The following is a 144,179-nucleotide window of genomic DNA, read 5'->3' as shown; positions in this document are numbered from 1 at the left end:
AACTAAAGCTTTTTTCTCTATGAAGTTGTTAAATTTAATGGGTTTTTTTTGTCTTAATTCTTCTTGTTCTCTCTGCTAGGTATCAGATGTTCTCTTCTTTTTGTATTTTTGTAATAGTGCTCTCCTGTTTTATCTCCCCTCTCTGTAAATGTTCTTTGTTGTTCTTGTTTCTTCCAAACTTTTCTATTTCTAGTTATCCAAGTTTGTAACCTCAGTATCATTCTGAAAATATATCACTGTAACCTCCCTTTCCCTTACTCCATATAATCAATCTGTTGAAAAATCTTACTGTTAAAACTGCTATTTCTCTCACATTTGACTCTTTTCCACTCAAATGCCACTTTAGTGCAGGAACCAACTTTTTGCCTAGGTTATTGCAAGAACCTTTCAATTGTCTCAAATCCCTCAATTCCATTTTATCTTTACATTGCTGTCAAAATAATTTCCCTAAACATAGCTCTGACCATGTGATTTCCCTTATTCAGTCAATTCCAAGAGTTTCCTCATGCCACTAATAAAGAAATAGAAATTTCTTTGTTTTTAAAAGAGCTACTTTACACTAACTTATCTTTCTAGCCACATTGGAAACCTATTCACTAACTCTATTCTACAATCCAAACAAACTGTCTTTCTGTTCTTAACATAAAATACTCCATTTCCTACATCTTCATTTCTACATGCCTATGGAATATGTATAGTAATATATTCCCTTTTTATCTCTACTTTATAAAATCCTCGTCTATTAATATGCAGCTAACATCATATTTTTTCTAATGGTTTAAACATTTTTATTTAAAGTTTTGAGTTCCAAATTCTATCACTCCCTCATTCCTGTTCCTTCCTCTTCCCTGGTTCAGTAAGCAATCAGATATAGGTTATACATGCCCAGCTATGTATAATATTTCCATATTTTTCATTTTGTGCAAAAAGACTCAAAAGAAAAAAAATTAATTCAATTAATATTAGCCCTTTCTCTAGAGGTGGATAGAGTGCTTCATCATTAGAACTTTGGTATTCTCTTGGATTGCTGAGAATAGCTAAGTCACTCACAATTTTTCATCAAACAATATGGCTACTATATACAACATTCCCCTGATTCTGTTCAATTAATATTCATCAATTCATGTCAATCTTTCCAAGTTTTTTTTTCTGAAATTATCCTATTTTGCGTTTCTTATAATATAGTAATATTTCATTACAATTATGCACCACAACATTTTTAGCCATTCCCCCAATTGATGGGCATCCCTTTAATTTCCAATTTTTAGCCACCACAAAAAAAGAGCTGACAAGCACCATTTTCTGCATGAATATGTACTCCTCAAATGCTATTGCCTTCTGATCCTTCCAAGTGCTAGTGTCTTCTCTCCCAAAATACCTAATTATTTAATTATTGTGTAGATAGAACTTGTACCTAGAATCAGAAAGATATAAGTTAAATCCAGCCTCATACTCTTATTACGTATGTGATCCTAAGTCATTTAATCTCTATTTTAATTTTCTCATTTGTAAAATAGGGATAATAATAGCACCTATATCCCTGAGTTATTAGAGGAAGGTTGGTTCATCTCTTGAATTCCTACTCTGCTATTCTGATTATTGGTGGCTTCAGTTGTACTCTATATCAGACTTTCTTTCTATGTCAATCCACTTTTCTTTTATTTTATTCACTATCCTTGTGATAGAAAAAACATCCCTCCTTGGATAGATCCCTCCTATGCATAATTATTCTACATCAGAATATAAACTCTTTGAGAAATAGGACAGTCCTTAAGGATAGTTGGGATTCTTCTCCCTTGTTTCTATGTCTCTAAACTTTTTTCCTGCTATTGGACTTGGATGACATAGAAAGAGACAGTAAGACTGACAGCTCTCTGTAATTCTGCTTCACTTAAACCCATTTATATACAAGTCAAGATATCATTCATAATGTCATTAGTCCTCTTTGAAAACAAATGACAAACAACATATCTGAGCTTTTTCATTCATTTATTCACTGTGGGTATTAGAAACTTCTCACTCTATTCACTAGCGTCATTATGTGGCAGGTGATAGGATACACTCATGTTCCAGGTATAGCTCACAGAAGCTTACAATGTTCATACAAAATAAATAAGAAATAACTTATAAATTTTGGAGAATATAATACAACAGGTTACATCTCAAATGAATAGCAAATATATAGAATATAGAATAAGAAAAATTTCTAGTATATATATATCAGATTTCTTCCAAAAGAGAACATACCTTTCCAGTTCTGAAAAGTCTGTTTCCCTGATAGCTATTGATATCTTAATTCAAAAGAATTTTGACAGATGAGAATGATGAGCCCAAACTATTAAGATAAAAGGTAAAAAGAATGAAGGTAAATTCCACAACTTTGGTTCAAAAAAATCCATAGCATCAATATAGGAAGAAAGATACCTGATTAAAAAGCATTTTATATGAACAAAACCTCAGAGACTTGGCTTATCTCAAACTTCATAGTAGTTAGAAATACCTCCCCCCCAAAAATAATGCAATATTTAGCTCCCTTAATAGTATACTGTCTATATGAAGGAACTTAACAGTTTCCTGTGTTTTATGTCAGTCCTACCATAACTACATGATCTTATTTTAATTATAATCTGAAACAATTAAAGTACATCCATACTAGAATTATGAGACATTTGTAATCCATTTTTATGAGAAACAGTTGAAGGGTTATGATATGGTTACTTTGGACAAGAAAAAAATTTGAACATGAGAGTTTGTACAATCTTTCAATATTTAAAGGGGTTCAATATCTTTATAATGCCAGAGGAACAGATTGGTGGCGGAGTGGATAGAATGCAGAGCTGGTGTCAGGAAAACTCATTTTCCTGTCCTCAGATAATTACAATCTGTGTGACCCTGGACAAGTCATCTGCAAAATGAGTTGGAGAAGGAAATTGCAACCCTAATCCAGTTTCTTTACTAAGAAAAACTCAAATTGTGTCATAAAGAGTCGGATATTACTAAAATAATAATAATGATAATATTAATAATAATAGATCACAAAGGCAGAAATAGAATCAGCTTGTAGATTGTATTGAGAGATAGATTTTAGCTATTATGAAAATTCTAAAAATGGAATGAGATATTGCATAAAGTAGTGAATTCCCTATTACTAGAGAAATAGTATCATTTAGTAAAAATATCATTGGTCTTGTAGTTAAGAGCCAATAAATTAAATTCCAAGTCTGAGGTTCCTGTGACCATGAAAAACTCAGTTAGTCTCTCTGAGCCACAATTTCTTCATGATTAATTTGGGATAATTACACTTGTTCTACTTAACTCAGGTGATAGAATGGATAAGATTCCAGGCTTAGGGTCAGGAAGACTCCTCTTTTTGTGTTCAAATTCAGCCTCAGACACTTACTAGCTATTTGACCCTGGAAAAGTCACTAAACCCTTTTTGCCTTGGTTTCCTCATCTGTAAAATGAACTGGAGAAGGAAATGACATACCACTTCAGTATTTGTCAAGAAAACCCCAAAGAGGTTCATGAAAATTCAGACATGTCTGAAAAATGACAACCCTAATGTGGGGAAAAATGCTTTGCAAGTCTCAAAATTCTAGAGAAATTATCATTGCCATCTAATTTACTTCAACAAAAAATTATTTTTAAGACTCAATACGCATCTGTTACACAGGTCTGTGTACTGGTAACACAAAAATCAAGTAGTCCCCATCCTCAAAGCAATTACAGCATTTGAGGAAAAACCTCATTTATAGAGATAAAACAATATTTGCCTAGTAAACACAACAGAAGGGAATGGGATGGCATGTTAACAATTGTATGATCAGAAAAGGCCTCATGTAGGATTGATACTTAAATATTGAACAAAACTGGAAATAATAAGGAGCAGAAGTATAGAAGGAGATTTTATTGGGAAAGATTTAAAAGAACAGCATAAATGTTAGTATGAGGAGTGCTAAAGTGGGGATTCTAAAATATTGTCCAATTCCATTTCCCTCTACAGGTCCCTCTTTGTCAACCTTTATGTGTTATATATTTAAACAAATCTTTTATCCCAACTTGAAAAATGGAATATTGAGGGCCTTCTTTTTGACTCATAGTTATCACAGGGCTGAGTCATATGTCATTTGCTTCAATTGTACAAAATTGGTACATTCCTATTTTTACTCCCTGAGCCCACAAAGATTCCATGAACTTACTGTACCAATGACCTTACTTTTTTGACATATTCTCTGATGCAGACCATCAGAAGCCTGAAGAAATGTAGTTTTTACACTGTGGGTCAATTTTTCAACTCTTTTAGAATTTCTAACTTAATTACTACTTGTTTTCTTTTATGTCTCAGTTATTTTTTTCTTCTATAAACCCAGGATTAAAAATTTCATGTAAATTTCCATGATTGGTATATTTTTTCTATAATAAGTGGATTCAAAGAATTCTTTCTTCTTTATTGTTTATTTTAACATTTTAATATAAATTCCATATTTATATTTAAGCATACTAAAAATGCTAAAATGAAATTTCTAATGACCTTCCTTGAAGCTATAATGTGTAGTTCCTTGATTTTTTTTTTCTTATTAGACCTTTGATCTTATTGACATGGAACACTCCCAAGAAAAAATATGCACCACTCATAAAATGAATAACATGATTCTTACAGTCTTAGAGAGTAGTCTGACCTTATTTGGATGCCTTATTCATATGGCAATTCTTTTGTTGTTGTTGCAATCCTGATAATTAGAGAAACACTAAATTAAGTTGCATCATGAGATTCTAGCTCCCCTCACTGAATGTCTGCAAGGACAGATATGTCACCAGAGATTTTTTTTTTGGGGGGGTTGCTTTTGTTTTAGTATGGATTAAAATAAATGACCTATGAGCTGCTTTATAACTCTGAGGTTTTTGTGGCTAGGATTCTCCATCCTAGATCTGGAATCAGGAGATCTATAGCCAGTTCGCATCTTTGACCCTCACTACCTGGATGATTCTGGGCTTACAAAGTCTCTGATCTATTATGCTTTGACATCCACAAAATAAAAAGGTTTAAGCTCTGAAATCTTATGATCTCTGACAATGCTGTTAGTAGAACTCTGGTAAGAAGAGGCCAGAAATGGAAGGAAGTACAAAAATAGATGTCAAGCTATAGGGAGAGGCAAGGTAATAGATGGGGACAGAACATTGGAAGTAGTCAGAAGAATTAAATTAGCAGCCTAGTTCAGTGTGACCTTTGGTAAATTCCATAAGTCCACTAGGACTCAATTTCTTCACCAATTCATAGAATCATGGATTTTGAAATGGAAGTGAATTTAGAGGTCATATAACCTGCTCTCTCATTCTGGAGATGAGAAAACTAAGGCCAAGAAAAGACTAGAGTGTCTAGTCCCAGACCACACAGATATTACAAGGCAGAGATTTCAATAAAATCCAAAATCCTCTTACTCTGAATCTAGCAATATTTCAGTTGCACTATACTGCTTTTCTTTTGTGTGGAATTGCAATAAATGAGATGGAGGATCCCTTCTAACATTTAGACCAGGGTAAATTATTCATTCGGGGGTGAGAGAAGGAAAAGGAATATAAAGCTGGAATTTTCTTTGAAGTGTCCTATCCTGATTGTCTCAAACTGGTGTCTTAGGTAGAAAATACCTGTACAACCACATCCTCTAAGGAAAAGAAAAGTCCTAGAAAATCCTATTACTGATTATTATTTGGTAGTCTTAAGAACCCTGGGCTTTATCTCCAGGGAAACTCTTCAGAGAGTTCATGTAGTCATAAGAGCATATTTGAGACCCATTGAAAACACTAAGCAGACCCAAGAGTAGCTTAAGGTGAATGCTTAACATAATGAGCATAGAGAACTCAGTGTTCCTATGACAATGTACTATGATTGATAGCAATGAGGGAGCATAGCACTATCTGGGGCAGGGGGGGGAGGGGGGAAGGGAAGATAATCATCTACAGAATCAAACACCAAACTGAAGGCTGGTGCTTTCAAGTCCTTTTCCATTTTCTCACTGACTCATAGGACTGCTTAGACAAAGAATTTAAGGTACTGACCACAAGTATTAAAAGAAAAAAAGTGAGGAATTGTGTTGCGGTTGAGTTTTAACCCTGTAATGTATTATTTGGGATTCATAAGATACTAATTTTAGAGGTGGATTTAGATAATTTTGATAACATGTTAATCCAATTATCTCATTTCCAAAACCACAAGGAGAGTAAATAGCAGATCCTCCATTCAAATCCAGGTCCTCTGACTCCTAACTTCATACTATTCTCACCTACACAATGGCTAAAGAAAAAGGAAACTGAAGGACAATAAAATTTTAAGACAGAAGTTTTAGACAAGTTAATGATACATACATCATCAATCATGGGAAATTTTCAACCAGAAATATATAAATAAAATCATAGGTCCTGATCCCATATTTTCTTCCACTTGAAAAAAAAAATCAGAAATGGAAATAATTTAGTTTTCAAAGTATCAGAAAAAGATTAATATTTTTTTTAAAAAGCAATTCTTTAGAATGATTAAATTTATCCAGTTAATTATGCATTTCTCTGATTTACCTATGAAGCCACTACATCATTAGGTAAAAAAAATCTATGTTATGGTACTAAAAGTAATTATAAGTTTTTAGCATTGATTACTTACCAAGATGTTATGTTTTTAAAAGTTTGATAATTGTTCTTTTTTATCCTCTATTTCAAACAAGATATCTAAACATTCTCTCTGTCGCTCTCTTTCTCTCTCCATCTCTAGCTAGAAATGGCCTACCTTAAATGAACACAGAATAGTGATGATAATAAAGTTGTCAGAAGTGAAAAAAAGAAAAACATTATGCAAACACAAGGCATTTTCATTCAGTCTAACTATTCTGCCTCAGGGTTTCTTTGGTTTTATATAATCCTGCTGTTGGCAAACTTTGACTACATTACTCACACTAACAATAATTGCAATAACTTTAGTTTCCTCAGTCATTCAGGACATTAACAACTAATAGATTCTTGCTGGGCTATTAGACAACTAACTGGTTGTTGGCTGCTGGTACTAATAAATTTTGTATGACTTTTAATTTATTGTAGATCACTAGTATAGACAGATTGGTGATTACTTTGATTCTTCATTAGCCTTTGGAAGTTAAATTCAGAGTTCAACAAAAGGGCTAAATCTACTTGTAAATATAGTTTGTGTTGTTACTTTTCTAACTCAGAAGCTTTATTTATAGCATTAGAGATTTCAGAGTTAGATAGGACTTTCTTAGCCTCTAGTCAAACCCATGTCTCCAAAAGAATATTCCTGACAAGTGATCATCCAGTTCTCACTGGAAGAACTCCCAGGAAGAACCTTCCAAGAAAGTCCATTCCAACTTATCCACACCTGTAACTGAAAGTCTTTACTTAATTGGACTATAAATTTGCTTTTTTTTTTTTTTTTTCTTTCTATTTCTACTCCTTGTTTCTGATTCTACTCTCTGTGGCCAGATGAAATAAATCTAATATTCCTGTCAAATGTTGTTATTATTTAATCATTTTCAGTTGTTCCCAATGCTTCATGACCTCATTTGGAGTTTTCTTTGTAAAGATGCTTGAATGCTTCTGTTTTCTTGTCCAGCTCATTTTACAAATGAAGCTCAGGTAAACAATGGTAAGGGACATACCCATTGTCATTAAGTAAATGTCTGAAGCATGATTTGAGCTTACAAAATGAACTCTTCCTGAATCCAAGCCTGAATCTATCTACCGTACCACTTAGCTGTCCCTTCCTTTCAAATGACAGCCTTTTGAAGAAAGTTATTATTGCATGTTTTTCACTACCTTACCTTGTCAGATCTTTTTTATTCAAGGCTATAAGCTGAAAATCCCTATTTCCTTCAACAAATCTTCATATAACATGAACTTGAGTTCATCAGATTCCCTCCTCTGATATTCTTCATTCTATGGAATTTCATGATCCCTTTGTGGTATGAATGGAGCAAGTCTATAGGACCTATAGAATAGGTCTGAATAAAGCAGTTCTATAGGTCTATGGGACCATCATGTCCCTAGTTTTTGTATTGTCCCTTGCCTCCTCCCATCAGGTTCCACATATAAATTTTCTTGTTATTTTATCCTATTTGTGGCTAATATTAACATTACAATGAAGAAAAACTCCACTATCTTTTTTAGATAAATAGCTATGTTGGGGTGGAGCCAAGATGGTGGAAAGCAGACTTGACTTTCTATGACCTCCTCTGATCTCCTTTCAAACTAATAGCAGATTAAACCTCTGATCTGGTTTTGGAGTCACAGAACCCACAAACATTTGGAGTACCACACATTTCCAAAAGAAGATGCTTTGGAAGAAATTCAGAAAAGGTCCCTTTCAATCAGCAGGGCAGGGATCTGCCTAGCACAAACCTCAACATAGGGAGCCCAGGGCAAGGAGCTGGGCGGGGAACCAGAGTGTTGCAGTGTCCACATACCGGGCAGTCCTCTGTAAGGCTCTTACTCTACTGTCCTGGTTGCAAGGGGGTGATTTGGCAGATTTGCTGCAAAAAGCAAATTGAAAGCCTCTGAGGTCAGGGAGAATTTGTGACCTGGCTGTGATTACCCAGCACCAGAAATCAATCAGAAACACTGGCCCCAGGGCAAACAAAGCAGCTGTCACTCCTTTGCCCTAAAACCAGATCCAACCCTTAAAAAAAAAGAGAGCAAAAAAAAAAAAGAGCTAGAGAGAGAGAACAGACCTCAAACCCTGAGGTTCCTAAAAGCAAATCAACTTCAGATGAAGCCCCAAAAGGAAATATGAGGTGGTCCCTATTTCACAAGGCTTTCTTGGAAGATTTCAAAAAGGATCTTAAAAGAGAGAAGAAAATGGAGAAAGAGAATGAGATCTTTTCAAGAGGGTATGGAAAAGGAAAAACAGAAATTATCTGCAGCAAACTCCTTAAAAATAGATTTGATGAAATGGGGAAAGCATATAGCTCCCTACAAAATAGATTTAATGAAATGGAAAAACCCAATAAATCCTTACAAAATAGATATGAAAAAGATAACAATTTGTTGAAAAACAGCATTTATGAAATGGAAAACAAAATGCAATGAAAAAACAATTCCATTGGCAAAGTACAAAAGTAGCTAAAAAAGATAGTTGAAGAAAATAGTACACTGAAAATTAGAATTGAACAAATGGAAGTGAATGACTCCATGAGACTTCAAGAATCAGTCAAACAGAACCAAAAAAAAAAAAAAGAAAGAAAGGAAGAAAAAATAGAAGAAAATTGGAAAAAAAGCACTCGATTAGTGGAATAGGTTAGATTCACAGGACAAAATAGTCAATAATTATAAGCAATCTAGTGTTTGACAAACTCAAAGACCCATGCTTTTGGGATAAGAACGAACTATTTGACAAAAACTGCTGGAAACATTGAAAACTAGTATGTAAGAAACTAGGCATTGATCCACACCTAACATCATATACCAAGATAAGGTCAAAATGGGTTCATGATTTAGACATAAAGAGTAATATTATAAGCAAATTAGAAGAATATAGGATAGTTTACTTCTTAGATCTCTGGAGAAGGAAGGAATTTGTGACCAATGAAGAACTGGTCTTCATTATTGAACACTAAATACATAATTTTGATTATATGAAGTTGAAAAGTTTTTTGTACAAACAAAACTAATGCAGAAAAGATTAAAAGGGAAGCAAAAAATTGAGAAAACAGTTTTATATTTAATGGTTCTGATAAAGGCCTCATTTCTAAAATATATGGAGAATTGACTCAAATTTATAATAGTTCAAGCCATTCTCCAATTGATAAATGGTCAAAAGATATGAACAATTTTCAGACAGAGAAATTAAAACCATTTCTAATCATATGAAAAGATGCTCCAAATCACTACTGATCTGAGATATGCAAATTAATACAACTCTGAGATACCACAACACACCTCTCAGATTGGCTAAGATGACAGAAAAAGATAATGACGAATGTTTCAAGGGATGTGGGGAAACTGGGACACATACATTGTTGGTGGAACTGTGAACAGATTCAGTCATTCTGGAGAACCATTTGGAACTATGCTCAAAAAGTTATCAAACTGTGCATATCAGTTATCAAACTGTACAATGTTACTAATTGGTCTGTATCCCAAGGAGATCATAAAGGAGGGAAAGGGACCCACATGTGCAAAAATGTTTGTGGCAGCCCTTTGTGTAGAGGCAAGAAACTGGAAACTGAGTGGATGCCCATCAATTGGAGAATGGCTGAATAAGTTATGGTATATGAATGTTATGTAATATTATTTTTCTATAAGATATGATGATTTCAGAGAGTCCTGGAGAGATTTACTTGAACTGATGCTAAATGAAATGAACAGAACCAAGAGATCATTATACAGGGCAACACCAAGACTATCTGACAATCAATTCTATTGGACATGGCTCTTTCCAACAATGAGATGATTAAGGCCAGTTCCAATCATCTTGTGGTGAAGAGAGCCATCTTCACTGAGAGAGGCTATGGGAACTGAATGTAGACCAAAACATAGCATTTTCACTCTTATTGTTATTATTTGCTTGCATTTTGTTTTCTTTCTTATTTTCTTTTCATTTTTGATCTGATTTTTCTTGTGCACCAAAATAATAGTATACATATGTATACATATATTATATTTAACATATATTTTAACATGTTTAACATATATTGAATTACCTGTCATCAAGGGGTTGGGGGAAGAAGGGGAAAATTTGGAACACAAGGTTTTGCAAGATTCAATGTTGAAAATTTATCTATACATATGTTTTGAAAATAAAAAGCTTTAATTAAAAAAAGAAACTATCAATTTTAAAAAACAAAGATAAAAAATTTGTTTTCTTACTATACCTTTCTGACTTTGTACTTTTGAAGGTGCTTTCTTTAACACTATGCATGCATAAAAGTTTGCATATCTGTATTAAATTTCACCTTACTCAATATCTTTACCACATTCAGCCCATCATGAATTTCTGAGCTTGCTGCTTATCCTTTGTATAAATATTTAGTTTTAGCACAGGGGTTGAAAGTGAACTATGTCGGCCTCCCAATATTTTCTGTTAAGAAGCAAAAGTTGCATGGACTGGGCACATACACCATGGAGGTCTTAGACATAAACAATGACGGGATACATAACAAAAATATTCATTATCATCATGTAGAAGACAAGAATTAGAAATAAAATAGATTTCCATGGGGGAATGGAAGGAAAGTAATGGAATATTACTATGCTGTAAGAAATAACAAATTTGCAGAATTGGGAGAAATATGGAAAGACTTGTAAGAACTCATACAGAATTAACAGAACCATGAAAGCAAAACATAGGACTATAATCATGCAAATGAAAAGAACACTAAAAGAGTAATTTATTTTAATCTGGAGAACAGATAAACACATGTTGCTCTTTTTGTAAGAGACAAGAGATTGATGACACAATGTTTCATATATTGTCAAATGAGGTCATTGAGCAAAGTTCTGTTTTTTCTTAACTATTTTTCTTTACTAAAATGACCAAAAATTTAATGGTAAAAGGTCCTTGAAAATCATCAATTCAATCTTCTCATTTTGAAAAGGAGGATAAGTCATTTATCCAAGGTCATGAAACTAGATTTGAATCCACATCTTTCTGGTAGTTCATCACTTCTCCATGGAGAAATATTGAGATTTTTTTTAAACATCATAAACTTTTTTTTGTTTTGTTTTGTATGTAGAGGAAATATTTTCTATCTTTGGAAAAGTCAGGGACAGTACAGGAGATGTTTTCTCTTTGGAAAAATCAGGGACAGTAACATAAAAAATGTATTTTTAAGAGAAATTTAACAAATATATCACATATATTGTAAGGAGCAAATTAGAGGTGCCTTTCTTCTGCTTAGAATGTCCTTCTTTATCACCTTGGCTTTAGCTAGGCTTTTCCTCATTTTTTACATCTTGTTTCCATGGGAGATGAGCCAAAAGAACTGAGACAAATAATGAAGAAATAATTTTGGTGACTTGGAGGGATTTGGACTTATAAAGCAGGTTAGAGATGAATTCAGAGAGAAAAGTTTTGGCAAATTTGGGAGAAATTGAAGAAAATGTAAAGAACAATGATTAAGTCCAAATACTGTTTCTGAATCTATTTGTGGTTTGTTGGATAAGAAAGATTAAGGACAATTAGGAGAATATAAAAAATTTAAGAAGGATACAGGAGGTTTTTGAGTATAAAATGAAAAAGTAGATTCAGGAAGAAAAAAAGTTAGACATGACAAAACAAAGTGAATCAGAAAAGTCAAATGGAATATATTAAGGTTTAAATAAATTGAAAAGGTGACTAGAAATAAGAAAATTTGGTTTTTAAATGTTTTAATTTTTAAACCAAGAATCAAGGTTGAAAACTGCAGCCACTATGAATAGCAGATTGTTGTTTGTCCTTCATTCTCCAAGAGGACCAAAACATTAGGAAGGTGATAGGTGATGCCATGACATACAAGTGAATTAGATTTAAATGAAGAAAGACTATGCAAAGTCATCTGCCTCACTTTCCCCTCCATAGCCATCTGAATCTAGTCACGAGACATAGATCAAGACCACTGGAAATGACCCTTGATGAAATGAGTGATCTTGGCCTTTTTGAAGCTAAGGTCTTCAACAGATCTCAGTTTGACTCAGGCCACACTCATTCAAGTGTTTAAGGGTAAGTAGAAATTGAGGCAAAATTTTTTCTCTTTCAGGTAGTCCAAAAAAAAAAAAAAAGAAAGAAAAGAATATAAATAAGTAAATAATGTTGGGAGGGGGAGACCTTCAGTGTTTCTTACCAAAGCAGAAATGATTGCTATTTGCATTCAGTCTCTGTCAATCAGGACTCAAACAATGACCAAAAGGGGCTTGGCCTAGAACTAAATGGTGGCCAATGAGAATCAAATTAAATTTCTAATTAGAAGAGGGAAGCTCTGAAAGAAGTTGTACTTAGCCTTATTCTTGTAGAATAATCATTTTATGACTACGGATGGTCTTGATTTTATTGCCAAAATCATCTATTATTCAGTTGTTTCTTCAGAGTTAGAATAAAAAACTGTACAATTTTTCAGAAGTTAAAAAAAAGTAAGTAAATTAATTAGAATTAGATTGGTTTTGGTTTAAGGCATGATCCTTAAAAGAAACTTGGCAATGACTTGCTCTGTGTGCAATCTCTATATTTCTTTCATACTCTAGTGACTCTTAGCTGTGTTCCAAATATAAGTTTGTATTCCTTCAGGAAGGGAAAGGAAAGGAACCAGAAGAATGGCTCTGTATATATAATGTATAAGAGAAGATAAAAAGTTCCTAAAAGAAACAGAAGCAAGAGGGTTGATGGGAGGAATGGTTCTGAAGTGGAGGAGTAAGATTTGTCCTTTATCAAAATGAAGATTAGGGAAGTCTGACATAGAAGAAAAAGAGAAGGAAACAGCGGCCTTTATAACTAAATTTCAAAAAAATAGATTTGAGCCTCTACTTAAGAAAGAAAATTGGTTGCTCCAAAGAGCAACCTGCTTATCCTCCTAAGAAAGATGTAGTAGAACCATAGAAACTTTAAAATGAGAGGAAAAAGAGAAGAGGAGGATGAATTGATGGTTCCCTGTTCAGGGGTACTCAGATTTTTGCCAATCTGATAACCACAAGAGAGAAATTTATTGTTTTCTTGTGGCAGGTATACAAAACATAACAAAAAATCTCAGAAATGTTAATATAAACACACTTGTTACAATTTCCATGGATAACAATACCATTTCCACAGGAACCTAAAAAAGCAATACCAATGATTATGAACTCTAAGACAAGAAACTCAAGACCATAAAGGCACAGGTTATGTTTCCCCCACTTTTTGCCCTTTGAAGGAAAGGGATACAAAAGAGAAAGATTAATTTGGGAAATGAACAGTTGGCTATGAAGGTGGTATCTGAAAATGTGATTTGGATTTCTATAGACTTGACAGATTACTGGCAAGAGAAAAAGTATACCTAAAAAAGACTTGTATGAATGTATTTTCCAGGTGCCTTGCAAATCTAATCAAAAGGGTTTTACACTAAAAACAGATGGAAGTAGGGAAAAGACTGCTTGTGAATAGTTTCCATGTAGAAACTATACAGAGCATTCAAAAAAAAAAAAAAGGAAGAATAGCAGGGATAACCACCAATTCATCAGAGATAAAATCTTATAAAAGAGCCAGTAGTAAACCCCATGATTTTGTGTATCTTTATACAACTGCCAAAGTTTAGGCAACAACCTGGAGAAACTTGAATTGCTCAAATAAGGAGGAAAATTTGACCTCTTCGTATCACTGAGACTCAGTCAAATAAACTCATGATTGTATTATGGTTCTGGATGGATAGGTTTTATTTGAAGAAATAGGATAGATAAAAGAAGTAAGATAGGCTGGAGGACAGTATTATATATTAACAAGCTAAAACCATGTTAGAAAATCTAGTAACCAAAGAGTGGTAAATATGAAAGAGAACATGTAGGTAAAGGTCAAAGGAGAGTGAAACAGAAATGATTTATTAATTAGACTATGCACAAGTTTTCTGATTTTTTGGTCTGATACATTGATTTCTAGGAAGGCCCTAAAATGAAGGGTTTTGATAAATGACTAAAGAGGGAAGCTCAGGAAGAAGTTGAACTAGCCTTATTCTGGTGGAATAATCACTCTATGACTATTGATAGTCCTGACTTTATTGCCAGAAAGATCTATTACTCAGTTGGACCCTCAGAGTTTACAGGAACAAATCTTATAATTTTTCAGAAACTCAAAAGAAAAAAAAAAAGATTAAGTATATAAATGAAATTGAATTGAAATTTGATCTCCAGGGATGAAAGAAAGTATTGTTTCCTTGTTCCTGGCTTTGTTAACTAAGGATAATTTATTCAAATTTGTCTGACAGTTCCATTTATGGTATCATAGGATTTTCATAAGAAGAAAGTACTTTAGAGGTCATCAGGTAAAATTATAGTAATGCTGCTTTATATTTATATAATGCTTTACAATTATTTAAAGCAGTTTTGTATCTATCTTATGAAAGCTAGCAATAGACAGTAGAGTTCAAATATTTACTAACCACTTACTACATGCCAGGTACTTTGCTAGATGCTGGGAGAAGAAAGACAGAGAGAGAGAGAGAGAGAGAGAGAGAGAGAGAGAGAGAGAGAGAGAGAGAGAGAGAGAGAGAGAGAGGAAAAAAAGACAGATGTCTGATTTTTGGACTTATTTTTTTTTACTTCATCTACAAGATGACAGATTATATATATATATATATATATATATATATATATAATATGATCTATGAAGAAAGGAACACTATTTGATTCATCTTTTATCTCACCCAAAACAACACAATGCTTTGTATATTATTTATACTTTTATACTTTAAGGAGTGACTTTTTCAGTATTTCTAAATGTAAGTTATTGGAAAATCTAGAACCTAAGTCTTCAAACTTCTATTCCAATATTCTATATCCATTACCACCATGCAGGGTGGGATGGAGTTAGATTATACTACTGCTAGAGAAGATTTAAATATTCACTCTGAACATTTACATCTCACAAAACTGAGAAGCTACAAACGGGAACTTGATTTATTATGTCATTGATTTCTGGACTTAAGAAAATGCTGGAGATAATATTAATGAATATTCAACTTAAAAGTGTGCCTTTTGAGACCTGGTTCTTAAATATTTACCCCACATTCCTAACACTATGTAACAAAAAAAAACATAGCTATCTTGTATATATACTTTTGAAAATTGCTTTAAAGTATTATTTGATCCTCACAACAATCCTGGGAGGTAAGTGCTATCACTGTCCACATTTTATTGATTAGTAAGTTTAAGTAGACAGGTTAAGTGATTTGCCTGGGGTTGTATGACTAGCAAATGTCTGAGGATTTGGCCCAATACTATCCACTGAGAAACTTAACTGCCTTGTTCAATAATCACATTTATAAAAAGCTAATCATTTAGTCTGTATTTGAACTTTTATAGTGAGAGTGCTCATTAACTGCAGACCTTTCCATTACAGGTCACAGTAATTGATAGAAATATATTTCTTTAATTGAATTAAAACTTTGTAACTTCCCCTTCTGGTCTTGGTTCTTACCTCTGTAGTTCCATCTATCTAGACTCTTTAATCACAGTCCTAGCCCATGTGGAGGTCTTCTGGAGTTTTTATTGTATTCAATCACAAACTCAAGATATGATGTTAAATCTCCAAGATTATATTTCCCCTTTAAAAGGAACTAATCGTACCTTACCAATTCCCTAACTTCTTTTTAGGATTAGCCTCCATAACCTCTCCTTGCTATGTATTTTTTTTTTTCTGAAGCAGTTGGGGTTAAATTACTTGCCCAGGGTCACACAGCTAGTGAGTGTTAAGTGTCTGAGGTCCATTTGAACTCAGGTCCTCCTGACTTCAGGGCTGGTCCTCTATCCACTGTATCAACTAGTTGTCCCTTACTATGTCTTCATCTTGTTGTAGCTAATTTCCTTTTGGGGTTAGTCCTCTTGCTAAACTTACAATTGCTATCTCTTTTTTAGGACTAGACAATCAGTTAGTCAATGATGTAATCTTTCACTTCTCTGGGTATTTAGCCCACAAGTAGTAGGATAATATAATCCTTTTTTTTTTTTTTGAGGAGATCTAAATCTACACATTTTTGGACACAACTCGACACACCAGCCCATAACCCCAATATATGTTTGGGGGTCCAAAACTCCCAAACCTCAACATCATGATTTGATTGGCAAAAGGAACTCCTGTTAAAGAAATTCTATCCTTTCAATAGCAACATTTCCCTCCTTTCAAATTAGATTCCCAGATATATACAATATTGTATCTCCTGTTTTTCATACTTTCATATAGGAATTTCCTCCCATGTTAAGAATGTTTTCCATTTTCAGTTCCATCTTTTTACAATCCTTAGCTCCCTTGGAAAAATGGCAGAGTAGGTAAGAAAACTTTCTAATCTCCAAATTTCCTGCACAGAAAACACAGACCATGCCTCAGAGGTTAATGTAGAACATCAGAAATAAACAGATATCCCTGATGACATTTTTTAATCCTGTTTTTCAAAATTCTCATTTACTGAATCCTATATCCTGCTCATGACCACTACATGCCTTCTGCATGAAACTGATTTTAGTACTTTGGACTATTTCTATATTCCATGTATTATAGCCATATAACTATCTGGGCATTAAAAAAAAAGAAGCTTTATGATTTCCTGAAGGCAATTCAGGCCATTCTTTTCTTTTTGTTTAATTATAGACCCAATTTATTGTCCATTTATGCTGCCTGTCCAAATTATAGAGATACAAATGGGTAGACATAGAGATTCATACTTGCATATGCACAGCATCTTTGTAAACATATATAGATATGTGTATACATATATACACATACACACATATATTAATATGATCTAAAGGTTGTCTACCTAATTATACACTAGCCAATAAATTTATCCATTTATTTTTGTCTGTAATGATGGTCAGATTCTGAAGATAAAAACACAAAAACTAAATAATTTCTCATCTCAAGAGTACATGAAACTTCCAATTTAACATACTCCTGCCTAGAAACAGAACAAAGGTAGAATAGAAACTTAAAGCTTCCAATTACCAAAAAGAGTTCATTTTGTTATTGTTGTCCTGGTCCACATCTGTGATTTTATCTATGTAGAAAACTCATAGAATGAAGATGTCTTTCACTGCTATGGATTGGCAGCTATTATGTAGTTTTTAGTTTTAAAAAGCTGTCTGGGACCTTAGGAGGTTAAATGACTTACCCAGATCTCATCACTAATATGTATCTGAATCTGGATTTGAATCTGGGCCTTCCTGAATCAAAGACCAGTCTTTTTTTTTTCACTACACAATAATGATTTCTTAAAAATCTAATTCAGCTTGTCAAAATGTTCCAACAACTTGGAATTATTTATTAGGTGGGAGACAATGATTCCCTAAAATTTTGAGAACATTTTTTTAAAAGAGTCAGAAAATTACCTAATTAAGAAATAGTAGTTGCATGTAGAGAAACATGCATTCAGTTTCCAATTCAAGTACCTCAAATCCAGTATCTATCAGGCAATTACATATGGGTTTTGTGAAGGACATAATCTGTGTATCATGAAAGCACCAAAGTCACTATTATTACTCAATTTTAAATAATAAAAATAGATAGCAACTTGGCTAAACTTTATAATTTAACTTCCTGAAAAAAATACACTCTTTCAAAGGAAGATCTTAATTTGAATTTTTTCACCAAATCCTCTGGCCTTATCAGATTTGGAGATTAATTTCCTGGCCAAGTAGGTACTTTTCTAAAATATACATTCATACATAGCATAATAGTAAAACCACAAATCCCTTAAACTTTTCTTTAAAAAAATCCTCATGATTTTTGACAAGATTATGAATACCTGTGGACTACAATATTCCTGTTTTTAAAGAATACCTATCATTTCTAATTCAATTACAACACTACCAAAATGAATTGTAGCACAGTGATTCTTTTGGAACATTTGCCTCAATACTACTATAGAAAGATCTTCAAACTGAGAACAGGAAAGAGACTACAGGTTCCATGAAACCCACGGTATTGTACTGGGGAAAGAAGTCTCATTTCATTTGGAGAGAGAAAATTGACATAACAGGTACTGAACAAAGAGTTTAAAAATTCTTTAAAACAGGAGAAGTAGCTGTCAGAATGAGAAAGGAGAAAGGAAAAGGCTAAGAAATATTTATGATGAGTGGAAAGATAGGACTGAAAATCTTGATTAATAACAAGAAAATTGTTATTTAAAAAAATCTGTAGTGACTACAAGTAGACTCTGCATGTGTAACACTAATGAAACAAACTGAAAGGGAAACTTTGCAATTTACCTAACTTGGCCCCATGTTATCCTTCAATTAATTGGGTGCACCACTTTGTGACATATACATGTAAATGATGAAAAAATGATCTCAAAATCCCTAAGTAATTATGTGCTGTGAGAGGATAGGACTATATAAAAACTGCATTCTTTGGTCTTTTTACCCTCTTCTGAAATAGGTCTAATGCCTGTAAAATATGCTCACTTGACGGTTCTAAATAAGTAAGACCTCTATTAACCCAGAAGGCAGGTATGGAATAGCAAAAGATGTGTCTACTGCCTCACACTAGTTGCATGCATATATACATATATTCCAATGCTGTTTCCTTTCATATGACTACTTGTATAGTAACATGACATTGCAACCTTTTTCATTGTTTGCTTCTTTGTTAACAGGTTCAAGAATAATGCTAATTAAAAATAGATCTATACAATTATAATTCAAATCAAGTAGGAGAGGATTTTTCTTATACAGTGGAAAATAGGCAATAATTCTGGCTTAGAAAAGCTAACTTAATACTTCCAAAAAATTAATAATAATAACAACCGTAATAACATTATATACCATTTACTATATATCAGGCACAGTGCTAAGTACTTTGCAGAAATGATCTCATTTGATATCCACAACTTTGAAAGGAAGATGTTTTATTATTCTCATTTTGTAAAAGAAAAAACTTCAGTATATAGAAGTGACTTGTCCAAGTCACACAGCTAGTATCTGAGGCTAGATTTGAATTCAAGTATTCCTGATTCCAAGCCTAGAACTCAATTCATTGTATACCTAAAATATTAACAACTCATAGTTATAAAATAATGTATGCAGATTTTTCTATTTGACTCTCTCAAAGGATTTTCTGGAATATATATTACAAGTATCATCACCCCTATTTTGATTTTAAAAAAGAAAAGAAAATAAAAAGAAGGAAGAAAAGAAGGAAGGAAAGAAGGAAGGAAGGAAGGAAGGAAGGAAGGAAGGAAGGAAGGAAGGAAGGAAGGAAGGAAGGAAGGAAGGAAGGAAGGAAGGAAGGAAGGAAGGAAGGAAGGAAGGAAGGAAGGAAGGAAAGGAGAAGAGGAAGAAGGGAAGAGGTATAGGTAAAAGGAAGTAAGGAAGAAAGAAACAGGATCAAAGAAATGATGTAATTTTACCAAGGTCAAGGCTAACAAGAGATTGCTCCAGAACTCAAACCTAACTAGACCTTTTGATTGTCAGTCTTAAATTATTCCCATCCTGCCACCATGAATAAATGTTAGCTATATATCTGCTCCAAAATGTTATTTGACATTTGGTATACAACTCTCCATTCAATGGTTCTATAGAGCATGAAAAGAAGACATGAAAGAAAGAAAAAGTCTAATAGGAAGCTCAGGTGTTCAAGTATTTGAAAAGTCTAAAATAAATTAAAAGAATACAATGTTCAACATCAGCACACTATCCATGAGAGTTAAAGCATTGACATAATATGTTAAATACTTTCTAAAATCTATTTTTTTCTAAGCTTATCTAGATATAGTATAGAAAAAATGATTTTTTTTAATTTTTAGAAAAATAAAAATTGTAAAATGAATATGTGATTAGAAAGGATGTTTTTAGTCTTGTTTTTTTTGTCCCTTCCTATTATAATGTTATTAATGCCATCAGCATTATTCCCACAAAGAAATGACTTTTTAAGTTATTTTAGTCATGTATGGTTCTCCTATATTTTTGATTCAGGAAAAAATATTTAGAATGTCTTCAGAATTTTAATTATTCCCTCTCTCTCTATCTTTAGGCAAGATTACACCCACATTAACTCAAAACAGATGAAAATGTTCCAAAATTCTAGAAAGAAGTCTTTCAAAACAGAATTCAGCTCAATTCATGTATGTTGATCTTTCATGAGTTGTCAGAAACTATTGCTTAGGCTAACAGGAGATAGTTTATAAAAGGTAGTTAATTACTCTTACCTTTGGGAAACTTACAGTAGAGTGTAAACAAGTCACAAAGCAAGTAAATATCTAATTATATATATATATATATATATGTATATATATATATATATATATATATATATATATATATATACACACATATATATGTATACACAAATAATTTACATATGTATGACACATAAATGTCTACCTATTGATAATTCCTTACATTTATAAGGGGACACATTCACCATATCTCTTAGTTTGCAAGTTTAATATGCCTTGAAAACAGTAAACAATATTCATTGAATTAAACTGAAGGTATGCAAATTGGCCCAAGTCCAAAATTTTTAATATAGTCTAAGAACAAAGAATAAGTAAATTTGATTCAAAGGTTATGTAGTAATAAATATAATGAGGAAATATACTTTAAAATTTTTTTTAAATATAATATCCCTTTATTAAGATTGTTTCACTTATTTATTTTTACCATTTTTCAATTCAGTAAAAGTTGTTCTTAAGTTATATTCGCTATTTTGTTCGGATTTTTTTCTCCTGAGTCATGTATGTGAATAAGCTCCTTCTTCCAATTTCAGATAAACTGGTTTCTATGCAAATGGAGCAGTATCACATATGGACAATGACATTCTATCTATAACTATCCTATCTACATCTAAATTGGAAAATTGTAGCATCTTGGTACCTGGAGGTCATCTTAACTACTTCAATATTATAGTAGTTTTGTGATCTCATCAGTGTTGGTACACATTCAGTCCCTCACAGATGTTGTACTCAATGAGTCGGGGGTCTTCCTCTATATGTCTAATATTTTTTGTGTACCATATCCATCATTTTTCCTTGCTTTACAAGCTCACTTCCTTTTCCAATCATACATTTTCTTGTCATTATTTTAATGTACTTCCTAAAAGCAAGGAATTATATGTTCCAATTGATGGACACCCACTACATAACTTTCCTTTGCCCTTTGGGTCACCTGAAATTTTTATTCTTCTGAGATTGAGAGATTCTAAGACTCATAGTCACATAATATCACTAAAAATATTGATGTTGAAAAAAATGTGTGTGTGTTTTTATCTGTGTATGAGTATTTTAAAAATTGGAAATGCAACTCAATCCACATTCTTCCAACTATTAAATTCTAGATCCAAATCCAAAGAATTTCTCTGAGATAAGTATATAGATGGCTAACACAATGGGTTATATCCACCCAACTGCCTATTATAATCCGGACAATAAGCATTTTTCATATGTTCATTTTCTTTTGTTTCCTCCTATATTGTAAGTATCAGCTCTTCTGAGTGGTTGTGAATCTTTTTGAAGAGGCCCTACAGTACTATTAAGCTTGATGCACATAACAAAAAACAAGCCACAAACAAAACCATTGCTTTGGAATCATCTTCATAAATATAATTTCATTGTATTTGCAAATAGTGGAAATGCCAGTTAATAGAGATATATTGCTGAAAGGAATTCTCTTTTGTTCATTGGCACATAATTGAATTTATATTGCTTCTTCCTCATCAAATTTAGATCACAACCTTTCCTCTCTGTTTACTATTAAAAGAATGTCAGATATATTACATTTTATTTGACTAGATTATGTTTATACTGATGCTATTGTTATCACCTTATTTTTTTAAAAAGCATTTATATATTCCTTTAAGGTCTGTAAATCAATTTACTGGCTTCCTTTAGGTCTCAGCTAAAGTCACACATTCTAAAAGAATTTGTTCCCACATGATCTTATCTTATGCTTTACTTCTATTATCATGGTTTATGCGGTATATCTTGTGTTTGTACATAGTTTTTTTTTTTTTTTCTTTTTGCCAATTACTTCTCTCACCTTCATTGAACTACAAACTTTGTTTTTGTTTTTGTTTTTAGGAACAGGAATTGACTGTTCTCTTGGCTTTGGCTTTGGAAGGTTTTTGCCTTTCTTTGTACCCCCGGTGTTTAGCACAGTACTTGCTACATAATTATACTTATTAAATGGATTTGACTCTCAATAAACCAAAAAAAGAATTTATTAAGCTCCTACTAGGTTCTAGGCCCTGGGGTTCTAGTTACTGGGGAATAAAGCAGAGGGGAAAGAGAAAAATAGAATGCTACCTGACCTCAAGGAGCTAACATCTATTTCATCAGGGGAGGTAATATGTATATAAATAAGTATATAAAAATATATAGAAAATGAATACAAGATAATGGAGAATAATAAGTACCAGCAACTTCTTGGGATCAAAAAAAAGCATCACATTAGAGACCAAGATTTGAAGAAAACAAGGATTCTAAGAAGTATTTTAAAAAAAAGCATATTTCATTTTCATAACAATCCTGTTATCACATGTTAAAAATGAGAAAACAATCTGAGAGACATTAAGTCACTTATCCAAGACAACACTGCAAATATTTAAGGATGTATTCCTCCCTCCAAATCCAGTATTGTAGCCACTAGCCAAGCAACCTATTCTCATTAAAGCCAGATTTTCTTTCCTGTTAAAAACATCTGCATGAGGGAAGGAAATAGAGTATTGAGTCTGAATCAGTAAGTACTGAGTTTAAATCCAGTTTCAGAATCTTAGTAGCTGTGTGATCCTGAGTATGTCACTTAATCTCTATCTCTCTTGGGTTTTTTAACAGAAAAAATGGGGATAATGACCCAAGATTGTTAAGAAGATTGAGATAATATTGCAAAATATCTGCACATCACTGATACTTAATAAAACTTGTTCCCTATTACAATGCATTAATTAGACTATTGAAAGTTTACTTTTCAAAATTAACATTGGTAACAAAAACATAATGTATTCCTTTGCAATGCATAAATTGTTAATATTTAATATATTAACTATTCCCTAAATGCAGCCATCATTTTAATCAATAATTAAAGGATGAAAAAAAGCACAAGCATAAACTTTTAAGTTGGCCTTTTTATTGATAGAATTGATACTAATAATTATATGAGAACTAAAGTGAAAAAATAAGATCAGGATCATAAATTTCAAGTTGGAAGTGGTTTTAGAGGTCACATAGACCAATCACTTGATTTTACAAATGTGGCAACTGGGGTCAAGTGGTTCAATGACTTTTATAGGATCACAGAGGCAGTAATGACAAAGATAGATTTAAAACTTGGTTATTCGATTCCAAATGTCATTTTCTCTCATTATAAAACTTCCCTCCTATTTGAAAAGGCTTTTTGAAAGACATTAGCCTTGAAATGATTTTGAATAATATAAAAAATCTGAAGAATAATATGAGATATCTGAAGGATATTGAGGGGAAAATAAAGGAGAGTGTGGTGAATCACTTTGCAGAGGGACAATCTCAAGAATTCTCAGTAAATTAAACTTCTGGGGAAAGTTAATAAATAAGTCAATTAGATCTCAAAGAAAGTAAATATGACACAGAAGAGGCTAGAATTAAAACTTTTAGTTCATTGTGATGAGGAATAAAGAAACTAAAGAGATTTTGTTTCTTTGTTTTAGAAGAGGAAAGTGATGAAATCAATGTATGGACAATTGGGAAAATAGCCAGAGTAGGAAGGATGAAGAGGGGTGGAGAAGTACAATTGAGAATCCAGAAATGACTGTGTTATGTAAAAAAACAAAAGAATTAAACAAATTTTATTTCCATTTTTGACAATTATTTTATAGGTCAACATTTAGTAACTAGTTTAACAAGATTTAGTGAAGCACTTTATAAAATATCTCATACTACTGTAACAATGGTTATGCCTTCAAGATAGCATGTCTGAACCTGAGCTCTTATTGGGTCTACAGTTTCAGAGAAAACTTGTATCATATTCTAGAATATAAAAGGGATGTGCAGTCTTATACTAGTATATTGAAACTTATAAATATGTATTAGACCACTGATTCCCAATTTTTTTTTTATTTCAGGATATCTTTACCCTCTTAAAATTTATTGTATATCCCCTCCCAAGAAGTTTTGTTTTTATATGTTCTATATGGCTCTCTTTATAAGAAAATAAAATATTTTAGTTTTATTATAATTAAATGGTCTTTTGGATCACACTTTGAAAACAGCAGTATTAAGTTAGATAATTAAATAGGTTTTGAATTATATATATTTCAAAGACTAGTCATTAGCAGCTCATTATAAATTTGAAAGGAAAACTCTAATGTAAAATACAAGGGATCTATCTTTGGCCCTGTGGTTGTCAACATTTTTATCAATAATCTAGATAAAGGCATCAGGATATACTTATTACATTTGAGAATGTTAAATACCTAGAAGGAAGAGCTAACAAAATGAATAAGTGTCAAGATTTTAAAGTTTTGAAAATGAAGCTGAATTGAATAAGATAAAATGTTAATAGTGTGTGTGTATACATATATATGTATATACATATAAATACATATATATGTATGTATGTATGTATGTATGTATTTTTTTTTTTTTTTGCTGAGGCAATTGGGGTTAAGTGACTTGCCTAGGATCATACAGCTAGGAAGTGTTAGGTGTATCATGCCATATTTGAACTCTTGTCCTCCTCCTGACTTCAGGGCTGATGCTCTATCCACTGCACCATCTATCTACCCCTATTCTAATTGGTATTGCCCTATCTTGGCACTGACTTTATTCTCTGCCTGTAATATCTCCTCACTATCTTTTAGATTAGTTTGTGTGTTTTTTTTATGTGTCCAATGTTTAACATAGTAACATAATAACAAGGCATAATAACAAAGTAGGTACTTAATAAACATTTATTGATAAGCTGAGTGAATGATCGATTCAAGAGTTGACAACTCTGTAGTAGGAGAGAGTACTTTCCCCCTCCATCAAAAGTCTTGAAGCTAAAGCTAGAAAGGTCCTTGTCAGTTGTACTGTAAAAAGTATTGTTAATTAAAAGGTATGTTTTAATACCTTCATGTATTAACTATACCTTCATGATCCCTTCCAATTATCTTGAGTTTTTAAAATTATCATCCCAAGAAATACACTTTTTTACTACAGTTTAATGAAACCACAGGATAGAAACAAAATGAAAAAGTTAATTTTCATTTTTTTTCTTGGAACAAAAACTCCATAGTTCAGTTTTATTGTTTTATTTGCTCATTTCTACTCCAGCTGGCCTTCATCCTAAAGTCTGTTCCAGCCCAGAAATGGGTATATTGGAAGTACTCTCTAACCCTGTGATCTTTTAATTGAATATATCTTCCTGGATCCTCCTTGTAAAGAGGGATCATCCATGTCTCCTTCCTCTCTTGGCAGCACTGTAGATCCCAGCTTCTTAAACTGTAGTCTGTGACCCCATATGGGGTTGCACCACTGAAGATGGAGGTCATGAAATATGGAGGTCTAGAGCTCTGCTTAGATCAGGGCTTCTTAAACTTTTTTTTTTCTACTGGTAACTTCTTTTTGTCCAAGAAATTTTTATGACCCTGGGTTTGTAGGTATATAAAATAGGTATACAAACCAAACACATATTGATAATAAATCATAATTTTGCAACTCCCAATTCAGTTATGAAATTTTATATGGAGTTATAATCTATAATTAAGGAAGCTTTTCTCTAAACTTTCTCTGCTATAACTTTTCAGCTTTCTTTCTTCCTTGGACTAAAGAGAGAGAGAGAGACAGACAGACAGACATAAAGATAAATAGATATATAGGTTCCTTGGGAGCAGGGACTATTTATTTTATTTGAGAAAAATCATCAATTTTTCTTTTATTAATAACAAATCAATATTGAGCATCCAGGACTTTTTCCTCTTTCTATTTTCTCATTCTCTATTAGGTCAAAGTAGTTTCTAAAGGACAGCTTTAACAATCTCCTCAATCTTGGGTAAGATCCCATCTAATTAGGATATAAGTGGCTTCTGTAAGATATATCCTTTGGGCTGGATTGCCTAAAGCAGAGGTAGAGATGGATAAGAGTGAGACAATCAAAGCCATGTCCATATCCTCAAGTCTTTTCTTAGAATAAATCCATTTTTTAATTACAATATTTATTTTTTCATTAATTGTTAACCAGAGTTGATTTCCTCCTGTTCAGAACACCCATTCTTCCAAGTGTATTTAAACTCTGAGCAGCCTCTAAAATTCATCTATGGTTCTCAAGAGTGACACTGACCTAATTTTATTAATTAGTTGCTAGTCATAATTAATAAATTGAATAGCAATTATCAAGAAATTATTTCTCTCAGACTTTTCATTTGTTATATATATTTGTATTCTCAGCACTTAGCACAGTGCCTAGCACATCTTGATTGACTGAGTGATTTGAATAATGAGTGCTCAATTCAGACTCATTCAAATGTAACTAAAACTGTGATTTAAGATTATATATAAATTATGTGGACCTATATGCTTCTTCTTATAAAGTGCTCCTCTATATCTCATTGTAACATAGAAACAATCCAAAGACCACAAACTCTCTCTGATCCTATCAAGCCAGAATAGTTTTAGACATAAGCTTGTATTAGTCTGTATTAGTGATTCCTTGTCTTTTTAGATCTTGGACTCATTTGGCAATCATATAAAGCTAATGGGCCCATTCTCAGAGTATTTTAATCCTATTTAAGTAAATGATAAATTTCAGTTTGAGATTAGTGAAAATAAAGATGTATTTTTCCCCACCAAGTTCACAAACCTCTTGAAAGTCTTCCATGCACGCTTTGAAGATGTCTGGACTTTGGAAAAATAATTCTTAGTCTATGTGGTTGTCATCCAAGAGTCAGTCCCAACCATTAAGGCATTGTGCTAAGTGCTAAAAATACAAGTCAAATGCAAACCTAACACACACACACACACACACACACACACACACACACACACACACACACACACACAGTCCCTGATCTCAAGTAGTTTTTGTTCTAATGGGGAATACCACACAAATATGTGAAATAGATCAAATAAAAGGTAACCTTGTGGAAGAAGGTACCAGAACCTGGGATAGGAGAGCAAGGGATTAAACAAACAAAAAAACCCAAAAAATCTCATGTAGAAAATAGTACTGAATCTGATTTTTTTTTTCCTGAGGCAAATCACTTATGCCCAGGGTCACATAGCTAGGAATTATTAAGTGCCTGAGACCAGATGTGAACTCAGGTACACCTGAATTTAGGGTTGGTGCTCTATATACTGCACCATTTCCCTGCCCCACTGAATCTGAATTTTAAGGGAACTGGCGTTCTACAAGGTTGAAGTAAGGAAACAGTATTATAGATGTGAAGGACATGCAGAAACAAAAAGCAGAACCAGGAGGTTGAATGTCATGCATGAAGACAAACAAAATGGTCACTTTAGATTTGATGGAGGGGAATAATATGTATTAAATCTAGAAAGGTAAGATAGAACTAGATTGTGATGGGCTTTTAAGTGCAAAGCAGAGAACTAGATGATGGAGATAAAGAGTATTTCTGAAGTTTACTGAGAAAGATTAATATTAAAATAGTAATAGTAGTTCACACAGCATTTCAAGGTTTCCAGATCACTTTATATGCATTATCAGATTTGCTCCTCATGGCAATCATATTTTGTGGGTGGTGTTATCTCATTTTAGAAACGAGGAAATTATTTTAAATAGATTAAATGATGGTAGAAAAAAGCAATGGCTTAGAAGTCAGAATTCTTATGTTCAAATTTTAGCTCTGATACCAGTGCCCTATATGACCTTGAGCTTCCGTCTCTCTGGGCCTCAGTTTTCTCATCTGTATAATAAGGGGCTAGACTAGATGACCTACAGGATCTCTTTCACCTCTAAAATCTATTGACCTATAAACGTAGAAATCCATGACAGCCAGAATTACATAGTTAATAAGCATCTGTGGCAAGATTTGAACTCAATTACTCCTGACTCTAAATATAACATTCTTTTCTCAAAATTTCATTGGTTAGTAGTAGGAAGACAAGGCTACAGTTCCAAACAAATAATATTATACAATTTCCACTATTAAAGTATGTTTCCTATTCTTTCAAAGCAGACTACTCATTCTTAATAGTAAAGGCAAAATTCATGTACAGACATGTTTCATTAATATATGATAGGAATTTGATGCATTTGTGCTCCTTAATATTACTACAAGTTTAATACTTATTATTTCTCCCATTACTGCAATGGAAGCTTCATGCATACCTATCTTTTATGAACATATTTGTCAAACTTAATGAATAGCATGTGCTTGCAAATGAGTAATATTAATGAGAAGTCTGGGTGGACTATATAAGGAGAACATATTTCATTAACATGTTTCATTTAAAATTATGGAAAACTTGGTTTTAAAAGTGAATCTTTCTTACGGCAGCTTAAATATATTCTGACAGCTCTTTTTCAGGTGTTCAACTAGGGCTTAAGTGACCTTGCCTGAAGTACATAGGTCTCTTTTTTTTAAAAATGTGGATAGAACTTCATCAAAAAAAAAAAAAAAACTTTATTCTTAATTGTATTTTTTTTCCAAATGCATGCAAAGATAGTTTTCAACATTCACTCTTGCAAAACCTTGAGTTCCAAATTTTTCTTTCTCTCTTCCCACCCCTAGACAGAAAGCAATCCGATATAGATTAAACATATGCAGTTCTTCTAAACATATCATGAATGGAACATCCTTAAAAGGTTTTTCATAGACATTAAAGAGAAATTGGCATTTTTGTTCAAGATGAGGAAAACAGAACATTTTGACATTCTGTATCATTTTGTTATTTAGGAATAAGAAAGAATTTCACTTTTCATAAGAGAGCATAAGAGCCAATATAACCAATGATGTCCCCAAACCCCCCAAAACTACCATATTAGACAGTGCATAGGAGAGAAGGCAAGGGAAAGGAACAACAAAGCTAGGTGTTGATGTGCTTAAAATTCAACAGCATCCAAGAGGGAATCCCAAACAAAAAGTTGAATAGCTACCAGTGGAGCTAAAATTCAGCTGGAGGAGAACCATGATCATTAGATGTCTGCAAGTTAGCTGTGACAAGAAGGAGTTTTGGACTTAGTTTTAGAAAACCTAAATTAAAGTCTTTTTTTCATCAGCTAGACATATAACTTTTTTTGCCACAGAGCCTCTATCTCATCATCTGCAAAATAATTCTGTTTAATTCAGCAAACATTATTTAGTATTTCCTTGCTAGACTTGAGAATATGAGTTTATTTTCTCTTGAGAGTCAACAATGCATACAAGAGAAGTAAGTACAAAATAAACAACATGTAACTCAGTAAGGAATGGAAGACACCAGTTGATAAATGAAGGAAAAGCTCTCTCTTTCAAGAATTTGAATTTGAACTAAATCTTAAAAAGAACCCTGTGTTCCAAGAGGCAGACTTAAGGAGTGAGAATATTCTAAAATGTTCAAAGATAGGGAGGAAAGAAATGGAATGCTAAGTACAAGAATTAACAACAAAGGACAGTTTTGCTGGAATATAAATTATGTAAGGAAGAGGAATTTTAAGAACCACAGAAAGATAAATTTCTCACTAATTAAGGATTTTGATTGACAAAGGGGAACCAGAATTTTAGGCTAGTGGAAATAGGAAAACACTGAAGCTTCTTGTTCTCAAGAGGAAGGGACACATCAAATCTGTACATTAAAGTACTGTCAATTTGGCTTTTATGTGGTGACTAGGTGAGACAGAGAAAACTGGAAAGGAGAAACATTTGAAGACTATTTCAATATTTTAGGGCAGAGCTAACAAGGCCCTAAATTAGGTATTTGTGTGAGCGGAAAGAAAGGGATAAGTGTTTAAAATATTGAAAAAGTAAAACATTAAGACTTTACAGTTTGTTGAACATAGGATTGAATGGGAGGGAAAAGATGAAGAAGACTCCTATGTTATGAAACTGGAGGAATGGAATCATTTTGAAAGAAATAGGTAAGTAATAGAGAAAAGGACTTTTTAAACTACTATATGGGGCTCCTGTGAAGTCTAGAGGTTACTTGAGGGAAATGATTTGTAAGGTATAAATCATTATATAAATGTCAACTACTATTCTCTATCCCCTCTGAAAAGATGAATGAGTAGAACACCATTCATCAAACTAGAATACATTCTACAGTTGAAGTATAACTTCAGTATTTTCCAGGAATCATAAGAAAATACCAACTAAGTTTTTAATCTAAAATTACCTTTTCTTCCTACCCTTCCCTTCATTCTTCTGTTCCTTTTGTGTTTCTATTTTCCCTTTTCCTTTTATTTTTTTAACCTTTCTCAAAGTTTAATGGTACTAGTGAAGACTAGTACTAGTGAATAAAAAAAACTTTAAACTTACATTAATAATAGTATCATACAATTAGTTGAGAAATATGTATAAAATACCCTTATATAATACTAATTTAGGCTTTGGTACTGGCTAAGGAGCTAGACCAAATAAAACTTAGTTCACATCTGAATATTCTATCCACTAAACAGACAGGGCAAAAAGTCTGATATGTGTAGCTCTAAGATTTTACCTCATTACTCATGCACTTCTATGTTAGTTTCTCACTGAAAAATGTACAGAAGCCCATAGTGGATGATCATAGTTTTAGCAGCATGGAGATAGATTCATAGAGTCAGAGTTGGAAAGAACTGGCCAATCCCTTCTTTGGGACTGATGAGAAAATGGAACCTCAATGATAACTTCATTCAACAAAATATTTATTTAGCACCTAATACATATAAGACATTGAGGTTACAAAGACAAAAATAAGATAATTCCTGTTTTCCAAAATTTACATTCTATTGGAATCTATCCAAGTTTACAAAACTACTTAAAATATACATATATGCAAATACACATATATAATGTACATGTATAGCTATACATACATGATATAGATGCATGTGTGTATGTATAGATATGCATGTACATTGTATATATATAGAGAGAGAGTATAGATTATATATAATGCACACATTATACTGTTAAAAGAATTAGCTTTTAATTTCTCATGCCTCCCAACTGCTATTCAGTTCCTCATTCTATCCATGTGCATAAAATATTTAAATAATCCCATCTTGCATTGATATAAAATATATTATTTAAGCACTGTCAATTTTACATATATTAATTCATATTATCTTCACCATAGCTGGATCATACAATCTTAAACTTATATCTAAAAGGGATTTGAAATATCATTTAGTTCTAGCCTCTCATTTTGTAAATTAGAAAACTGAGGTACAAAGAAATCAACTTCTCTAAGGTTACTTCCACAAAAACGGGACTTGAAGCCCTGTCTTCCAAATCCCCCTTTTGTTATTTTTCCCACTCTGCCATGCTGTCTCTGATCATCCTGGGGGAATTCATCTATTTAATTTTGTAACTCTGCACTGGCACTGAACTACCCTGATTGATGAGTGAGTATATGAGTGTAAGCTCAACTAATTCACTCTACTATTCCAGGTTTCAGATGTTGCTTCAAAGTCATATACCTCAGATAGTTTGCAGCTTCTAGAACATTATAAACGATATCAAGCATGCCTCAGAGGGAAGAGGATATAAATTAAACTCCTGCCTCTTACCCTTTCAGTCTGTGTGACCCGAGGCAAATCATTCAGCATCTCAGAGTCAAACTAACTCTCTAAGATTGCAATCGGCATAGCACACAGTAGTCTGTCTCACTGGAGTTTAACATCAGAAGTTCTCTATCTTAAGAATATCAAGAATCTTTTCTTCTCTCCTTAAACTTCCTCAGACATATAAAGACAGACAGACAAACAGACAAGGAAAAAAAGAGGACAGAGACAGAGACAGAGAAAGAAAGAGATAGAAAATACTAATTGGGCATCAGGAAATTTGAGTTCAGATCCAACTTCTTCCACTTAACAGCTTTTGACTAGAGACAAATTACCTTCTTATTTGGAAATTCCCCTTTCTTTTCTATAAAATAGGGGTAATATTTATACTAGCTCCCTAATTGTTTATTAGGATGAAAGCTTTTTATACACATGGAAGGTTTACATAAAGGTTTCATTTTAAATGTGAAGATACTGAGAAACAAAGAAATTGTTATTCATCACTCAGTTTTGAAAAAGATCAATGACATCATGTGATGATGTTGTGACTTGTACATGAACTGGACTTAAATGAGGCAAAATTGCACAAATTTCTTCCATAATCACTGGAATCCAAAAGCAAGGTAAAAGTCAGGAAGACTAGCAATGGCCCAGAACACAACAAACGACTTTAGCATCTTTCATGTCTGACTAAGTGCTAATTGCTCCACTGTACCTGCTTCAGTTGACTTCATGGCTGAAGGAACAATAGTTATCATCTACTCATTCCACAAAGAAAAGTATTCCTATGTTTGGATGACAAATTCCCCTTTCGAAAAATACGAGGCCTGTCAATTCCCTTTAATCTCATTTTGCTAAGAAGATTTTATTGGCATGTGACTGCTACACATGCTCCAGCTTCTTGGAGCCACAGGTGAGAGTTAGGAGGAAAGTAGACACCAAAGGTGGATAAGTGGCCCTGAAAACAGAGAAATTAATGAGTTAGCTAAGGTCACATAGTAGAAAAACCAATAACAAAAAAATGCACATGCACTATAACAGATCAAACAGTCTTGTGAAAGACATAAGGCAGTAGCCTCATTTTGCATATGTTGAGGATTGGATCATGAGGGCTCAGTCTTTTGAATATATATATATATATATATATATATATATATATATATATATATATATATATATATATATATATATACTTTGCTGATTGCCAAATCAAGAAGGATGCTTTGTGAAGCTATTTCCATGAGTTCATGGTGGAAAAGACTTTACCTTCTCCACTTCAAGCAGGAGAAAGCACTCTTTTACTTTTTCTTATAAAGTGATAAAAAGCCTCTTAACTGGCTGTTGAGCAAGAACTGAATGTGAGGACAAAGGGGTTTTTTTTTTGCCCCTGGTCAAAACAAGGCAAGAAGTTATATGATTATTTAAGTGTGAAAGCTTTCATTAGCTAGGCCACCATGTCTCTAAAATACATGGCACCCCCGTTTCTTCTCTCTCTGTCCATTTTTCCTATTCTTAATATCAAAAATGCAATGAACAAGATTATGATCTATGGGCTTTTAAAGATAGAAAAACCATCTAAAAGATCCCCTCATTGACCCAGAGCTGGCAGTAATAATAGCCAGCTCTTGTGAGAAGCCATCACTAAAGATCAACTTCCTCGACCCTAAAGGCAGATAGTTGGTAATAGTTCAAATCCATTTTCAAATACTAGCTTTGAGACTCTGAGCAAATCAATTAATATCAGTTTATTCCTTTATAAAATGGAAATAATAATAGCATCTACATTACAGAGTTGTTATGTAGAGTAAATAAGATGATGTTTTTGAAGTACTTGACACAGTGTCTTGTACCTAATAGGTTCTTAATAAATACTTCTTCCTTCCTTCCTTGACATAGACCAGGAGTCAAATAATTTGGCCTTCATGTCACTATGTCCTAAAACAAAGGGATTGATTTATCCCTTGACCATGCCATGACCCAAAGTGAATTTTGTAGGAGAAATGATTTCTAGCAATCACTATAAGTTTTAGTCCTCTATTCCCAGAGAATGAGAGGGTATGGAAAGGGAAAGTATATGCTAGGTTTGGGATCTTGTACTCTAATACTTTCTTAGTAAATATTTCTTTGTAATAGCTAATTGATATAAATGGTTTAATATTAGGGTGATACTAACTAGCCAGTTTATGTAAAGAACATGCCAAATGGGTGTTTATAAGCAATGGAATTAGACATGAGAGAAATAGTAGTAGTAACTATGATCTGGGGGCACTACCTCTCTCCCATCCCATCCCACCCCATTCTCTAATTCTGATCCATATCAAGGGAGATTTCATTCAGGAGTTCAGTCATATAAAAATGTATTCTTTAAAGAAATACTTAATATCCTGAAAAGCAGTTACAGCAAATTCCTTTGACTTGAGCATAGGCATTTTAACAAACAGAACAAACTAAGAACTTCCCCAATTATCCCATCCCTGAAGAAATTTCAGAAAGATTACTATTCAAACAAGGTTTGGACCTGGAAATAACATAGGTGCTCCTTTATAATACCAAATGTACTTCAAGAAAAACTAAAACTTAGGGAATTTTCTTCTAGCTCTATTGGTAAACACTAGATGAAACTCAAGAGATGTGTTAAAACAACTAAAACATGGGTTTTTATTCAAAGAAAATATTTGACTTGGCCCTCTTTATTTGAAGAACCATAATTCATTTGAAATATCATGGTGACAGACTGTCAAAAGGTATCAAGGAAAGTAGCAATTGTAATACTTTTCCTACTACAGAGACACTTGAAAGTCTAATCTGGAATTACAGCTTTCACTTACCATTCCTAACTCTGCATCACAACTAATTTAATAATTTACCAAGAGCAGGATGTTCCAACCAAAGAGCCTGAAAAAGTTGTAGCTATGTCTTTGTTACATATAAGCAGTCATCAAATGGGAGAAACATTGAACTCCTCCTTAAAGTGCTGCTTTCCCTAACCCTCTGAGTATATGCTACTGATTTTTTTTTTCCTCCTAAAGATGCTTTATTGTTTTTTTTTTCTGATTTTTCATCAGGGTGGGGTTGCCATGGCAATAAAGTAGGATATCTTGCTGAATTTCACCTTTGCTGTCTTGCTTCATATGGTTCTCGCTCCTCAGAGCAAACATGGTAGATGCAGTGCACATACAGATGTCTAATTTCAGATTTCCTCCTCAAGTGTGCTTGGCAGCCGCTCTCTAGAGACAGCTGGAGCAGCACTCCACAAACCTGCGTTCATCCTCCTTCTCTCTAATGGCCACCATCACATGTCTTTCTGGCTTTCTGATCTCTCTTTTAAGATGGACAAAGCTTTTCTTAAAAGATCTTTCCTCAATTGAAAATAGAAGTCTTTTAACATTTCAATTAACTGAGCTGTCAGATCAACTCTAAATACTTTAGCTGTCTAAAGTTACCAGAGTTAAGGTGAAGAGGAAAACACCCTGGAGAATATAGAGGTTCAAGACAAAATGCTCACAGGTAAACAGATTTGTTTTGTATACAAAAAAGAAACAAAAAGTCAGAGGTTTATTGCCTAATAATTCTGCCCCTTTCTAAGTTAGCTGACTGATTACTAATATACATTTATCCCAAAGTAAATCTGAGAAAACATCACACACACACACACACACACACACACACACACACGCATAAACAGAAACCCATACATATGTACATATACATATCATAAAGTTTAAGTATATATTATCCTCTTTGTGTGTTGAAATTTTCATCTGTTAAATTCATAATAGAAAAGAAAATCTATACAAAAATAAAGCCAATATTATTTCATAAATTCTATATCCTAAAAATATTTTTCTATTGTTATTTCATCTACAGATTGTAAATTGTTTATTTACAGCATAGCCCCCAGAGATATAAAATGTACTTGAGGAAAATTTAATTTGAGTAAGGGGGACTAGAGATAGCCTCAGCCCATTTGTTCAATGAAAAGTGAAATCATATCAAGAGAGAGCAGCTCATACCCTAAATCTCAGTCTTTTTCCCTGAATGTCACAACTGAATTTGGAGAGAGATAGACTTTAGCCATAAGATCTATAGAATAGTCAGGGCAACCAGAAAGAATGACAGGATGAGGTAAGACCTATGGATAATAGTCTCTAATGGGAGAAAGTACATGCTACATAGATGTCAAACAATCAAATACACATGTGATCACATCAATTTGAAAGTTCTCTCCAACCTGGAGATCAAATAAATATTTGCCAAGTCATTCATTCTGGGAGTCTTTTATGTATAGATGTCAATTAAAATTTTCAATCTGCTATTTAATTTAGCCTCACTTTGAAATGTTGCTATTTATCTTATGAGTATAAACATTGTCTTCATAATAATAGCTAGCCCTTATATAGAGCTTTAAATTTGTAAAGTGCTTTGCAAATATTATCTTATTTAATCCTCTTTAAAAAAATGATGGAAGAAATATTTTCCATTTTTCTTAAGTTCTGAGAGTTGTATAGTTTTAAAACATATATTTACATAGTATATCACAGTCTACAAAGAACATTCATAAATGCCTTTTCATTTTATCTTTGAAATTATCTGTGGAAAGCAAAGCAAGGATTTTTATGTATCACCATAAAGATGATTATATGTCAGTAAACTGACATGATTTGCTCATAAACAACTAATCAGGTGTTTTAGACTTGGAGTCTAGGACTCTGTTACACATTATTTTGCCTCACTTTTATCCAAAGAATTTAGTAGTAGTAGTAGTAATAGTAGTAGTAGTAGTAGTAGTAGTAGTACTAGTAATAGTAATAGTAGTAGTAGTAGTAGTAGTAGTAGTAGTAGTAGTAGTAATAGCAGTAATAGCAGTAATAGAAGTAGTAAGAATAAGCAACAATAGCTAGCATTTATATAACATTTTGAGATTTACAAAGCTTTTATTTATATTTGTTATATTTTCTTTTCTGATAGATTAATTCTGTGAAGTTCTAATTTATACTGATTTTTTATTGTATAGATATCTGTAAAAGAGAACATGGTTTATTATTATGTGTTCAAATAGAGACATCATTACATTTCCTCTCCTCTTACATGGTCTTTACGTGACAAACATTAAAATTCAGGTTTGTTAAAGACATATTAACACTCTGATTCAATCATACTGACACCCATCTTGGGAGAGGGTAGATCATTATGAATAATAAAGCCATCGATGGATCAAAATCATAGTCAAGAAAGCTGAACAACAGCATTAACAATCCATGATTGGGGGTAAAGGGCAGAAAAATAAAGAAAATGTAAAGACAATATAAACATGTTAAATAACTCCCTCCTAAATATACAAATGAGTAAGAAGAATATGCAGAGTTTTAAGATAGAAACATGACTGATATTAGGGAAACACTGGATCAGAGGCTATTATGAATAAAAAACTCAAGTATTGTCCAGGAGATTTTCTCACTTTTTGGTTCTTAGTCCCAGAAAATTTGGGAAAATATATTTATTATGCACTCCCCAAAGCAAATCTACATGCTAATTCAAATAATGTAATGGAAAAGGGGTGAGCCAAAGGAATTTCTATAAAAAAGACCAGGGATTTTAGTGAACTGGATATTCAATCTAAACATCTAAAATCTAAAAATTTATATTCTTTGGAAACTAAAAAAGCTAAAAGATTAGATTATAACTAAAAAAAGCTAAGTTTAGTAAGAGAACAAAATGGCCATGAATAATTAGTCAGTCAATAAAATTTTATTAAGCATCTACTATGTGCCAAATAAGGTGCTAACAATCACTGCAGTATGTAGGTGATAATTTAACCTGTCCTGCTTTGGTCAAACCATATCTGAAGGGTGGGTAACTGAGAAATCTAAAGCAAATCCACTTTGTAAATTCCTCTACCTTGCCTCTGATCCTGTTTGTTTCATAATCCCTCTCCCTGTCTGCAACCCCCATCTTTCTGTAGAAATAGCAAGGACAGTCCTATCTATTAGGGAGGAATTACAAGAGATAGCTAACCTGAAGAAAGATCTTTTTTATTACTAGCCTCAGCAACAGACAGAGGAGGGCAACCAGAGTCATAAAAAGCATATGGCAGCATGACATCACAGAGGTATTTTAATTGTCACAGTATACTTGAAAGATATATGTGTGTATAAATATATAGATATATGTATATGTGTGTATGTGTATAGAGTGTACACACTGATATATGTATATTCATATATCTATATATGTATATATATATGCATATATAAAATTATCGTTAATGGTAAGAAATATGAGGACAATTTTTTTTTAAATGCGTGAGCCCCTGAATGTCATATGGCTAAATTGAAGAGGTAATTCTACTGTTAACAGGACAAGAAAGATCTCTTTGATTTAGACCCGAAAAAAATGTTATATAACTCAACCTGACCCAAATTTGTTGGAATTTGAAAAGTGGCCTAAAATTTTCAAATGATACTGAATAGCAAGCATAGATGATAGCAAGAAAGTGTAATAGACAAGAATTCTCTGACTCTGTCTCTATTGGTATCTGTGTTTCTGCTTCCTTCTTTCTGTCTTTGTCTCTACTGCTGTTTCTCTCCATTATAGTTTTTTTTCTGTGTGTGTATGTATCTCTCTCTGTGTCTCTGTAACTTTCAGTCTCTTTGTGTCTGTCTCTCTCCATCTCTCCATCTCCATCTCTTTCTCTCTTATTTTTAGAGGAAGAGCATCGCCTCTAGAAGAGGAGAATTCAAAAAGATCTTAGTGTGTTGTTACTTTATTACTTCTGGGGATAATTTGTTTTTTTTATTAAAACTTTTTATTTACAAAATATATGCATGGATAATTTTTCAACATTGACCCTTGCAAAACCTTGTACTCCAAATTTTCCCCTCCTTCCTCCAACTCCTCCCCTAGATGGCAGGTAATCTAATACATCTTAAATATGTTAAAATATATGTTAAATCCAATATATGCATACATATTTAAACAGTTATCTTGGTGAACAAGAAAAATTGGATCAAGAAGGAAAAAACATTGAAAAAAAAAAACAAAATGCAATTAAACAGCAACAGAAAGAGTGAAAATGCTATGTTGTGGTCCACACTCAGTTTCCACAATCATTTTTCTGAGTGTAGATGGCTCTCCTCATCACAAGATCATTGGAGCTGATCTGAATCATTTCATTGTTAGAAAGAGCCATGTTCATCAGAATTGATCATTGTATAATCTTGTTGTAGATATGTACAATGAAATAAAAAATATTTGTGATCTCTTAGTGATTAATCTTTTGAATTTATTTCAACAAGAATATATTTTGACAATGTCAAATCTAAAAAATAAATTAGTTTGTATCTGGTACTTCTCTACATTTCATGAGTACATCTTTAACTCCAAAATAGGAATTTAGCTAAATATACAAATAGACAGTATCTTTCTTTCTATCTATATTTGTATGTGTGCATGTGGTATATATATGTATATGTAAAAGATAGGTAGATAGACATTGTGTGTATGTGATGTGTGTGGGTTTGTGTATCTATATATCTATATCTATATGTATATATAGATATAGATCTAAACACCCATATAGTCATACTGATCATTAACATATAACAATTTACTAAATAATTTAATAACTACATATGCTTCTTCTAAACTTTTAAAATTCTAGAAGTCCACAATATAATGGGAGTTGTCATTCTTCATTAGATTGAAATTATTTTTGAGTGGAAAATGAGTGAGATATGTTTTGTAGTAGTTTGCACATGGAATTTTCCTTGTAAATTGATTATAAGTGATATCATCAGATCCCAGGAATAAAGAAATATTCTATTTACTTTTAAAAATGACTCAACAGGAATTGCATTATTAAGAAACAATGTACATATCTAGATTTTAACTATTCATTCTATAGTTGAAGTCAACAAGGTTAGTTGAAGAAACAGAAATTATTCATAATTCATTTATGAGTAAAGTTAGAAAGCCTCTCATCATTCTGGTATGTCTACAACTATACAGTAATTGTTCCAACTAAATGAATTAAGATGTTCTTTCTCTTAGTGAGGGTTGCCATGTTAATGATATCACTCATGTGTTAAAGCAAAAGCAAAAATAATTAATTATCCACATATATATGCCCCCCTCTTCGTAGATGACTAATTTAGAGATAGCCAAGTTGATTGTAAGCTTTGGAAATTAGAAACTATCAGTAACAGCATTGCCTTAGACATGCCACCAATTGTATAAAATAGGAATTCTCAACTTTTTGTGTACCCCCTGGATAATGGACACCTTTGAAAATCTGATGAAGTTTATGAACTTCTTTTCAGATTAATATATTCTTTAAAAATAATAATTGAATTAAATGGTAGATGTCAATTATAAGTAAAAACATGTCATTTTCCATCTAATAATAGCTAGCATTTATATATCATTCCAAGTTTTATCATTTACTTTAAAAATTATTAATAGATTTTCAAAACAACTATTTGATGAGGAAGCTTTTATTATCCTCATTTTATAAACAAGGAAACTGAGACCAACAGTGATTGAATGATATGACCAATGTCACAGAGCTAGTTAATGTCTGAAGCCTGGTTTGAACTCAGGTCTTATTGATTCTGGGGTAAGAAAGTGAGTATTTGGCCTGGAGTGAAGAAGACTTATTTTCCAGAATTCAAATCTAGCTTTGGACACTTACTAACCATGTAACCCTACATAAGCCATTTAACACTGTTTGCCTCATTTTCTTCATCTGTAAAATGAGCTAGAGAAAAAAAAACAGCAAACCAGTACAGTATTTTGGCAAGAGAAGCCTAATGGATCAGACAAAACTGAAAATGACTGAACATACTTCTTGATTCCAAGACTAGGTCTCTATTCATTGTATGGCAATGTAGTTGACATTCAAGTTCATAGATCCTTTGAAACCTGTCTGTACTTTCCTTGGAAATCTATAAACCTAAGGTCCCCCAATATAAAAGAAATCACATCAGTATTCTTAGGAGAAATTAGGATAATAGATATTCACTGATTAAGAAAGTATTTAATCTATATGCTATAAGCCAGGCATTGAGGTATATACTAGAGAAACACAGACAAATATGAAACAGTACTTGAATTCAAGTAACTTGCATTTTATTCAGTTAAAGCAACATAAACACCATGAATATAGAAAAATAAAAGCATATACAAAATCAATAAAAGTTAATTTCTAAGAGAAATGACACTAACAACTCAGTTATATAAAACTGTCATTAAAAACCAAATTTGATGTTTATGTCTTGATAGTTGACCAATTTTTTCTAGTTGCTGAATTTTCAAGCTCCACTCTGACTTTTCAAAATTTCTAATGAAAAATTCTGGTGACCCCCATTTCTTTGATTCCTAATCTTACCAAATCCCAATACATGACTGAGATGAAGACATAAATATCATGTTCATCAAATTTATAGATAGCATATTTGAATAAAATACTTAAACATTAAATTCAGATCCCACATTAAAAATAGTGAGCAGAGTTGAGTCATATGGAATTTAATAGGATTAAATATTCATGCCTATACTTATATTGTTTACATTAAATGGCATTAACATTTTTGAATCATGACTACACATTATGCTTGTATTTGTAAGTCTAGTACCTCTATAATGGCTGGCACATAGTAAGCATTTAAATGCTTGTCAGTTGATAGCTTTAAACTTTATAAATTCAGGGTTGGGGTGACATGTTCCCTTTCTGTGACAACTATTCTTATGAGAAAGATATGAAGGTTTTTGAGTGGACAGCATACTCACATAAGCCAATACTGTGATGTGAGAATCAAGAAATTTAATTCTACCCAACACTGCAATGAACAGACTGGTTTCCAAGAAAAACACCAAAAAAAGGTCCTACTCGTGCCATATAATTTGTATATAAAGAGATGCAGAAGAGACAGTAACAAACTGGATAATGTTCAAAAAAGAACAAATTGGACAATAGCAGGACTAGAAAATATGACATATGTATCCATTGAAAGCTTTGAACGTTTTTGCCTGGAGAAGGTAAATTAAGAGGAATATAATAGTTACCTTCATATATGTGAAAGGCTGTATCATAAAGAAGGAATTAAAATTATTTCACTTGGTCTCAAAGGGCAGAAGTAATAAAAATTGTACCTGACCAAGAATTCCATCTTCAATATCTACAAGTAGCCATGAGTCATTTGGGTGGCAGAGAGAACATTTTCACATCTTAATAGAGGGTAATACAATGTTATCCCCATGATAGCTTTTATATAATCTTGTTTCATTGTGTCATATACATGGGAAATACCTTATTGGTATCTTTGGCTTACATTGAGGATTTAGCAAAGCGTTTCATCACTCTAAGTTTCTCCCTGTTCAAAGGCTCATATTTTCAGCTCCAATCAATAAATGGTCAAACGCTTTGAACAGACAATTTGTCAGATGAAAAAATTAAAAATAGTTCTAGTCATGTGAAAAAAATCCTCTAAATCCTCTGAATCATTATATATCAGAGAAATGCAAATGAAGACAACTGTGAGGTATCACTACATACCTTTCAGATTGGCTAAGATGACAGGAAAAGATAATGATGAATGTGGGAGGGGATGTGGGAAAACTAGGACATTAATAAATTATTAGTGGAGTTGTGAACTGATCCAATCATTCTGGAGTACAATATGGAACTATGCCCAAAGGGTTAGCAAACTGTGCATACTCTTTGCCTGTATTCCTAAGAGATCATAAAAAAGGATAAATGACCCACATTTGCAAAAAAAAATGTTTGTAGCAGTTTTTAAATAGTGGCAAGGAAGTGGAAACTGAGTAGATGCTAATCATTTGGAAAATGGTTCAATAAGTTATGGTATACGAATGTTATGCAATATTATTGTTCTATAAGAAACAATCAGTAGAATGATTTCAGAAAGGTCTGGAGAAACTCATATAAACTGATGCTAAATGAAGTGAGTAGAACTAAGAGAACATTGTACCCAACGGCAAGATTATGTGATGATCAGTTTTAATGGACTTGGCTCTTTTCAATATCAAGGCGATTCAGGCCAGTTCCAAAAGACTTGTGATGAAGAGAGCCTCTGAACCCAGACAGAGGATTGTGGTAAGTGTGGATCACAACGTAGTAATTTCTCCCTTTTTTCATTCTCATTTTTTTTTCTTTTTGATTTCATTTTTTCTTGTGCAACAAAATAATTGTGGAAATATGTATGAAAGACTTGCATATGTTTAACATATATTGGATTACTATATAGGGGAAGGGAGGAAGAAAACATTTGGAACACAAGGTTTGCAAGGATGAATGATGAAAACTATCTTTGCAAATGATTTGAAAATAAAAGCTATTATTTTAAAAAATATTATATGACTGCAAGTAATGAATTCTGCAGTGAAAAAAATTAGATATTGACTACTAAAAGGGAGAACAATGGGGAAGAAGGGAGAGGCTACAGAGTACAAAGAAGATGCATAACCGAAACAAGAAAGGAGCCAGTCATGTAATGAGAGCAAAAGACAAACTATGGACGACTTACTCACCACATATGGTTTACAATATATGGTAGCCATACCATGTCAAGAAATAAAGAGGAAGACCTCATAGCCTCCTGTAAGAAGGATTTCTAGATCAATATAAAGAAGATTTGCACTGGATGACAAGATATGAGTGGGCTGAGATCAGAATCAGAGGACAGAATACCCACATGAAGGAAATCACAGATAAGAACATGAGAACATAGAATCTTAGAAGACTCCCAAGCCAATTAATTAGATACATAGTGCATTGCACATAGTAGGTGCTTAATAAATTGTTTCCTTTCTTGCTTTTGTTCTAGAGCCAGTACCCTAGATCATCAATTATATTAGGAGGCTACTGTAAATACTGCAAGGCCTGAACTAGAGTAGAGACTATGTGAGTGAAGAAAAAGGGGTGAATGTGATATATGTTGTAGATATATATGTGACAGCACTTAGTAGATGACTAACAAGGATGAGGAGTAAGGAAAAGTTAAGGATGACTCTAAAACTGTCAGTCTGGTGGTATCCCTTAAACAAATGTGGATGTTGAAAAAAGGGTAGATCAGGGTTGGGAGTGAAAGGAAGAGGGAATGAGTTCTGAGTTGGACATGCTGGGTTTGATGTGACCAAGGGATATCTGGGTGAAGACCTTAATCAGAAAGTTGGTGACCAAGACCATATCTTAGAATAGAAAGGAAGGTTGATAATATTTGAAAAAATGCTTGCATTAGGATTTTATTTGATTAACACTGATATATCATCAGGAAAAGTACAGAGAAAGAATAAAAGAGGGGACAAAACAGGATCCTGGATTATAGTGGGTCCTCACTATTTTGTAATTAGCTATCAAAGGAAACAGGAGAAGTCAGATAGGAAGGAGAAGAGCCAAGAATGAGCAATGTCCAAAGACAAAAACAAAACCCAGAGAGGAGAGACTATACAGGAAAGTGAGATTACTCAATAGTGTCAAATGTGGTAGAGATCAAGATGGATGAGGATTGAGAAAACTGCATTGGATTTATCAATTAAGGAATGGCTGGTAACCTTAGAGAAAATAGTTTCAATTGCATGGTGGAGTAAAAAACAAAATTGTAAGGGGCTTAAAAGTGAGCAAGAAGTGAAAAAGTAGAGATAATGCCTGTTAATCTATTGTGTTTTTTCCTACAAAGTTTTATAGCAACTGTAGGTTAATTGAAGATTATTTCTATAGTAAATATATATATATATATATGTGTGTGTGTGTGTGTGTGTGTGTGTGTGTGTGTATATATACATAAAGTTTAAAGTATATAGTACTTTTATAAAGTATAAAAAGTATAAAGTATACTTTATACAGTATAAAGAGAATCCAGAGTTATTTAAAAAACACTGTCTTCATTTCAAGTCCGTCTCAATAGCATGTTATTATTCTGTTATTTTTCAGTCTTGTCCAAGCCTTTAGGATGACATTTGGGGTTTTCTTGGCAGATATTAAAGTAGTTTGTCATTTCCTTCTCTAGCTCATTTTACAAATGAGGAAATGGAGGCAAAGGGTTAAGTGACTTACCCAGTATTTAAGACTCTGAGCTAATAAGACTCTGAGACCAGATTTGAATTTAGGAAGATGAGTCTTCCTGACTGTAGGCCCAATACTCTGTCCTCTGCACAACCTAATTGTTTTTACTTGCCATAGCTAGGAATACTCAAATTTAAGCTTCTCTACCTCTATCTTTATATAAAGAAGTTTTTTGAAAAGTATCCAGGTATAGCTCTGAAGAGTGCTCATTATATAAAGAAAACATTTAGCAGACTCTAAAATATATTATTTATTATATGATATAGGCAATCATTCCTAATTAACTTATTCCATAATTTCATACATTCTACATTTATGTTGTTCTAAAGATTTGACACACTTACACAATTATGTTAGCCAAAACTCCCCAAGATATAATCATATCCCTCTGGATATTCCTTTTAAAAGACAGTAAACATTAAATGTACAATTCAATTCTTCGTGCAGAAATGAAGACCTTTTTAATTTTGTGCAGAAAAAGGAACAGAGATATTAATTCCATGAATTGCATGGTTTTTGCTCTAATTTGATGAGATACATACATGTATACATGTATTCATACATGTACATGCATGGGAAATGCACATGCAATCATATCTTTGTGGTTCCTTTCTTGCACTCTGTCTATATTAAACCTTTTAATAAAAGTGTTAGAAACATAGAGTAGAATATTCACCACTTTCTAAAAACAATGCTTCTTTATAGGATCAGAGACTTTAAATAGCTTTAAGATGCTTATTTTTAAATACCCATGTATATAATAATCTCATTAAGTCCCCATATGATGGATGTTTTATGGATACAAAACTGTCATCACTCACTCCTTACCATCATATTTTCATCTACTTATCTCGGGGATGGCAAGCTGCCCATGTGAGGTAAATTACAAAAAGCTCTGGGTCCTGAAAATGGAATTGAGGCTTATTAAAACAAACCCCTGAGAACATTCTCATACTCTCTCTTACTGGCTTCCTCATCTTCTCTCTATTTCTTTTCCCACTTTGCCCTTTCTCAAATCAGTTCATTTCCATGCAGATGCTCAGATTCCTATTTAAAGGATATTTGATAAGCTACCATGCTTTTTTCTATAGTCAGGCTTCTTTCTCTATAATCCATTCACCTTCCAATTTAAAAGAGACATACTCATCTCCTCATTTATTCACTGACAAGAATTCTTCCATCAAATGAGGGTTGGAAATTGCTCAAATTTTCTCCAAGTTTATGAGTCCCTTCAAAAACCATAGGTGCTTACATTAGAGATTTAGTTGGGTCAGTCACATTTAGGTGTCTCAGGATCAATTGAAATATCCCCCAAACCAAGCTTATTTTTCCCAAGACATCAGTTGCAATTCAAACTTCTTTTTTTTCTGTTACTGAAGACAATATTATTTTAGCTTCCTAGTTTCAAAAGTTAGTCATTTTAAATATGTTTTTCTTTCTTTCCTTAAACAATTGTGTAATCCTACTTAATGTCTTCTTCTAAACATCTAACATTATAGGACCAAGCACAGATCTTATAATGCATCACAGAATCTTCTTTTCAAGTTGACAAAAAATTAGTTAATTTAGACCCTGAGAACTTAATGCTTTAAGATCTTAAACTAAAAAAGGGCCTCAGAGGCCAAATCCCATAATTTTAAAACTGAGAAAACTGCAGCTCAAGAAAGTTTAGTGACTTGTCCAAGATCTCACAGGTAATTGCAAAAATAATCATTGAACTTTGCACTTGAATAGAGACAGTATTCTGTCTACTTTACCATGTTGTCTCCTTTTGCAACTGTCTAATTCATCTTCCTTTCTACTCTATTGCCTCACTAATCTGAAATCATAGACTTTAGTATTTTTTTAAAAAGAAATTTTTAAAAAAATTTTTAAAAGAGAAAACTATAGGTTTTTTATTTGTTTGCTTGATTTGACTGAACTGTGTGTCTCAGTTCCCACAACTGTAAAATGAGAAAGTTGGACTAGTTAAACTGACACGTCCTTGACAGCTCTAAAATACATGGATTCTTAAAATTAGAAGAGATTTTAGAGATCATATAGTTTAACCTTTCATTGTTGCAGAAATTCCCTTTGCAACATTTGCAACAGATATTCTCTTTCTCTTTACACAATTTTATTGTTGTAAAACTTAAAATCATACAAAACCACTGGTTCCATTTGGGGATTGGTCCAAATGGTAGAAATTTCCTTCCTTCACATAAAGGGTTTTAGCTCTTCTCTAGAGAAGAATCATTCTTCTTTCTTTTGATTTAAATTTCATTATATCTTTGAATGATTTTCAAGGACTTGAATGCTCATGCCCAATACTATGAAACTTTATTTCCCAAAACTCCAACAGACATTTCTTCCCTTTCAGTTGTCAATTGTGTACCTTTCTTTATTTCAATGCTCATATTATTCACCTGTTCCCTACATTATCCATTCTTTCTTACCAGACCATTCTCTTATGTCTCCCCAATTTATTTAAATTCTACATAATCATCAAAACTTTATTTAAGTCATATATTTGCCATAAAACTTTCAGTGACTACCCCTGGCCTCATTGTTTTTCCTCTCTAAATCTTAACTATACTTACAATCTGAAAAAGACATTAACATATTCCATAATATAGTCTTTTAAAGTTGTTTACTACTGTGCTATATTTGTTACTATGGCCTCTTCAAATAGACTTTAAATTATTGATAGGATTGTGGCTTCTTCTTGTCCATTTCATCCCTTCACTGAATTTTAGAATTAAATGTATAGGAAATACTCAATAAGCTGTTGTTGACTGCATATCTACAGCCTAAAGTCCCTAGTCCGAGGATTCAGGGGCCTGGAATTATTTGATGATATCAATGGAGAAAGTAGAAAGTGAACAGCTATAAAAGATAAGAACATATATTGACTTATCATTTCTAAAGGTAAAAAAGAATTTCCAATGATTTTTTTTAATTTAAGACAGTTCAAACATTTTTGACAAGTCTATTATATTATTTTCAATACCTGGTAAAGAAAATATATTTTTGATTTTTTAAAATTATTATTATGATTACTTTCAGGAGCACTGAAGTGGGAGGGGGATATTGATCTAAGAGGATCAATGTATGTTCAAGTTCTAATTGAACATTTACTAACAGTAAGCTGTTAGTAACACAACACAAATAACTTTACTCTCTGAATCCCAATATCTTACCTGTTAAGTGATATATTGTTAATATTTATGTAACATGTTAAAGATTACAAAATATTTCACATATATCATCTGAAAGAAGCTAAGTTTCAGATAAATTAAATTACTTCAATATTGTTATGCTACTTGCAAGGATCAGTAGTATACTCTAGACACCAGAACTAAATCTAAGAAAGTAAAATTTAATGAGAATAAATGTAAAATTCTTAATTTGTAGTATGTTTCTTTTTTTTAATCGCCAAATCTAGTAAATGATAGATGATACAAAGTGCATTTAATCCAATTTTACCTAAAGAAAATTCCCTTCTACAAGATCCCCAAAATGTAGTTATCCATGCACTGCATAGAGACCTCTAGATGCAAGAAACCTACTACCTTCTGTGGAAGTCTATTCATCTTTTAGACAGCTCCAAAGTTAAGTAGGTTTTCCCTACATCAAGCTTAAATCTTCTCTCTTCCATCTTCACCCCCTGCTTCTGATTCAGCTCTCTGCAGCCAAGTAGGACACGAATAATCCCTCTTCATAAAGTTAGCCTTTCAAATATTTGAAGATGGCTATCATTATCTCTTTATATCTCAGAACTTAATATAACCCCAAAAAAATAGCAAGAAAAAAAGCTAACTGCTATTTAGCTGGCTAACTTAATATAGCATTTTAAGGTTTACAAAGCACTTTACAACTATTATTCAGTTAATCTTCACAAACTATTGTTATGGCATATTTACAATTGTGAAAATCAAGGTAGCAGAAGTAAGGTTACCCAGCTAGTAAATGTCTGAGACCAGATTTGAATTGATTCAATTGATTTCAAGTCCAGAGCTTTATCCCCTGTACTATGTAGTCACATACTGAACCAAAAACTATGAAACTGATAATGACTACAATGACAATAATTAATTTATAATTTATCAATGATATGTTGTGTATTAATTATTTATAATCATTATGCATGAATATAATTAATATTATGTTATCATGATTTATTTTTCATATTTAGTATTTTTAATTTCTCCATTTACATGTAAAATAATTTTTTTACCTTTACTTTTAAAACTTTTGAGTTCCAGATTTTCTTCCAACCTCCTCACCCCCAAACTAAGTGAAGTCATTTTTGTAAAAGTCACATAGTAAAAGAAAACATATATCTTCCCCCCAAAAAAAAACTTTAAAGAAAAATAAAGTTTAAAAAGAGTTTGAATCAATTTGTAGTCATACATAATCAGTTCTTTCTCTGAATACAGATAGCATTTGTCATCATAAGTTCTTCACAGTAATCTTGGATAAATATATTGCCCAGAATGGCAAAGTCATTCACAGCTGCTCATTCCACAACAATGCTATTACTTTGGACATAGTACATTTCACTTTGCTTGAGTCCATGGAAGACTTTTCAGGTTTTTCTGAGATCATCCTGCACACCATTTCCCACAGAACAGAACAAAACTATAATATTCTATCATAATCACATACCACAATTTATTCTGCAATTCCCCAATTGATGGGCATCCCCTAAATTTCCAATTCTTTGCCCTGAGAAGAGAGCTATAAATATTTTATTCATACATGTCATTTTCTTTTTTTAAAGCTTTTTTGGGATTCATGCCCAGTAATGATTAGTTTGGCTAAAGGAAATGCATGACTTTATACACCTTTAAGCATAGTTCATATCTTTTGATCATTTATCAGTTGAGGAATGGCTCTTATTTGTTTTATTTGATTAAGTTCCCAATACATCTGAGAAATGAGGCCTTCATCAATGAAACATGCTTCAAAATTATTTTCCCAATCACTATTACTTAACTGCATTGCCCCTCCCAATTAATTCTATTATCTTTCTCTTTCACCCTATCCCTCCTCAAAAATGTTTTGCTTTTGACTATCCTCTCCTCAAATATGCCCTCCTTTCTTTCATTCTACTCCCTTATCATATCTCCTTCCCTTCCTACTTTGTCACAAGATAGATTTTTTTACCCATATTGACTATGTAAATTATTTTCTTTTTGAGCTAATTCTGATGAAGTAAGATTCACTCATTCCATTTCTCATTTCCCTCTTTGCCTCCACTGAAAAGATATTTAAGCTCTGTTTTTTGATCATGGTTTTCAAGTTGACTAATAATTTTGAAATTATTTCTCCTAGATCTATTTTTCCATGTCAGTTGTTTTTCTAGTGAATTTTTTTATTCTTTTGGTTTTGTTTTATTACTTTTTGATTTCTCATAAAATCATTAATTTTCAGTTTCTCAATTCAAATTTTTAAGGAATTACTTTTTTCAGTGAGCTTTTGTAGCTCCTTTTCTATTTGTCCATTTTGCTTTTTAAGGCATTCTTCTACTCATTAATATTTTATATTTCCTTTTGTGCTACTCTCATTTTTTTTCCCAATTTTTCCTCTATCTCTCTTACTTGATTTTCAAAGTCCCTTTTGAGCTCTTTCATGTTCTTAGACCAGTTCTTATTTTTCTTGGATGCTTTGGATGTAGAAGCTTTCACTTTATTATTTTCTGAGTGTGTTTTTGATCTTCCTTGTCACCATAGTAACTTTCTAGGGCAGCTTGATGGAGCAGTGGATAGAGTACCAATCCTGAAATGAGGAGGACCTGAGTTCAAATTTGACTTCAGACACTTAACACTTCCTAGCTATGTGACCCTGGGCAAGTCACTTAACTCTGATTGCCTCAGAGAAAAAACCCAACATAGTAAATTTTTATAATCAGAATCTTTTTTTGTTGTCTACTCATTTTCTTAGCCTATTACCTGGCTTTAACTCTCGGTTAAAGTAGGGCTTTATTTCCAGGGTGAAGAATACACTGTACCAAGCTATTTTCAGTGATCTTTCTAGGGACCTGATCCCAACTAACTCTTTTCTGCCCTGAAGATGTTAGGAGTGTCCCTCTCCCACTATATGTACAAGTTCTAGTTTGTTACGGCAATCTCAGTAGTAGTAAAGAGACTTCCTGTGACCTGAGACCTCTGGCAGCTGTTGCCCTCACTACTGTCTACACCTGCTTGCTCCTGATTTATTAATATTCCAAGGCTATCTCACCTTACTGATAGACTTTCCAAGTTATCATTGTGGTCTCTTGGCTGACAGATCTAGAAACTGCCAGCAGTGCTGCTAAGTCAGAGAGCTAAAGTTTGTTTCAGCTTTTCTGGTGCCTGGGCCTGGACTGGGCCTGGAACCAGGAGGACTCTGTAATGGGACCAGCCCAGGATAGCATGCTGGACTCCCCTTTGGTACCACAGACTGGTGATCTTCTAAGTTGTCTTGGAAAATGTTCCACTCTATCTTTTTTGTGTATTCTGACACTCTAAAATTTGTTTAGAACCATTATTTAAAGGAAGGTAAAGATATTTGGGGTAAAGCTCCCTGCCTTTACTCTGTCATCTTGACTCTTCCTCTCTATCATAATTTATTAATAATTGATTGTTCTTTTAACTAACATTTATATAGTACTAACTGTGCCAGACATTCTGCTAAGGCCTGTTTGATCCTTATAATAGTCCTGGGAGATAGGTACTATTGTTACCTTCTTTTATAGAAAAGGAAATGACAAAGGTAAAATGGTAAAATTTACAAAAGGTAAAATGACTTCCTCAGGGTCGCATTATGAATGAATCTAAAAGGTCAGATTTGTACTCAGGTGTCCCTGACTGTAAATGCAGTACCATGCATGCATGCTCTTTGAAATTCCTTAGCTGCCATCTGTATCAAAACAACCATTATAAATGTTTAACTCACATTCCATTTAGAATTAAATGCAACACTCCATGGACTCTATATTTTGAGAAAAATGTAATAGAAATGCATTGTAGGAGGTGATATCCTAATGAGATAGTTAGATATCTTTTTTCCCCTGAATTTAATCTACTATACCCACATATATATCACTAGAAGTTACCAAACATCAAAGAAAAAATATTAGCTTCAGCATATTCCTCACATATGCAGTCTTCTCCACTTAGAATGTGTCTCCCTTCAAATATGCCATCTTTTTCATCTTTTCAAAGATTTTTATCCAAATAATCTATGCATGCAGTTAGAGCATCTTTAATGAGGCTATTAGAAATAAATAGGCAGGCTTGAATAAATTATATTCCACAGTAGACTACACTCTACAATCACATATTAACTTTGACAACTATTTGGTAAATTACATTATGCAACCAGTCAATAAGCATTTATTAAGCATTATTAAGTATGCGCCAAGCAAGTAAAAATAAAACTGGGAACACAAATATAAGAAGAAAAGGCAGTTCCTACTCTTAAGGAGCTTATACTCTCCAGCACATAAAAAGAAGATGAAAAATAGGAAACAGGCACTGTGAGAACATGATAGAGAACTTCAGGTTGCAGCCTAGAAAGGACAGATACATTGTCTTGAACAGTCTCCTGATATGATGAAGTCATCCAGTCAGTGGAAGAGTCCAAAATAGTGATGAGTACTTCTGATATATGAATTCTAGGACTAGATTGAGGATTCAGGATAATGTTTGCTGAGACATGGTAAAAAAAAGTTCAGAGTACAGTCTGGAGAACAATGAGCATTGCATAAAATAGAGAGACCAGCCCACCAAAGATTGGTTACTACTGGAGGGAAGGAGGATTAGCATATATTTCAATTTGAAGAGGAAAATTAGTGATGTAACAGATGTAACTGTTTGTGGATCATATGATGCTGATTTCGTCAAGATTCAGAACACTGAAATTTCCTAATGAAATATATAATCCTTCAAAACAAGCTGCTCAGAAAATTAGGCTGAGTCAGGACAGCCTGAATAAATTCCACTGCTGAATCTTATTGTATGATCCTAGACAAGTCACCTAACTTTCAGTGTTCAAGGCAACTCTCTAAATGGAAGGAAGAAATCAGAGTTCATACACAAGTATAGGCTATATGAACATAGGATGAGTTAAACCAGAAATATACAAGAGAAGGAACATAGATTTGATTGCCTTTAGTATTTACAGTACATTTTTTTCATTTCTTCAAATGATCCCAAACATCTCTCAAAAATAAAGGCATCTCTTTATTTAAGATATTTTAAATCATTCTTTCAGCAATGCTACAAAGTCATAGAATAGTATATAGTTTTTGAAAAATTGAAGTTACACATCAACAAAACAATGAAGAAATGTGTGGTTGATGGATACTAGCAGACAGTAAGACTACAGTGTTCAGGAATTACTCAAGAGATGTAGTGTAAAGGATGTCATCAGAAAATGTAGACTTGGAGGGGACCAATGTTGAATGACTTATATATATCATCAGAATATAAAGTCATATAAAGTCAAAAATACATAAGTAAGGCCTCCAATCTGTTGGATCCAACATAGTAAATAATAGACAAGATTCATACAGAGTTTGTAGATATGGAGAGATTGTAATCTGATGTATTAAAGATCATCACATCGAGTATTGGAGTACATTGTAGAAGAAGCTATGCAAACATTGTAGAACAAGCTCAGCAATAGTAGTTGCAAAATCAAAAAATAGTGTATTAATTCCACTTTAAAGTTCAAGATTTTTCAAGTAAAAACAAAAAAACCTAAAAGATAATTACATTTTTAAATGGGAGGATGGTATATTGGATAGAGCGACCAGCCCTAATTATCAGAAGGGACTAATTCAAATCTAATCTTAGACACTTAGTAGCTATGTTACCCTGAATAAATCACAACTCCAATTATCTCCAAATGAATGAATGAAATGGAAGAAGGGGTAGGAAAGAAGGTAATAAGCATTTGTATACCATCTACCATATATCCATCATCATGCTAAGTAGTTTTGCAAATATAATCTCATTTGATATTTACAATAAACCTTTGAGGTAAGTGCTATTATTATCCTCATTTTATAGTAGAGGAAACTAAGAAAAAAAAGTTAAGCAACTTATCAGGGTCCCACAGCTAGTAAATGTCTGAGGCCAGATTTGAAAGGAAATTATATTTCAAGCCCAACATTCTATCTATTGAGCTGTCTGTCAGCTGTCATTTAAAAATAAAGATCATTGAAATCAATATAAGATTCTAGAATAGTAAGGGAGAGATCTTGATGGTTATCTCATCTATCTCTAGTCTTGATTTTACAAATGAGAAGTAGAAGCAAGTAAATTGTTTTTTTCTGTGGTCATAAAAGCAATAAGTGATGGATTTAGGATGCCAATATATAGATAATAATTCCAAATTCAAGGATCTTTCCACCATACTTTATTGCCTTCCTAAAGTTGGGAATTGAAGAAGAGCTAAAGACAGTCCTATAACCCAGAACAAATGAAATTATCTTGATTTTATGTAATATTCAATTTAATTCTAGCAAACTCAGACTAAATTAATAAGAATGGGAGGAAATAAACATTAAAAAAGTAAACCAATGCATGCTTACAATTACTGAAAAATAGAAGATATCAATTAAGTTAAAAGATTATCATGAAGTCATAAATCTTCAGTCCATTTACATATAATGTTATAGTTTAAAGCCAGACTATAAGTACAGATATTTTTATACCAGTTAGACTTTTAAAGAAACGTCTCAAAGAGGTTAATTGAATTGCTCAGGATCATCCAGCCAATAAATAGAAGAGCAAAAATTCTATGCCAGGCCTACCAACTTTTAATCAAACTCCTTCCCCTTCTCTATAAAGTCAAATACAGATTCCTCAAAAAGACAGATACCTGTTCTCCTTGCTTAGGAGTCTGTTCCAGGGCACCCATTTCATTTTTGTAATTTTAAAAAAATACAGATGAAAAGCACATCAAGGAGACGATGCCCCCTAAAAAAAAAAAAAAATGATCCTGATGCCTTATTGAAATTGTGCTCATGATTTCTTGCCTAGAGCCCTGCTGAATCTTTTTCAAATTCATAAAGAAAAGTCCCTCAGGATATTTCACAGTGTGAGGATACACAGCCTACTTTCCTGACAGGTCATTATTGCATATCATGCTGGGAACCAATGTGTGGCCCGCTGGTGGCTGCTCTGTCTGCTTCTCTATCTTAGTGTCCTTCTGTAAATATAAGTAGAGGGCTCAAGCTTTGGAATCCTAAATGTCTGTGAGAGCTCAAAGGATCCCTGGTGATTGATTTGCACTACAGGACTGGGATGACATAAGAATTTCAGTTTAGTTCAGAAGGATTGCTTTCAGAGTCCTTGGCAAAAGTCAGTTCGCATGAGGTTGACCACCATGTGGTTAGACTGTACTGCTGCCATCTTTTATGGTTCAGTGCTAGGGAACACTTTTATTTCATAATTAAAAGCAAAGCTTTCCAAAGGAAAAGTTTAACTGCAAAGGAACAGTTCAACCAGATTCAAAATAGAGTATGGGGACCAATGAGGGCAAGTGAAAGCAGAGAAAGACATATGCTCTCAAATGCCTAATTAGTTGGCAGTTCCAAGCTGGGCTGAAGCTCACAGCTGGATTGTTGTGCCTCCAAGCAGAACTCCTGCCTTCTTTTAATGATGTACTTCTCAATCATTCAAATACTCAAAGTTAACCCAAGCACTGGATGATTTCATTCCAGTCAAGATGGTCGTGGAAAATAGGTAACCCATTGGTATTGTGAAAAAAAACAAAACACTAGGAGTCAGTAGGTCTATGGTATAGATTGTCAGCTTTACTATATACTACTTGTGTGAACATAATCAATATTATTAGGAAATAGCTAATATAAAGAATTTAGAGAAAAATTTTAGGACTTTTAAAAATGATATAACTTAACATAAGGACTAGGGAACTGACTTTTAATAGAGCACCTCATATGTCCAGAACTATGCTAATCATTTTTAAAAATATATCTTCTGATTTAATTCTTATGACAACCCAATGGCAAAGTTATTATTATCCCCATTTTATAATTGAGGAAATTAAAGCAAACAAAAGTGACTTTTTCAGTCTAGGATCTTTATTAATTTTTCAGTTATTTGTAGTTTGGCTTACTTTAAATGATCTTTTCAATTTGGATGACTGGAGTCATTTGTGTGTATTTTTCTTCTGATTCTGTTTGTGTATTGAAAGGAAACTCTTTAGGCCTGAGTCTGGAATCAAGAAGATCTGAGTAAATCACTTATCTTTGTTTTAGAGTTTAGATAAGGAAATATTCCTACACTCCCCCCCTTTTTTTTTAGCAAGAACAATATAAAATGGGGGTAGGAAATAGGAGGATACATTGTCATACGAACTATGCAGTTTTATTTTTGCTTAACTGTTTTTCATTTGTACTACAGAGGTTGTTCTTGAGGTTAGGAAGAGAGATGGATCTGTTACATAGGAGGTAGAGGCTGTCCTGGAGCCCAACTGAATGAAATATCAGTGGAGGGACTAGGTAATATCAAGAGAAACAGCAGGTCCTTCAGGAGCTCTCTAGCCAAAGAGAGTAAGGGGATCTAGCAACTGACTAGAGAGAGAAATGAGAGGGTATCTCTTTGCTAGCACTGGCCCAGAACTAGATTTGTTTGACAAATCTATTGTCTATTCCTACTTCCATGTCATAATTCAAGAGCAAAGAGGAGAATTTTTCATTATGAGGTGAACAGAACCCCTATGAGCCATATTTCTTTTGGTGATCAAAAGGGATCAGAGACCCTAAGGAACAATATGACTTTCAATCCCAAGGGAGCATAGGTCCTGAGGAGCAGTACTGATTATAATTTTCCTTGGTAAAGACCAAACATCAGAGTAGGAGAGCAATGACCAGACCACTCCTCAAACCACACCACTTTGGAAGCCCCAAAACTTCCAACTCCTCAGAACCAGCTCTGAAAAGAGTAGTACAAAAAAAAGCCTGTATAGGGAATGGATTTGAAAATAAAGTTCTAAATTATGAAATAAAGTGGAAAAAATGAGTAAAAAACAAACAAAAACCAACCTGAATCTAAAAAAAACTATTATGGTCACAGAGATCAAAACACAAACTCAGAGAAGACAATGAAATCAAAGCAGCTATAAAGAAAATCCTCAAAGAAAAAAATGTGATTTTTAAACTCAAATTAAATTTTAAATAAAAACTTAGGTACATAAATGAGAGTAAAGGGGAAAAATATGAAAAGCCAACTAACAGCTTGGTAAAAAGATTACAACAAACTTCGGCCAGGTAGGATTTATACTGAAACTGTAGGGTTGGCTCAATAAATAAATAAAAAAAATCTGTGATTATAACAGATGATTTCAATAACAACAACAACAAAAAAACATATGCTTATATCAATGGATACAGAAAAAGCTTTTGACAAAATATCACATTCATTCTTATTTAAAAAAAACACTAGAAAATAGAAGAATCAATGGAGTCTTTCTTAAAACAATATATATCTAAAACTACGAGTATTATCTACAAAAGGATAAATTTGAAGCTTTCCCAGTAAGATCCTAGTAAGACCCATGAAGCAATGATGCCCATTCTCGTTATTACTACTCAGTATTGTACTAGAAGTAATAACTAGCAAAACACCAAGGAAAAGAAATTAAAGAATAAAATAGTCAATGAGGAAACAAAACTATCATACTTCATAGAAGATATGATAATATATTTATGGAACCCTAGAGAATAAATTTAAAAACTAACAACTACAGCAAAATTGAAAAATATAAAATAAACCCACATAAATAATCATCAGCATTTCTATAGTCTACAAACAAAATCGACCATAAAGATAGAAAGAAAAATCCATTTAAAATAACTGCAAAAACAGTTAAACATCATATGTCTAGCTATGTTCAAGGCATTGAACTTTACTGGAAATACACTAGAGAAATGTCATACATCCTCAGACTCAAAAGTTTTGTTTTATTTCCCAACTGTTAGACAAAGGACATGAACAGACAATTTTCATATGAAGAAATTAAAGCCATCTTTAGTCATATGAATAAATGCTTTAAATAACTATTGATTAGAAAACTATAAATTAAAACAACTCGGAAGAACCACATCCCACTTATCATATTGGCTAAGATGATAGAAAAAGATAATGATGAATAGAGGGGGATGTGGGAAGACCGAGACTAATGCATCGGTGATAGAGTTGTGAACTGATCCAGCCATTCTGGAAAGCAATTTGGAACTACATACAAAGAACTATATGGCCATCCATACCTTTTGATCCAGCAGTGTCACTTCTAGATCTCTGAGTATTTGTATCATAAAAGAGAAAGAAAGATCCAAATTTGCAAAAGTTTGCAGCAGCCCTTTTTGAAGTGACAAGGAACTGGAAATTGAATAGATACCTATCAATTGAAGAAGGACTGAATAAGTTATGGTATATGAATAAAATGGAATGTTGTTCTGTATTCATGATGAGCAGCTTGATTTCAGAAAATCCTGTAAAGATTTATATGAACTGATGCTGAAATTGAATGCACATTTTTAATAACTCTTTGGGCATAGTTCCACATGCTCTCCAGAATAGTTGGATCATTTCACAATTCCACCAAAAATACATTAGTATCTCATTTTTTCTACATCCCCTTCAATATTCATCAGTATCTTTTCCTGTCATCTTAGTCAATATGAAAGATGAGAAATGGTATCTCAGAGTTGTTTTAATTTGCCTTTGTCTTATCAATAGTGATTTAAAGCATTTTTATAGGAATAGAAGTAGCTTTAATTTCTTTACCTGAAAATTATTCATATCCTTTGTCAAAGGGAAATGACTTTTATTCTTATAAATTTATTAATTTATACATTTTTAAAAAATAGAACTTTATCAGAACAACAGTTTTACAAATATGAAAGAGAACAGAGTTCTCTTACTGTATTTATTTTCAATGTATGGTAGAGAGCAATTATATCATAATAGCCTTTGGTTTTTTTTTTGTTTGTTTGTTTTTGGGTTTTTTTTTAATTAACTAATTTATTTATCTAAGATTTTCCCTGATTACATTCAAAACATTTTTTACATTTGTTTTATAAGATTTTTGAGTTCTAAGTTCTCTCTCTTATCTCAAACCATAATTAAGAAATCACATGTGAAGTTATACAAAAGATTTCTATAAAAGTCAAGTTGTGAGAGAAAACATACCTCCCTCATCCTAATGAAAATAAAAATCCTCAAGAAAAATTAAATAAAAATAAATAATGCTTTGATTTATATTCATATTCGATCAGTTCCTTCTCTGGCTATGGATAGGATTTTTTATCCTAAGTCCTTCAGAGTAGTTTGTACTACTGAAAATAACAAAGTCACGTACAGCTGTCATCCCAAAACTTTGCTACTATTTTGTATATAGTATATTTCACTTTGCTCATGGACGACTTTCCAAGTTTTTTTTTTTTTTTCCTGAGAGCATCCTGTTCATCATTTTCCAGAGAACAAATATATTCCATCAAAGAAACTTGCTTTGAAATTGTTTTACACTTACTATTGCTAATTGTATTTTCCCCCATTTATTCTCTCTCTCTCTCCTTTTACCTTGTCCCTCTGAACAAGTGATTTTCTATTGATGACTCCTTTCCCCAGTAGGACCTATCTTTTAACACCCTCAATATTCTATGTCCCTTCTATTTTCCTAAAGGATAAGATAAATTTCTATACCCATATTGAGTATGTTTGTTATTTCCTCTTTGAGCCAATTCTGATGAGAGGAAGGTTCACTCACTTACCTTCTCCTCTCCCTTCCCTTTTCCTCTACTGTAAAATCTTTTTCTTGCCTCTTATTTATAGCAGATAATTTGCATCATTCCCCTTCTCCCTTTCCCTTTCTCCTCATATATTCCTTTCTCCCTCCTTAATCATTTAAAAGAAAATATTATTCCTTTATATTCAACTCACACCCATGCCCTCTGTCCATATATACTCCTAACTACCATAATAATGAGAATGTTCTAATGAGTTACAAGTATCATCCTCCCATGTTGAAATGTAAGCAGGTAAACCTTATTAAGCCCCTTAGGATATCACTTTCCTTCTTACTTCTTTATGTTTTATTAGGGCCCTATATTTGAAAATCATATTTTCCAGGCAGTTCTGGTCTTTTCACCATGAATGCTTGAAAATCATCTATTTCATTGAATGATCACCTTTTCCTCTGAAGGATTATACTGTTTTGCTGAATAGGTGATTCTTGGTTGCAATCCTATTTCCATTGCTCCCCAGAATATCATATTCCAAGCTCTCTGTTCCTTAAATGTAGACGTTGACAAAACTTGTGTTGTCCTGAGTGTGTCTCCACTATGTGTTTTTGGATGCTTGTAATATTTTCTCCTTAATCTAGGAATTCTGGAATTTGGCTACTATAATCCTTTCAAGAGGTGATCAGTAGATTCTTTAAATTTCTCTTTTACCCTTTGTTTCTAAAATATCAGGATAGTTTTCCTTGATTACTTCTTGAAAGATAATGTCCAAACTCTTTTTTTTTTTTTTTTTTTTTTTTTTTTTTTTTTTTTTTTTTATCATGACTTTCAGGTAGAACAATAATTTTTAAATTAATTCTTCTGGATCTATTTTCCAGGTGAGTTGTTTTTTCCAATGAATTATTTCACTGCTATTGATTCAGAGGTCTTGCCTCACTGAAGCTGATGTCTGGGTGGGAACTGAGGCTGGGGCAGGGCGTGGGCAGGGATTGCTCACTGGTTCTTGTGTTTCCACAGATCTTTTCTTCTGACTTTCTATGTCCCTTTTGTGTCTGGGCTAAGAAGTTTGGTAGCCACCAATACTGCCATTGATTCAGAGGTCAGGCTCTGGATAGGTCAGAGCTGCACTGGCAGGCTTTGCACCTGGCCTGAAATCTGAGCTTCCATTTTGGTGTGACAGATCTTTTTCTGCTGAGACTTTAGGTTGCTTTAACTGGAAAATGTTATATTCCATTTGGGGGAATATCTGATGTTCTAAAATTTGTTTAGAGTCATATAAAGGAATTTGGAGTAGTTTGGAGGAGAATATGGGCAAGTTCTTGCCTTTACTCCACCATATTGGCTCCACCTTATTTTTTTAAAGCAGTACTATATTTAAGATAGAAATATGATAATGAAATAAGAGGAAAAGAAAGGTAAGATAGCATTATTTAACAAAAAGGATTAAAGAACAAGCAGTAATTTCATATATGTACTATGTTTCACTTGTGATCAAGTGATACTTATTCATTTTTTTTCTTAAATCACCTTCCCCCAAGGGTTATTATTCCTCTAAAAGAAAATAAAAACAATTTCATTTTAAAACAGAATTTTAAGTAGAATTAATAATTGGATTTCTTTAGATATTTTTGTTATTTTAAATCATCTCAGCATATGGCAACTTGAGCCTGCTCTCTGATTTAAATTAAAGCAAATACTGACATATTGAATTATTTTGGTCAAGAATCACTTGCAATGATAGGGAGATTATTTGAAATAAAATAAAACTATCAAATTTATTCTCATTCAATAAATGTTACAAATCTCCATGCTTAATATATATATTATATATATATATATATATATATATATATATATATATATATATATATATACACACACACACAACATCCCCCTTTTGATGCAATTACTTGGTTTTACATGATTTGGCATTGAGCTCAAAAGATTTTGCCTCATTTTTCCATTCTCCATATAAATCTATTCTTTCAAATTAGAGAATAAGCACAACTTTAATGACTAACCTATTTTTCCAATTCTAACTTTGATTACAGCCTATGCATTTTCATTGAGATTTAAATTGATAAAATTAATCAGTCAACCATCATTTATTAAATGCCTTTTATGTATTAGGCACCACACTAAGAGCTTGAGAAACAAATAAAATAAAATAAAATAAAAGTTTACAATCTAATGGATAGGAAACAAACAAATATATACAAAGTAAGCTACATATAGGATAAATAATAGATAATTAACAGAGAAATTTGTTGGAATTAAGAGGAGTTGGAAAAAGAGTTCCTTGGAAGATGGGATTTTAGTTGGAACTTAAAGGAAACTAGAGAGTTCAGCAGTGAGAATAGAAAAGGGAGAATGTTCTAGGAATTAGGAATAGCCATATAAAATGCCCAGAGCTGAGAAATGGAGTATCTTATTCATGTCTGTTCACTATATCAAAGAAGAGTACATAAAAGGGAATAAGGTGCAAAATGACTGGAAAGGTAAAAGGGTGTAAAGCTATGAAGACCTTTAAATGCCAGCATATTTTGTATTTGATCCTAGAGGTTATAGGAAGCTAGTGGAATTTATTAAGTTGGGGAGTGACGTGGTTCTACATGGAATGCATGAAAATCCCTTTAGTAACTGAATGGAGGGTGGGCTAGAAAAGAGAAAGACTTGAAGCAGCAAGGCTACTGTAATAATTAGGGCATGAATTGAAGAGGGGCAATGAGGAGGAAGAGTGAGAGATGATGAGGAGTTCACGGTAATAGCTAAGTTGCAAAGCTGAGAGACTATAGGATAGTATTGTCCTCTACAGTAATAGGAAAGGTGGGGAAAGGGAAGGAAATGATAAGGGTTTTCTTTTGGACATATTGAATAGTATGCTGGACATCCAGTTCAAGATGTCAAAAAAACAGTTGGAAATATAGATGGAGAGTCAGCAGAGAATTTAGTATAAGATATATGGAAATAGTAATTAAATCCATAGGAAATAATGAGGTCACACTGTGAAGTAATATATAGAGAGAAGAGGATTCAGGATAGAACTCTGAAGGATACCTATGATTAGAGAGTGTTCTGGAGGAGGAGATAAAGAAGAAATGGAGATGTAGGAGGAAATACAGAAAAGAGTGGTGTTCCAGAAAACTAGAGAGGATAGTATCAAAAAAAAAAAAAAAAAAAAAAAAAAAGAAAAGAAAGTGATCAACAGTACCAAAGATAGCTTGAAGTTTTCTCTTCACCAGGCTTTTTAAAATAAGAGCTCTGGCATGGTTTGAACCACTGGCAGAATTTTCTTCTAAATGTATGAAGCTCACAGACTCACAGTCTCATCTGTTCCAACCACAATAATCCTTTAAGCCAAAAAGCAGGGAGGTAAAAAGAGAGACAGAAAGAATCAAAGAAACGGAACCCAAGTTCCATGACAGATATAGCCAACAGCTTAGCAGAGAAGCCATTAAAAGTTAGTGTTCCAAGAATCAATTCCAAGGGATATTTAGACTAAAGAACTTGTTGGGGATAATATTCTATTGGAGCTAAATTAGTCTGTGAACCTCATCTGCTTCCCCAGTGATTTGAAGAGTTTTGGAAGGATAATTCATTTCAGGTATTGGGAATATCCCTAAAATTGAGGGAACATACTTAGTAGAGGGAAAATAACAGATTAAATATGTTCAAACTCCTAAAGAGTTTGATTGTCCTAAAGACAATCATGGGGGAAAGATGAAATGTAATAACATTTGGGCAATGTGTTTGAGAGGGAGATTTTTGATCCAGTAAAAAAATCTACACACATAGTAAAAAAAATCTACCCATAATGACTCAAAATGAAATCAAATCATAATCATTGTTTGTCCTAAGTAATTCACATTAGTGTAACTGTTGTCATCAGCTACTGAGTACAAATTGTTTTTTGCCTTCATATCTGTTGTAGGTTCCACAACTGCTCAGACCTTAAGGGGGTATAAACCACATGACATTAATTAGTTATTGTCCTTTTTACTCAAAAAGTTACAAAATGACATCACTATCAAGTTATCAAGCTAAATCAAGTTACAGTGTGTCCAACTGTTACCTATCAGACCAATACAAGCTCAGAATGCTCTGCCACAGATCAGGCACAAAAAACCCAAGATTTTTTAAATCTGTGTGTGCATCTTGCATTTCTCTTTCAATTTAATTCATAGAGCACACCATATTCTCTGATGAGGGCATGGCATCCTAAGTACCACTGATTCATATGTTTTACAATCAATTCCAAAGTTCTTAAAATAGAACTTGAGAATGTCCTTGTATCATTCTTTCACCATGTAAACACTTTCCCTGTGTGGATTCTCCATAAAATAGTCTTTTTGAGAAGCTTTCATTTGGCATTAGAATAACATTTTCAGGCCATTGAAATTGTACTCTCTGCAGTAGAGTTGGAATGTTTTGGAAATTTAGTTCAAGATAGTACTTTGTTGTCTGGTATTTTATCTTACCCAGTGATCTTCAATATCTTCCTGAGACAATTCAAAAATAAGCAATTTGGTTTCTGGCATGGTACTGTTATACTGTCCAAATTTTACAAGTATATAGCAATGACATTAGAACAACTCAGTCGGTCTAAAACCTCTTCTCTCCCACATTTTCCTTTTGAGTCTCCCAAAAATTAAACCAGTTCTATTAAAGTGTGTGTCAGTCTCATCATCAATCAATTGTACATCCCTGAAAAAGTACATTGTGAAGGGAAGTGAACTTATTCATAGTATTCAAAGCTTCTCCACTTTCTGTAAACATTGATTCTGCATATGGATGGTATAGTGCTAGCTGAAGGAGCATCTATGTTTTGTTGGTGTTTATTATTAGGCTAAAATTAGTACAATCAACAGAGGATAGATACATAATTTGTTGTATCTCAGATTCAGAAGTAGCATTAAATTTACATTTATGCACCAATAATACAATCTCTATTCTACTCTTGGCTTTTGGCCTTTTCAGGTTGAAGAATTTACCATCAATGCAATAGCTGATCTTAATGCCACATTTATCCTCATTGAATATGTGACAACATGGCTGAAAAGCATGGGAGCAAGAACACAGCCTTGTTTTATACCACTGATGACTGGGAAAGCATGAGAGCATTTCCATTATCCATAATCCAGGCAAACATGCTGTCATGAAACTGATCTACAATACTGATGAACTTCCTCAGACAATTAAATGTTAACATAATTTCCATAAAACTTTATCACAGACATTATCAAAGGCCTTCATCATATCTAAAAACATTTTTATATAGGTCTCTGTTCTGCCTCTGACACCAAATCTCTGAAAGCTACCTATTTTTCTACCCCATTATCGCCAAACATGTGTTAGTTCAACTTTCCCTCCAAGTTAGCAACAAACTGTTTGTACTCATAGAATGGTCTAATTTGTTTATGTTAAATTTTTTGGTAGTCATTTTGCCTTGAAACCACTGCTTTTTATGAATGATTAGCATGGAGAGGATAAGTCTATGATCAGTCCAGCACTCTTCCACACATTGCTTTCATTTCATCATTTTCACATCCTATGCTTCTCTTCTCCTTAAAATCACAGTCTATTAAATGTCAGTGTTTGCTGCAAGGATATTTCCATAAATATTTATTACATTTAACTAAATGGAAGATAGTGTTGGTGGTGAGGTCATGAGATGTACGAGTCTTCAATAGTAAGGAATCATTATTTATGTTTTCAACTCCATTCCTCTCAAGGTCCCCCTGCCATGTCTGGTTGTCTAAGTCTACTCTAGCATTACAGCCACCAAGAATTAAAATTTTTGGTATACTGATGATAAGGAGCTTCAGGTTTTCAAAATTTTTTTCTTTGATCTATCTCATCAGAATTTGTTCTGATGAAAGCATAGGTACTGATGATTAGGGCATGGTACTTTCCTTCAAGTGGCAATCAAATTGTTATGAGGCTATCGTTCTTTCTTTTGGTAGATAAACAAGCTTGTTGACTAGATTGTTCTTGATTGCAAAATATACACCAATTTTATGGCACTCTCCTATACCATAGCCACTTTGGCTACAAATGTGTATGCAGCTCTGATTTAAATTAGCTGTTTTTCCAATTCCAATCTTGTTTTACTCAGAGCTGCATTTTGGATATGATACCTACTGAACTCTCTTGCAACAAGAGCTGTTCATCTTTCAGATCTACTGGATTTTGTGATGTCAAATGAATATGTGCACATTTCATGTACTTATGATGAGTGGAATCATCTTTGGAGAAGTTTTTGTACTTTTTTTTTTGTTGTTGTTGTTGTTTTTGTATTTTGACTGAAAGGTGAGCTCCCTGCCTGCCATGGTAATCAGGCCAAGTTTGGGTAAGCCAACAATTTTCAAGGCACTTTTTCTATATCCCTCCTCACACCAGGAGATAAGCAATGCAATCCTGCTCAGAGTTTCCAATGCTGCTTTTTGTTATTTTGGGAGGTTTATATTGCTGTTGTTATTTTTCCTAATTGCCTCCTTTACTTAATCTCACTACATAACAAGCTAACAGCTTTTAATAGAAAAAAATGGAATCTGAGCAGCCTCTAGAGAGAAATAATTATTTTTTCTCTTATATTAAATAACTATTGGGAATATCCAGTTCTTGCCCTTTTTCCTGTTTTAAATTTTAGCATGACCAAAGTCAGATAAAAGATTTCTGACTTTGCAGAACAATATACCCCACTAAGATTATTTTGTCTGGGTGGAATTGTTGTTCCATGCAACTAGAAAAACTTTATAAAGAGATTCTAGTTAAACCTAACCTATTGTGTTTTAGTCAGCTAGGTATGAAAGGTGAATCCCTTTTTTGCCTAGATGGCCTTAATAGGCAGTCTGTGGAGTAGTCTATATAAGAGATGAGTCTTTTTGTCCAATTCTGAGTGGTCAGAGTCTTGTCCCACAGCCTTTCATTGAATAAGCCCATTTCTCATTATAATATTCATTCTCTAATTAATTGCTAACCAATCAGTTAATTGTCCCCCTTGTTGGGAATATCCACTTTTCCAAGGGCATAAAAACATTAAATGGTTACCATGAGACAGGTTGAGCATTTCACAGTGCCATTGACCTATTTTATTTATCCCACAAACATAATTAATAAAATCATTAATTACCCAGAAATTATATCTCTTGAAATGTTTATATTTCACACATCTAATCCAAGCCTTGCAGAAAACAAAAAGAAAACCAAACAAGAAATCCTATTATAATGGACCCACTAAGTGGTAGCCCAACCTAAGCATGACAATGAGGGGCAAATCACCACTTGAAATAACCTCTACTCACAGACAGATCTAATTTTGAAAGACTTTTCTGTGAAGCTTAAATTGAACTCTTTGCAACTTCTACCAAGAATCTAACAGATTCTATTTCAGATTTAGATAGAAGGTGCAGTATGATATAGTAAGAACAAGAGAAGCAACAAAATTGATGTAGGGCTAAAGGAAAACTGGGCTGAATCACCAGAAGTCTTACCTTGCACATATAATAAGTATGCACTGGACCACAAACAATATATTTGTATTTAAACCAGTTTAATAAGTATTCATGAGGAGTGGTTTTCAAAAAGGCTAGCATGAATATGAGATATTAATTTTTGCAATTTTCTATTGAGGTTGGAAGTCATTAAATTAGAAAGTGAGAGGAAATCTCCTAGAGTGAAATAAAAAATGCTCATTGGATCACATGCCAATCAATTGTTCAATTATATCTGTGACCCCCAGCTTTATATCCTCAATCTAATTTCCCAGACTCCTTTGAAATGATGCAGGTGATAGAGTTCCCACCACTTCTTGGTAAGCTATTTGGCAGTGTAATCGACCTCACACTTAGGATTTCTTTCCTGTTAGTCAGTCTAGTTTTCCCCTTGCACTGTCTCATCTCATTACATCTCCAGTTTTTACCACAGTATCACATTGCAACCTTCTATCTAATTTTCAATACACTGTCACCCACTTGTCTTTTTTAGCTCTGCTGCTTAGCAAGCATTTCTCGCAGATAGAATCACTTCACTTCAGAGCTGATTTGCCAGGTGCATGATACTAACTTGCACCACTGCAGTATGAATTTTCTTTAATTTCCTACTCATCTTTTTTAACCTTGTTCATAGTTTTTTCTCTCTTTAAAAAAATCTTTTTTTGATCATCACATGTTCTGAAAAATGTATTGAACAGCAGGAGTAAGATGCTTCCTTTCTTGGAGAGAAATGGAAAAATGTCTCATTATTCTGGTCTATTTATATTAAAACATAGCTGTTCTGCTTGCCTACAGGTGGGATCTGCAGGTGATTGCCTACAGGAAGTAGCTGAAAGTTAATTCGAATGAGTGTACTTATCACAGCAGGAAAAAAAATATTAACCTTCTGACAGTTTGTAGATATACTTTGCTAAGTATCCCTCAATGAATGTGTCAGAATGAACAGTAAAATGGGTATCCAAAGGATTTTCAATTTAGCAAATACCAAATCATGCCCATTAAAAAGTGCTATCAATTCACAATCACATAGAAACTCACATTATTGTTTGTTTTTCTATCTATGCAAATAGCAATTTGGAGGACAAATAAATTATCTTCCATTTACATCCAAAATCTATTTCATGTAACGTCTTACAATGCATTGGCTTTTCCTTACAAATACGTGTGCATTTTTTTTAAAGATCTTCATATTTTAAAAGATTTCATCTTACTCCATACAAAAGAGTATATTGTCAAAATCAAAACCATTATTCTTTCAACATGATATTATAATAGGTTCAGAGCTGAGTCCATCAAGTACAAGCCTCTTGTTTTACAAATGAGGGAACTAAAGCTAATTATTATCTTGGACAAGTGACAACTTTTTGCTTATAGGAGAAAGGACACAACTTGATAAGTGCACAGATATGTGCAATCATTTTTTGGTCATTGAGTTACAGTATAGGAGTATAAGTAGACCCTCAGTGTGGTATACAATTTTTGTGCTGACATCATTATTATATGCCTGTAAAACCTGGACAATCTACCAGCATCATTGCAGAAAATTAAACTTCCTTCATTTGAATTATCCTAGGAAGAATCTGAAGATTACCTAACTAGATAAAGTACCAGATGCTGAAGTCCTGTCTTGTGCTGACCTGTCAAGCATTCAAACTTTACTGCCAAGAGCTGTGCAGGTGCCAAAAGTATTTTTGCCTAAAAGACTGTTTTATGAAGAACTAGCACAAGGCAAATGCTCACACAGAGATCAGAAGAAGTGGTACAAGGACATTCTCAAAGTCTCTCTGAAGAACTTTAGTATCAATTTTAAGACAAATGAGATTCTGGTACAGGGCTGCCCAGCATGGCATGTCTACATCAAGGAAAATGTGCTCTATGACCAAAGCAGATTCAAAATAGCACAAAAGAAATGAGGGGTGCACAGATCTAGAGACATCTCCATCCCAAATGTTCAAATGGAATATTTTTTTCAATCTGTGGTAGAGCTTTCTGAGCTTATATTGGACTGATCAGTCATCCATATCTTGATTCCAACATCTTGATGTCTTTGTATATGAAGGACAAACAATAATAAGAGTATAAATAGTATGAATAATGTTAATGACAAAGTATGGCATAAAAATGTATAACAAGAACTAGGGTATAGGTAATTCTCACATGAAGAAAACCCTTTTGTTACAATGCAGAATGTATGAGGGCAATAACTATTTCATTTTTATCTTTACATCCCCAAAGCCTAGCATAGCACCTGAAACACAGTAGCAGTAATACTTATTGATTGATTAGTTGAAAAAATAGATATAAATAGAATTAATAATCAATATAAAATGTGATAAGCCAGGATAATGAGCTGAATTTGGAGTCAGAGGACTAAATTAAAATCTTGCTTCTACTACTTCCTACCTTGATGATTTGGGGTAATAATAATGACTAGTATTTTCATAACATTTTGCAAAGTCATTTTCATTTTATATTCAATCTTCCCAGTAACATTATGAGGTAAGTGCTATCACTAGCTCTTTTCTATAAATGAGGAAATTGAGGTTTAAAGGGAGGTATATGACTTGCTCAGGGGCAAGTAATTATTAAATGTCAGAGACATGATCTGTACACAAGTCTCTCTGATTCCTAGTCTGGCATTCTATCAATTATGCGATTTTTGTGCCAATATATAATCTAACTCACAAATGGGCAATTTATTTAATACATGTAGGTCCCAGTTTCTTAATCTGTGGAATGAAGGGATTAGACCAGATGATTGCAGGTATCTCTTGGCATTAAATCTGAGCTTCTACAATCCTAAAACGATTTTCAAATCTTGGCTCCACCCATTTAGAGTGTCTTTGGATAAGTCCTTTAATTGCTCTGGCCCTCAATATGCTCTTACTTAAAATAAAAGACTTGGTCTTAGATGACATCTAAGGTCCCTTCCAGCTCAAAATTTATGATTCTATGAAAATATAATAAAAGGCTGACGTATAAAATGCCATTTAGGCTATAAGATAGTTAATCTAAAACTGTCACCTCAGTGTTATAAAAAGCTATCCTAAACTATCTTAGAAAATTTGAGAATGGATGAATATGTATTCCCCAAATTTCCCAAAATTATTCTTCATAAAAAATATTTAGTAGAAACAACCAAATGATGTGGATGAGGCAATCAATCTACGTAAATTGCATTGTTACTTCATCATAAAAATGCAGCATATGGGATTTATTGTACCACTGAGCTCAGAAGGATAAGAAAACATACTGTCTAGAGAAAGAAGAGACTTCAGTTGAGCCAACTCAGTTTGGAAGCATTTAATTCAAAACCTTCACATAATTTCCTTTTATTTAAAACATTATTAAGGAATATCCTCTAGTTTATCACATGTGAATCACAAGCCTCCCTTGGCATTAACTTTGACACATGTGGAGCACTTGGGGGATTATATTAATTTAGGTATTCGTACTTGTTAGTGAGCATTTGATTGCACATGATGCAAGAGGATTTACTCATGTTATTGATTTGTTGGCAAATATATTGGGTGAAAATCCCTGGGTATTGCGGTTAGCTGTGCATCCCAAATTTTATTGGATTTGAGAGCCATTTTCCCTCTGTGTTTAAACTTGTGATATCTTTCTATAAATAGAAAAGCCCAGTGTTAACTGCAAAGGAACATTCCCTATTATTCAACTGAAGGAAAGGCTTTTGTTTCTGACTCATTTATAACCAGGACCTCTGAGTTATTTTCAGTTTTAATTTTGTTTTGTCACTTTCTAATCAGGAAAGGCGAAAGAAAGTATGAAATTGTTGAGAAACAATTTTAGAGCAAACAGCCCCTTCACATCCTATAGTCAAATGCTTTGGCTGGATATCTTTGGCAAATTACAAAATGCATGTCCTCTAAAAAGTGAGTTGTAATTTTAAAAGAAGGCACTTAGAATAAAATTGATCTTCAATTCAATTTGAATATTGAATTTAGTACCCTGCTTGTTTCAGAGAAAGCCATAGAAAACTTTTTCATATCTTTCCTGTTGTAAGATCAAATCAAAAATATCACATCGGTAAGTTTCATAAAGTTCATACTTTAGTTTCCTATCCCAAAGCTAATATTCAGTCTGAAACTTTCCATGAATGGAAGATGTTCCAAAGAAAGAAAGTCTGAAGCTGATAACTTCTAAAATATATTGAGTGAGCATGGTATAAGTAATAGAATTTATTTAACCTTTTCCATGTCCTTGGGAATATAGATGAAATCCACTAAAATGTCAATTCCTTGACCTTATGGATAAACTATGTGTCACAGGATGAAACACTGACTGAGAAAGAAAACAATGACAACCAGTAGAGGGACTATCTTTTGTCCTTTCTATGGATGATGGTTATATAATATTGGTCATCTTATTACACATCTTAATAATAAAGCAACATGGTGTCAGGAGTGTTTTGTCTTCAGCTCATCTTTCTTTTTCCACTGGCTTTATCCTTTGTCTGAATGGCAGTAGAAAATGAAGAGGAATTAGGGATTCAGTGATCTATCAAACAAATAGAAATTATATTAGAGCTCACTAATATAATAATATATTTTTGAAAGGGGTCTTGCATTGAACTTCAGTAGATGAGAATAATTCAAAAAAGAGGCAATTCTAAGCCTGATGCTCTGAGGAAACTACTCAAAAATTAGATCTGCCCCAAAATAGAATGGCTTACTTATAGAGCTAATGGAGTTCCAGTTCATTGGAGTTCTTCAGGTCAAGGCTGGATTGCCACATGATGTTTATGTTATCATGGGGGTTTCTTCATGTATGAGTATGGTTGCTAAGATTTACTCCAATTCTCAACTGCTGACATTCTATAATTAACAACAGGCTGGTTATTCCAAGGCAAGTTGAAATCTAGATGTTTCCCACCTGCCAGGAATGTGCTAGTACCAGATACAAAAAGTACTGATTCATCAGGAAATAAAAAAATATTTAGAAAATTTTATGCTATTAAGAAATCATTCTATTTTAGATTCTCAGCAGGTCATCCTCCAATTTACTTTTTTGAATATGTTTCTTGTAATCCTTTGCTACTTATATTAACAATATCGTGTAGTTAGAAAGAACTTTATTTATTTGTTTTATTTTGGCAAAACATTTCCACCAAAGTCATGTGGTGAAAGGAAACATAGATCTTCCACCCTAGTAAAAAATCCTTAAGAAAAAAATAGATTTTTCAAAAAATAGAGTATGAGTCAATCAATATTCAGACATAATCAGTTTTTATATTATTTTTCATCTTAAATCATTCAGAGTAGTCATGAATCACTGGACTGCTGACAATGTCAAAGTCCTTTACAGCTGATCATCCCAGAACATTTGCTTGAGTTTATGGAGGACTTCCCAAGTTTTTTTTTTTTTTTTTTTTTCTGAGACATCCTTTCCCACACAACAACAGTATTCCATGACAATCATTACAATTCACTCAGCCATTCCCCAACTGATGGGCATCCCTGAAATCTCCATTTCTTTGTCCTGAGAAAAGATCTGCTACAAATTGTTTTGTACATACAGGTTCTTTTTCTTTTAAAAAAATATCTTTTGGTATTCAGGTGTAATAATGGCATTGTTAGGTTAAGGAACATGAATGAATTTATAGCATAGATCATATCTTTTGGTCACTTATGAATTGAGGCATGGTTCTTACTTTTTAAAATAAAAGTCAGCTCCCTCTATATTTGAAAAATAAGTCTTTGTCACAGATATTTGCTTCAAAAATTTTACACTTATTATTGCTAACTGTATTCCCCCCCCCATTTATTCTATTCTCTCTCTTATTTCACCTTGCCTATCCTCAAAAGTGTTTTGCTACTGACCATTCCCTTCTCCAATATGCCTGCTTTTTTATCATCCTCTCCTCTTCCCTCGTATTTTCCTGCAAGGTTAGAGAGATTTCTATGCCCATATTGACTATATATGTTATTTCTTCTTTGAGTCAATTCTAATGAGAGTAAAGTTCATTCACTCCTCTTTTCCCCCTCTATTGTAAAATATTTTTCTTACCTCTTTATTATAGTAGATAATTTACACCATTCCACTTTCCCTTTCCCTTCTTCTAGTATATTCCTCTCCCCCACCTTAATCTCATCATTTAAAAAATATATATTATCCCTTCATATTCAACTCAGACCCATGCCTTCTGTCTAACTTCAAACTGTGATAATAATGAGAAAGTTCTAATGAGTTACAAGTATCATCTTCCCAAGTAGGAATGTAAACAGATAAACCTTATGAAGTCCTTTATGATATCACTTTCCCAATTACCTCCTTATGCTTCTCCAGAGTCCTTTATTTTTGCAAATAAGACCATTTTAATTGCTCATTTGTTGCTTTAAAATATTCTTCATTGATATCTTTGGTCTGAAATTTCTTGCCATAATCCTTAACAACAACACAACTACAGCCAACTGTTTTAAGGGGTTTTCCCCTTCTATCAATTTTATAGAGTTCTATCCATTTACTCAGCTTCTTGTTATCAAACTTAATCAAGTTGATTTGGTGTTCAGCACACAGGGTTTCAACCAACATTACATACATAGGTTCATCACAGTTGGAAGCAAGAACACAAAAATGGACTTGGCATTTGTCCAAGGCTTTGGCAGCTTCACAAATTCCAAAAGTTAATCCATTGTGGGTGAGTGTGGTCTTCAGCACTTCTTGTAGAATAGTGTTAACATCCATTATACCTCCAGCAGCAATGTCTTCCTTGACCATGGCAGCAGTTCGTGGTTGAAGCTAAATCTCGAAAACACTGGGAGCCTCTGCCTCCTGCTTGACTCAGCTATGACAGAGAAAGAGCCAGAGTCCTTTATTTGAAAATAGAAAATTTTCAACTCTGGTCTTTTCATCACAAATATTGAAAATCCTCTAATTCTTTGAATGATCACCTTTTCCTCTGAAGAATTATACTCAGTTTTGTTGGGTAGGTGATTCTTGGTTGTAATCCTAACTCCATTGCTCTCCAGAATATTATATTCCAAGCTCTCTAGTTCTTTAATGAAGAAGCTGCTAAATTTTGTGTTATTCTGACTGTGACTCTATTATACTTGAATTGTTTCTGAATGCTTGCAATGTTTTCTCCTTGACCTGAGAATTCCTGAATTTGGCTATAATATTCCTGAGGGTTTTCATTTTGGGATTTCTTTCAGGAGGTGATCGGTGGATTCTTTCAATTTTTATTTTATTCTCTTGTTCTAGAATATCAAGACAGGTTTCCTTAATAACTTTTTGAAAAGTGATGTTCAGGATCTTTTTTTTTTTTTTTTTATCATGATTTTCAGGTAGACCAATAATTTTTCCCCTGAGGCAATTGAGATTAAGTGACTTGCCCAGAGTCACACAATTAGGAAGTGTGTCTGAGGTCACATTTGAACTCAGGTTCTCCTGACTTTAGGGTTCATGCCCTATCCCCTGAGTCACATAGCTGCCCCTGGACCACTAACTTTAAAATTTATTTCTCCTGGATCAATTTTCCTGGTCAGGTTTTTTGTTTTGTTTTGTTTTGTTTTTATATATATAATGAGTTATTTCAATTTTTTTTCTTTTCATTCTTTTAGTTTTGCTTTATTGTATTTTGATTTTTCATAAAGTCATTAGCTTCCATTTACTCAATTCTAATTTTTAAGAAATTATTTTCCTCAGTGAGCTTTTAAAGGCACCTCCTTTCCCAATTGGCCAATTTTGCTTAAGGTATTCTTTTCCTCATTAACTTTTTGTATTTCCTTTTGCACACCTCTCAAGTCTTTTCTTAATTTTTACTCTCTCTCTCACTCTCTTTCTGGGAAAGCTCTCTCTCTCTTGTTTTTTAAAGTCCTTTGGGAGTTCTTCCATAGCCTTAGCTAACTTTCCTACTTCCCTTAGATAAGTTTTCTGTACCTCAGCATGTATATTATCTCCTTCCTTTCCCCTTCTCCCAATTCATCCCTGTTTCTCATCTCTTTATTTATTTGTTTCTTTGTTTTAGATATCATCTCATCACGGTCAACTCATACCTGTGCTGTCTGTTTATATCTACGTCTTCTAACTATCCTAATAATGAGAATGTTCTTAGGAATTACAAGTATCATCTTCACATCTAGAAATGTAAACAGTTTAACTTTAATTTTACTAAATCCCTTATGATTTTTCTTTCTTGTTTATTTTTTATGTTTATCTTGAATCTTGTATTTGAAAATCAGATTTTGTATTTCAACTCAGAACTAGTTCTGTAACTTTTCAGTTCTTCTAAAGGGTTATAATATAAGGAGAGGTCTGGTCATTGTTCCCCAGGCCTGAGGATTTTCTATAAGAAATCACAAGTATTCTTTTTTTTCTCTAAAATTGTGACCAGGGTTCTTGTTCCCCTACAGCCTCAAGATCTAATGTTCTAATGTTTCTCCTCATCTTAGGACTGTAACCTGGGCCTGTGACCTGGACAATGCACAAGAAACCTGCACCCAGGGCCAGTAATGGATCCCTTGTAATCTTTTTCTGACCAGTTGTTCAACCCCATTACCATTTGTGAGCTGAGAGCTCCCAAAGTGACTGTTGCCAATTCAGTTATCCTCAAGCTCTACTGATGGCTTGCTGAACTCTGCCTTGTTGGATAACTCTCTACTCTTACTCCAATGAGACAGACCTTTCTGCCAACTTTTTAAGTTGGCTTAGCTTAGAAAATTTTGTCATTCTATCTTTTTGTAGGTTTTGCCACTCCCAATTTCTTTTTGAAGAATTATTTTTTGTTATTTTGGAGGGAATTTGGGAAAGCTCAGGAAAGTCTCTGGCTTTTCAATCTCCAGCTCCCAAGTGTTTCAGATGATCTTCATATATTAAGAATTTAATTACCATTACTATCCTAGTTAATCCCCCTTTAATGATTTCCAATTAATGAGAACTGTTGCTAGAATTGAGCACTATGTTCCATTTATGCTTTGATCAGAGCAACTTTTTTTTTTTAAATCAATGAAGTGGTAATTGCATGGATATAGGGAGCTCTGAGTAAAGGAAATCCTTCTACCAAAACAGATTAGCATCTGGCCTGCAATTTATAGTCTTCAAGGGTTGCCCTAGCAACTAGAAAAGTTGAGTAGCCTGTTCATGGTCATGCAGCCAGTAGGTTCCAAAGTAGTACCTAAACTTTGTTCTCCCTGATTCTGAGACCACCTTTCCATCAACTACACCAGAGGTGTCAAATATGCATCTAGAAAACACTGCCAAGTCAGACCAAACAAGATTAAAATGCTATTGGGAAATATTAACAACAACAAAAAAATACAATTCTAAGTCAATATGTCATCCATATAGATCCTTATTATGAATTAGTGAGTCCCATTTGATTTTAACATTTTTGGATAACATTATAATCTCAAAATAAGTACCTGAAAAAATAAATAGCTGACCCATCTGGATTCACAGATAAATTCTTTCAACTCTTCCAAGAACAAATAATCTCTATATAATAAATTACTTATATAAAAAAGAAATATAAAAGAAAATTTCCATGAGGATTCAGGTTTTCTAAATTAGGTCACTTTTCATTTTACATATCAGAGAATGTTTAAAAATAATCTTAATACATGGTTTTTAAAACAAGAAGGAAAATATTTGTATTATGTCATTTTAGTATGATTTTCATCATCTGCTTTAGATATAAGCTGAGTATAGTTTTAAAAATCCTTTTTTCAGCACTCCATAGAAAAAAGCAATCCCACTTTAAATAGAGCAGCCATTTCTTGAACCAGAGGAACAATATATATGATAACAACATAATTATAAAGACAAACAACTCTGAGAGACCTAAGTACTCTAATCAATGCAATGATCAATGATAATTCCAGAAGACTAATAATGAACTGTGCTATTCACTTATGGCAGAATGGTAATAGAATCAAGATGCAGAATACAACATTCATTTTTGTAGGGGGGACATTAATTGTGTAGAAATTTGCTTTGTTTTTCTGTGTATATTTGTTACAAGAGGGTTTTACTTGTTTCTCTTAAATGAATGAGGATATAAGAAGAAATTATTAATTTAATTTTTAAAGATTTCTTTAAATTGTCAACATAGATGTGATTAGTTTCTCTAGAAGTACATCAGCTTATTGGTTATTGGATAAAGATTACATATTAAGAATTATTGTATTATTTGGAAACTTTATAGTAACTATCTTCCCCATCACCAATACTCCAAAATTTTTATTGGTAGCCAGGAAAAAAAAATTCTGGTGGCATCCCTTCTGTGAAGTTCCTTTCAGTAATTTTGATTTTTTGAAAATGGGCATTGTCTGACACCCAGTCCATACTCAAGTTTTTCCTATTTAATGTTGCCTACCATAACTACAATTCTACTAATAAGGTTTTAGAAATCTAAAGTTACTTCAATACATACTTTGAGTAAGTCTTTGGGAGGAGTTTTTATACACATATATACAAATACAAACAATTATATTGAAATATGAATTTTCTGTATATTCTAAATATATTGGATCAAGTCAACAATCATTTTTAGATTGCCTTCTCTATATCATTCACTTTTTAATCTAATGAGGAGAGAAGGAAGGATAGAATTCTGGGCATGAGGTCTAGCCAGTAAAATGAATGGAGTAGGGAGATGGAATTTCTTAAATGAGGAACAATAATAGGAAAAGAGTCATTAGATCATAAAGTCCTGAGAGGGGAGTAAGATTGAGAAGACTGGAAAAGAAAGATAGAAAAGGTCATTAAGAGTTTTAAAAAGCAATAAAAGATTTGATCTTGGAGGTGATTAGGAGCCACTGGACTTTATTGAATGGGAACATAGGATTACCATGTTCAGAACTTCACTTTAGAATGATCACTTTGATAAATGACTGCAGGATGGATTTGACTGGGGAGAGACCTTACTCAGAAAATATCTACCAACAGGCTATTTCAGGAGTACAGGCTTAAGGTAGTGAGGGCCTATAACAGGAGATTGACAATGTCAAAAGAGAGAAGGAGATGCATAAAAGAGATATTTTAAAGGTTAAAACAATATGAAAAGTACTTATTGGTTATGGGAGAGAAAGAATGAAAAATCAAAAATGATATACAGTTTTCAAACCTTGGTGACTAAGAAGATGTTCTTATCATTAGCTAGGAAGAAGGGAAGATTTGATTGTCCTCTATCTTTAGCTTAATTGATCCAATGACACAAGGTCAGATGCAATGACAGAAGGTACATATGATCTTCTGCTACTGATGTTCAGTCATTTTTCTTTCTTTTTTCTTTTTTTGCTGCTGAGGCAATTGGGGTTAAGTTACTTGCCCAGGGTCACACAGCTAGAAAGTGTTAAGTGTCTGAGACAGATTTTAACTCAGGTCTTCCTGACTTCAGGGCTGGTGCTCAATCCACTATGCTATCTAACTGCCCCCCATTCAATCATTTTTCAATCACATTGGATTCTTCATAATTCCATTTGAGATTTTTTTGGCATAGATAATGTCATGGTTTGCTGTTTCTTTCTCTATGCTCCATACATAGAGATTATGTTTTATCTTGAAGTATGAAAATTCCTCTGGATTTCTGAAGCACATAGCACTCCCAAATTTCTCTATGAAAACCTGAAAAAGAGGGAATTAAATTAGAACTCTCACTTCCTGTCCCATTTGACCATGTAGCCTATTTTATTTCATTTATTTATTTTTTGCTGAGGCAATTAGGGTTGTGACTTGCCCAGGGTCACATAGCTAGGGAGTGTTAAGTGTCTTACAATAGATTTCAACTCAGGTCCTCCTGACTTCAAGGCTGGTGCTCTATCCACTGCACCACCTGACTGACCCCAGTGAAATGAGGGCAGTGATTTCATTTTTGTTTATATCTCCCAATATAGGAGCCCACTCATTGCCTTCTTCCAGTCATATGTATACAACTGGGCATGTATGGCTATGTTTGTGTGTCAGATAATACTGGCAGTTAGATTAATACGATGCCAAGTAATAATAAACTGGATAAGGTTTTATTAAAAATGCTTCATACCATATACTTGAGTTCAGCTACTTCAAACACAAAAGTGTATATATTAAAATTCACTTTATTACCATAAGAGAGAGCCTTTAGTCCCCTATTGTCCTGCTCCTTTGGTGATTCTCTATACCCTCTCAACTTCTGAGTTTTGATTAACATACAAACAAATTACAGAAAGGTAGAAATGACTAGATGGATAGATCTCTATTCAGATGAATTACATCAAAAGTCCCTGCCTATGTTTCCAAAATATATTAATTGTATTTCAACAGTAAATATTCAAAAACTCAGTATTTAAAATCTCGTATATCTTCTTTGAACTTAAGTTTCTTTTGGATCTTCTCTCATCTACAAGCTAGATTCAAATAAAAGCAAGTGTCGTTTTTGCTTTTTTATAGAGGGAGGAAGAGAAATAGGTTCTACCTTTTCTTTTTTTCCCCTCAATACAAAAAGAAAAAGTCCCTCATTTCACTTTTAGTTCTTTAAGTATATGAGTATTTGTCTACTGTTTCAAAGCAAGGACAAGATAATAAAGCGCCATTGCCCTATGGAGCCAACCAATACTATGTTCCCTTTTTAATGTTGTTCATGAGTCAGATCTGGTTTTTCATGTAGCAGGGTATATGTATGTTGTTTAGTTTTTGGTCCAGGTAGGGTTTAAGTCCTTATATAAAGATTTCTCTAATGTGACTGTCAGGGAGATAAGAATATACATCTATAGTTTTTTTCCTTCTTCCTTCCCAAGGAAAACTGATTCATTTCAGAGTGAAAGCACAAAAGGAAGAAGGAGAATGATAGAATTATATTTGCTCCCCTAAATTTATTGGTCTAGGGAACCAATATTCAAGGTAAGATCCCAGATCACTATTCCTTAACTAAAAGTATACATCCAGTCTATATACTTGTGTGACTATGGACAAATCACTTTTTTATTAAAGCTTTTTTTTTTTTTATTTTCAAAGCATGTAAGTGAATAATTTTCAACATTCATCCTTGCAAAAGCTTGTGTTCCAAATTTTCCCTCCCTTCCCCCAAGTCTCCATCCCTTAGATGGTAAGCAATCCAATATATCTTAAATGTGGTAAGCAATCCAATATATGTTAAATGTGCAATTATTCTATGCATATTTACACAATTATTGTGTTACACCCACAAAAAAATCAGATCAAAAAGGAAAAAAATAAGAAGAAAAAGAAACAACAAAAAGAGTGAAAATACTACGTCGGGATCAATTTTCAGTCCCCGCAGTCCTCTCTCTGGGTACATATGGCTCTCTTCATCACAAGACCTTTGGAACTGGACTAAATCATTTCATTGAAAAGAGCCATATTCCTACTAAAAACTCTTGAGAGTATAGGAATAAATGGATTATTCCTTAGAATAATCAGGAGCATATATTTAAGACCGTCAGTAAGCATAATATGCAATAGAAATAAACTGCAACCTTTCCCAGTAAGATCAAGAGTGAAACAAGGTTGCCCACTATCACCATTACTATTCAATATAGTACTAGAAACGCTAGCCTCGGCAATAAGAGCCGAGAAAGAGATTCAAGGAATTAGAGTAGGAAATGAGGAGATCAAACTATCACTCTTTGCAGATGACATGATGGTATACTTAGAGAACCCCAAAGACTCTGCTAAAAAGCTATTAGAAATAATTCAGAATTTTAGCAAAGTGGCAGGATACAAAATAAATCCACATAAATCCTCAGCATTCTTATATATCACCAACAAAATGCAACAGCAAGAGATACAAAGAGAAATTCCATTCCAAACAAATGTTGAGAGTATAAAGTATTTGGGAATCCATCTACCAAAGAATAGTCAGGAATTATATGAGAAAAATTACAAAACACTTGCCACAGAAATAAAGTCAGATTTAAATAATTGGAAAGACATCCAATGCTCTTGGATAGGCCGAGCCAATATAATAAAGATGACAATACTCCCCAAACTAATTTATTTATTTAGTGCTATACCAATCAGACTCCCAAGAAACTATTTTAATGACCTAGAAAAAATAACAACAAAATTCATATGGAAGAATAAAAGGTCAAGAATTGCAAGGGAACTAATGAAAAAAAAGTCAGAGGAAGGTGGTCTAAGTGTACCTGATCTAAAGTTATATTATATAGCAGCAGTCACCAAAACCATTTGGTACTGGCTAAGAAATAGAACGGTAGATCAGTGGAACAGATTAGATACAAAGGACAAAAAAGGGTACATCTATAGCAATCTAATCTTTGACAAACCCAAAGATACCAACATTAGGGACAAAAATTCATTATTCGGAAGAAACTGTTGGGAAAACTGGAAATTAGTATGGCCGAAATTAGATATGGACCCACACTTAACACCATATACCAAGATAAGATCAAAATGGGTCCATGATTTAGGCATAAAGAATGAGATCATAAATAGATTAGAGGAACATAGGATAGTCTACCTCTCAGACCTGTGGAGGAGGAGGGAATTTATGACCAGAAGAGAATTAGATATCATTATTGATCACAAAATAGAAGATTTTGATTACATCAAACTAAAAAGTTTCTGTACAAACAATACTAATGCAAACAAGATTAGAAGGGAAGTAACAAATTGGGAAAATATTTTTAAAAGTAAAGGTTCTGACAAAGGTCTCATTTCCAAAATATATAGAGAACTGACCCTGATTTATAGGAAACCAAACCATTCTCCAATTGATAAATGGTCAAGGGATATGAACAGACAATTTTCAGAAGATGAAATTGAAACTATTTCCACTCATATGAAAGAGTGTTCCAAATCACTACTGATCAGAGAAATGCAAATTAAGACAACTCTGAGATACCACTACACACCTGTCAGATTGGCTTAAATGACAGGGACAAATAATGATGAATGTTGGAGGGGATGTTGGAAAACTGGGACACTGATACATTGTTGGTGGAGTTGTGAAAGAATCCAGCCATTCTGGAGAGCAATTTGGAACTATGCCCAAAAAGTTGTCAAACTGTGCATACCCTTTGACCCAGCATTGATGTTATTGGGATTATATCCCAAAGAAATACTAAAGAGTGGAAAGGGACCTGTATGTGCCAAAATGTTTGTGGTAGCTCTTTTTGTTGTAGCTAGAAACTGGAAGTTGAATGGATGTCCATCAATTGGAGAATGGTTGGGTAAATTGTGGTATATGAAGGTTATGGAATATTATTGCTCTGTAAGAAATGACCAGCAGGAGGAATACAGAGAGGCTTGGAGAGACTTGCATGAACTGATGCTGAGTGAAATGAGCAGAACCAGAAAATCACTATACACTTCAACAACAATACTGTATGAGGATGTATTCTGATGGAAGTGGAAATCTTCAACATAAAGAAGATCCAACTCACTTCCAGTTGATCAATGATGGACAGAAATAACTATACCCAGAGAAGGAACACTGGGAAGTGAATGTAAATTGTTAGCACTACTGTCTATCTACCCAGGTTACTTATACCTTTGGAAGCTAATAATTAATGTGCAACAAGAAAATGGTATTTACACACATATATTGTATCTAGGTTATATTGGAACACATGTAAAATGTATGGGATTACCTGCCATCGGGGGGAGGGAGTGGAGGAAGGGAGGGGATAATTTGGAAAAATGAATAAAAAAAAAAAAAAAAGAAAAGAGCCATGTATGAACAAATTACTTGTCCTTACTAGAGTTCAATTTCATGATCTATAAGATAAAAGGGTGGAGTTAAAAAAAAAACTGCACCAAAACAGTTTTTCAGATCACTTTTACCTCTACATCTATTATTTTGTGGAAAAGCTAAATTATGTCCTTGATAAAAGGGGAAAAATAAGTCAAATCAAAAGAACAATTCTAGATTTAGCTAACAAAACTCCCTGGAAGGTGTAGTTCTTTCAAGTTTTCACTCAAAAACAGCCAATGCTATCATTATATGGCCTGCGTCTCAAAGTATATACCTTTAGAGTTTTCTAAATATTTTCATGAAAATATTAAAATGTTATTTCCCTCCCTTTCACAATTATAAGGCCAGACTTTCTTCAAAGAAAACATATTATAACAGAATCCGAAAGCGTACTTGAAAATCCATCTATTTGTCTTCTATTAAGCCAGATATAAAAAGATGTGTAAACTAGGCCATCTTACTATTTTCTTTTGTTTTAAAAGAATAGTTATTTTTCAATAAAATTTTATTTGTGTTGACATGTATTTTTTTTTTTTTGTTTTTGTTTTGTTTTTGTTTTTTGAGGCTGGGGTTAAGTGACTTGCCCATGGTCACACAACTAGGAAATGTTAAGTGTCTGAGACCACATTTGAACTTGGGTCCTCCTGAATTCAAGGCTGGTGCTCTATCTACTGCGCCACCTAGCTGCCCCATGTAAGTATGTTTTAATGAATTAATAAATATGTTAAAAGTTATAAATGTTAACTTTTAGTGTGGTAAATATTGTTATATTTAATACACATCTATAAAAGCTTTTTGGGATTCTCAATAATTTTTAAGAAAGTTAAGGGAGTCTGAGACAAAAATGTTTGAAAACCAGTAGACTAAGTGAAGGAGCACCATAGTTAAGAGAGCAATCTCATTACATCATTTTCTTGATGTTTTATTCTAAGTTTTCTAAGATGATGCTGCAACTTGTGGGAGTGAGAGAGAGAGAGAGAGTATGTGTGTGTGTGTGTGTGTGTGTGTGTGTGTGTGTGTGTTTCTGAGTAGTCTGCACAGTATTGCTTCCTTGACTAAAAGGAAAATTTCATTTTTTTTATTTTTATACTTATCAACTAGCAAAGTTATCTGCAGTACACTTAATGTCTATTTCATAAATGTTTGCTAAATTGAATCAAATAATATCATTAAAATGATCTCTTAAATGGTGAAAATACCAAAATTAGAAGAAAAGTTTTATGATTTTCTTTAAGCTTCTATACACAGTTGAAGAGCAATGCTATGTATTTGGTCTTATGTCATGAGAGTCAGTATTGTTTAGAATGTTCAATAAATGTCTACTTTGTTTTGTTTAAAATGACTTTAAAATGATAAAGAAAAAAGACAATAATAATAATGTTAATTCTTCTAAAAGTTCTGACAGAAAAAGAAACCAAGGTAGAAATGAGGACTTGACACATACAAGAGATTATACCAGGAAGATTAAACCTTAGAGGACAGGTGAGAAGGAAGTAGAAAGCTGCTGCTGGTAACTATGGTAACCAAGTGGCAGAAGCTCAGAGCTAATTCATGGATTAACTACAAAAACCAATATCCCAGGTAGCAGGTATATATATTTTTCTGTTCATTTTATTTTTTGTTGTGTTTTATTTTATAAATGTCCAGCGTCATGTATATTTTAATTTCATATACTGCTATGGAACTTTTTTGCAAGTATGTATATGTGTACATATATATATATATATTATATATGTACATATACATACATATTTGCATGGATATGCAAAGTGATATGTACATATATACAATATATACTTCATATGTGTAATACAAATGATTATTCATGTGCATATTTTATAACAGCTAGACGGATTAATAGACAGACAAAAAACTGGTGCATAGGTGGATGGATAAATGGAAGAATCAGAAACATGGAGGGAGTAAGAAATAGAACAAGAAATAGAAAGACAAATAGTGTAAAAGAATGATCAAGTATTCCAATGAAGTGTCCCTGTACAATTGTCACAGAAGTGCTTCTGTTCCTTGCTCATATACCATCTATTCCCAAATTATACTGAATTAACATTATGTGTATAGTGCCAAGCTAAAATCCCCATTTTTTGGCTTTTCCTTGATATGTCTTTGCTATTGAGTGCTGTAGGACAATGTGGTAACATTATTCCTTATACATTTAGTGTGTGTATTTTGATTTATTTGTAGTTCATTTTAAAGATTGCCTGAGGAGGTTTTAGCAATGAAGTTTATAATAGAATCAGAAGATTATTGCTAGGAAGGAAACTTGGAGATTGTTTAGTAGATATGTAAATTGTTTTATAAGAAAATTATAGGTCAGAGAGGCTATGAAAATTGCTCAAGATTATACAAGTAACAAGTCGAAAATCTTGAATTGAAACAGTTCTTCTAATTCAAAACCTAGAACTCTTTATTTTATACCACATGTGTTATTCATTGTCATTTACTGTTTCTTATTTAAGACATATTTTGGAGAATATAATGGACTACAATTTTGAAGCTGGGATGATACCCAACAATATAATCCCATAGTCAAGAACTCAAGGGAATATTTTGAATACAACTTCTATCCTAGAAGCAGAAATTCTTCTAAGAATGAATGTTTTAGGGATTATTGGAGAGTCTGAAATCAATCAGCTCAATTCTTATATAGAGAGATTTTGTTTCAATTCTAAAGCACTTATAATGGAGAGCTCTTGATGATTACTTGACACTTGTGTATCTACCAATATAATGAAGAGGAAAATAGTTTTATTACTTATTTACTCACTTCCTTATTCTCCTTCTTTATTTTTGAATAATCCTTCTTTTCCCAAAATGCCAATTATGTAAAATAGATAAAATATACCCCAGGATTTTGTGGCTTTGCTCAGATTTTCTTTGTTTTCTTAGACTTCTCACTCTTTTCTTCTCATTCTGCCTAAATTTTATATATCTAGCTCAAGTTCCACCTTCTCCACAAGGTAGCAAATGTCTACTTCAGTTCTCTCACTTCTTTGTACTTTCTGTCAAATACTGTAGTTATTTTTCATAATTTCATATGAATCTTGCCTTCACATTTTCAGGGGAAATATTGTGTAGTATAGCACAAAGAGTGTTATAATTTAATTTAGAGTATTTATGTTGAATTCCCAGCTGTCCCATGCTACTCTTGTGATTCTAGACTTCATTTTCTTTAACTGAAGAAAATAACAAAAGGAAGGTTGGACCATCTTGTTATCTATGGTCTTTCCTAGCCCTAAATTTATCATGTTCTGTGTCTTATATTTCAGGATTTAAAAAAAGTAAAGGTATACTATATTTCAGAAATTTTTCTTCAATTCTGTAATGTACATGTAATATTCACTTTAAGAAATCATTAAATATATATATATATATATATATATATATTTGTTAAAATTGCAATGCATAGTAGATGCTATAGAAAAAAAGACAAAATTAAAAATAGATCCTGCCCTCAAAGAGCTTATGCTCTTTTTTTTTTCAAACAATGAAATCTGAAAATGAGGTAATCATTTAGAAATCCTATATTTGATATTAGAGTCTCCATTTTTCCTTCCTATTTTCTTTTCCCACTTGGGACACAAGTGATTTTTCATTGTTATATACTCATAATTTATATCATATTTATAATCATTTTAATATTCAAATATGAATATTTTAAAACTTAATATCCAGCAAGTATACAAAATAAAATGTTTCGTGGTTCTATATTTCCCACTATGTACATTAAAATATAATATAGTTATTTTTAAGGCTCCTGATTACTATCTATTCTCATTTCAATATAATATGAACACATGGTTGTCTAATGAAGATATAATAAAATGACCTCCTATGAAAACCATATTCCATATGGGAACTTCAAAGCTGGTGATAAATTATCATTTTGATCTGTTCATTATGGTTGAGAAATGCAAATTATATGGAAGACACAACACAGTCTTTTGCTTGCATCTCTGTCTATAGATTTCAAATAGGTGAGCTCCTTTTGTTTTCATAACTGCTAAATTATAGGATAGTTCAAATCTAATATCTGATGATGCAAGCGGGATTTTCTGGAGCTTTTTCCACAAAGGAGTTAGTAGATAAATGGAAGTGTCTGACATGCAAATTCTTTGCTGCAACTGCAAATGAATTGTGACCTATTTACTAAATAGAGGTGATCATCACAATATTGACAGTGTGTGCTGTTCCAGGGCTATGATAATTAAGCAGCATTATGTGTTAGGCATCCTGCCAGAATTCTACTGTGTAATTAAAAACTGAACATTTACGTCTTTCAGTTTAAATTGCATATGCCTGTATGTATGCATTTTATATATGTAGATGTTATATATATATGTGTGTGTGTTTGTGTGTGTATATCTATATAGTGACACATATTTATAGGGGAGATATATGCATCTTCCCTATAAAGTCACCTTGAAATATTTTTACTGAATATTGAGAACATTTAAAACTGTTAGTCTTTTTTTTTCCTTAATGAAATTATATTGCATTATTTCATTTGTCTTTTGTATTTACTTCTCTGTGAACCCAGTGACATATAATAGCCTTGATGGGAAAAGCTATTTAATTTTTTTTTTCATTTATATCTCCACTGCCTAGCACAGAACTCTGTTCTTTTTTTTTAATCCAGATTTGTGATTTTATCTATGTAAAGTACTCCCAATGAGGACATTTCCTTTACTAAAGAATGTCACCTGTTCTACAACTCATAATCTTTTTCTTCTTCTTGTATGTCTAGCACTTAAAACACTTCCTGGCACATAGAATGTGCTGAATAAATGTTTATTGACTGACTGACTATCTGAAGTACATTTTGTTTTCCATACAATAGTTTTGGTATGTGAGTGGGAATCAGAGAATGGTCTAGACTTGGCTTATGGAATCTGTAAGTAGGAAAAGACTTCAGTAACCATTTAGTGTGACCTATATACAAAAGGAATCCCTGTCAGCATATCTAATGGGTTACATTCAGTCTCTGTTTGAAGTCCACTATATATGAAGACCCACTACCTCTCAAATCAGTCCATTCCACTGCTGGACAGCTCTATTTTTTAGGATTTAATTTCAGAAGTTACTTCTACCAATGCAACTGGATAAGAGCTCTGCAGTTTTTGGTCTTCACTGGATGCCTAATATAGCCGAAATTAAGTGATTCATCGAATGTGTGAAAGAAACAGGACTTGAACCCAAGTCTTTCAGTCCCTGAATCTAGTTCTTTATCTACAACTCTACTATCCTGCTTTTTGCCTTTTTTTTACAATATTATTTTTTTCCTGATTAATGATTATTTTAATTAATTGAGAGTAATTTCATATTTTGAATTTTTGAGGTAATATATAACATGATCTCAAAAACAATACTAAAAAGAATATTTGAAGAATATTGTATTTTAAATGATTTCAGTAGAACATGATTTTAAAGGACTATAATAAAAATACAATTTGCTATATCTCATTTCATATTTGCCCTTGGCTCTACAAGATTATTCAATTTCAAACAAATTTCATTTTAACCCAAAAAGTCTTTTCAACCTGAAATGAGTTTTAGAAATCATTTGTTTGTTGATATGATTTAGTTCTATATCCCATTAAAAGGGACAATAAGAAAATATGTAATCAATCAAAAAACTGGGGAAAAATTACAAATTGATAACATCATAAGCCATTGTAAATTTAAAGCACATTTATTTCTTACTCCAAGGTGGGAGTATCATAATTGTGAAGTGTTGAAATCTATCTACAATCTACAAGATACTTACATGAAAAATAAATGCAATATTCCAGATAATGTCTTTTTTAAAAAATTACAATTGCTGCACATTATAGGAATAATTTATCCATCTTCTACTACCAGAATATTTCATTTATTATCTGCAGTTTCTTTTAAACACACACACACACACACACACACACACACACACACACAAGCACACAAACAATTGTTTTAGAATTCCCTTAAACAACCTACCAATTTGACAGGATTTATATTTTTAAGATCTTTTTACATTTTAAAATAACATGAACAGAGAAATTTAAACTACTATCAAATGAATAATTTTTAAAAATGATTTCAAGAATTAACATCAATGGACATTCTGAATTTATTTTAAATATTTTACTTGAGATTTAAGATTCCTTTTCAGAAATAAAGAAACCATGTAGATCCAGATAGATCTTTTGTGATAACGTTTCAAAAGAGTTTGTACTTCAATATATATTACAGAAGATTTTTATCTTTTTTTTTTCTAAGACTTTCAATGTACTAAGCAAATGATTTCCTCTTCGGGAGTCCTCCTATAAATGAGTGTCTGGGGGTCATCCTACAGAAGAATTCAAACATACAAGAATATAAAAAGTCTCATCATTCTCACTTTTCACCTATCATATCCTCCATCTTTTTACTAGATTGGTCTTTATAAAGTACAAGATTCTTTCCTCTTGGGTTTTTCTTTTCATTTTAATCATTTCTAAAGATTTTTTGCTGTATTATTTATCAAAATCCCAGAAAGCAAACATATTGAAAATAAGTAGTAACTAAATTTATATAGGTCTACATTTCTGTCAGATTCCTCCAGACTTTAAAAATGGCCCATACTCTAAGACAGTGCTGATCCTTGGTAAAATTGTGAAATAAATGAAATAAATCAATAACGATAGTATAGCCTTTCTTCAATGCCACTGTCTCTTTCCTCATTACAATTTCCTTTTCTCACCACAGTTGAGCATTTAGTTTTCTTCTTATTTACCCCTTTTCTCAGGAAGGCATCTAATGATAATTTAATTGGCAGGTAGTTAAAACAGTTAATAAAACACTGGACTAAGAATCAAGAAGATCTGACTTTAAGTTTTCTCTGAGACACAAAAACTGTATGATTCTTAGCAAGATACTGAACCTTTGCTTACCTCAATTTCCTAATCTGTAAAATGAGGATTATAATAATACACACTTCCCGGAATAGCTTTGAGGATAAAATGAGATAACATTTCTAAAGTGCTTTCTAAATTTAAAGTGCCATAGAAATTTTGGAAATTATTATTGTTATTATTATTATTATTATTATTTAAGACAATCATCACTTCTCCCAAAGTGAAATATATTAAAGGAGAAATTGTGCAGGATTTAGAGACAGGAGGACCTAAATTCACACACTTTCCTCAATACTTCCTAACTAGGTGATTCTTAGAAATGTATTTAAGCCTCAAATATTTCCCTAAGACTTATCTACCAACTCATTGATGGATTCTAATGTATTAGCAATCTAGTTGGATTTTGACTAGTTATTCCCATTTTATCTTTCCCAGTCTCATCACATTCCAGGCCTTGTCTCTGAGTGTAGAATTAAAGGTTTTCCTTTTTAAAACCAACAAAGATCAAGTAGGAAAGATTTGAAGAATCATGACAATCTTTGCAGGACTCCTACAATTATTTCACAGAAATAGACATCTAGACTAGCAGGCCCACTGTACTACTGAATAGTTAGTAAGTAAATGAGATCTTGAATAGATCTTAAAATCATGTAATCCATTCGCTCTTTTTACAAATAAAGAAAGCTAGAGAGATAAAGTAAGCTGGCTAAGGACATTCAAGTATAAAGAGTATCAAGCTTTGAATCAAAAACTGCTTATTTCAAATTTAATACTCTCTCTATTGCACCAACCTAGGCTTGTCATTTTTCTTCTATGGAAACCTAAAAGGAAGAAGAGGGTTCTAAAGTATAGATATTAAAGAATTGAAAGTGAGAAAAAATCTGTCACTACCTAGTATAAAAGTTCTGCCAATGAATCTTAGCAATTCCTGCCACTTTTAAGAATATTTTGAATCTTCAGCAAGATTTAAGTCGACTCAAAATTGGAAGGGGAAACCCAACCTATTTTCTGAAAGCAATTTTCTAAAGGTCTAATTTGCATTTTGGGGGCATTCCAATTCCCCCTCAACCTATTATAAATAGCATTCCTTACCAAAGCTATGCTTCTTTACCCAGATTATGTTTTTCCCATTACTCTTATCTCTTCTCCAATATTCTGTCCTGAAGACTTGTCTCTTTACATTCACTATCTTCCCACTATAAAATGGACACTGATATAACTCAGATCAGATCTTCTTTAATAATTAGGGATGATTTCCATTATGCCTGACCGTTTATTCCTTCCCCCTTTCAATTCTCAGAACTTATGGTTTGCCTGGACTTAACTACAGCCATCTACATTTCTGATTATAGATAAATAGCACATCAGTCAATCAATCAATAAGCATTTATAAATGCCTATTTTGATAAGTCTATCCTGGCTGTTGGAGAAATAAGTACAAAAATGAGATATTCCTATCCTCAAATAGCTTACTTTCTATATATGTTCCTTCTATTCCTCCACTGAAACTTCTTCATCCTTAATGAGTTAAGCACAAATCTTTTCAGTGTATTTTCCAAAAGTTAATCAGATAGATTTATTTATATAACATTTAATCTCAGAAGAATAACAGAAAAACAAGTTTACTAGAGTAGCCATACAATTGAATGGCTACTTTGTTTACTCAAATGTCAATGTATATATGTCTGTTTGTGTTTGTGTGTGTGTGTGTATGTTCATTCCATAGTGTGCTAAAAGGGGATGTATCTCAAGTTATATTATATGTAAATATATGCATATCTGTATGGCCATAGAAAGACTATTTTTCAGATTAAAATTAAAATCATTGTATGGATTATACTGATTTATATAGCATCTGCTTTTTAAAACAGGGTTCAATTAAATCATTCCACTCAATTTAACCCATTATAGATTTCCCCCTTATGTTCACTCTTAAATTCTTGCATTGCTAAGGAGGATGAATGTCTTTAATGAAATTCTAATTTTATTACTTTTATGATTGCTCAGTGTAGTTCAGGGAAGCTATATCTACACATGTGATTTAGGTGAAAATTTGAGGCAATTACTCAGTTAATCTAATTTTAAGGAGAAAAACAAAAGCACTTTTGCCTAAATTTTTCAAATATTTCAAGCCAAAGTGTTGGTGAGGTTTTAAACTTGAATTATTGAAATGTAGTAATTACCTCAATTCACTCTATTTCTTGACAAATAAAAACTACCTTAAAACTGACAGGTATAACTTTCTAATATTGATATTTGATATAGAACCATAAAACTTTAGACTGTAAAAGGGATTTAAAGTTTACAAAGTCTATTGTGGCCTTGCATTTTATTTTAACTAATGAAAAAATTGAGATGCAGTAAATTTTAGGTAAGGATTATGAGTTTTGTCTGAGAGTTTTGTCAGTTTCATAGCACTATACTTACAAAAATATTAAGGTTAAATATGTGCAGAAGCAGTCAAATTTTTTTGTGATCTTTTTTTTATAAGTAGTTTACCTTCATGAAAAATCATTTCCATTGTCTAATGGAGTCACTTTGAATGCTCATAGGCTCTGTCAGTAGAGCACAAGTTCTGTCAGTTCTATGAAACAAGAAAGTTTTGAATATCAAACCAGACACTGAATCATTCCATCATCTAAATATTGACAAGGATAATTTCAGTGAGAAGCACGATTCAGTAGTTTCTACATTAAAGATTTGGAGGGATGGGAAAATGATATTCTGAAGAGCAAAGGAACTAGTATTACAACCATGAATCACCTACCCAGAAATAAGTAAATATAATCTTTCAGGGGAAAAAATAAACATTCAATGAAATAGAAGACTTTCAATCACTCTTGATGAAAATACCAGAACTGAACAGAAAATTTGACTTTAAATTCAAGACTCAAAAGAAGCATAAAAAGGTAAACAGGAAAGGGACATAATAAGGGACTTAACAAGGTTAAATTGTTTATATTCCTACAAAGGAAGAAGATAGTTATAAATTATAAGAACTTTTTCACAATTTGAGCAGTTAGAAGGAGTAGATAGATAGATAGATAGATAGATAGATATAGATATAGTTATAGATATATATAGGTAGAGATAGAGATAGAGATAGAGATAGAGAAGACATAGGTTGAATTGAATATGAAGGGATGATATAGAAAAAATAAAATTAGAGGGTGAGAGAATATGCAATGGGAGAAAGGAAAAGAGTAAGGAGAACAGGGTAAATTATCACATATAATTATCACACTACAACTTTTGTATCCCAAAGATTTTTTTTTAAAGGAAAAGGGCATATATGTACAAAAATATTTATAGCACTTCTCTTCCAGGAGCAAAGAATTGGAAATTTAAGAAATGTGCATCAATTGGGGAATGGCTGAATAAACTATGGTATGATGATCAGGGTCCTGTTAGAAAAACCAAGACTTACATGAGATGATATAAATTGAAATGTACTGTGTACAAAATAACAGCAATATTGTAAGATGATCAGCTGAGAACGACTTAGCCATTCTCAACAATTCAATCTAAGATAACTCTTAAGGGCTTACAATGAAAAAATTTTATCCAGAGAAAAGAACTAATGGCTTCTGAATACATACTAAAGTATACTTATTTTACTTTATTTTTCTTGAGGGTTTTTTGGTCTATGTTATTTTTTACAACATGACTATCATGGGAATATTTTGCATGACTACATATGTGTACCTGTGTAGAATCACTTGACTTCTCAATAAGGCAAGAAGAAGAAGAGAATTGGAAATTCAAAATTTTAGAAACAAATATTAAAATGTTTTCACGTGAAACTGGGGGAAAATAAAATATTAGATATATTTAATTTAATAAAAAGAAAAAGAAAAATTTTAAAAAGCCTCTACCTTTAATCTGCCCAGTCCCCTTCTCTTATCCTCTTCCCCTCTTGCTTTCCTGTAGTATAAGATAGATTTTTATAAGATTTCTATATCCAGTAGAGTATATATATTATTCCTTTCTTTGAGTCAGTTCTCATAAGATTAAGGCTTATTCACTTATTCTTAAAACCTTCCCTCTCAAGTCAAGAACTATATGAACAAAACTACAAAACACTTTCTACACAGTCAGATCAAAACAATTGGAAAAATATTAAGTGCTCCTGGACAGGTTTAGCAAATACAATAAACATGACAATACTCCTTAAACTAATCTATTCATTCGGTGCAATATGAATAAGGCTTCCAAGAAACTATTTTCATGACCTAGAAAAAATAACAACAAAATTCATCTGGAAGAACAAAAGGTCAAGAATTTCGAGAGAACTAATGAAAAAACAAAAACAAAAACAAATGAAGGCTAGTTGTATCTGATCTAAAACTATATTAGAAAGCAGCAGTCACCAAAACCACTTGGTATTGGCTAAGAAATAGATTAGTTAATCGATGAAATAGGTTAGGTCACAGGACAAAAATAGTAATCTAGTGTTTGACAAACCTAAAGATCCCCAACTTTTGGGATAAGAATGCACTATTTAACAAAAACTGCTGGGAAAATTGGTAATTAGTATGGCAGAAACTAGGGATTGACCCATACTTAACACCCTATATCAAGATAAAATCAAAATGGGTTCATGATCTAGGCATAAGGAATGAGATTGTAAATAAATTAGAAGAACATGGGATAGTTTACATCTCAGACTTGTGGAGGAGGAAGGAATTTGTGACCAAAGAAGAACTAGAGGTCATTATTGATCACAAAATAGAAAATTTCAATTATATTAACTTAAAAAGCTTTAGTACAAATAAAACTAATGTGGACAAGATTAGAAGGGAAGCAATAAATTGGGAAAACATTTTTACAGCTAAAGGTTCTGATAAAGGCTTCATCTCCAAAATACATAGAGAATTGACTCTAATTTACAAAAAAATCAAGGCACTTCTGGCCAATATGGTGGAGAGGACGCACACATCTACTTAAACTCCATCTTTGCTCTCAGAATATTTTATTTCATGACAAGCCTTGGAATTAGTGCTTTACTGAAAAAAATCCTCAAAATTCGCCAGAAAACGTCTGTTTTTGCTTGCAGGCAGGGAAGGTCAGATCCTGGGCAAACTGAGAACAGGCAGTGAGAACAAGGCAAGCAGCTCACATTGTACACACCGAAGGGGGGTAGGGTTTGATCTCAGCTGTTTCTGTGGAAAGAATTTTACCCCACTGTGGCTATTTTGCCTTGGCAACAAGCCAGTAGACCAGCAGAGAAGCTGGAAACACAAGTAGTAAAGACTATAACTCCAAAAAGCTAGGAGTCTCTGGGGACCTGGCCACACCTACCCAGAGTGTCTCAGCAGGCTCTCAGAATCTCACAGTGCAGAAGCAGCCATTGCTGTCCTGCTAATGTCTCACTGCTGCCCCCTACAGTCTGTAGAGGAAGCTTGGTAATACCATCCAGCCCTCCCCTCCCAAAATAACAGACTGCAATTGTTTTTGGGTTTTGGTTAGTTTATTTTCATTGACAAAATGAGCAAAAAATTAAAATGGACTCTTTAACTATTGATATCTTTTATACCTATAGAAAGCAGACTTTAAACCCTGAGGAGACTAAAAACAGATTGTCTCCAAATGAATCCCCAAAAGGGAAAATGATCTGGTCCTCAAAACACAAGACTCTCATAGAAGAAATTAAAAAGGCTCTCACAAGAGAGCAGAATCTACTATATTTCAGGTGAAATCAATCCTGATCTCAGATCAAGCAAAAGAAAAAATTGATCTAATTAAAAGAGATAAGGGCACTATATCTTCCTGAAGGGTAGCATAGATAATGAAGCAATATCAATACTAAACATATACACACCAAGTGGTGTAGCATCTAAATTCTTAAAAGACAAATTAAGAAAGCTGCAAGAAGAAATAAACAGCAAAACTATAATAGTGGGAGATCTCAACCTTGCACTCTCAGAATTAGATAAATAAAATCACAAAATAAATAAGAAAGGAGTCAAAGAGGTAAATAGAATACTAGAAAAGTTTGATATGATAGATCTTTGGCGAAAGCTAAATGGAGACAGAAAGGAGTATACTTTCTTCTCAGAAGTTCATGGAACCTATACAAAAACTGACCATATATTAGGACATAAAAACCTCAAACTTGAATGCATTAAGGCAGAAATAGTAAATGCATCCTTTTCAGACCACAATGCAATGAAAATTACATTCAATAAAAAGCCAGAGGAAAATATGCCAAAAAAAAATGGAAACTAAATAATCTCATACTAAAGAATGATTGGGTAAAACAGCAAATTATAGACATAATTAATAACTTCACCCAAGAAAATGACAATAATGAGACATCATACCAAAATGTGTGGGATGCAGCCAAAGCAGTAATAAGGGGAAATTTTATATCTTTAGAGGCCTACTTGCATAAAATAGAGAAAGAGAAAGAGAAGGTCAATGAATTGGGCTTGCAACTAAAAATGCTAGAAAAGGAATAAATTAAAAGTCCCCAGACAAACATGAAACTTGAAATTCTAAAAATAAAAGGAGAGATTAATAAAATTGAAAGTAAAAAACTATTGAATTAATTAATAAAACTAAGAGTTAGTTCTATCAAAAAACCAACAAAATAGACAAACCCTTAGCAAATCTGATTAAAAAAAGGAAAAAGGAAAATCAATTTATTAGTCTTAAAAATGAAAAGGGAGAATTTGCCATTAATGAAAAGGAATTTAGAGCAATAATTAGGAGTTACTTTGCCCAACTTTATGCCAATAAATTTGATAACTTAAAGGAAGTGGAAGAATACCTTGAAAAATATAGCTTGCCCAGATTAACAGAGGAAGAAGTAAATTGGTTAAACAGTCTCATTTTAGAAAAAGAAATAGAACAAGGTATTAATCATCTCCCTAAGAAAAAATCCCCAGGACCAGATGGATTTATATGTGAATTCTACCAAACATTTAAAGAACAATTAACTCCAATGCTATATAAACTATTTGAAAAAATAGGGATTTAAGGAGTCCTACCAAATTCCTTTTATGACACAGACATAGTACTGATACTTAAACCAGGTAGGTTGAAAACAGAGAAAGGCAATTATAGACCAATCTCTCTAATGAATATTGATGCTAAAATCTTAAATAAAATATTAGCAAAAAGATTACAGAAAATCATCCCCAGGATAATACACCATGACCAAGTAGGATTTGTTCCAAGAATGCAAGTCTGGTTCAATATTAGGAAAACTATTAGCATAATTTGTAATGTTCTCTTCTCTAAAATATAATGTTCTCTGGGAGCAGGTTTCTTGGGGAGCTTCTGAAAGCAGCCTTCATTTCAGTTCAGTTCAATAACCCCAAATGCAGCCAGACGTTAAAATCCAAATCCTTTATTTTCTCCCTCAAAGTCTTGTCTCTTTTCCTGGGGCCTGGTTAGCTTTCTTAGGGTCCTATCTCTCTCCTTGGTTCCAAGAGCTCCCTCCAAATGTCTCCAAATACAAGGTTTGTCCTTCAGCCTCCAGCCCGCACAAAGGTAAAAGTTGGAATGAAACTTGACTCCTCCTCCAAGAGAGTTGGCATGTGGGTTCCTGAGTTGTGAATCTCCTGGAAATCAATCCTAGTTGTGAATCTCCTGGAAGTCCCCAGTCTATATATGTACTCCAAAGGTGTGAATTCTAATATGTGAACCAATGAGTGAACTCCTTTAAAGGTGTGAACTAAATACATAAGCACCTTGTTTCAAGTTCTGGCCCATAACAATAATTGACCATATCAATAACCAAATTCACAAAAACCATTGTATCATCTCAATAGATGCAAAAAAAAGCATTTGACAAAATCCAACATCGATTTCTAATAAAAAAAAAAAAAAAAAACACTTGAGAGTATAGAAATAAATGGACTTTTCCTTAAAATAGTCAGGAGCATATATTTAAAACCATCAGTAAGCTCATATGTAATGGGGATAAACTGCAACCAACCATTCCCAATAAGATCAGGAGTGAAATAATGTTGTCCACTATCACCATTACTATTCAATATTGTACTAGAAATGCTAGCTTTGGCAATAAAAGTTGAGAAAGAGATTAAAGGAATTAGAATAGGTAATGAGGAAACCAAATTATCATGCTTTGCTGATGATATGATGGTATAGTTAGAGAACCCCAGAGATTCTACTAAAAAGCTATTAGAAATAATCCACAATTTAGCAAAGTTGCAGGATAAAAAATAAACCCACATAAGTCATCAGCATTCTTATATATCACTAACAAAATCAAACAGTTAGCTCTACAAAAAGAAATTCCATTTAGAGTAACTACTGATAGTATAATATATTTAGGAATCTATCTGCCAAGCGAAAATTAGAAACTATATGAGCAAAACTACAAAACACTTTCCATATAAATTGTCTGATCTAACCAACTGGAAAAATATTAAATGCTCTTAGATTAGGTGAGCAAATATCATAAAGATGACAATATTACCTAAACTAATCTACTTATTTAGTGCTATACCAATCAGACTCCCAAAAAACTATTTTAATGACCTAAAAAAAATAACAACAAAGTTCATATGGAAAAACAAAAAATCAAGAATCTCATGGGAATTAATGAAAAAAAAAAAAATCAAATGAAGGTGGCCTAGCTGTACCAGATCTAAAATTATATTATAAAGCAGTGGTTACCAAAATCATTTGGTATTGGCTAAGAAATAGACTAATTGATCAGTGGAATAGATTAGGTTCAAAGGACAAAATAACCAATAACTTTAATAATTTGCCATTTGATAAACCCAAAGAAGCCAGCTTTTGGGATAAGAACTCAATGTTGGACAAAAATTACTGGGAAAATTGGAAATTAATATGGCAGAAACTAGGCATTGACCCACATTTAAAACTGCACACCAAGATAAGGTCAAAATAGGTTCATGACCTAGGCATAAAGAATGAGATTATAAATAAATTAAAGGAAAATAAGATAGTTTACCTCTCAGACCTGTGAAAGAGGAGTGAAGTTATGAACAAAGAAGAACTAGAGATCATTATTTATAACAAAATAGAAAATTTGGATTATATCAAATTGAAAAGTTTTTGTACAAACAAAACTAATGCAGGCAAGATTAGAAGGGAAACAATAAACTGGGAAACATTTTTATAGTCAAAGGTTCTGATAAAGGCCTCATTTCCAAAATATATAGAGAATTGATTCTAATTTATAAGAAATCAAGCCATTCTCCAATTGATAAATGGTCAAAGGATATGAACAGACAATTCTTGGATAAAGAAATTGAAACTATTTCTAGCCATACGAAAAGATGCTTCAAATCATTATTAATCAGAGAAATGCAAATTAAGACAACTCTGAGATACCATTACACACCTGTCAGATTGGCTAGAATGACAGGGAAAGATAATGTGCAATGTTGGATGGGATGTGGGAAAACAGGAACACTGATATATTGTTGGTGGAATTGTAAATACATCCAGCCATTCTGGAGAGCCATTTGGAATTATGCTCAAAAAGTTACCAAAATGTGCACACCCTTTGATCCAACAGTGTTACTACTGGGCTTATATCCCAAAGAGATTTTAAAGAAGGGAAAGTGACCTGTATGTGCAAGAATGTTTGTGGCAGCCCTCTTTGTAGTGGCCAGAAACTGGAAACTGAGTGGATGCCCATCAATTGGAGAATTGCTGAATAAATTGTGGTATATGTATATTATGGAATATTATTGTTCTGTAAGAAATGACCAACAGTATGATTTCAGAAAGGCCTTGATAGATTTACATGAACTGATGCTTAGTGAAATGAGCAGGATTAGGACCTGGATCATTATATACTATAGCAACAATACTATATGATGATCAATTCTGATGGATGTGGACATCTTCAACAATGAGATGAACCAAATCAGTTACAATAGAGCAGTAATGAATTGAACTAGCTATACCCAGTGAAAGAACTCTGGGAGACAACTATGAACCACTACATAGAATTCCCAATCCCTCTATTTTGTCCCCTGCATTTTTGATGTCCTTCACAGGCTAATTTTACACTATTTCAAAGTCCAATTTTTTATATACAGCAAAACAACTGTTTGGACATGTATACATATATCGTATTTAATTTATGCTTTAACACATTTAACATGTATTGGTCAACCTGCCATCTGGGGGAGGAGGGGAGGGGAAGGAGGGGAAAAATTGGAACAAAAGGTTTGGCAATTGTCAGTGCTGTAAAATTACCCATGCATATATTTGGTAAATAAAAAGCCATAATAAAAAATATATACATTTTTTAATTTATACAACATACTTTGATCTAAAATGTCTCATCTATAAAATGTGAAGATTGTACTAAATTACCTCTGAAAATTTTTTCAGCTCTAGATATGCAATCCTTTTATTCTCACATTGCATGTAAAAAACACATTTAAGAAAAGAAACTTATTTCAATATCACTGTCAAGGAATTAAAGAAAATGTTTCTAGATATGAGAAGTAAAAATATTTTTGTTTTAAAACATTTCCCTGAAATTGTGTTTGACTTAGAAACACACAAAAGTAGATCATACAAAAATCAAGAAACTCATATTTGTTTATAATCCAGGTGTTAAACCTATAGCATTTTGTATAAGGTTCTATTAATTGCTAGAGAGGATGATGGCTCTACATTATATGACTTTCACTTTGATATTTGAGTGAGATAGATTTAGAGAAGATAAACTAAATTGTTTTTATTGTAAATCTTTTTATTTTCAAAACATGCATAGATAATTTTCAACATTTACACTTACAAAACTTTGTGTTACAAATTTTTTTCCTCCCTTTCCTCCACCTCCTTCCCTGGACAGGAAGTAATCCAATATATGTTAAACATGTGTAATTCTCCTATACATATTTTCAAAATTATCATGCTGCCCCCCCAAAAAAAAAAAATCAGATCAAAAAGGAAAAAATGAGAAAGAAAACAAAATGCAAGCAAACAACAACAAAAAGTGAAAAATACTATGCTGTGATCCACACTCAGTCCCTACAGTCCTCTCTCTGGGTGCAAATGGTTCTCTCCATCACAAAACTATTAGAGACGTCTGGCCAACATGGAGGCTTGGAGGCAGACAGCTGCTTGAGCTCTGCGTTTTCTCTCAGTACTTACTTCATGACAAGCCTCGGAGTTAATGCTTGACCAGAAAAGAAACCCGCAAATAATCACCAACAGAAGACATCCTTGAAATTTGCCATAAAAGGTCTGTGTTTGCTTGGGGAGGGTCAAACAGACTGGGTGCAGACTGAGGGCAGGCAGCGAGAGCAAAACAGGCAGCTTACACAGCTCAAAACCAGAGGGGAGAGGGGTGCAATTTCTGCCGTTTCTGTGAAAAGACTTTTTCCCCATTGTGGATGTTCCCTCTTGGCAGCAAGCCAGGAGCAGTGGACAGGGTACACCAGAGGTGAAGAATAAAACTCCAGAAAGCCAGCTTCTCTCAGGACCCGGCCACTCCCACCCCCCACCCAGAGTGACTCAGCACATTCTCAGAGCCTCAGAGCCTCAGAGCACAGACACAGCACAGCCATCACTGTCCTGTTAGTGCCTTGCTACTGTCTCCCTCAGTCTAGAGGAAGCTTGGTAACAACATCCAGCCCCATTCCCCCTGAAAACAGACCAATTGTTTCTCTTGTCAATTTGTTTTCTTCCATTCATGCTCTGACAAAATGAACAAAAAAATTTAAAAGAGCTCTAACCATTGACAGCTTGTGGATGGAGAGAGAGCAGACTTCAAATATTGAGGGCACTAAAAGCAGATTGTCTCCAGAGGATTCCCCTAAGGGGGATATGAGCTGCTCCTCAATACAAAAGACTCTCATAGAGGAAATCAAAAAGGCTCTCACAAGAGAGCTAGAAGAGAAATGGGAAAAGGAAAGGGAAGCTTGGCAAGAGAGTCTGGAGAAGTCATCCAGAGTGGATAAAGAGATCAAATCACTGAGAAATAAAATTAGTGAGCTGGAAAAAGAATACAGCTCTCTAAAAAGTAAAATGCATAAAATGGAAAAAAAAAATCCATAGAAGAAAAAAACTCACTTAAAAACTCAATTGGACAATTACAAAAATATATTTAAAAAAGTCAGTAAAGAAAATACATCATTGAAAATTAGATTCGAACAAGTAGAAATGAAGGATTCAAGGAGAAACCAAGAGGTAGACAAGCAAAATGAAACAATTGAAAAGAATGTCAAGTCCCTTATTGGAAAGACAACAGACCTGGAAAACAGATCCAGGAGAGACAATTTGAGAATAATTGCACTCCCTGAAAAATGTGAGGAAAAAAAGAGGCTGGACATTATTTTCCAGCAAATTGTCAAAGAGAATTGCCCAGATGTTTTGGAAACAGAGGGTAAAATAGACATTGAAAAAATTCATTGATCACCTACTGAAAGGGATCCTAAAATCAAAATGCCAAGAAATATATTGGCCAAGTTCAAGAACCATCAGACAAAGGAAAAAATACTGGAAGCTGCTAGAAAAAAGCAATTCAGATATGGAGGAGCTACAATAAGGATAACCCAGGATCTAGCAGCATCCACATTAAAAGAACGAAGGGCCTGGAACATGATATTCTGAAAGGCTAAGGAACTTGGTATGCAGCCAAGAATAACTTACCCAGCAAGAATGAGCATCATTTTCCAGGGAAGAAGATGGACATTTAACAAAATAAATGAATTCCATCTATTCTTGATGAAAAAACCAGACCTAAACAAAATGTTTGATGTCCAAAAACAGAACTCAAGAGATTTCTAAAAAGGTAAAAAGAAATCTTGAGAACTATACTTCTGTCATAAAAATATGTAAGAAACATATGTATAATTTGCCCTAGAAACTAGAGGTAGAAAGGAAATTATATCATAAAAAAAGAGCAAAGTGGTGGTACTACATCTCATGAAGAGGCAAAGGTAACCTATTATATCTGAGAGAAAGAAAGGAGGTAGATGAACATAGTGTCTATCAGTAGACATATTCTATTTATGGTGAAACTTCTTCCACTTCATTGAAAAGTGAGAGAGAAGGAGTAAGCTAAGGGGAAGGCAATACAAAAATTGTGAGAAAAGGGGGTAAAATAGGAAGAGGAATTTTAAGGTGGGGGAGGGATACTAAAAAGGGAGGGCTGTGAAAAGCAAGTGGTGTTCACAAGTTTCATACTGGGTAGGGGGGTAAGATGGAAGGAAAGGAGAAAAGCATAAGCAGGGGTTAACAGGATGGCAAGCAATATAGAATTAGTCATTCTAGCCATAAATGTGAATGGGATAAACTACCTCATAAAGAGGAAGCAGTAAGCAGACTAGATTAAAAGCCAGAATCCTACTATAGGTTGTTTATAAGAAACACACCTAAAATAGGGTGATATATTCAAACTAAAATAAAAGGGTGGAGCAGAATCTACTATGCTTCAGGTGAAGCCAAAAAAGCAGGGGTAGCCATCCTCATCTCAGATCAGGCAAAAACAAAAATTGATCTAATTAAAAGATATAAGGAAGGGCATTATATCCTGCTAAAGGGTAGCATAGATAATGAAGCAGTATCAATATTAAACATATATGCACCAAGTGGTGCAGCATCTAAATTTTTAAAAGAGAAATTAAGAGAGCTGCAAAAAGAAACAGACAGCAAAACTATAATAGTGGGAGATCTCAACCTTGCACTCTCAGAATTAGATAAATAAAATCACAAAATAAATAAGAAAGGAGTCAAAGAGGTAAATAGAATACTAGAAAAGTTTGATATGATAGATCTTTAGTGAAAGCTAAATGGAGACAGAAAGGAGTATACTTTCTTCTCAGCAGTTCAGGGAACCTATACAAAAATTGATCATATATTAGGGCATAAAAACCTCAAGATCAAATGCAGTAAGGCAGAAATAGTAAATGCATCCTTTTCAGACCATAATGCAATTAAAATTACATTTAATAAAAAGCCAAGGGAAAATAGACCAAAAATAATTGGAAACTAAATAATCTTATATTAAAGAATGATTGGGCAAAACAGCATATCATAGACATAATTAATTACTGCACCCAAGAAAATGACAATAATGAGACATCATACCAAAATGTGTGGGATACAGCCAAAGCAGTAATAAAGGGAAGTTTTATATCTCTACAGGCCTACTTGCATAAAATAGAGAAAGAGAAGGCCAAAGAATTGGGCTTACAACTAAAATTGCTAGAAAAGGAACAAATTAAAAACCCCCAGATAAACACGAAACTTGAAATTCTAAAAATAAAAGGTGAGATTAATAAAATTGAAAGAAAAAAAAACTATTGAAGTAATTAATAAAACTAAGAGTTGGTTCTATAAAAAAACAACAAACTAGACAAACCCCTCGTAAATCTGATTTTTAAAAAGGAAAGAGAAAAAGCAACTTGTTAGTCTTAAAAATAAAAAGGGAGAACTCACCACTAATGAAGAGGAAATTGGAACAATACTTAGGAGCTACTTTGCTCAACTTTATGCAAATAAATTTGATAACTTAAATGAAATGGAACAATACCTTCAAAAATATAGCTTGCCCAGATTAACAGAGAAGAAGTAAGTAGTCTAAATAATCCCATTTCAGAAAAAGAAATAGAACAAGCTGTTAAGCAACTCCCTAAGAAAAAATCCCCAGGACCAGATGGATTTATATGTGAATTCTACCAAACATTTAAAGAACAATTAACTCCAATGCTATATAAACTATTTGAAAAAATAGGGATTGAAGGAGTCCTACCAAATTCCTTTTATGACACAGACATGGTACTGATACCTAAACCAGGTAGGCTGAAAACTGAGAAAGAAAATTATAGACCAATCTCCTTAATGAATATTGATGCTAAAATGTTAAATAAGATATTAGCAAAAACACTTCAGAAAATCATCCCCAGGATAATACACTATTATCAAGTAGGATTTATACCAGGAATGCAGGGCTGGTTAAATATTAGGAAAACTATTAGTATAATTGACCATATTAATAATCAAATTAATAAAAACCATATGATCATCTCAATAGACACAGAAAAAGCATTTGATAAAATCCAACATCCATTCCTACTAAAAATGCTTGAGAGTATAGGAATAAATGGACTATTCCTTAAAATAATAACAAGCATATATTTAAAACCGTCAGTAAACATCATATGTAATGGCGATAAACTGGAACCTTTCCCTATTCAATTACTATTCAATATAGTAGTAGAAACTCTAGCCTCGGCAATGAGCCGAGAAAGAGATTCAAGGGATTAGAGTAGGAAATGAGGACATCAAACTATCACTCTTTTCAGAAGACATGATGGTATACTTAGAGAACCCCAAATACTCTGCTAAAAAGCTATTAGAAATAATTCAGAACTTTAGCAAAGTTGCAGGATACAAAATTAATCCACATAAATCCTCAGCATTTTTATACATTACCAACACAATCCAAGAGCAAGAGATACAAAGAGAAATTCCATTCAAAATAGCTGTCGACGGTATAAAATATTTGGGAATATATCTACCAAAGGAAAGTCAGGAATTATATGAGCAAAATTACAAAACACTTGACACAAAAATAAAGTCAGATTTAAAGAAATGGAAAGACATTGAGTGCTCTTGTATAAGCCGAGCGAATATAATTAAGATAACAATACTCCCCAAACTAATCTATTTATTTAGTGCTATACCAATCAGACTCCCAAGAAACTATTTTAAAGACCTAGAAAAAAAAAACAACAGAATTCATATGGAACAACAAAAGGTCGAGAAGTGCAAGGGAAGTAATGAAAAAAAAAATTAAATGAAGGTGGTCTAGCTGTACCTGATCTAGAACTGTATTATAAAGCAACAGTCACCAAAACCATTTGGTACTGGCTAAGAAATAGCTGAGTTGATCAGTGGAATAGGTTAGGTTCACAGGGCAAGATAGTGAGTAAAAATAACAATCTAGTATTTGACAAACCCAAAGATCCCAACTTTTGGGATAAGAATTCATTATTTGACAAAAACTGCTGGGAAAACTGGAATTTAGTATGGCAGAAACTAGGCATGGACCCACATTTAACACCACATACTAAAATAAGATCAAAATGGGTCCAAGATTTAGGCATAAATAATGAGATCATAAATAAATTAGAGGAACATAGGATAGTCTACCTCTCAGACTTGTGGAGGGGGAAGGGATTTGTTTCCAAAGGAGAACTCGAGATCATTATTGATCACAAAATAGAAAATTTTGATTATGCCAAATTAAAAAGTTTCTGCACAAACAAAACTAATGCAAACAAGATTGGAAGGGAAGTAACAAATTGGGAAAACATTTTTACAGTTAAAGGTTCTGATAAAGGCCTCATCTCCAAAATATACAGAGAATTGACTTTAATTTATAAGAAATCAAGCCATTCTCCAATTGATAAATGGTCAAAGGATATGAACAGCCAATTTTCAGATGATGAAATTGAAACTATTTCCACTCATATGAAAGAGTGTTCCAAATCATTATTGATCAGAGAAATGTAAATTAAGACAACTCTGAGATACCACTACAAACCTGTCAGATTGGCTAAGATGACAGGAACAAATAATGATGAATGTTGGAGGGGCTGTGGGAAAACTGGGACACTGATGGGACACCAACAATGGTTGATGGAGTTGTGAAAGAAGCCAACCATTCTGGAAAGTAATCTGGAATTATGCCCAAAAAGTTATCAAAATGTGCATACCCTTTGACCCATCAGTGCTACTACTGGGCTTATATCCCAAGGAAATACTAAAGAAGGGAAAGGGATCTGTATGTGCCAAAATGTTTGTGGCAGCCCTTTTTGTAGTGGCTAGAAACTGGAAAATGAATGGATGTCCATTCATTGGAGAATGGTTGGGTAAATTTTGGTATATGAATGTTATGGAATAGTATTGCTCTGTAAGAAATGACCAACAGGAGGAATACAGAGAGGCTTGGAGAGACTTATATTAACTGATGCTGAGTGAAATGAGCAGAACTAGGAGATCATTATACACTTCAACAATGATACTGTATGAGGATGTATTCAGATGGAAGTAGATATCTTCAACATAGAGAAGAGCTAATCCAATTCCAATTGATCAATGATGGACAGAATCAGCTACACCCAGAAATGGAACACTGGGAAATGAGTGTAAACTGTGAGCTTTTTTTTGTTGTTGTTGTTTTTCTTCCCAGATTATTTTTACCTTCTGAATACAATTCTTCCTTTGCAACAACAACAACAACAAAATTCAGTTCTGCACATATAGATTGTACCTAAGATATATTATAAGATATTTAATATGTATGGGAATGCCTGCCATCTAGGCGAGGGGGTGGGCGGAGGGAAGGAGGGGTAAAATTCGGAACAGAAGGGAGTACAAGGGATAATGTTATATAAAAAAAAAAATTACCCATGCATATGTACTGTCAAAAAAAGTTATAATTATAAAATTAATTTAAAAAATTGGAATTGGCTGAATAACCTCAATGTTGAAAGGAGCCATGTTCCTCAGAATTGATCTGCATATAATTTTGTTGTTACCATGCACAATGTTCTCTTGATTTTACTCATTTCATTTAATATCAGTTCAGGTAAATCTCTACCGGTGTCTTTGAAATCACCCTGCTGATTTTTTCTTATAGAAAATAGAATTGCATAACATTTATACACCATAACTTATTCAATTATTCCCCAGATGATGGGCATCCACTCAGTTTCTAGTTCCTTGCCAGTACAAAAAGAGTTGCTACAAACATTTTTAGACATGTGAGTCCAATTCCCTTTTTTAATGATTTTTTTTTGGTTTACAGGTCCAGTAAAGGTACTGCTGGATCAAAGGATATGCACAGTTTGATGATCCTTTGGGCATATTTCCATATTGCTTTCCAGAATGTTTATATCAAAAACTAAAATTTATCATCATGCAATAGGCATTACACTTCTATGCTTTCATTTCAATAAAATAAAGTTATATTAGAGTACAGAGAATGTATCGTTATTAATCTCAATACTGGGCTCTCATACTTTTGAGTACTTCTTTATTGGTACAAAACATAATACCCATCCTTTCCCATCTTATATGATATTTTTTTCTAAATTCTTCTATTAATCATTCATAGATAATAAATCCAATTCACTGCTCTTTTACTATTTCATGAGCTCCATTATAATACTAGGTTATCTATGTATTACCTTTTAACTATTTATTCAATAACAACCTATTCTTTTTCCAGGTATGCATATCTTTGATCAAATCTTTATGTCGCTTCTTGAATGTAAGTCATCATGGGCAAAATGTTTTATCTTGCTTACCTTTACTGAGCATCTCTTTGTGAGGGGTAAGAAGGTAGGACAAGGTACTAGGTCTCCCTATTTTGTTCAGACTGGAAATGTATTATCTATTCAGGGACCTGATCCCACTACTGAAGGGCATGGAAGCTTTGGTCTGCTCAGATTTTGACCTAGTCTTGTTAGGTTAAACAAGAATACTTTCTCCCTTCTTTCAGAGCTCACCATTTTATCACAGAACCTAATGCGAAAACATGATCAGCTTAGCCATCTACTACTCAGAACTGCTGAGATCAAGTAATCTATCAGCCTCAGCCTTTGCAGTGTCAGGGATATACTACCATAAACAACTACACATCTCTTCATCATCCAAGGTTGTATTTAATTCTTTAAGGATGATGTGTTAATTTCCTCTAGCAAAACCACACTCTCTTCAATAAGATCTAAAATCAAGACCAGTCCAGCAATTAACATTGAAAACACTGAGTGCTCAAAGAACATGTATTAACCAAATTCTGATGTGAAAGTGGATGTACAGCTAATCAATTCAACTTATCAGTACATATATCTTAAACAGACACTACAGATTGATAATGAACTGGGCTCATAAACATAACAATAATCATTAATGATTATGCATGCCTTCCTTAGCACATTTTATTAAAAACCATAGTCTTAAGTGTTAGGATAATATAAAAGTTTTATTGTATATGGTTAGCATGATTAAGTCAAAACATTTTCTAATTCTCATCAATAAGATATCAAGGCAAAATTTGGAAAGATCTGAGGTTAAGTCATAACACTGATGAGGTACGAGACCTTTTTTTTTTTTTTTTTTTTCATTTGCAAAGCCTGGAATTCTTTGAAATATGCAATAATACACTGCCCACTTCTGATGAAATAACAACTTTCCTATTATCCTTACAAGCAATACATTCCCATGCTGTTTGCAAGTCATTGTAGGTCCTTTTTCAGGTTGAGGATTTAAAACATTTCTAAAAGGGCAAATTTCACAATGGAATTTATATAAGCTCTTTTTTGTGCGTATTGTTGGTCTGGGAAAATGTTTATATCAAATAGCTTTGTTTTGATGATGTAAGCAAAATTCTGTAATGCTTTGTATACTGGAGAATGTGACTAAACAGTTCAGCTCAAGAAATGAAATATTCACAGTGACCTATTTACTAAATAAAACTATCCAAGTCTCATGCACTGGATGGTCTTGACTACATAGAAGGCTACAAGAGGAAGGGGGGAAGGGCTTCATTTCTTATTCGTGTGGATCACCTTTTTCCTCACCTTTATTCAGTAGGGGGAAAAAATCAAAGATTATTTCATGACTAAATGATGTAAGGATATTTCTGTTACTGTTTAACAGATGTAAAAATAATTTTGATCTCTCACCCTGCCAAGGACAGGATCAAATGAATATTATAGGATGGCTTTAGTTTGTCAGTACTATAATGCTTCTTCCTGAAAACCATGAAGCAGGTTTCATTTATACAAAAGCAGAGAAAGAAAAAAGGAGGGAAAAAAAAGAAAGAAAACCTAACATCAAGTCCCTCTGATCCTTTAAACATGCCAAAGAAATTTAAAGCTATTTCCTGTAGTGTAAACCCAAAGTGATGAAATTTTGGTTTTATTAAATCTAGGTGGTAAAACTGCCATGACAGATTTCTCTATTTCCATAAAGATCCTAGCAGTGATTATTAAGACAGAGTCTAAGAATGCCCATTCTTTTCAGGGGCTTTCAGTTGCTACATGCATCTATCCAGCTGACTTTTGTATTAAAAGAAATCCTTTTCAACCCCCAAGTTGTGCTTTTTTCTACTCCTATACAGTCTATGAATTTTATAGCAACATTTTCTCCTTCTGTGTTTGTGTGGATTCTTTCCAAAAAGTTCAGACATGGAGACTGTTAGCAAAAATTAAAATTTTAGGTAATTTTTAGATGCATTACTACCCAAAGGTAAGAGTATCTCACCTGAAGAGAACAAAGAGAACACTGGCCTCCAGAATCTGAGTTCAAATTATTTGCTACCTGTTATGCATACCTTGTATGACCAGAGGTCATGGCCTCCTTGAGTCTCATTTTATTCATCTATAAAATAAAGAGGTTGGTCTAGATGTATTTGAAAGTCCCTGTTAGCTCTATGATTTAAACCAAAAAGAGCAAAGGAGTTTCTTATGTCCCAGCTTTGTATAGATATCACAATATTAAATCAACAGCTTATAAATTATAATGACTTGAATGATAACAGGATCAATTGATCCTTTTTTTTCCTCCAGTCCAGTTGATCAAATTACAAAATAGAAGAGGCAAACAATCAAAACAGTGAGGTGTTTAGTTCCTAAAGGAAATGAAAAGAAGCATTTATACTTTAAAAAATACACTTTAGGAGGTTTAACGTCCATTAGCTAAAGTAGAAGCAATTAGAGAATGTTTAGCCATTAAATGACCCACTCTCTAGGGAACCAGATAAGACAAAAGACAGCTTGGAGGATGGTATGTTTCTTCCGTTGAGAAGAGAACCTGTGATTAAAGAGAGACTGATTCTATCTGACTACTATTTCAGGAAAATCCCAGACATCCATCCCTCATTTCACTCCCTGCTCTTCATTTATCCCTTCCTCATCACTGAATGTCAACCACACCCTTCTCAAAAACATAGCTGTCATTAAACCAAGTCTGCCATTGTTCTTTTCTTTAAAGCTCTACTTTTATCTATAACTTTACCAACCAAAGTGCACCCCCCATTCACCACTCCCCTTTGTGTACAATTTTGGTCCATTAGAATGTAAGGTGCTAAAGAGTTAGAAATATCTTTGCTTTTGCTTTTATATCCATAGAGCTTGAAATATAATTAGTTTATAATCAAAGTTCATTCATTCATTCATTCATTAAACCTAACCTTTGAGAGAGAATTACTTCTTGACTCTTTGGTAGCATATAAGCTATGTCCAGGTGAAGTAGCACCTATGAGAGCAACTCAAAGAGCTATAAGAAGAAAAAGGAACACGGAGCCCTGAAGCATTACAGGCATAAATTTCCTTAGCCCAGGTTCACACAGCTAGTAAGTGCCACTGGATAAATTCGAATTCAGCCCTTCCTGACTCCAGATTCAGCAGTTATCCACTCAGCCATGTAGCTACCTCTATTTCAAACTATAGTTACTAACAATTGCTACATTTTACACTTTAAACCACTTGCATCCAATATTAGGTGACTAATTTATATTGGAACCATTAACTCTGCAGTGATTATGAAAAGAGCAAGAGGGTACAATGAAGAAGGAACTTGGAATAAGGAAAATCTCAATTCAAATGTGATCTTGGACACATAGCTGTGTGCTCCTGGGCAAGTCATTTAACCTCTATTTTGCCTCAGTTTTCTCACCTGTAAATTAGGGATAATAATAATCTTCACAATCTCCCAGGATTGTGAAGAGGATAAGATGAAATATTTGTAAATGTTTTGTAAAACTTATAGCTCTATATAAATGCTAACTATTATTATGGTTGTTATTATTATTCTGAAACAGGTCTCAGAAATAAACAAGATTTCTTCAAAAACTGTGAAATGTAGCCTAAATTCACCTCCATCATATATGTAGATATATACATCTATACACATATATATATTCCAATGAAAGCAAAAATTGTAAGCCCTCTATGTGTTTAAGAAACTAATTAATACTTATTTTATTCCCTTCACAAGAGTTGATACTTTCTTTCATATAATTTAAACTGAATTTTTATTTCAATAAAACTGATTTCCCCATGTTTTACTATCTACCCTAACACATACTGCAAATCATGGTATTAAAATTACTTCTTCAAAACCTGAAGAAATTTTAAAAAGTTTTGAAAGTGAAAAAAAGTTAGAACAACATTCAGATAGGTAATTTATATCATCAGAGTGATGTCATACTCAAGAATTTGGATTCTCATTTTGGATATCTACCCATAGGGTTGATCACTGTGAGAAAATATATTTATGTTGAATTTTCAACTTTATTTAGGCAGAATATACAACAATAAAGAAACAAGCAAAACAATAATAAGATGTTGGGGAAGGAAAGAATGAAGGAGAGAGAGACAAAGAAAGGGGAGAGTATTAGAAAACTTGTGTAAAAATAAGTAGCCTAGATCAATAGAAAATCAGGATCACTAGAATCAGGAATGCTTGTATTGTATTAAAGTGTTTTTTTTTTTTCTTTTCCTCTCAGGATTTTTTTTTCTCTTTTTCATTCAAATTGCTTTAAACATAATTCCCTCCATAGTAGAAAATGTTAGTTTGACAAGATACCTAGGAAGTATTTAATGTAAAATGAAACTGTCTACTTTGTTGTCTCCTCTTATTAAAATTTCATTTTAATGGCCTGCCAACTTAAAATATACAGCTGAACATGTCACATTGTACTCTTGAACCTTGAAGAGTCTTGGGCTGGTGGGCATTATTTATTGATAAAGTGTCCCCCTTTCAAATGGCCAAAGCTGCCAAGAACTTACTAGTGAACACTGAGAGAGGAACCTGTCACTATACAGAATCATAGACTCTGAGAATCTTAGATCAGGAAGGAATGTTCTAGGTCACTGAGTGCCACTTCTTCATTCCACAGATAAGAAAATCAAGATCCCTTCTCCCTACATCATACCATTTCTGTGATGTAGACCAGAGGTTCTTAACCTAGGGTCCACAAACCATGGATTTTTAAAAACATATTTCAGTTACTATGTTTCAAAGTAAGTTTTCCTTATTTCCCTATATATTTTATTATATGCATTTTAAAACTCCATTCTTTTTACATAAAAGGGGGAAAATACTATTGAAGTTAAGAAAAAAACTTTATTGTATTATAAATTCTTCAACAAATAGGCAAAGAAAGCCATGTTGCAATCCATATTACAAAAAAATAAGTCAAAAATCCCTTTCCTAGTACATTCAGCATATTGATATATGTGTATATAACCATATGATGAGACAGAGAATAGGACTAATGTGATCTAAGACTATCTTAAAAGACACATAACCTAGAGGAAGGAATAGGGTGTATTCTTACTAAATACAACACTGAACACAGTGGAATAATTATATTTAGTTCTGAGTGTCACATTTTAGAAAGCTGCCTTATGATACCTAAAGGGCATTCAGAAGAGGGCAATCTTAGAATGTTAAAGGACCCCAAATTGATCTCACACCTAAATCCATTTCTTTCTGGTCCAATCCAACAAAGTCTAAGCACCTACCATTATCAAGGCACTGTGTTTCATTAAAAAGACACAGACATAAAATAAAACAATCCTTACCTTCAAGGAGTTCATTGAGGAGAGAGAGAGATATGACATGTTATGAAAGAAGAAGATACAAGTTTATTTGAGGAAGAAGCAGAAAAGACTAAGGAATTATATAAAGCCAGGGAAACCTATAGAAGATTTAAAGAGATAATGACCATATTTAAGTATTTGAAGAGCTGTTGTTTAGATTCAGAGTACTCAACTAGGAGAAAAGAAGTTGCAAAGAATATAATTATACTTAAAGAAACTCACTAACAACTAAAGCTGTATCAAAATTAAGTGGATTGCTTCAGGAGGGTCCGTTGAGAAGGTTCTTCCTCATTGGAAGTCTTTCAGCAAAATTAATAGTAACTTGCCAGAATATGTTACAGATCCAAGGATTTGTTTGTTCAAGGATCTAACAACTGCAAGGCTTGAGCCCAAGCTTTCCTGTTTAGAGGACCAGTCTATTATTCATTTATCCTACCATACTATATCATCTCATGGTTGCCACATTTAAACAGGACATCAGTAGAAAGATAAACAGAAAGAAAGAAAAACAGACACATACATATTTTTAAATAATAAACCCCAAACTGAGAATTTTCTCCAATGAGTAAAATTAGGTTCTGTATATATATATATATATATATATATATATATATATATATATATATATATATTTAAAATATTTTACATACCTCTCTAGTTACTAATTATTGAACTCTCTATCTATAGAAGGAAAAAAATCCTATAATCAACATAGATGTTATTTTAATTTGATGATTAGAAAACCATTCTTTATTGCCTTTATTAGATGAATAGTTTAAAAATATTCACAGAAATGCCCCATTCTTACTAACAAAGTTATTTTAAATGCAGTCTAGTCTCTGACTCTCCATTGGTTTTAGACTCAATTTCCTAACAGAATACAACTAAATAATGATTCAATACAAATTAAAACTCAACAAGTTCTTGTACAAAATTAGCAAATGCATTCAAAAATTAGAACTTAACCAATATAATGTAATGCTTATTAAAGATACACAAGTTTCCTGAGGGAGGAATCAGCATCAGATTCTTTCTGAAAAGCTTTTTTTTTTTTTTTTTTTTTTTTGCAATGTTACTATATGTGTCAGTGACTTCAAGCAGTCAGTTTTTTTTTTTCCTTTAGTGGATTTCCTTACTTGCATTTGTGAAGGTGACTATGTGCCTTTGGCAAACTTTTTCTCTGGATGTAAGACCATCCAACATCCAGTTTAATGAGTACTACTTCTCACCTTTTTACTCCTTTTACCCATATTCTTTTTTCCTGTAGCTTTCTTTATAGTTAGAAAAGGCAAAGGGAAAAATATTGTTACTGTTGTAATTATACATCCAATATCACACCTGCATTAAGGATAAGGCTGCACACAAAACTGAAATTCACCCTCGCTTGAGAATTCAATAGGTATGATGTAATTTTACCCAGATCTGAATTTTACCTTGTACACCTAAGCTGTATTTTCTAGTCCAATGACATCAGCCTTCTATCCAAAAATGCTGCTGCAGCATCCTGTATCTCCTCTCTATTTCCTGAAAGTGACAGTAATTACTAGCATGATAGCTAATCAACAAAAGCTGATTGCCAGGCACTAATAGCCATGGGTAGTTAAGTAGAATCAATTTTTCCCCCTCATCCAGCAACTAAAGATATGAAAGGAAAACAGAGCCGGCAGTCTGTTCACAGGCTGCAATATGTTCATATCCTTAAACTCCTCAGGGTTTTTATTTTGGAAGAGAACATCTACATTCCAGCAGAAATAGGTATTTTACAAGAACACTTCTACTATCCTAGATAATAACTAAGACAATAGACAACACTGATACTAGGCTCTTTCCTGTAAAAATTTGCCCAAGGTCTTAAAGCTTGTAAAGAAATATGGGGTACATTTTCAAAGTGTTCATAATGGTTTAAGCATTTTAAATAAGTATCCAAAAGAAAAGCATAGGTATTATATGTTCATATTTGAAACAGTAATGCCATCTTGTGGCAATAAGAGAAATTCCATTTAGCATTTCTTAACTTTGTTGATTAGAAATCAATTAAGCCAGATCATTTTGAAAGTATTTATGAATGTTTGTTAGGACAACAAACAGATATAAAATGGAAAAGATCTGTCAAGATTCCTATAACAAATTCTTTTTCTAGCAAGTGACAGAAATAAATTTCTATTCTATGTTGAATAGCCCCTGAATTTGTTGCATGAGAAAGCAAAAAAAAGGTAGTAAGAAAAAAGTTGGGAATACCTCAGTGCATATTTAAGGTTGGGAAAGCAATGACACAATTCTGAGAACATTGATGAATTTAATTCTCAAGATATCAAACAATATCACAAACAATTACAACTAATTAAAAATGAATATACTATTTCCTCACTTCCATTTCTTAGAATCCTTAGTTTCCTTCAAGGCTATGCTCAAAGTTATCATTTCAACAAAGCTTTCCTTACTTTCCACTTCATGGTATCTTTTCTCCTTTAAATTATTTTATATTTATTTTGGATAAGTTATATGTTATCTCTATCCATGCTGTTTCCTATGTGCAAATATAAATTCCTGAAAGTAGATTATTTCATTTTTATCTATGTATCCCCAGTACCTAGTATAGTCCCTTGCACACAGTTAGCATTGAAGTCCTTAAATTAATGAATAATCAAAGACTAGATTAATAACAATGTCCTTGGGGAGGATTCTGGGAAGATAATGGAGTAGGTTGGTAAATTTCAAGCTCTCCTAATTTCCCCCATAAATAGAACAAATTTGCACTTCAAGACCCTGAAAAATCAAGAAGGCTTGAGGCAGACAGGGATCCTCCTGTTACAACCTGGCAAAATCTGAAGAAAGACTTCAGGCTGGGAATTAACCCATGTGAAGTGTGAACACCTCCCTGCTAGCTCCACATAAACATCCAGTGGGGACACCTCAGACCAGCTAGTTGTGGCTGGAGCCTCTGCAGGAACTGCAGAGATTTTCACCTCCCAGACTGTTTGTTGACTTGAGCCTGGAAAGACAAAGTGAATCTTTGCTGATTGGGAATGCCAGGTCCAGCTGTGCTGCAAATACAGGGCAATGGGTAAGAAGGAACCAGCACCAGATGAGTGCAGAAGCAATGGAGCAGGAGCAATACTGGCTGTGGGCACTTGCAGAAAGGTGAAGCTCTTGGTTGGAGGTTTCTGGTCAGAGTAGAAAGATGAAGGGAAGCTTAAGGTACTATCTCCCTACCCCCATTAGAAATGCTTACACTAATACCTCTTATTTTATTTTTTTTTTATTTTATTAATTTTATAATTATAAATTTTTGACAGTATTGCATGAGTAATTTTTTTAATAACATTATCCCTTGTATTCATTTTTCCAGATTTTCCCCTCCCTCCCTCTACTCCCTCCCCTAGATGACAGGAAATCTCATGCATTTTACATGTGTTACAGTATAACCTAGATATAATATATGTGTATAAATCCAATTTTCTCGTTGCACATTAAGTATTGGATTCCGAAGATATAAGTAACCTGGGTAGATAGACAGTAGTGCTAATATTTTACATTCAATTCCCAGTGTTTCTTCTCTGGGTGTAGTTGTTTCTGTCCATCATTGATCAGCTGGAAGTGAGTTGGATCTTCTTTATGTTGAAGACATCCACTTCCATCAGAATATATTTTTGTCTCAAAGATGAAAATAATGCTTTCAAAATTAGGATTGGCCAAGGGAAAGCAGGTGAAGCTATGAAATACCAAAAAAAAAATAACAAAACAGATTATAAAGAATGAGAAAATAAAACAGAATGTGAAATATCTTATAAGAAAAATGACAAATGTGGAGAACAGATCAAAAAGAGAAAATGTAAGAATAATTGGACTGCTAGAAACTCATGACCAAAAAGAGAATATTGACACAATGATTCAGGCAATAACCCAATAGAATTGTCATAGAGTGATAGAACATGAGGGGAAAGTAGAAATAGAAAAAAATCCACCCCATAACCACCTAAAAAAAAAATCCTGTGTGGAAAATACACAGAATATTGCCAAATTTCAAAACCCCCAGATTAAAGAAAAAAAAATTGCAAGAAACAAGAAAAAAAATTTTTTTCAGATATGCTAGAGCTATAATTAGAATTGTAAAAGACTTATCAGCAGCTACAATAAATTTGCTGGTCCTAGAATCATATCTATTGACAATCAAAAGAACTAGGCCTGTAACCAAAATATGAAACAGAATTTAATTAAAGAGGCAGCAAAGATAAATAAGATGAGCAGCAGAAAACCAAAGAACAAGTTACAAGAAAGTAAAAAAAAAAGATCCTTCATAAATATAATTTCTTCTACTAATATATATATATATATATACTATCTTGATCTGGTAATTTGTTGTAATATATTTTCAGTCCTCCCTGATGTTCTATTGGGCACATGACAATATTATCTTTTATTTTGCTTTATTTTGTTTTGTATTTCTTTTCTGTTTTCCTTTTTTCTTACTCTTTTTTTTTTAATAAGAAAATAAAACCAAAACAAACTAATAAACAAAAAGCAACAAATTCCTTGTGCCTGGTTTTTCACTTATATGTAGTAATAGAGAATAATATAGACACACATTAAAGGCATTGTTAATGAAATATAAGTATATCTTAAGGGCATTACTAATGAGATATAAATACAGAAAGGCTTTTGTAAGTTGTATTATTTAGCAAGCATACCTTAAACTGAAAACTTCATAGTTTACTAGATCTCACTAGGGTAGTTAGTTGAATGTTTTGTTTTGTTTTGTTTTGTTTTGTTTTTAAGTATATATTTTGATATAATAAAATTCAACCTTTAAAACTTTCCTCAAAAATGGTCTATCCATGTAAAAATCATGAAAAATTTCCTAAAATTTATAACAAAAGAAATGTCCAATAATATTCTAATTGTCAATATTAAATAAAACATTAAGGGCAGCGATTGGTGGGTTTTTTTTGTTTTTTTTTTATGTTGTTGTTGTTTCATTTTGCTTTTTTATGTCTCCAATACTTAGCACAGTGAATGGTCCATAGTTAATACTTTAAAAATATTAAATAATTAACTGGTTGATTGAATCATGCTCAACAAAGTTTGATTGCCACTATCATGGCAGATGTCATATGATCAATTCAAATTAAAGAGGTTTTTTCTAGTGATCATGCATTCTAATCTTTTTTGTGACACTCTGGTTAAACCAATGTACCCTTCCTGAGAAAGTTTTGTTGCTTGTGTTCCCAATTGTTGGAAATCCTAAATCTTACTTAGAGGTCAGAGGGAGAAAAAATATATATATTTTCCCCTATTGTGGTTAATAGACCACTGAAAATCTCTTCAGACACTAGACACCTCCATGTTAAGAACTCCTGCTATCAATGTTAAGGTCCATTATTATATACATACAAATATATATATATACATATAGACAGATGGCATAGGTATGAGTTAAATATGAAGGAATAATGTGTAAAAATATAAGATTCAGTGATGGGAAATGAAAGTTCTAGAGGAAAGGGGAAAGGAGAGGTAGAATTGGGTAAGGTATTAACTATAAAAGAAGAAATTTAAAGTTTTACAGTGGAGGGGAAACAGAGAAGTAAAGGGGTTATGAGTGAATGTTGGTCTCATCAGAACTGGCTCAAAGAGGGAATAACATACACACTTAATTGGATATAGAAATTTCTTACCCTACAGGAAAGTAGACAAGGAATAAGAAAAGGGGCAGTGATGGAAGGGAAGGCAGACTGGACAAGGGTATTCAAAAACAAAACATTTTTTGAGAAGGAACAGGGTGAAAGGAGAGAGTGCATGGCATAAACATGGATGAGGATAGGATGGAAATAAATACATTTAGAAAACTGTGACTTTGAAAAAAATTATAAAGCAAATTTCTCTTATAAAAGCTTTATTTCTCAAACATATGAAAAATTGAACTTAAATTTATGAGAAAAGGAGCTATTCCACAGTTGATAAATGATCAAAAGATATGAAGTTTTCAAATAAAATAAAGCTATCTTTAACCATATCTTTTTAAAACATGCCCCAACCCACTCTTGATTGGAAAAATGCAAATTGAAATAATTCTGAGATACTATCTCATACCTATTAGGTTGGCTAATAGAACAGAAAAGGAAAATGACAAATGGTGGAGGGAATTTGGGGAAAATGAGATATTAATACAGTGTTGTGAACTGATTCAACTATTCTGTAGTGCAGTTTGGAACTACGCATAAAGGGTTAGAGAGTCATGCATGACTGTGACCTAACTAGCACCACTTATGGATCTGTATTCCAAAGGACATTAAATAAAGTGGGAAAGTGATCCTGTGTGAGGATATTTATAGCAGCTTATTTTCTAGGGATGTAGAACTGAAAATTGAGAGGATGCCCATCAACTGGTAAATGACTGAACAAATTGTGGTGTGTTATTGTGATGGAATACTGTTGAACTGTGTGGAAAAAATAAAATAGAATTCTCTTACAGACACCTGAAAACACTCACATGAGCTGATGCAAAGTGAAGATTTCTGTGTACAAAGTAAGAGCAATATTGTAAGATGATTAGCTATGAATGACTCAGCTTAGCCATTCTCAAAAATACAGTGATCCAAGACAATTCTGAAGAATTTTTGATGAAAAACTCTATCTGAGACAGAATGACAGACATCTGAATACAGATTGAAGCATACTTTTTTTTAAATATTATTTTTGAAGGGTTTTTTTGATCTATGTTTTTCTTTTACAAGATGACTATTACAGAAATTGTTTGCATGTATACATACATATAACTGTATATAATTGCTTGCCTTCTCAACAAGAGATTGGGAAGGGAAGAAATGAAAGAATGTAAAAGTCAAGGCTTTAAAAATGAATGTTAAAAATTGCATTTGCATATAGCAGAGAAAAAAATAAAACCCTTAAATAATAAGGGAGAAAGAAGAAGCAGGACAAAATGGAAAAGCCACAAAAACATGCAAAAAAAGTGAAATAATATGCTCCACTCTGCATTCAGATTCCACAATATTTCCTCTGACTAGAGTCAGCACTTCCCATCATCAGTCCCTTGGAATTGTATTGAGTGATTGTGCTGCTTAGAGGAGCTATATCTATCAAAGTTGATCACTGAACAATGTTATTACTGTGAAGTGTTCTCCTGGTTTTGCTCACTTCACTCAACATAAGTTCATTAAGATTTTCCAGGTTTATCTGAAATCCAACTGCTCATCATTTCTTATAACACAATAGTATTCCTTTACATTCATAAAGCACAACTTGTTCAGCCATTCCACAATTGATGGGCATCCCCTCAATTTCCAATTTTTTGCCATCATAAAAAGAGCTGCTATAAATATTTGCACATATGGATCCTTTTTCCCTTTTCCGTTATCTCTTTGAGATACAGACTTCGTAATGATATGCACATGGTATGCACAATTTGATTGCCCTTTGGGTAGAGTTCCGAACTAATCTCCAGAATAGTTGAATCATTCATAATTCTACTGGCAATATATTAATAAGTTTTTCAATTTTCCTATATCTGACTCCAACATTAATAATTTTCCCTCTCTGACATATTAGCCAGTTGGTACCGCAGAGGTTTGGTACATCAGAATTATTTTAATTTGCATTGCTTTAATCAATAGTGATTTAGAGCATTTTTATATGAATATAGATAGCTTTAATTTCTTCAACTAAAAATTGCTTATATCCTTTCATTATTTATCAATTGAAAATGACTTATATTCTTATTAATTTGACTCAGTTCTTTAAATATTTGAGAAATGAGGCCTTTATCAGACATACTTGCTAATACAGTTGTTTCCCATCTTTCTGTTTTCCTTCCTATCTTGGTTGCATTGATTTTGTTTGTGTAGAAAAATTTTAATATAATATAATCAACATTATTCATTTGGCATTTCTTAATTTTTTAATGTCTTAGTTGGTCATAAATTCTTCCATTTTCTGTAAATCTGACAGGTAAACTATTCCATGCTCTACTGAATTGCTTATGGTATCACTATCCATGTCCAAATCATGTGCTCATTTTGAATTTATCATAACATATAGTGTGAGATGTTAGACTAAGCCTAGTTTCTACTATATTATTTTCCTATTTGGTCAGCAATTTTTTATCAAATAAAGAGTTCTTTTTTTCTAGAATCTGGAATCTTTGTACTTAAACACTAGATTGCCTTTTTTATTATTTTAGCTCAGTCTACCCCTGAGCAATTGACATTTTTTTTTGTATTGTTTAAATCTGACTTCATTTATGTGAAAAGTATTTTGTATCCCCAATTGATAAATGGTCAAAGGTTCCACACATTTTCAAATGAAAAAAATTAAAGTCAATGAAAAAAAATTTCTAAATCACCATTGATTAGAAAAAGGCAAATTAAAACAACTCTGAGGTACCATCTCACATATATCATACTAGCTAAAATAGCAAGAAAAGATAATGTTAAATGTTTGAAGGAATGTGGGAAAACTGGGACACTAATTCATTGTTGGAAAAGTTGTAAAATGATCCGAATATTTTGAAGAGGAATTTGGAACTATGCCCAAAGGATCATAAAATTACATATCCTTTGATCTAGCAATGACATTCCGGGGCCTGTATCCTAAAAAGATCACAAAAGAAGAGAAAAAGACCCACATGTGCAAAAAATGTTGGTAGCAACTCTTTTTATGGTAACAAAGAATTAAAAATTGAGTGGATGTCCATTATTTGGAGATGAAAAAAATTATGGTCAATAAATGTAATGGAATAATATGATTCTATAAAAAATGCTGAACAGGAAGATTTCAGAAAAATCTTGAAATGTTTACATAAACTGATGTTGAGTGAAGTAAGCCGAACCAGGACAACATTGTATACTGAAAAAACAAGATTATGTGATAATCAACTATGAAGGCCTTAGTTCTTTTTAGCAATACTATGATTCAAGACAATTCCAATAGACTTGGAAAGGAAAATATCATCCACACCCAGAAAAAGAAGAACTATGGAGCCTTTTTCCTCTTTCACATGTTTTTCTCATTTTGTTCTCATTTTCTTTCCCAATGTGAATCATATGTTAAAATTTATTGTACATGTATAATCTATATCAGATTGCTTGCCATCTTGAGGAGAAAAGAGATAAGGGAGAGAAGGAGAAAAAATAGAATTCAAAACCTTACAGATTTCAAAAATCTTTCAAAATGAGTGTGAAAACCTTTATGTGCAATGGGAAAAATATTATACTATCAAAATAAAGCAAAGTAAAGAAAATATTTTGTAATTTTGTTCATATAGTTCCTCAGTTTATCTTGGCAAGTAGACTCATAAATATTTTGTATTGTCAATAAATATTTTAAATGGAATTTCTTTTTTCTATCTCTTGCTGCTAGAATTTCTTGGTAACATATGTAAATGCCAATGATTTATGTAGGTTTATTTTATATTCTGCAATTTTCTAAAGTTATTAATTTGTTTCAAATAGCTTTTTTTGTTGTTGTTGATTCTCAAGCTTCTCTAAATATACCATCATATTCTCTGCAAAGAGGAAGTGTTGTCTCCCCATCAGCTATTCTAATTCCTTCAATTTCTTTTCCATCTTCTTATTGGTAAAAGTAAAGTTTCTAATACAATATTGAATAATAGTAGAGAAAATGAGCATCCTGTTTCACCCCTGATTTTATTGGAAACATTTCCAGATTGTTCTAACTGCACATAATCTTGCTGATTATTTTAGTTAGATAATAGTTATCATTTTAAGGAAAGCCCTACTTATGTTAACATCATTTTAATAGGAATAGGTGATATCCTTTGTCAAAAGCTTTTTCTGTATCAATTAAGATAATATGATTTTATTAGTTTTGTTATTAATATGTTCCATTATGCAGATGTTTTTCTTGATATTGAACCAGTCCTCCATTAATGGTATAAATCTTACCTGGTCATAATATATTATCATGATAAATTGCTGAAATCTCTTTGCTAAAGAGTTTCATTTAAGTTTTTACATCAATATCCATTAGGAAAATTAGTACATAATTTTCTTTCCCTGTTTTATCTCTTCCTAGTTTAGATATAAGCACTATATTTGTGTCATAAACAAGGAATTTGGTATGGCTTCTTCCTTGCTTTTCTATTTTTTTTTCTTTTCTTTTTTTGCTTAGGAGATTGGGGTTAAGTGACTTGCCCAGGGTCATACAGCTAGGAAGCTTGCTTTTCTTTCCAAAAATTTATATAGTTTTGGAATTAACTGTGCTTTAAATGTTTTGTAAAATTCACTTGTAAATCCATCTGACTCTGTAGATTTTTCCTTAGTGATTTCATTGGTGGTTTGTCCAATTTCTTATCTTAAAATGAGATTATGTATTTTATTTCATCTTGTGTAAATTTGGGAAATGTATGTTTTCCTAAATATTCATCATTTCATCTACATTATCAGATTTATTGGTATACAACTGGACAAAATAATTCCTAATTATGGTTTCTCCAAAGGACCATCCTTTTCAATTTAACTAAAGGTCAATTTATTTTATTGCATGTATATATATATATATATATATATATATATATATATATATATATATATATATATATATATATATATATATATATGTGTGTGTGTGTGTGTGTGTGTGTGTGTGTGTGTGTGTGTGTGCAATGATCTAACCACTATACCAACTACCTGCCCCCAGTTATTCTTTCAATAACTATTTTACTTTCTAGTCCCAGGATATCAGGAGAGTTTTCCTTGATAATTTCTGGAAAGATGCTGTCCAGGCATTTTTAAAATTGATCATGGGCTTTTAGGTAGTTCAATAATTGTTAAATTATTTCTCTTGGAACTTTTTTTCAGGTCAGATGTTTTTAGCTATGAAGTATTTTGCATTTTCTTTTATTTTTTTATTTTTTTGATTTTTGTTTAACAGATTTTTTTTTTGATGTCTCATAGAGTCATTCACTTTTACTTGCCCAATTAAAATTTTTAAGGAATTATTTTCTTTGGTTAGCTTTTGTACCTCCTTTTCCATTTGATCAATTCTATTTTTAAGAACTTATTTCTTTTAGTCAATTTTTGTGCTTCCTTTTCCAAGCTGTTGATTCTTTTTTTTTAAATAATTCTTCTGCATAACTCATTTCTTTTCTCAATCTTTCTTCTATCTTTCTTACTTGATTTTTAAAATTCTTTTGAACTTCTCCAAGAAGACTTTTTGGGCTTAAAACCAAATCATATCCCACTTTGAGGCTTTGCATGTAGACATTTTCACATTGTTGTCCTCTTCTTAGTTATAGTTGCTTCCTATGCTCTTTTTTATTTGTTGTTCAATAGTTGCTTTTTTAAGTTGCAGCTCTGCTTCTAGGATATAGGGGCCACTATCCCATTCTTTTGTTGAGGGCCAACAGTCTGGCTTTTTGCATCAAGCCCTCTGAGGGTGGCAGTTTGTCCACTTTAGTAAGGTTTCCATGTCTGTTGTGTCTGTTGTGCCCTTGGTCCTGGAGCTGGCAGTTTACTTGCTGGGCTTGGGCTGGAAGCCTCAGAGTTGGCCCTCTGTTGTAATATCTGGACTAGCCTTCTGGAGGATCTTTAGATGGAGAAGTGATGAAGGCCGAAGAGCCACAAGGATGGCCAAAATTGGAGTCCTGAGCCTTTTCTGTGTCTGTGGCTGAGAAATTCATTCCCAGTCTTCCCAGCCCTTAAATATTTCAGTACAATTACATCACTACAGCAACTGAGCTATGCAACCATTACATCACCATGTCACTTTAAGTATATGTTTAGAGAATCATTATCTCACACTAAGTGCTTAACTATAAGCACCCTGAGGTCCTTGGTTCAAGTACACCTCTTTAGAGTTCTAGCCCTCTATCTTCTGTATCATTGGCCATCCGAGTCTATAACATAGAGATTTTTCTGATCTGTTCAGTGGCTAAGATCCTCCTACTGGCTTACCTGGATTCAACTTGTGTTGAGCTATGCTCCCCTTTTACCAAAGTGAGACAGACATTTCCTGAAGTCTTAAGATCTTTTGGGCTAGAAAATTGTTTCACTCCATGTTTTTGTGCATTCTGTTGCTCCAAAATTCTTTTAAGGATTTGCTTAATGCTGTTTTAAAAGAAAACTGGGGATAATGCAGGAAACTTCCTAACTTCTCTCTGCCACCTTCACCTTTGTTAATCTTTCAAGGACTATTACATAATTTTAATATTGATATGGAAGGCATTATTCAAAAAGAGAACCTTGATGGTGGCATTTTGCTCCAACAAAATTATTTTCAAATAAATAAATTTAAATGTAAATAAATTAAATAATTATTTTTAAATAAAAAGCTATTTTTGTTAACTCATCAACCAATAATCCAATGGCATTATATTCACTCAGTCTTCTAATGTTGGAGAGTAATAGAACTATTAGGGTATGGGAATTAAGCTATGTAGTCATTTCCTTTTAGCTAAAAGAAATAGTTTCTGACAAGGAATAGAGGACCACAACAACAGGGAAACACTTGATGATCTAAGAATTATGTTGAATATAATCATCTAGTTTAGCCTAATTGAGCATTTTTGGGAAAATTAGGAATACTCTACACTCAGACTAAAACCTCAATAGAGGAATTATCTAAATATTTTTAAAACTCATAAAATTCTCTAAGAATTTGCTTTGTGGGCATTTTTACTTCCATCTAAGAACATTCATTGTTTATTTTTTAATGTAAAAAACTGAAATCTAAACTGAATGTGAATTCATTTGAAGTAAAGAAATACAATTTTTTTCAGAAATTAAGCATAAAAATGATACCACAACATTCATTTTCAGAGATCTGTCATAAAAATACTACTATGACTTAAAAATACAGAAATAAAAAAAACTAAACTTGTTGGAAGGAAATTTGTATTTTTTTTAATGTTTATGCTTTTTATTTGGACTGAGGATCAGAATAATTTTTTAACATCTATGCTAATATTCAATTCAAATTATTCAAGTCATGATGCTATGTGCTAATGATAAAAAGAAGTCAAATGTAGCGATATCCCTATCCAACTATTTTTTATACAAGGCAAGATGTGAAAAGTACAAAAGAAAAGTTCAAGTAAAGTGCTATAAGAAACATTAAAAGGGTTCACTCACAACTGGAAGAAGCCAAGAAAGTCACGAAGTAGAATATGTCATTAGAGTAGTTTTCAAGTAAAAGAAGGATTTCAATAAGCAAAGAAAAGTTATACAACTGTCTTATACTTTACCCATTCATTTATCTATTCCAGTTTGGAATATTCTTTTGGGTTCTGTGCATAGTTTTAGAAAATAAACTCTTACAGAACTCTTACAGAATACTCTTACAGAACAATGATGCATCATAGTACAACTTTGATGATCAAACATATGTAAATACATCCTGTTATCAATTAATTTTGATAAATGAGTAGAAATAAAATTGGCAGAAATAATTATGGTTTTGTTTACAAAAAGAAAAATAGCTTTCACATTAAAATTTGCATAAGCATAGTTATAACATTCATTATCTTAGTTTTATTAGCAATTCTAAATTGTTCCATATTACTTTAAGTTGTATACCTTTCCACTGACAAGTTTTATTGTGAAATATGATATTGTTGTGTCTTTGCCCAAGAAACCAGCTTGCAAAGCTAACGGATGAGAAGTGGGTTCATTTATGCATGTAGGTTACAAACATCTGCCAGAATCTATCTGATTATTTCAATTCCCTGCTTACAGCAAGATGACCATCTGCTCTGTCATCAGAAGTGATCTTATTCTAAAAACAGAATCAAAAGATCACCTGTCTTGGCTTGATTATAAACAGTATTTTAATGGCATCCATCTGGAGCTGTGATCAGTCATCTAAAACAGGTAAACGGTCACTAAGTGCCAAATGAGGATCTGGAGACACAGTTAACAATTGTAATTTTTCTTCCTAGCTTATATTCAAGGAGTAACATAATATCTCTCAGAATTTAAAGAAAAAATGATTTGTAATTTTTAAAAACTCTCTTGCCTTACAGTAAAAACTTGACTTGCTCTAACATAAAAATAGATATGATAAAACAATAAATGTTTCTAAAACATCCTACAATTCATGTGACCTATTAACAAAATCTCCATTCCCCCCCTCCAAAAGAAATTAAAGTCACATTGAATTTGGTTAACTAGATTGACTTTTCTCATTGGTTATATTTCTTTATCCATGTTGTGCAATAGTTATTGCAAAATTAAACAGAGTAGGATTATAAACAACCCAAATATTTTAATAAGACACCCAGAAACACTGTTATTTATCATTTTACATTAATATTTTCTTTTATATGTTGTCTATTTTTTGCTTGAAATGTTTAAATTTAATATATTAGATCTAAATCTTGCATATTATGCAAGAAGACAAGTTGGTCTATTTCATTTCTACTAAATTTGGTTTAAGTTATCTACTTCAAATCATCTACAAACCAATTCAAAATATTACCATCTTCCCCTCCATACCCTTCATAATCTTTTCCTTTTTCAGTGCTTTCTGTTTCTTGTCTTCAGAGTGTTTTTTGCTTTCTTTTTGTTTCCCCCTCTTTCCCTACTTTTCTTTATAAGAAAAAGTTCTGAAAAATACTGGTTGTGTGAATAAGTAAATTAATTATTCATTTAGTGTTAGCAGCTATCAGGATATAAATTGTAGAGAGTGTACTAATCAACAACAGTGGAGGAAGTTTCTTTATTTGGGAATTCATTACACAAATTATATCATAGATTCAGACCCTAATTATACTAAAAATCAAAGTTCAAATACTGGAGAATAGGTATGGTTGAGATTGCATTTTGAGTAAATGGAGCAGAGGGGGAAATGGATTATCAAAGTTTCTATAAAGATGAGACTTTCAAAAATTCTCATTTCTTTTTTTTTCCCTCACATCAGTGTTTGATTGAGCTAAAGATTATATATAAAAGCATACACACACACACACACACACACACACACACACACACACACATATCAAGATGAGAGAGAGGAAGAAAGAGAATAGAAAGAATTCACTCAATCAATAAAGAAAAACTCATTAAATGCTTACTATGTGTCAGAAGCTGAGCTACACCCTGCGTATACAAAAAGAAGGAAAAGACTATCTTCCCTGTCATCCTTAAGATGATTACAATCTAATGGACACCACATGCAAACAAATATATGCAAAACAAGCCAAAAGTAGAAGATGGAAAGCACTGAAATCAAAAAGCGTTAGAAAAAAAGTTAGAAAAAAACAGAAATCAGTAGTTAGAAATAGAGGAGGAAGAGAATTCTACTTATTATGTGTCAGGCATTGTGCTAAGCATTGGGAATATAATTTAAAGAAATTATGACACCCCCTGCCTTCAAGAAGTTTCCATTTCAGTGAAAGAATAAAGAAAAGATAGAAGTTTAGTTGTGTGGTTTGAGAATAGACATAAAACCTCAGTTCTGTGAAATGTAAGGCAGCAGGTCATCTTTTAAAATCCTAGAGATTCTAGGCAAAATCTGATAAAACGCTCTATGCCAATCCAATAAATACTAGGGATATAATTAATTATAAAGAAAAACAATCTTTGTTTTCTGGACAGTGGGTAAGAAAGGAACATTGCTCAAAAAGAGTCAGAAAAGTGAAAAAAAAGACACCAAGGAGACATTTTGTTCCATGGAGTTGAAACCAGACTGGAAGAAAATAGGGAAAACCATCAGACCATATGGGTATGACCTAAATAATATCCTTTATGAATGTGAATTGAAGGTGATAAAAAGATTTAAGAGGTTAGATCTAGTAGAGAGAGAGAGCCTGAAGAACTATGGACAGAGGTTTAAAATATTGTATAGGAGGAATCAATCAAAAAAAAAAAATTCTAAAGGGGAAAAAAAGACCATGAGAGCATTAAGTGGTTGAATGATGAGATTTTACAAACTACTGGGAAAGCAAAAGGGAAAGGAGAATAGGAAATATATAATCAATAAATGCAAAATTCCAAATAATAACAAGGAGATAAAAGGTTTTCTTAAGTGAAAATGCAAAAAAAAAAAAATAGAGGAAAACCATAGAATGAGAAAGATGAAATCTCTTCAAGAAAATTAAAAACATGAAGGGAATATTTTATGCAAAAATGGACATTAAAAGACAATAAATAATGAGTATTTAGAAGCAGAAGAGATTAAGAAAAGGTGACAAGAATGCATGATAAAACTATACAATAAAGATCTTAACATTTTGGATGGTATGGTTACTAATCTAGAATCAAACATCCTGAAAAATGGAGTCAAGTGGGCCTTAGAAAGCATAACCACAATAAAGCTAGTAGAGGTAATAGATTTCTAGTTGGGCTATTTAAAATTTAAAAAAAAAAAAAGTTTTTAAAATGTTGCACTCAATATACCAACAAATTTGGTAAACTCAAAAGTGGCCACTGAACTGGAAAAGATCAGTTTGTGTTCCAATCCTAAAGAAGTGCAAAGCCGAAGAACACTGAAATTACTGAACAATTGTGCTCATTCCATATGGCAAAAAGATTATGCTTAAGATTCTTTAAAATACATTTCACCAAATCTGTAAACTGAGAATTAACAGAAAAGCAGATTGGCTTTTGAAGAGACAGAGGCACCAGAGAACAAATTGCCAATAATCAGTGGATTGTGGAGAAAGCAAGAGAGTTTCAGAAAAAAAAAATATAGATATAGATATAGATATAGATATAGATATAGATATAGATATAGATATAGATATAGATATATCTGCTTCATTCCCTACATGGAAGTCTTTAACACTGTAGATCATAACAAAAAATATTAAGTTCGTGAAAAAGTAGGAATATAAGATCATCTTAATTGTCTTCTGAGGAAACTCTATGAGAACCACAAGAAGATCAAAGCAGTCAATACTTAAAGAAATTAATTTAGGCTATTTACTAGAAGTCAAATGCTGAAGCTGAAGCTTAAATATATGGCCATGTAATTAGAAGATGGGACTTATTAAAGACCTTGATGTTTGGAAAGATTTGAAGAAAAAGAAGAGAATGACAGAAGATGAAATGGAAAGATAATGTCGTGGAAGCCACAAACATACTCTTGGACAGATTTCAGTAGATAGTGGGGGACAGAAGGGCCTGGCATACTATGGTCCATGGGGTCACAAAGAGTTGGACAGGACTGAAAGATTAAACAAAAAAAAAAAAAAAAAAAAAAAAAAAAAAAAAAAAAAGACTAAATAACTTGCACTGGGAGAAAGTTATTTCTCCACTCTCCAGTCTTCCAATCAGAAGGAAAAGGAGGTACAAGGATGTAGTATCCATCAAAGTTTGAGTTGACCACATGGTGATGAGATTAAAGGAGAGGAGTTTAACCAGAGAAGAGCATCTTGTTGAAATCGTGTAGACTAGCAGAGTGGGAGATGAGGAAAATAATAATTATGGCAAGAATCCAGGTAGTAAGATTTGGGAATATTGACCAGGATGCTTGACAGTAATAAAGGATTAAGACCAGAAAACTGCTGCAAAATAAAAAACTGGACATAGTCACTAAATAAAACAGAGCCTGTCCATATTATACATTAATATATAGAAACAGGGTTAACCTTAAGCAAAAACTCCCAATCCACAAACTAAGGTTTCTTCCTCCATTAGACTAAAAGCTTCTTGAAAGCAGAGACACTCTTTTCTCCCTTTTTTGTATCCCCGAGACTTAGCATAGTATTTGGGACATAGTAGGCACTAAATAAATGTTAATCATTAGATCTACAAAAAAAGAACAGAAAAAAAAAAAAGATAAACAAAATGAATAAATATTTTGGGCAAAGAAAAGCTTGAAGTGTAATCCCAGAAGAAAAAAGTAAATCCACAAATTCAAACAGCATCTCAAAGAAAAGAATGACTTACACTCAAAACTAAAAAGGTATGTGTTTCTACTGGGCCTGTATCCTAAAAAGGGAAAAGGACCCATTTATGCAAAAATGTTTGTAGCAGCCCTTTTTTGTAATGGCAAGGAACTGGAAATTAATGGATACCCATCAACTGGAGAATGTCTGAATAAATTGTGTTATATGAATATTATAGAATATCATTGTTCCATATGAAATGAGCAGCAGGATGATTTCAGAAAGACCTGAAGAGATTTATATGAATTGATGCTAAGTGAAAGAGTACAAACAAGAAAACACTGTACATAGAAACAAGATTATGTGATGATCAATTGTGATGGGCGTGGCTCCTTTCCACAGAAAAGTGATTCAAACAAGTTCCAATGGTCTTGTGATGGAGAGAGAGCTATCTGCACCCAGAGAGAAGACAGTGGGTACTGAGTGTGGATCACAACATAGTATTTTCACTTTCTGTTGTTGTTTGCTTGTATTATGTTTTTTTTTTCTCATTTTTTCCCTTTTTGATCTGATTTTTCTTCTATAGCATAATAATTGTGGAAATATGTATAGAGAAGAATTGCACAAGTTTAACATTACTTGCCATCTAGGGGAAGGGGTGGGGAGAAGGAAGGGAAAATATTGGAACATAAGTTTTTGCAAGGTGAATGTTAAAAACTATTTATGCTTATGTTTTGAAAATAAAAAAACTTTAAAATGAAAAAAAACTTGGAAAAGTATCTGAAAGAAATGATTCAAAATGGAATGGCTAGGGAAGGATAAATAGCAAGGACAATGAAAACCTTAGAACAGACAGGATATATTTTATCCCTCACCCAAGATTAGAATTTTTTGCAAATTATAATAGGCCAAGAGAGAAATAACTAAAGAAGAAAAGAAATATTAAATAAAAAATCAAGGAATTTACTTAAAAAAAAAAAAAAAAAAACAGAGAAAAATGTAATGTTGAGTCAACAAGAATTTGTTGAAAACCTCTTATGTACCAGGCACCCAAAACAGCTGATTTGGAAAACAAGTAAAGGAAAGATAATCTGAGAATAATCAGATTCCTGAAATCAAGACAAAAAAAAAAAAAAAAAAAAAAAAAAAAAAAGTTTTTTAAAGCTTGGGTATTAAATTAGGAAAAAAAAAATCACAAATGAAATCTGTCCACATCACTAAGAATCCAAAATAAAAGTAAAAATAGAAAGAATGCACTGGTTAATTCCTGAAAAAAATATATAATTCACAGGTAATGTCAAAGCCAAATTCCAGAATTTCTAGCTTAAAATAAATAAATAAAATGTTTTTCAAGCAGAAAAGAGTTCATGTTGCAACGATGATCAATGAAACAGAAAAATTACACAACATATAAAAGCAAACAAATGTAGTAACCACGTGTTTAACTCAAAGATCCAAACTACTCTAGTAAAGGATTTACAATTTACCAAAACTACTAGGAAAACTTAAAAGTAATCTGATAGAAATTATCCATACATCAAAAATTTACTTCATCTACCAATAAGATAAGTGTCAAATGATTTAGAAATAAAATATGGTACTAGTAACAAATTAGAGAAGTGGTTATCACACAAACATGTACATACACATGCACACAATGGACAAATTTGATAATGTACAATTTATAATAATTTGTATAAACAAGACCAATGCTATTAAGATTACAATACAAAGAGATAATTAAGGGAGAAACTTCTTGAAACATTTTTTTGGCCAGAAGTCTCAAATGCATTATGAAGAAAGAACTGAAAGATTCAATTTTATTAAACAAGAGCCATTTCTCAATTGTAAAAGTACATGAAAGGCATTTTTAAAGGGAGAAATCCAAACTATCAACAATCATGAAAAATGGTGTTTTAATTAGCTGCTAATTAGAGAAAATCAAATTAAAGCAATTATGAAACTACAATTCAGTTATCAGATTAGAAAGAAAAAAAAAAAGAAGAAAAAAGGAAAATGACTTCCATGAAACAGAAACACAAATATATTGACAGAACTGTGAGTTGGTCAAGATCTTCTGGAAACCAACTTGTAGTTTTGCTCCAAAAGTTATTAAACTGCAAACTTTTTGACCTAATGATACAACCACTAGGTTGCACTGCTACACAGTGCCTGGTACAAAGTATGCACTTAATAAAAATTAGTTGACTGACTCCTAAAACCCAAAGATTCAAGAAAGAGGGGGAGAAATACATATGTATAAAACTTTTGAGCTTATTTTCATTTAGTTAGTCAATAAATATTTATGAAACCCACACTGTGATAAGTATTAGGAATGCAAAGGTTAAAAAAATCTCTACTCTCAAGAATTTCACAGTCTAATGGGAGAAGAACATGAAACAAGATATACAGTGGAATTTATTCTCTATTTTAAAAGTTTATCACAATAAGCTGGATTTTCTGAATGTGAAGGAAGTAATTGACTCACATTTAAATAAGAGAAACTGTTTACATAGAGACAGAGAGAAAGACATCCAGCCTCGGTCTTTAACCCTGTTATTTATTATCCTGTTTTTCCTCTCCAATAAAGCCACCTGCTTAAGAAGGTCATCTATACTACAAGCCTCCTTCTTATCTCATATCTAAAACCTGTACAATCTGATTTCTAATCCTAGCAGTAAACTGAAACTTTCTCCAAAGTAGCCAAAGATCTCTTATAATTGTCAATGCAAATGGTCTTTTCTCAATCCTCTTCCTTAATGTATCTATAATCTTTACTTATCTGTACATATTTGTAAGCTCCTTGAGGGCAAGGTCTGTTTTTTGTTTTGTTTTGTTTTGTTTGTTTGGGTTTTTTTTTTGCTTCTTTTTGATCCCTGAGGCTTAGTCCAAAACTTGAACCCTTGTTTATTGACTGATTAGATCATAATCTTCTCCTGAATAAAGTCTTATCTTTAGGTTTTTGTGAACTTATTTTCTTCTAGTTCTTTTTCTGCCTCACTATTCCTCAGACTCCCCAATTTCAGATAATGAATAATTGATTCTGAAAGCATCACTAAAAATTGCTAATAAAGTAGCTGATATCTATGTAGAATACTTTAAAATTTGCAAAGCACTATATTCATTTTCTATCATTTGATACTTATATTAACCCCCAGTGGTAGGTACTCCTTTATCCCCATGTACAAAAAGAAGCAATCAGATAAATTGAATGATTTTCCCCAAGTCACATTAAAGTATAATTCAGACCAAGGTTTCAATCTAATCTAATCTAATTTAACTTTAGTACTCCAATTATTACAACATTCAAGTGATAGGAGTTCTCACCAATCTGCCCTAAAGTATTACAAAAGGTTTGTTTGTTTTTTCACTTTCCTGCTTCTTGTATCCACCATTTTCTCATTTACCACAATAAATGAGAACTGTAACATAACAGTTGAATACTGTCTTTGCATGTATTTTGAAAATAAAAAGCTATTATTAAAAAAAAAAAAAAAACTATTGTAGCTCAGTGTTTAAGCCTGGTGTATTTTTATGAGTCTATTCTTATTAGTGGAGAGTAAGATTATTTGATTCTCCAAACCTGCGTTAGAGGTAAAGATGGCAAGAGTTTGGGAGAGAAGAGTTTCTTGTTCTGGTTTGTCTTTGGCACAGGACATATTTTGCTTTAAAAATCTCTTCACAGAAAGGAATGAAAAAACGATTTTTGGAAGAAGTCAATAGGAATGTTTTTGTTATTTCCAGCTTGCTTCTTTGAGTGAGATTGGGTGAGATTCTTTTGGGTGAGATATGTTTTTTTTCTGTCTCAACATGTCCCAGTGGGAGAAGTCATTTATTGTATGTTTTAATGTTATGCCACAGTTCTCTTTTATTGTCCTGACTCAGTTTCCCTAATTATCCTGATTCTGTCCTGCCTTGGTTTCCCTGTTTCTCAGTTCTGCAAAATCTCCCCTCCCCCTTTATCAGAATATTTGATAAGGATAAAAGATCTTATCTTTTAGAATATCAGAATGCCTCTCCCAATCCCAAGCTATTGGAATGTCAGATACTGTCTTATCAAGATGCCTCTCCCCATGTCCTGGGTGCATACCTAAGGTTCCCTCTCAGAAGGCTCACCCCACCATGTCAGACTCCGCCCTTGCCTCAGTCTACCATCTGCTTCTGAGCCACCTGTATATATGTCATTGGGAACTCTGTATGCTAGATTCTTGGAGATGATAGTCTCATTCAGCCCTGGGACCAAACATGGATCCATTGGTCCCAGTATATCTCTCCATTTAATAAATTATTAAATACTCTCTAATCTCTATCTTGCTCAATTTCTCTGGCATTACACAACATTTACCCTTGTAAAACCTTGTGTTCCAAAGTTTTCTTCCTCCCTTCCTCCTTCCTCCCTACACCCTCCTCTAGAAAGATATTAATATGTTAAACATATGCAATTCTTATATATATTTTTCCCACAATTATAATGCTACATAAGAAAAGTCAGATCATAAAGGGAAAAAAAATGATAAAGAAAACCAAAATCAAACAAAAAGGTGAAAATATTATGTTGTAATCCACAATCAGCCCCCACAGTCCTCTTTTCGATGCAGATGGCAATCTCCATCATAATTCCATTAGAATTGAACTGAATCACCTCATTGTTGAAAAGAGTCACTTCCATAAAAATTGTTCATTGCATAATCTTGTTGTTGCTGTGTAAAATGTTCTCTTGGTTCTACTCACTTCACTTAACATCAGTTTGTGCAAGTCTCCCCAGGCCTTTCTGAAATCATCCTGCTAATCATTTCTTATAGAACAATAATATACAATAGAATTTCTCTACCTCTGATCTTCTGCAGTAGTTGTTGCAATATAAATTCTAATTATCTGCATGTTGCTTTCTTTCTGGATATCCATTATGGATACTACAATATGAGATATCCCAAAGTGTGGAGTTTCTTACTACTTTGACCAATCAAATCATATCAGCAAACACTTATTAAGTTCTTACTTTATGCCAAATACTGTGGTAAGTGCTAGGGATGCAAGTAAAGACAAAAGCAACATCTATCATCAAGGAGCTCACAATCTAATGGGAGAAAAACTATATTAACAATTATGTGCAAACAATCTCAGAAGGAATGCACAAACACTATGGAAGATCAGGAGAAATTCTTGTAAAAGGTGAGATTATAGCTGAGACCTGAAATAAATTAGGGAAACCAGAAGGCAGAGGTGATGAGGGAAAGAATTTCAGGCATGAGATGGGAAAGAGGGGAAGGACAATAACCAATGAAGATGCAAATAATTAGGAGCTGGGATAGCTTGTGCAAGAAACAATAAGGAGTCATTCTATTATAGAACATTCTAGGGGAATTAAAGAAGACTTGGGAGGGAAATAATAGAGGGCCAGGTTATGAAGGGATTTAAAAGATAAAATACAAGATTTTATGTTTGATTCTGGAAGCAAAAGAGAGCCACTCTAGTTTTTTGAATAAGGAAATAATATAGTCGGACCTGTATTTTAGGAAAATAAGTTAACTTGGCAATACTGGTGGAAGGGAGGAAACTGGTGGCATTTTAGAAGCATAATGACAGTCTTATGACTAACTACTGACTTGGGCCAAAAGAAATGGAGTAAGTAAATAGCTAAATTCACAAAATTTACAGAGTCAAATCTATTACTCTATTAGCTAAGTGGAAGACTGAATGGTGTGGAGAAGAACTTAAAGAATGGAAGACCAACAGAAGATTAATGATAAAACAAGTTCTACAAATTTACTTCAATGCTTCCATGAGGAGACTTTGAAAAGCATCCTTCCATTTACCTTTAAGGATACAAAAGTAATAAAAAATATGGTGAATGGAAGAGTATGAAGCATCATTAAATCAAATGAAGTAAAAATCACTTCCAACTGAAGGACCAGGGAAATTATTAGGAAAAAGGGTAGCATCTGAACTTAGTCCTAAGTAATCTTTAGTGTGTTAATGGGCAGATGTTTTGTGGAGTAAGGAATACATCTCAAGTATAAGGGGTGCTTTTATGTGGAACATAATCAATTAGTTTATTTAATAGTGAAAAAGTATATCTATGGTTATAAGGAAAGAGTACATTTGTATGGAACACTGGTATTAAGTATGGAAACTTCCAATCCTAGAAAGTACCATATAAGTTTAGGAGAAAGAAATAGACTACATCCATAACATTTTTTAATTCCCTCTTTTTGCTTTCTAATTCTGGAACCGAGTTATCTTGTACAAAGCAAGTAAGAGACAACATTTCACTCAACTTTACCAGCTTTTGATATGGACATAAAATTTTATGGCTTGTTTTCTTATTTTATTTTGCTTGCTTACATTGTTTAAAAGGATGTGTGATCAGACCTAACTCCAGATCCCCTAATTTATGGCAACAGAGCAGCACATTTGATGCTCAAAAATCTTGGTTTCACTTCAATGCTTTTTCTGGGATATACCCTTCATAATTCCTGACATGGAGAAATTTAAGAAATTGAGGAAAATTTCCAGTGCATTTTGAACCAAATGACTCCTGAGGTCTCATAACTCCAAAGTCCTATAATATCCTAAAATTCAGTAAAGTTTCTAAACTTTTTGCTGACAAGTGGAAATAATACTGACTTTGGAATCAGAAAACAGTGATTTGGAGCCTAGATATGCTCTCTAACTGTGTGCCACAGTTATCTTTTAATGTCCTGACTCAGTTTCCCTAATTGTCCTATTCAGTTACTCTGCCTCAGGTTATAACTATTCCCTGTTAATGTTAGGATAAAGGTCTTATATATGTTAGACTTTAAGCTATAGTCATTCCCTCTTAATGTTTCATGGGTAAAGGTCTTTATCCATTTTAGACATCATTAGAATATCAAGAGCCTCTCTAGTACCTCCCTCCATTATGCCTGCCTCTTTTATATCATCCTCATCCTGGTTCCTCCCCCATTAGGTTATCCCCATCCAGTTACCTCCCCCTTTATGTCATTGTTCTTGTTACCTTATAAAAGAATGCTGTATCCGATATTCAGGGCTGGATTCTTTGAGACAATAGTCTCATTCAGCCCTGGGACCAACCATGGATCCAATGGTCCCAGTAAATCTCTTCATTTAATAAATTCTGTTTTGAATACTCTCTAATCTCTATCTTGCTCAGTTTATCTGGAATTACATAACTACCTGTTCAAACTTGGTCATTCATTCACTTTTCTGGATGTTAGCATCCTTAGATATAAAATGAGAGAGATGGAGCATATAATCTCTAAAATCCTTTCCAGTTCTAAATCAATGAGTCAATGATCTTAGATATATGGTTCATTTCAGTCAGGCTCTGAGTTCAAATAAACTTTAAAAAATATATTTTAAAGTAGAAAAAGTATTTTATCTTCAATAAATATTCATTACATATACATGGTATATCAAAAGATCAGGTGTTTGAATCTCTATTAAGAGAGTAGCTCTAAGCAATCCTTTTTTTCATTTCTACCAAATTTGTCCAAGTGATTGCAAAAAAAAGTAATTTTGAAGGTTATATTTAGTATAATTGAATGTATTCATAGCACAACTGCAGATCTCTTCAAGTTGTTATAAACCATGCAAAACTACTTCCTCTGTGACAGTTTGTTGAGTATTTAAATGGAAATCAGAGAGCCTAAGCTATCTATTTCAATTCACCCAGTTATTCCAAAAAACTTCAAAATTTAAAGTGCAGAGTTCAGTAAAAACTCAAACTCCCAAAATGTACACAAGAAAATTAAAATATAACTATAAAATAGATTAGTTTCTACTATCGTTAGTGTGACAAGAATACAAATATAGTATATAAAGGTAGATATATATGCATGTGAATGTATATATGTATATAAATGTATACACATTTTAGAATATATTATTATTAAATGATTGTTCAATTGTATCCAATTCTTTGTGACCCCATTTGAGTTTGTTGTTGCTCTTGTTATTTTTGCAGAGATACTGAAGTGGTTTGCCATTTCCTTCTCTAGTTCATTTTACAGATGAGGAAACTAAGGTAAACAGGATTGAGGGACTTGCCCAGGATCACAAAGCTAGTAGGTGGGTCATATTTGAAGTCAGATCCTCCTGACTTCAGGCCCAGCACTCTACCCAATGTACCACTAGCTGCCTATATACATATCTACATATCTATATCTATATCTATATCTATATATATATAGATATATATATATATATATATATATCTATATATATATGTGTGTATATATATACACACATAAAGAATTATGTATATATGTATGCATGTTAATATATATATACATATGTGTATGTTTGTATGTATAAAATGTTTTTACATTCAAGAAATAAGTAAAATCTTTAATGTTCAATATATGAGTATTTTTCATCTTTATTTTACAACAGCTTTTTATTTTCTAAAATACATGCAAAAATAGTTTTTACATTCACCCATGCAAAACCTTATATTCCATATTTTTCTCTCTCCTTCCCCTCATTCCCTCTCTTCTACCGCAAGTAATATAATATATGTTATTCATGTGCAATTCTTCTAAACACATTTCTATATTTATCATGCTGCACAAGAAAAAAATCAGATCAAAGTGGAGAAAAAAATGAGAGAAAACAACAAGCAAGCAAACAACAACAAAGGTGAACATATTATGTTGTGATCCACATTCAGTCTCAAAGGTCCACTCTTTGGATGCAAAATGGCACCCTCTCTCACAAGTCTATTGGAATTGGCTACATTATTGAAAAGAGCCATGTCCATCGCAGTTGATCATCAAGGTAGTAATATTGTTATTACTATTATCAATGACAGTAATAGGTGTAATGCCTCTTCAAAAGCAAATTTAGGGTAGTTTTTAAACCAGATTATGCAAAGAGTATTCCTTGATTCAATCCATTCACTTGTTTAACATTTAATAAGCTCCTCTTAGATGCTGAGTGCCACAAGAAGTCTTCATTTGGATTTTCACATGTGCTACTTGTCAAACAAGTGGTATGTATACTTATCTTTAGACAGATTCTTCATTTACTTTGGATATTCCCTCCTTGGACTAATAGCAATTCTTTTTCTACAACACTTTTTGTGATTAATTTCCACATTTTCCTACATATCTTCTTTTGAAGGCACAATTAATGAATCAAGGGTTTTCCTCTGGTTATTTTAATAATTAAAACAAGAGTAGGAACAAAATCTGTGGTTTTATTGTATACTGTATACCAGTGGTCCTCAAACTTTATAAATAGGGGGCTAGTTTACTGTCCTTCAGACTGTTGGAGGGCCAGACTATAGTATAAACAAGAACTATGAACAAATTCCTATGCACGCTGCATATATGTTATTTTGAAGTGAAGAAACAAAATGGGAACAAATACAATATTTAAAATGAAGTTAAATCAACAAACTTACCAGTATTTCAATGGGAACTATGGGCCTGATTTTGACTAATGTCAATGTCTGGTTCCATATTTGTCACTGCTATTCATAACAAGTGATGAAAGTGTGCATCCATTAGTCTTGATCTGGTTGGAGATTTCTTATGTTTCATTCTAGAAAAAGTCTGTACACAGACATAAGTGCTGCCAAAGATGGTTGCCATTTTGAGTGCATAGTTCCTGAGATGAAGCTATGTCTCAGAGGGGAGAGATGTATAGAAATTATGAAAGCTGCTTGACTTGAATGCGTTTTTCAGAGAGTCACAATTCTGCAGTTCAGCCAGTTCCATTTGGTAAATTGTATCCACATTTTCAATGTCAATAGAAAATGGGTAACAGAAAAGCTGTATGTCCTGTTCATGGAGATGAAGCTCTTTAAATCTAAATTGGAACTCCTTTTGCAATTTTTCCAATGAATCTACACATGTTTTGTTTGGGAATGCAATCAGCGTTTTTTTTTTGTTAACAAATTTTGAGTTGTGGGGATATGGCTGAAGTTTTCCTCCTTCACTTGTTTGATGAGGAGGCCTAATTTTACTTCAAATGTTTTGACATGTGATTGCATATCACAGATGAGCTTCCCTTTTCCTTGAAGTTGCATATTGAAATTGTGGAGTAGCTCTGTTACATCTGTCAGAAAGGCAAGGTGCCATTTCCATTCTGCATCATTGAGCTATGGTACTTCTTTGTTTTTTGAAAGCAGAACAGTTGTAATCTGTGGGAGTAAATCATGGAAACATTTCAAAACTCTCCCTCGACACAGCCAAGGGACTTCTGTGTGATGTAGAACATCTTCATACTCAACATTTAGATCAGACAGAAATTCCTGAAATTGTCTGTGATTTATTGCATTAGCTCTAATGAAGTTAACACAAGATATCACAATTTGCATAACAGAGTCCCACTTCAGTGATTTACTATACAGCACTTGGTGGTGGATGAGGCAGTGTATGGCTATTGGATGAGAATGGTTATGTTTGTCCATCTCTTGGTTATTGCGAGCAATTACTCCTTTCTTAGACCCCACCATGCTAGGGGCATCATCAGTTGTCACACTGGGTAGTTTAGCTCAGTCCAGCTCCAAACCATTCATAGTTTGGCAAACCTTTTAATAAACCTCTCCTGTAGTTGTTCCTTTGATGTTTTGCAGTGCAACAAGCTCTTCTATGACTTCAAAATAATCATTCATCCCATGAATAAAAATTAGAAATTGTGCAGAATCACAAACATCATTGCTTTCGTGGAGTGCCAAGGAAAAATATGAAATTTATTTTGTGGAGTTTTGCAAATGCTGATGCAGATTGTCTCCCATTTCTTCAATCCTCCGTGTAATTGTAGGTCCTGAAAGACTCACTGTACTAAATAAATCGGCCTTCTCTGGACCACATCTCTTTGGCAACAGAAAGAAGACATTCGTTAACAAATTTTCCCTCCACAAATGCTCTGCAGTGCATGCTATGAGCTTGGCAATTTGAAAACTTGCTCGCAGTGATGAAATATTTAGCTGCTTCTGGTTCACAAAAATATTTTGCTGAGTTGTCAATGCATTTTTCAGTTTTAATATTTTATCTTTTCTCACTTCTCCAACCAAACAATCATATTTATCTTTATGCTGAGTTTCATAGTGTTGATGCAAATTACATTCTTTGGACATAGACACTATATTCTGGCATATCAGACATATAATTCTTTCCTTGTACTGAATAAGTAATCATAAGTCCACTGTTCTTTGAATATCCTACACTCCAAGTCAACTTTTTTTTTACAATTATATATATATATATATATGTATATATATATATATATATATATATATGTATATATATTCAGCACTACAAAAACAATATACCAGCAATAACTTTGCCCACACAGAGATATACAGACTGCAATGCCTAACTTTCTCCAAGCTGCCTCTGAGCTGTGATGCCTCTGTTTCCCGCACTCTCTCTCCCGCTTCAGACCTTCACTGCACACAAGTCACCGCTCAGGTGGCCCTCCCAAATGCCCTGGTTTCCTCTGAATCCTGGGGTCAATTCTCATGATCCAGCACTGCAAGATCGTACATGCTGCACTCATAATTTATCATAATCGCAGGCAAGACTGTGCATATATGTATATAACTGTGTGATATATTGTATGTGCAGAATGAGCTTCAGTGACAAATTGTACATTGGGCTTCTGGGGGAGGTCATCATGTGACTTGAAGCCGCACAAGTGCATGGGGACCTTAAGAATCTGGAGGGGAATGAAGCAGTACATCAGCTCTGAACCCCCTCATACTCAGGATAAGTGGCGGGGCACTAAGGTCAGACCCCCAATGATTATAAGGGGATGATATGTTAACAATATTCTATCTCTTTATGAAACTACAGAACATACACACAATGATAAAACTGATGACCACAACAGCCAGACATGAGGTCACTATGGTTACAGGGCCATGGCCTGGTACCAGGAGCCTCACTCTGGGCTACAATAGCAGTCATCACCACAACATGCGCTAGGGAGGAAGCCTTTACATTGTCATTACAGCATAATAACAATGATAGAGTCAAGCTGGGACTTGTGTACTAACTGTTACTATACCCACGCACCCAATACAGCCCATATATTCCCCCTGCAGTAGTCGTGACATGTGCAGCATGGACTGTACATCCCTCATGTCTGTCTGTTGGTGGCTTCCATTACTTTACAAGGCCGCGGGCCATCAGTTCTCATCTTCTGCATCTTTCTCCCTTCCCCACACCACAGACCCCGGCCTGGGAACTCACCTCACCTCGGTATCGCCTCATACTCTGTCTCAGCCACCTCAGCCCAGTGCCGGAAATGTGCGTTGCTAACGTGAGTTTAGGTCCAATGTCACTTCTGGTCTGACAGGGTCACATAAACGTCCTCAGTGGGCCACATCTGGCCCACGGGTTGTAGTTTGAGGACCCCTGTATACTGTATATAAAATTCCTGGTGAGTAAATGTCCTTCTACTATTAATAATAGCACCTAACTCTCAGGATTATTTTAAATCAAATGAGAAAATATAAAAATCTTAATCTTAATATGATATATGTTACTACCATCATCATGAATACTGATTGTCTCCTAATCTGCAAATTATAATCACAAAGGGTTACCTAGAGCACTCTGGAATTAAGTGATTTTCCATGAATCAATTAGCCAATTAT

The 144,179-nt window shown here is 33.0% G+C and overlaps 1 protein-coding gene across 1 annotated transcript; it reads right to left on the bottom strand.

Annotated features, from left to right (window-relative positions):
* Positions 1-73,924: 73,924 nt before the first annotated feature.
* On the bottom strand, positions 73,925-74,350 carry LOC141540919 (small ribosomal subunit protein eS12-like). The gene has a single exon (XM_074264890.1). It carries the CDS (start codon positions 74,348-74,350, stop codon positions 73,925-73,927), a length of 426 nt encoding a protein of 141 aa, XP_074120991.1.
* Positions 74,351-144,179: the final 69,829 nt, after the last annotated feature.

Source organism: Sminthopsis crassicaudata, chromosome 4 (assembly GCF_048593235.1).
Source record: "Sminthopsis crassicaudata isolate SCR6 chromosome 4, ASM4859323v1, whole genome shotgun sequence".
In the NCBI taxonomy this organism is placed as follows: Eukaryota; Metazoa; Chordata; class Mammalia; order Dasyuromorphia; family Dasyuridae; genus Sminthopsis; species Sminthopsis crassicaudata.
The sequence above is the reverse complement of the archived record's forward strand: the minus strand, read 5'-3'. Positions and strand labels throughout refer to the sequence as shown.

Coding starts and splice junctions, on each gene's coding strand:
- LOC141540919 (XM_074264890.1), bottom strand. CDS start 74,350: ATGGTCAAGGAAGACATTGCTGCTGGAGGTATAATGGATGTTAACACT.